Here is a 144,179-nt window from a genome sequence, read left to right on the forward strand (position 1 = left end):
TCTAGGTTTTCCTTCCGTTTTATCACAGAGATGGGCTGTTTGGCACCAGGGTGGTTTTTCCCAGATGGTAAAAGCGTCTTACAGAATTTTTCACTTATGTGACGAATGACAGTAACCTGAAAGGTACATCATGAATTCGGGTCCAGCGCAGACTAGTGATCAGCCAGACCCACCTTTCTTCCCAGCTTTTCAGATAAGTTGATCACGTTGTGACCAGACACTGGAACTTCCTGCAGTCACTGAAAGAAGGGAAAAATGTATCTATAGTTAGGGGAATTGCTATTGAAGACATAACTAGGAGATAAAACCAAAGCGCAATAACATAACATAAGGAAAGCTATTGTATCTTTGAATGATGCGGTGCATGGGACGGCCCTGAGCTGACAGATACAACTTTTCCGCAATATTGAAGCAAGCTAGAACAGAGGCAGCAACAAATGTCCAATGAGGAGATCAAAGGTGCAGGAATCCTCCATTGCTTTTTAATAGGAAGTAGCTTGGGGGTGGCAGGGAGCCCAGAGTATTTCTCCCATCAGCTTTAAATCTTTTCTTGATCAATTGCAAAGCAGGAGCAGATTCCTTGTTGGGAAGAACATTGGTTCTCTGACTCAAAAATAGTGTGAGAACCCAAACAGCGATGGCATGACAGGGAAGAGAGCCAAAGCACGACAGCTTCTATAAACTTGGACATTTAATTTTCTTCTGTCTGCCGTGCATGTGTGGCCACGCTATCCATTAGGTAACGAGATTTATGATTTCAATAGCTCTAGCTTTGTTTCTTTCTGAACAATGGGACTCAATATTTGCTGGAAGAGTCTCTGCAGCGCTTGCCTAGCCTCCTACCTTTCACAAAGACCCTGCACAGAGTGGTAATGCTGGTAAGTGGCAAGCTGAAATGCATGGAAGTGTTCACTTATTTGCAGCTGCCTCCCTGAAACTGGCCACAGTCAGCTGTACTCACCAGCGATGAGATCCTGGCCATGCTGTTTTGAAACCAGTGCTATCAAGCGCTTGATTAAGGACAGGCAAAGTGAGAAATCCAAGCTGAGCTTTTGTCGGTTGACAACCTCTGCATCGTGCCTGTTGAGCTAACATGCAGCTGGAAACACAGCTTGGGCTGGCCCACGACCCATTCCTATTGGGCACCTAAATTAGCAGGCAGGGCAGGTTCCTGGCCACAGCAGGTCCGGCACAAGCCCCAAATAGTTGAAACATGGCATAGTGACAAATGGCAAGCACTCAAGAACCAAGCTGAGATACCAGAGGGATTAAAAAGTAGAAAAAAACTCTCAGAACTTGTGGTTCCATTTATTTTCTCTCATGTGATTCTTAGGGTAATCAGTTGCAGCAATGGTAACCATTCATAAAGCTTTATGGTCCAAACCTGCCAAACTTGTCAGAGGAGCAAGAAATATGTTCAAGATGAGCTGTGAAAAGCCATGGGGAACACTGGCAAAGCTAAAGAGAGGAAGGAAGGGAAGGGGCGGGAGGAGGGAGAATTCCTGAGCCCAGAGTGAGAGCTTTCAGCGTGGAACAACCGTGACAAGTTGTGCTTTGCCATCAGCTCGCAGCTTCACTGCACAAGGAGAGCGTGTGCGGCCGGCGCTGGGGAGCCGCTCTGTATTGCACTGCCACCTAGTGCTCTCTCTGCGGACCTTCTCCAAAATTAAAAGTGAGTGGCAAGCAATAGCAGTACATGCTCAAGCATACCGAGCATATCCCTTCTACATTTTTACCACTTAGTTACGAATGGAATTCTGTCACATGGAACTGCCAACCAGATACAAAACGTTTTAAAGGGTTTTAAAATGCTCGTTGCAGGAACATACCCTTAATCTGGAATTTAAGAGTTAATGAGAATGAAACAACTTTTTACAAGACTGTAGAAAACCCAGGAGAAGGAAAGAACTATTAGGACATCCTGTCTTTTCCCAGCAAGCTTCATTGAGCTTACTCACGGTTTTCCTTTTAAAATATTGCAGTGTTCTATAGCCAAGACGTCAAAACCAGCCACTGGCACTAAATTTAAACACTGACATTTGGACTTTATGTTCATTTTTGTTGTTGTTGTTATTGTTTTTGCTCTGTATTGGTATGTGGAAGAGAATTCTTGGAAAGATGGAAACAAGATTTATCTCCCATACTAGGTCCCTCCACCCCCATTCTCTTAGAGCACAGCTAATGGTATTTTACAGAACTGAGATTACAAAGAGACATTCCAGACAGTTAGCAATTCTTTAATTAACAGAGTACAAGGGGCTGAACTGGAAATTTGGCACTTACAGCACAAATGGCACATAGAAGAAAAACAGAGCAGATCTTCAATGGTGGCCAGGCTTGGTAGAGTATATGACTGAACAGGCACCTTCACCTTGGCCAGATCCTGCAGCCATATTGCATAAAATTTGTATCAGCAGACCAGTTTAAATCATCTGCCCAAATGTGTGCTTTGATATGCTGGGCACTGAGAATAAAAAACACAGCCATCAAAGGTCAAAGAACAAGCAATCCTGCCAAGTTTTCAACAGACAGGTGTCCTAGCTAGCGGGTCTCGCACTCTTACTTTTCCTCTACTCTCTTCAAGCTCACTTCTTCATGCTACTTACACCAGTTTTAGACTGTCCAGTATATTCTGCTACACGTAGTTTTATTTTGGGTCAGGAGCCCTAGCAGTCCATAACCACAAAAACACTGAATTTTTTTGTTCCTATGTTTTTAAGTAAATGTAGCACTACAGCAGACTTAAAACAGCATCTGCACTTACAATCATATTTTAGCTGTGTGCACTGAATGCAGCCTGAAGGAAGGACAAAAGTTGCAAAGCTGTTGCAGAGATGGCAGGCTCTGAATGAAAAAGGTAGAGCTGGGCACTGTGTTGTTATCGCAGTGATACCATGGGTGTGAACATTAAATTCTAAAACACTCAGGGACTGACCAACACATCACCTGTACCCATCTTGTGGCTCTCTGTGGCCCTATCCAGCTTTCCTGCCTGTCTGCCTAATTGCCCTTCTTTCTGTAGTCTCACGTGCCTTTTCCTAGCCCAATGGCTAATACATGTGCTAGCTGCTCCCTTTAAGATGGAGAAGGGCACACTGTGCAGTCTGTGCTACCAGACTGCAATAACTTGCCAGCTGCTTTTTTGGAATTGAGTTGTTCCTAGGCTTTATGCCAAAAAATGCCTGCTCACAGCAGCTCCAGCTGCTCCAAGTTGCTCCAACAGTCCATCCTCATCCATTGTTGCCGTTTTTTCCTTGCTGCATCTTTCGTATTCTTGAACCCCTCCCTCTCGTTCATCACGTTTTATCTGCCTCATGCTTACACTTTTCCCCACTTTCTCATTTCTCCTCCTGCCACCTCTCCTTCTCCTTATCCCCACAGAAATACTACAGTCTGTCTGCAGATAGGTATTTGGGACAGGAACAGTGGCTGCTTTTGCCTCTATGAAAGCAACATGCCTTCTGAAACAGCACTGCTGGGAACTGGCCTTCAGAGGAATGGGAATAGCAGCAGTGACAATTTTGCCACCTACAAATGACACAGAGACAGAATAAGAAATATTCATTGCCCCTTTGCTAGGGGATGCTATGTCAGGTTTCTCAGAAGAGTCCTGAGCTCCACAGGCAGGATGAAGCAGCAAAAGTGAGAGTCTCACCTGGCTCCTCTGGAAAGAGCCTTTCAGATGAAAATGAAGAGTCTAACCTGCCTCAGAAAGGGAATCAGAAAAGATCACGATAATGATGAAGATAATAAGAAACAAAGGTGAGGAGAGAAAGGCATGCATTCTTACCACCACTTCCACTACCCAAACAGCCTGAGACTAAATAGAAAGACAGAACACAAACATCATTTCTAGATCTCAGCCCTTGCCTGGGCTGTAATTCTAGTTCTGCTGTGCACTGTCAATAATAGAAGGGGGTTGTAAACATCGCCAAGATCCTAACTCTGTATTTTACTGAGTTGATGAAAGACACTTTAGCTGCTGCATGATGGAGCTCAGAAGAAATATTCTCAGCTATTCCACACCCTCATTGTTCCAATTAAAGGCTGAACAAGCTTTAAGCAAACGGTATTTGCAGAAAATAAACATTCAAATTGGAAATATATATATATATATCCCTTTGTTATTTAAAGGAAAGGAAATATACCCAGGCTTCATCCATGTAGCACCAAGGAGAAAAGGTAGAAAATCAAAAGATGCAAACTTTTTCTCTCTTTCTGTACTTTCTAGAATTGTTCCTAAAAAGAGCAGCTTAAGAAAATCTTGAACCCTAAAGCCAACTCCCAGGGATGCAAATTCAGGCATGTGGTTTCATTGGCAGCCCCTAGGAAGAAGTAATTCACAGATGGCTAGGAGGTGCCACGTCACCTGGCAAAGTCAACTTCTATTCCACCACCTCTGATGAATCGGCCAGCAGCATAACCAGGTGCCAGCCATGGTGAACTGCCCTGTAAAACAGCCAGCAGATCTTACGTGGTAAGGTGGCTTTGTTCCTCCCATCTTACTGTGTCTGACAACTGCACTCCATCCTGAATCTGCCCAGTTACCCCGATCGGATCTTCAGCTTAAAGCATTGGGAGTCAGGAAAGAAAGAGTAACCCCCAAATTTTTGCCAACAGACCTGAAGCACGACAAACCTCAGGCATGTCAGGCTGTAGTGGAGGGCAGCTAGCAGTGCTAAACCAGCCAGCAGTAGCTGCAGCTGACAGCATGCAGGTGACCTTCACTGCCGCCAGGTTCCTTGGCTCTGGCTGTGTAGTCACGCTTGTAGTCTGCTGTTCAACTCAAGTATTTGCACTAAGCAGCAAGCCTTGCCTCCCCTCCCTAAGCATGAAAAGCATGCATGGACTGGAGATAGCTGATCACTAGGAATTCTGTCTCTACGGAGAAAGACAAAACCACAAAGAATTTGCTTTTACAAAACCTAAATTTATTTTTGAGAGCTGTTACTAAATAACCACACAACTACCAGCTAAAATCAATTAATTCTTTCCTCATCTGAATAAGGCACAAGTTCAGGCTATTCTTTAGATACTTAAAAACCTCGTCCCAAAGCTGTCAATAGGCTAGGCTCATTGGTCTTCTCCCTGAGAGATGTCTGTCCTCTAAATAGAGAGATACTAATGCCCATCTCTAAGACTTCGATAATTGGCTGAATAAAGACTCATTGTTCATTTGGAGATAACAGGAAGCTAAAGTTCTGCTGCTGGATCAAATTCTTTACTCTTTATCCTTTAGTAAACCCTTGAGCTACATTAATTCGAATTCTAGAGTAGAAGTAATACAGGAAAATAAGACCAATAACATTTGAGATAAGTAGAAGCTGCCTGTTTACTTGATATAATTTAGAATAAGGATACAAACTGTCCTAGTTAGGAATAGTCTCATCACCACAAAGGGGAAAATATTTTTGATTATGAAATTGCCAAATTGAGCATTTAACTTTGCTTTCAGTTAGCATGCACCTGAATACTGGGATACTGTTTTAATCTGAAGTTGATGTTTAAAAAATAAATAAATAAAAAAGGAGCAATGTTTCAAGCAGAAGATAAAGGAGAAATTATCTTTTTAATGTCAATCAATAATGCAACAACAAGCACTGAAATAAACTTTCCTTCTCTCCCTAAACTTAAATGTGGGGGTTTGGAACTCCTCATGTGCATTACTGTTTGAAAAGCAGAAATAATCAGTTTGGAAAAATACAAAAAAAAATATTTACTTAGACTAATGGATTTTGCAAACACTAGCAAGAATTTATTTTAAAATAATCTGCTCTTTTAAAGTGTATGACCTCTTTAAAACTATACACTAAATCTTCAATTTTAAAGTTTCCCCTGCCTGTTGAGCATGTTACAGTATTTTAGCATAAAACATGTAACTCAGATGTCCACTTATTTATTGTCCATTTAAAAAAAAAAATCAGTTGCTTTAAAAATAAAGAAATTAAGTTGGTCAAAATTCCTGGAATAAGAAGAGAACTGTACAGGTACATTTTTGGCCTTCGCAGCTTGTCCTTCTATCCAGACACTTGATCCAGTGAAAAGCCATAGCATTTGTGGGTTCTGCCTACAAAAACATTTTCAGCTTAGTTAAACAACTCTGGACTCTTATTAAGCTGGTGGAAACCTGGGTGAGTGTATTTGTCACTTACTTAACCCCAGCTTAAATTCACTTAAACTAAATGTAGCTAACTCAAGTCTACTTATGTATTTATCCTTAATCAGTAGGTAGTGCATTTATATAACATATGCTAGATCACTGCATATACATATAGTATATATATGTGTGTATATATATATTTATATATATAATTCTAGTTAAATATCAGTATATGCATGCACATATATTAGGTTTTAATTACATTTATTTTTTTTCCAGCATAATGTAGAAATTAGCTTTCATTACACTGCTCCAATCTCTCCAACTTGTATTTTATTAGACTATTTCTGAATTAAATATCTACAACCAGATCCAGCATCAGGCTGGCTGATCAGGCCTCAGATTACCTTGGAGACCCCATGTACAGCATCCAAGGGAAGAAAGCCCACTGTGCAGCTGTGGTAGCTCCGTCCTGTGGAAATTTGCCTTTGCAAAGAGAAGCAGCAATCCCCATCCTTTACTGGGAAAGGCCAGCAAAGCTCTTGGAAAAAACACTAAGGAGTAAGATGAAGACATCTTGAGTAGTTTGTGTGAGAGTTTTTCCCAACAACCACTAATGAATGTTTGCTTGAAGCTTTTATATATAAATGCTAGCTGCTGTGCTAATTTTTAGCTCACAGAACAGATCTGTATAATTCTTCATTGTTTTAATTAAGTCCTTGGGCTGCAAAAATATTTACCTGGTGTTGTAGATCAATCTACATCATCAGCCTTTAAAAAAACACAAAAAAGTTAACATTTTTATGAAATTGTAACCTTTGTAAACACTTGTAACTGAATTTTACCATCCTATGTACCTGGGGATTTTCAGGCTTTCTTATCTTTTGGCATCTAAGTACTTCCAAAAATCTGCCCTGTTTCTCCTCTGAGAAGTTAGTAGCTTTTTTCAAGCCCTACTTGCAAAAAACAAGTGATCCTACTGAATTACTGCTTCTGTGGCAAGCAGGGGTGTTACATTAGCTGGTAGATTCCTTTTCCTAAAACTAAATACAGCAACATCTGCAGCCTGGAATGCAGCTAGTGTCCCACCCTCCCAACTCAGCGTAATTGACGTTCCCCTGCAGGCACTATTTCTTCTACACAGAAAACAAAGAAATTGATCTTTTTAACATACAGTCGTTTGCTACATGAGCTTTTAAGCTAAATATTCTCCTTCCCTTTCCCTATTTTCCTACTAAAGCATTTTGAGTCACACTGCTTTAGTATTTAACGATTCTAAACAGGTCTCTTCTTGTTCTTCTGTTGCTTGCATGCATGTGTATTGATGTTCCTTCCTTATATCGAACTGCAGATAAAGCTTCCATTATAGCTAATGTCAAGATACATGATAAGGCCAGGTGTCCTAGCAAACATGCTCTGCTAGTTAAATGCACACAATTCAACAAGCTTTTTCAACGTTTGAGTAGAAATTGTTATGCCACTCACAAATTATAAATGACTTGGATTAGCTGGTGTAATAAAACCAACTGCTACCAGGCATATTAATGATCAGCAGAACAGTTCTAAGAATCCTACCTGGGGAAAGTGAGATTTACACAGTAGCATAAAATCATATTTAATATGCCTGCAGGTCAGTATCAATTAATTGATCCAGGAATATCCTTCCATAAATATGGCAAACTTTAGCCTCACCCCTCAGACTTAAAACAAAGGGGGGTTGTTTGTTAATTCTAGTGGCTAAACGTTTTCTCACCATGTTTTGAAGAACATATGAGCAATTAATATGTCATTTCAGGAACATGTGTCACCACTACTACCAAAAGCATTAGTCTTACCATCACCACACTGGTGACAAATAATGTGTGACCCCTTCCTGTACTCGTACAAGTGTTTGCATGGCCATTCAGTGAAACAGATTAAACTGGTCTGATCCAGGCCAAAACCAATCCAGGAAAGACTCACAAAGAAGCACAGAGGATGATGCTACGCAAATATGAGCATAAAGAACTAATTTTCTAGTTCTGCAGCAAACAGTTTTAAGTTTCCAGTTTCTCTCAGGTAAAAGTATTTATTCATCCCCACACTGAAAACAGATTAGGAAGACTGACCAATTAATATGGTGCTTTCTAAAACAAAACTAAAATGAAACAAAAAAAACACAAGCAGAAAACATGATTCCTTTTCTCTTTTATTGATACTGCCAATGTGACTACCTTTACGCAGGCAGATTGCTTTCCTACATTAAACACTTTTTGTATTAATTTGGAAGTAACATTTTGCCCTCTATGTCTCCTAACGTTATCCAATTAACACACAGTTATACTTTTAAGAATCAGTTTCCACATTTTTCTCTTTAACATTTTTTTTTCCATATCTGTGTAAAGGTTACTTGGCAAGAATACATGCATAGGACATTAAATGGAGACCAATCCACCACTAAAAGGTAATGCACATAGAACATAATACAGTACTTCGACATCATTTCAAATAAATACCCACATACAAATGTAGTAATTTTAAATGCAACAATATTTCTTATGAATCAATACTGTAACAGAAGATGGAAATATTAAGTCCCCACATCTAGGAATAATAATGTTTGTGTTTTTTTCCAGCAAACAGAAATCTTTTCCCACTGTCAATATTATTTCAATTTGTACTTTTTTTGAGGAGTGGGAAGGCTCCCCCCCAGCAAGTACCAATTTAATCATTCATGTGAGCCTCAACAAACAGCACCGGAGAGGTAGGTACAGCTTGTTGATGCACTTCGGTTTCTGTTTCCTGAAATTACAATGATTAGATATAACATGCAAGAGAAGATATTAATGTTTTGTTGTTCACATTTGCAAACAATACTATGGTTAACTGCATCCACCACCATACAAAGCTAACATAACATCAATATTCCCAATACACTCTCTGTACTGTTACCACAAATGTGTTAATACATCTTGCTCATCTGTTCAACATAAGTCCATTTGGTTCCCAAAGTGTATTCAGGTTTGTTTATTTTTCCCCCCTCTATTCCCCTGAATTTGCAAGGATTTGCATGATGAAATATCATTGACTAACAGAATTTTTTACAATTCCTTGAATACATAATCTCTATTATAGTAAGACTACCCATTAAAAATGTGCGAAGGGGGAGTTCACTTTGCACTTATTGCTCCACATCTTGACTAAATTCCAAAACAGCCATTCCATTTCTTCGTGTGTAGACCTAGCTATTCTAAGATTCTCCCTTAAAATGATTAAAGGCACTACTGGCAATAATTAATGACAGAAAGGCGCTGATATGTAACACCCTATCATTGACAACTTTAGAATTTTTCTTTCTAAATGTACCATAATTTGGCACAATAAAAATGAAAAAGTAACAAAACAATTCCAATTTGGAATTTAACTGGTACAGTTGTATAAAATTCTGTTAATCAATAATACTTCAACTTCCTAAAACCCAGGAATTCTGGAATTTATAGGTAATACTACTTATTTAATATTTTTCAAGTGCCTATTACTGTTTTAACCAGAGCAAAGTCAAGTTTTCTTCTTGTTACATTGAACTATTCCTAAGAATAATAATACAATATGAAAAAAACCCCAGAATTTGAATACCCTGGATTTCTTAATGAACATGGCAGTCAAAAAAAAAAATCAGTAATTTAAACATATAAAGCTTAACATTTCATAATAAAAAAGCTGCTGAAGCACAGCACACACATAGTTTAGCAGAGCTCCTGTTTTTTTTTTTTGAAACTCTTTTCTAAACACATCTAGAGCCAAAAAAAAAATCTCTGCCACATGCTGATGTAGAAATCAACAGTCACAAGCTGAAGTTGGAGAGAAACTATAAGCACAAACCACTGCATTTATATAAACTCTTCTACATAAGGAATTAAAGAAGCTAAAGAAAAATATCAAAATATCAAAAGTGCACAGGTTTAAGAATCAGATAAAAAATGAGCATCTGCAATGAAATAAGAAATTCCCCCCATTGGAACATTTCTAGTAGATCATAAACTAATATGGTGATCGTTACATTTGAAGTAGGTTTCTTCAGCACTTGTAAGTTTTCTTACTGCAGCAGCACTTATAGGTAAAGCTTGTTTGTTTTATAGCTCGAGATATAAAAGGAAAGTTTCAGGTAGTATATAGGAAAAGGTGTTCTCAAAAGTTAGGATCAGGTCAGTGGTTTGCATTCTTTGTGCAATGGGCTACCACTTTTAACCATAATGGAAGAGGCTAAGAAATGCTGTTGCACTGTTGGAAAGGCCTTCTCCATGGACTATTCTACAGCTGAAAAATGGAAGAAAAACAAAGCATTAGAAAAAAAAATCAGTGTTTATTTCTCAAAGAACTGACAACTTAATACAACGTGCTGCAAAAGCTCCATAGCGGGTTAGTTGGTTGAGGGTATCTGTTAGCTTACTAGGGTTGAAGCAGCAAATTTAGCTCAAAGATGCTTTCCAAGCTGATGAAACAACGTTTTATGAGTTTAGCCTGGAAGCAATAGCTTTGCAGAAAGAAAGTTTCTTACAAGTACTGAATAAAAGCTATGCTGTTCAAGCACAAGTTAATAGCAATGAATGTGCAAGAAACATTTTCAGTGAAGCTTTAGGTTGTCCAGAAACATGCAGGTCCGTGTATCATGCAGGCCAATGCAAAGAGCAGTATCATTCAGAACAGCCTGCTTGCAGAGGTAGGTGACGGCTTAAGAAATTTTCCATGCTTTAGCCCAACCCATTGAAAGTGATATGAAAGACTTACAGCAAATGTTTTAAGAAATTGTTAATCAATAATTACAAGCCTCAATCTTAAATATAATCATCATCTAAAAATACAAACAGCAGGATCAAGTCACCTTACTACCATGGCTCATTTCTTTTTCATAACAGGTGCTAAAAGTTTAACCATAACCTTAACAATCAGCAGTAAGGGTTGTCTTTCATTTTTAATTTATAGATCCACAGAAATGAATGAAGGTAGAAATGATTACTAAGACCATTGTGCTAATAGCAAAATTGTTCATTCTTGGAACTGAAAAGTGTGAGCCAAGACCAATAGTAATAGTCACTGCCTTGATAACACTGAAATCTTTCTATAAAGGTCCAGTTAATTTGAAAAAGCCTAACAATGCATTCAATTAGTTTCTCAAATTTACTTTTTTTTCCATTAGTATTTAGTGAAAATACTGCCAGAGACACAGATGCGGTAAAAATGCATTAAAGCTCCCTATCATAGTGGAAGCAAAATTGTAACTGTTTCTACTGGAGCAAGGAAAGTTAGCACTCAAATGCCTGCTCTTACAAAGTATTTTTAAATTACACTTAATGCAGGAATGAGAAGAATAAAGGCCTTTTGGAAGATTGTGCAGCAAAAAAGAGAAAGCAGGATTGAAAATTGTTAAAAGATGTCTTGCTTCTAAAAATATCAAACCTGCTACTTAGCAATATTAAAGCTCAAATTCAGGAGAATTCAATGTTTTCTTAAAAAGTAATAACAGATGCACAGAGCCTATTTTCTAAGGCCAGAATTACTATTTATTTAAACTTCAAGCAGTGTTGTTTGAGCAACATACTAGACTTAAATCACTTGGGTTTTTTCCCCCCTCTCAATATCGTCAAATGCAATTCTGGCATTTGACTGAGGCATCCTCATGTTTCTCAGCTTTGTAGCAAGGTTTCCACAATTCCATTTGAAGTCTCATTGTAGGATTTCCTAAGTCTTTTTTTCCTTCCCCCACTTCCAATATCTGGGAAGCTAAAATCCCGAGTGGTTTCCCCTCTCTGGGAAAACAAGCTGTGCTCCTTATTACCTTATATTAGTATTGTGATATCTCCTGACTACTTATAGGCAGAGAGGCAATGCACAGGAAGCAAGCTGCTGATCATCTATAAGAAATGGTAGTGAGATGAGGCAGTACCACACCAGGAATATTAGAACGGCTTTATAAAACATCACTATCAAGCAGACAACTGTGCAGTCTCGCATTGCTTTTAAGTAATACTATAGGCATACAAAATTATCTGAAAGAGTACAAAATGAACAGGGCTTTACATTAAAATAAAGTTTGAGGCTAGGCACTTTAAAACTGTTTTACATGGAAAAAAAAAAAGTGTGCCTTGTTGTGCTCCACAAATTTTCCACAATTTTAGAAACAACTTTTTCAATCTTTTTGCTCTTATATAGGCACCAATTACGAAGTACACTTTTATATTTTCAAACATATTGAAATTAAGTGGCTAAAAAGGCCTCTTAAAAGTTCAATAGCAGACAAAGGTTTGTTTGCCTTAAAGAATATTATGCATACTAAGCTACTTCATAAATATTAATTAGTGGATGATCTGCTCAATTTCCTGTGCCTATAATGTAGAGCCCTGTGAAACGTGTTCTTGCATAATGAATGCAGTATCTTCTGTGTATTTAAAAAAATGATCAGAGCTCTGAAATACTACCCTGTTTAGATTGATACTGAAAGCTGAGAAAATTTGTTTTGTGACTGATAATACTAGACCATAGTCACATTAATTCTACACAGATAAGTTGTGTGGCTACAGTAATATATAAAACAGATTCTTTCCGAAGTGTTATGCTGCAAGGAGCAACAGGACACCACAAAGATCCTTTCAAAACATTATGTTTTTCCACAGCATAACTTCTTCAAGTAGAACTGTCTACCAGGTAGGCTCCCAATTCTCAAAATTTACGTTTTATACCAGATAGGGGTAAATATTGCATATTTTTAATATAAATGTGCCAGTTTCTTCTGGTTAACCCTCTGAAGCGAGGGAAGCAGTGTGTAAATAACGTAACCTACCATATTTTTTCCAGCTTTTATGGCCTGTAAAAGCTTTAGTATGTTGGTAAGTGGTGATATGACAGCAAGTTCTTAGTATCTGCCATAACAGGCAAATTAATTTTGGTTCCAGTTTCAAAATGTTCTGAATTTTCAAGACATACTTCTAATCTTTACACTTGCTTTTTACCACATGTGCTTTTCACCACTACTTAAGCCACACTAGCAAGGGAAGTTTTCTGTTTGCTTCTGTCTGTGAAAGCATTTATTGAAGTCTGCTGCAACCCTGGAGAAAGGTTCACATTTGTGCTACACAAACTACAATTAGTAACCAGAGTATATCAGGTGTACTCTTAACACTTACCATAAACAGCAAAACTCATACATGTTAATTGTGGAAAAAGCTAATTCCTTTCCACTATTAACTTGTTAATACCATCCCCGTACTTATGAATTACAGTTAAGACCACCATAATACAATTTGTATTACCTGGTTTAACAACTTACTAGTACAAGCCAACTCACTGCGACATTAGATGGTGGGGATTTACGCTGACAGTTACAGCATAAAATAAGATGCATAATATGATTTTTCTACACACCTCTTCTAGTCACAATAGATTTTATATTTTTCACTACAAAACACCTGGTTATTCAGGACAGATCCTTCAGACCTGTCTCCACAGGACCGAATATGACTTACACTAGGGTTACTGCTCTTGGCTTTGGAAGCAGATTTTGTGCGCACCCTTTTGGACTGCTCGTGGTCTAGCTCCAAATGCTCCAGACGCTGGGTCAGTGCCAGTTTCTGCTGGATAGCCATCCGAAGCAAGGAGTTCAGAGTCTTCTTCTCATCTTCAGCTGCTGCAAGCTGACGCTGCATTTCATCCAGCTGTGTGACATATTCGTCACATCTGCAACAAAATATATCAATTTTTAGCAATCCTGTTTCCATCTATAAAACATGAATCCCTTGTGTCCGGCAGGTATTAGTAAAGTCCGAAAATTTTGCAGTTGTTTGCATACACTCTGTTATTCAGTGTGTATGAATAACATAGAGGATATACAGGAACTTCAGCCAACCTGTACAAAGTCACAATTACTCTGTGGGGACCTTACAGTCCCACACTCAGCACTTACAATTAATAGCATCCCTGGATAATGAAAGTATGGAATCTGGTATAAACTACTCCTGTCTAAAGATGAGTAAGATGTCCTACAGCTAACCTTCCTGATGCAGAGAATAGACAATGAAGTCAAATTACTTCTGTCTCAAATTATGCAGAGCCTGCAGCAGCTCTAAGCTTGAGGCTGCAAAGAGTCAGAGAGGGGAACAGTCGGGTCGGAGTGCTGTAAAATGGCCATTACTGAGATGGCGATTCATACCAAGTGAAGAGTACCTGAATTTCATAGGTTGTTACGTTACGCAGGGAGTCCAATAACAAATTTCCAGTGTAGACTGAACAGCATTGTTATAATTGTACTTGAATCTACTCTGATTCCTGATGAAAAAAATAGTGCTTTATTACTGCTTTCTCTACAGCAAGTGGCTTTCATAGTAGTTTTCAACATCAAAATCAGTTTTGACATAATTAAACAAAGGAACTGGGTGTTACTAGAAACCCTGCAGGGAAGCCAAATGTACGCCTGCAAGTTGTTTCATCTACAGTCATTGTCATTGAGCTTGGAAGCTACTTAACTTGCACAGTGCATCGTGAACAATTTAAAGAATGCATGTCTTTACACACAGATGCATATTTATCGCACATAGGAGACCGGTTACAAATATGAATATTCATCTTTCTACCCATAGGTACCAGCTGGAATTTACAATGGCCACATCCGTAAAACACAACTTCTTCATAAAAGCCAAAATATCTGCAGAGAAGTTCCTTCTAATGAAATAATGGAAAAGCCCCTGAGTTTAAGGGACATTTACCATTGTTAAGTAATATAAAGATGACCAGAAAAAAAAGAACACACTGAAGAAAACCACGCTGGCATGCAGGTTCATCAGCTGCGCTTATACAATGATGTCCCCTATTCTGTTCTCCCTGACTTCAAATAGCAGAATTAGGGCTATATCCCCAACTCTATTTGCTTGGGAAGAGAACAAGGGAAAGGAAAAGAACAGAACTTTATCTTGCAATACAAATTCACACCACCACCCCTGAATCCTATCACTTGCTATTTTCTCTGCATAGTTAGACGGACTTTATGAGGCAAAACCAATCCGTACACCTCAGTGAGTGGAAGCAGAAAGGAAGACAGATTGGCACAGCCCTAGGAGGTCTGAGAAGAGGAAAATAATTTTTGCAGGCATAACAATCCTTTCTCCCCTCCTATGGAAGGTGGTTTCTGCTCCTCTGACTTCCACCAGAGAAGTGCTATCAAAGCCAGCAAGGCACGAGTGGCACATTTCTTCACCCCCAATGCTGCATTGAGAAAAAAAAAATATGGTGGAAAATAAAACAGTTGCAGTAAAGCAGAGTAGGGACTTGCCACATGGTCTTGTGAATGTCCCTTAATCCTCTTCTCTAACCATTTCTGGTATTACCCGAACGTCTCCTGATCAGTCAATTGTGCCAAACCGGATAGCAGGGACAAACGCTCGTCAGAGCCTAGAAGGCAGTAGTCTGCACGTGAGCTCAGCTATAAATAAAACCACGAATTTGACTCCAAATTCAAATGACTGTAGCAGTCGTTACCTCATCAAGCTTTCTGTAGAACAAAGGTTTATAACATCAACAGACTGTCGTTAGAAAATGAAGCATTCAGTATTTTGAATACCTGAATTCACTTTTTCCATACAACTCTGTGAAGGGAGTTTTTCCTTCCTATCCAGCAAAAATGAAGTGTTATCAGTAGCATGCATGCAGCTGCAATTGTTACTGTACCTGAATCTCTTCTGTACATGTGAGGGGATTTGGGAGAGGCAGGAATGCTAACTACCATGACTGCAGGCTGTCATGCACCCTGAACCTGTTTTCCTGATCTTTTAAGTCAAATTAAACGATACAGCCTCAACACCAAATGTTATCCTCGTGCAGGTGTGGCTGCCCATGGTCAGAGGGACCACACACAACGCAAAACACAGCAATAGTTCCCTTAACAAAACTGGCGAAGATTGAAACATTTGCTGAAGTGGATGCAGACACTGTGTGCCCAGGTGAAGTGGGATGTGCCCTACTTTCCTCCCTCCCGTTGTTCACTGACGCCCAGTTTAATTTTCTCAACCCAAAAGTTGGCCTCCCTAAGCACCATAACACGACATGGCTTTAACACTGCTTTAGCTTAATGCAAAGCTAGCAGCAGAAGCCACAGCAGCACAATGTGCTACATGGTATGTGTAGCAACATTTTTGTTCCTTTTCATGATCTCATTTGCTCATGCGCTGAGCTACTTCCCAGCTGCATACTCAATGTAAAATAATTAGAAGGTCAGAACACAAAGTGTCTTTGTTTTAAAAACACCTTTGAAAAAAATAATTGAGCTTTCATGCTTTAAAGAAGAATATGAAATTAGCACATGCCTGTCGTGCATTTACACGTTCACATTTTTAAGTGGATATTGAACAGAATGCTTTGATGTTGCCAATTTCCTTAGTACAGGTAATTAACAGCAACAGACAAAGAGCTGAAGGAAACATCAACTAGATTTTTAAAAACAACGCCAACTAAAACAAACATCTACACAGAGGAAATAAATATTCTGGATGTTAGATATTATGATGAGAAATAAAAACTAAATCCCCCAAAACTATCTGAAGCCAAATTATCATTGAAAATTTGAGTTGTCTCATTTTCAAAAGCTGCATACCACTCCTTCTGACAAGTGCCAGTTGTGCCTTATTTCTACAGATTATTTTATTTAAACTTTAGCACGTACTAAATTTGGTACCTTTGATAGCTAAATTCACTACTGAATCAAGATTTCTTCTGCAAGTAAGTGATGGAACCAATCACGCCTAGATATAATTATACTACTTTCCTCTCCTCTGCAATTAGTATGAGAACTGTAAGACAATTTCCAGGAAAGCAAGAACACAAGACAGAGCCATGACTGAAGGAGGCTTCTTGACAAAAGCATCGACTGCTTTAACTTCTACCCTCAAGAGATTAAACTGTCAACCTACATAAGAAATTAGAACACGGAGGATTTAAACTCGCTATTTTTCGTTTTCATTAAAATCTGGGAAATGTATTAAGAAGAGAAGCAATTAAAATGACATGTAAATGAACAATGAGTGACTTAACTGTAAGGGGTAGTAGCCACCTGCTTTCAAACCAAATCTTTATATTAGAAACTGTAATATTAAAGACGGAATTTTAACACCTTCTTCCCTTCCCCTCTGCCCCACCTGGAAAACCAGGTCCTCTACAAAGCGAGCAACCATTTTATATTGCCAAAGGAGGAACACAAGAGGAGGAAAAGATTTACTGCCCAGCTATTTGCCATTTGGATTTGTAAGTGGAAGACCGAGGTTTAAATAGATATGGCATAAGCCATGAGCCACACAGAGACAGAAAATAGAGGGCTGCCATTGCGCACTGACAGCAGTAAACAGCCATGCCTTCTACCAAGCCTTGCTGTTATCCCACCCAGTCTGCCTGAGCTCAACAGTTTTGCATATCCATAAAAACAAATATATTTGTTTCTAAAAAAAAAAAAAAAAAAGCCATCGAAGTAGAATTATTAGAAAGCTTAACCCTAGCATGCTTTGCTAATTTTTATTATTTCTTCAAAAAGCATGTTCCAGGCAGGTAAGTTTGCCGCACACACTGGTCCAAATTCAGCTGCACCAAAATTCCTACAGATCCAACTGCAGGACCATAGCCCTCTGCCAGGTCAGCACCTAAAAGACTTTTTGGGAAGCACACTCAGCCCATCTCCTGCCTTAGTTTGCACAGCTGGGCACTGTGCAGACCCAGACACCAGTAAAATAAAGGACGAATCCTGAAGAAGGCAGAAGAAAGCACACCTCAGAGTTAGACAGTTCGGGATCACAGCTAAGCAAGTACAAGTGTATCTACCGAAACTTTAGCCAGCTGTTCATTTGCAATTTCTTCCTCAGTACCCTGCATTAAAAACTCACCTGAGCTGTATGTTTGAACCAAATAAATGCTATGGCCTTTATTTATATAAATCTTTGGCATCTGCACTAAGAACAGCAAATAGTTTATAACCAGCTTTAGTTTTCTACGATGTTTAAAATCAGCCATGAGTAATCAATGTCCATTAGTAAGAGCTATTAAAGGAAGTGATCAAACCATAATACTCTTTCGTAGTTTGAAGCATGTGGGAAGAACCATCTCCTGCACAGAGCGAGCGATCAGCCCTGCAGAGCTGGACACCGCAGCTGTTCTGCGCTTCCACTGCTAAAAACTCTCAAGAACAGACTACACGGCTACCTAAAAAAATTACAGATTGCAAGTAACTGATGCTGTGATGGTTTTCATGCAAGGCATTTTAAAGTAACCCACTTTACAATTTGGTTAAAAACAAAATGTCAGACAAGCTACATGACAGAAGCTGGCATTGTCTTTACTCCGAATATTCCTACAGCACTGCTATTGTATGACAGGAAGATCTCCTGCGCTTTACTCTCCTGAACAGCAGGCATCAGCAGACTTCCAAAGCACCAAGACACACAGGAGTCAGTGGTGCTTTGAGGAGTATCTGGGACAGGAGTGGGGACTCAGCGCTGCAAACCAGGTGCAGGGGATATCCACATGGAGCACCTTCACCAAGGGTTGGTGTCCATCTATCCAGCACTACTTGCATTAGACATTTTAATTGCTAGGCACGTTTAGAGTCTAGAGCAGGCCCATTGGTGTTACAAACGTGACTATTTTGCATTTTTAGAATTCAGAATAGTTCTAAATATAAAGTTCATAGAAAGATTCTGAATAAAAAGTTCATATAAAGATCATCAAATCCAACTGCCTGACCACTTCAGGACTACCCGAAAACTGAAGCATATTACTAAGAGCGCTATCCAAATGCCTCTTGAACACTGACAGGCGCAGGGCATCAGCCACAACTATGTGCAAGACATTACTCATGTCATCTTATAACACGTCTGGAACATCGCTGAATGCCTCTGTCCTGCCTGATGTCTCCATACTTCCACAGGGGTGCTGGTGGCGCAGCCATTCTCTCTCCAGGTGTCACTCATCACCTCCAGAGGTAGCAGCAGGAACAGGACACACTCCGTTACTCCTGTCTGTGAATCCCATTCTGGAAATTTTCAAAGTCACATTTTCTGTGTCTGAGAATTTATCCTACAGGATATTTTTAGACAAGCTGAATAATTCTACTGTGTATAGTCCAGTGTGAAGACCCTTTAGCCATAATTCTCTAAGTCCTGTGAGGACTGCACTGTTCTCTGACAGAATTTAAGCTCCTTTATATTCTGTAGGCCTTTAAATGTCCAAGGACACAAGAATACTTTCCCAAATACTTGGAAATTTGGAAAACCAATCTGCCAGAGCTTATATGATACTGAACTGACATACATATTCATTTGAAACACTTTCTCTCCATTAATGAACAACAGCTACAGTCTAGTATCTTTTTTACAGTCATGGATTTACTGCTCCTTCATCATAATCACCACTGTAATTTTAATCTAATATTACATCCAGTACATTCTAAAATTTGCCACTCGTCCCACCCCCTCCGCTGACTTGTTGCAGAGTTTGTGTCTCTCTTTATTTACTGTTCACGAAACATGGGGACATTGGGATAACCATTAATTACATCTAGGCACATTTGTTCTTTACTTGCAAAAGCCTTTGGCTTCTGCTGGATTTCTTAATTACTGTTTTATCTTTATTTTAGAAGAATGAGAAATGTCTGTTTTCTTAATATCCTTGCTTGTTCTCAGGCTCTGGAAAAGAAACAGAAAAAAAACGTAACAGCAAACTCGATAATCCTATGTCTTTAATCACAGACGTGAAGATGTATCCTAAGTCACTTCTCAGAGCCAGTTCAAGTCTGTTAGGGTTTTTTGGGTCAAGTGCAACTCCATGTGAATAACTGTTTGGTTTCCTTGCCTGACCCTAAGCAAATAAACCAGCAAGGAACTCCATCCACTACAAGACTTTGGCTGTAACCTATCACACACGAGGTACTTCTAAAGAGAAGCGCTGATGCTACCTTCTCATAAAAGTCCATGTAGTACTTAACATGCAAGTTAAAGAGTTGAGAAACTTGCAGGCTATATAAAAAACAGAGAAAAATAGCATAAGAATAACAGAAAAGAAAGGTGAAAAACATTTTGTACTTTCATTGTCTATGTTTCTTGACATTTTCTATATTTAGTGGAGTTTTCTTTTTTTTTTTAAGTATGCTTACATAAATAAACTCTAGCAGATCAAACTCAAGGAAAAGACTACCACAACAAAGTAAAATAAACTTTGCATTTTAAAATGTAAAATTGGAAGAGAAGACAGCTTAAACACAGTCTAGGATTAACTTTTCTTAGTGCATTCTTTTCTTGGCTGTGAAGCGATGGTCAAACTGGCCCCTTTCTCTTTATTGAACCACTTCATCTAGCCATCCTTTAAGGATTTTTACCTGAACTGATAGTTGATGAATCACCTGTGTACCTGTCCTTCATTTCCACTTGCGGTGTGTTCTGGAAATAGCAAACTTTCAGGTGTTCACCAAACAACTACCAGAAACCTGCTGTCATCTCACTCCCTCCTTCCTTGCTGAAAAGTTGAGCTAAGCCAGCCTCAAGCTTAAATTCCATGCTGCATTTTTTTCATCTGTTTAAATACACTGTTTTTCCCCCCATAACCAATTTTAAGAAACCTGAGCTTTATTACCCTTTGAAGTTTGAATGACAAATTGCTAACAGGCAACACAGAAACCTATCTTGGTCCACAAGACAAGGAAACTGCTTCACTCCCACCCCAAATCAGGACATGTTCACTTCAAGTTCATTCAAAACATTCAGGAGAAGCTCTTTGTCTAGCAAAGAAAGGAATCACACTTTCTTCTCACGGTATATTTGAGGAAGATTAACTATGTTATCTCTAATTTGCTACTAAAACCCTGAAGTCCCCTCCTCACATTTAAGTAAGGCTTTACACAGTTCCATATAAAAAAACATTTCAATTTTTTAACCCTCATTTATCAGGTTAAGAAAAGTAATGCACTTGAAAATTAACTTTTTTTTTTTTTTTTTTTTTACATACGATGTCCCCATTAATACAAGTTTTTCTGTTTTAAATTCCTAAGTAAATACATTGAGAATCCCCCAAAACTGTAACCACAGCAGTGTATTTCGTATGATAAATTTTGAGAAACATTATTTTGGGAAATACTCTTTCAAACAGCTCCTTCAGCTGGTAAAGTGTGGGACCCAGATGGTATCCACAAAAGAGAAAGAAGTACCACTTGACAACTTGTAATAAAGCTGAACGCTGCACCCTAATGAACACTTGCACCCTAATGAACATTCATCAGGCCTTCTTGTTTATTTACATTTTGCAGCACCCAAGCTGCCGGTTAGCAAGAGCAAACCTATTCAACAAAGTAAAACAAAAGAGGTGTTCAGCTTCTCTTTGCATTCCAAATGGAGAAGTGATTGCATCTTTCTTTCTGGTGAAGAGTTTACTAATAAGCCACCAAAACGTTTGATTGTAATACAGTGACTGTAAAAGCTATTACAGTCTAATTAAGCAGATAAATTTCATTTTCAGCTCTACATGGCAGATTTTATTCCAGCCCCCAGTGCTTTCGGTCCATTTGTACACACAACAGGGAGAGGTGTGTTGAGTAAGAAAATTGGGACTTTAACAGCACAGCTACTGAATATACTTCTCTAGTACATTATGCATATCTTGATTTATTCTTTTATGTGACAGCTTAATTTTAGGCTTCCAGTGTTGTCTAGAATGCTGCAACAGTCTCTCAATAGCACCTTAACGCTGGAAACTATTAATCTGTATTTTGCAAGTCTTTCTTTGTCTCCAGCCCCTGGTCCTACTGTATTTTGATTACTTATTGAAAATAGCTGGCAGTATTGTCAAATTAGTAGGATTATCCTGGTTTAAAAAGGAAATAAGGTCAGTTATTTTACTCCCACCCAGCCTTCAACTCCCATGTATTGCTACAACTCTTGCATCCTACAAAATGGTCGGTTTCCTGTGGAAAAGACAGGTGTGTGCAGCTGTCTGCTTCATCCCACACTGGAACATAACACTGAAACAAGCATGGTAGGCTAAAGCCCCATCGCTTGGTACTACTCTCTGCTGATACAAACCTCTTGGTCAGAGCAGGAATGAGACCTGGGGCAGACTGTTCAGAGGCGCTCCTTTAGCAGGTTGTTTGTGATGGCAAAGAAATAAATTGAGCAGTTAATACTGCTGATATTTGAAGCACACTTAAACCTGTCTCCAAAACAGTTTGTGTTGTTCTCTTCACCCAAGCACATAGGAATACTCCTTTCAAACCTTACCTGAAATGGGGACTTCTATGAAACAGCCACTCCAGAGAAATGTACACAGCCAACATTCAGGCTACTAACCATCTCTGACCGGAGATCAAGGAGGAAAGGGGTGACAGTGCCCTAGCTGCAGCAGTGGTCTTGAGAGTTGTTGCAGCTTCTGAAACATGGGGCACAGAGCAAGAAGCAATTCTTCGTGCTCCCTGCAACAGCTGCTGTCTCAGGTTAGATGCAAATCCAAGACCCAGCTGCGTATCTGCCATGCAGTGATCATGAATATAAGTGCTCACAAGATGAAAGGCTCAGTAGACCAAGTCTCCACTCATTCCATCTCAGCTCCTTTGCTCCTGGTCCCTTATTTTTTCCCAGTATAGTTACTATGTAGAACATAAGTTCAGAAATGCTAATTGTTCATTAATAAAATTAAATAAAATAAATAACCCCACACTAAATTCCTGTTTTGTAGCAATATACTATAGCCCTACCATTTTCCTCCCTCATCTGTAAGAACACATTGTAGACAAACACTGTAAGCAATGAACACGGAAAGAAGCACCCCACCCTGCCCCTTACTGCACGGGCAGGGCAGCCTTGCTGCTTGCTGTTCAGCTGTTCCCCCCACAAGCAAGGAATGACGTATCTTCCAGAGTTCAGATTTTCTTTACCTTGTAGCAAACATTGCCCTCAGGGAAGAAAAGGTAGCAGCATCTTCTTTCAAAGCCTTCAGCTCATTTCGCAGCTTCATCATTGTCTCCGTAACCATCGCTTTCTCGTTTTCGTACTTGCTTTTTAAGTTGGCAAGGGCCACCTCTGCAGTCTATTGTTTACCAAGAAGAACAGAAATGTAGTGGTTAATGAAACGTTTGACAAAGTTGTTATCTAGGAGATTTCAAATGGCCATTCACGTAATGAAATGTTTACTTAGTACTGGAATGTTAAACTTCTGTTCAACTTCTCTAGTAGAGGTTAAATAAAATTTCATCTTCGAGCACTGGAAACAGATGGGACATTTGGGGCTCCTACTACCATTAACCACGAAGCAGCGTCTGGGAAGTTACAGAATATACGTTTAGTGACACTTATCTCCAACTGCTAGTAAAAATCAGACATTACATACTTCACAAAAAAAAGTGTATTTACTATCTGTCTATTTACACACATTAACCCTTAACTTGCATTTTGCCTATCTTACATTATGGTACATCATTATGCTAAAATACAAGTGCAAAAAGAAAACTGAAAGTAGGTATATATTTCTTAAATACAATACTTTAAAAAAAAAAACAACTTGTATTACTTTAGAGGAGACAATGAAGCATGTCAGGTTGTCTTAATGTCAGTTATTTTCACCTGCTGCACTGCTAATGTGTATCAAATGGCATGGTCCAATCCCCAAAGACTAATTTTACCTTTCAACCCTCTTATTTTGTCCATGCTCTTATATCACATCCTCATCTTGGAAAACTTTATTTTATAAGCAGTTTCAGAGAGAAGAGGATATGAACTTAAGAATTCATTCAAGTAGAAAATAAGATTTACCTCCTTGCTTTAGGTTTCTTACATTAAACATAATCTGATATAATTCAGATAGATTGAATTTATCTCAAATAAAAACTTTCATGCGTATGTGACAACCAAAAGCCAGTTACAGCCCCAACACGCAGCTACACAGGAGCACAACTTTGTGCCTGTGATGACACAGCCTGCCTCTACTCAGCCTTGTACCTTACAGGTATCAGGAAGAAGAGCTCCACTGAGTTTAAGAAATGGCAGTATGTCCTCAAAGACATACTGTTCCTCTGTGCTTAATAACCTAATTATGACCCTGAGACACAGATGTGATAGCTGCAAAGACCTGCTCACCTGTTTGTTGGCCTTCAGCACAGTTCTCAGAGTTGCTATCTGTTCTCTCTTGGTACTCAGCAGGGACTTCAGCTTCAGGATTTCTTCCATGAGAGCTTCCTTGTCTTTGTCCACCACTGGCCCAAGTTCTTGAGTGGCAACTCGCTGCCTGGACAACTCAGTTGTTCTGTCCACAGCAGCTTGCAGGTGTTTGATCTGATCCCGGATTATTGCGATCAAGTTGTAAATGTTCATTGGTTCCTTCCGAGGATCTGACACAGGAGATGGCAGAGATGACACTGGAGATGGGCTGCTGTCACCGCTTCCGTTCTCTGCCTTTCCAAGCTCAATAGTTAACAGCCCCTTTGAAAGAAGAATAGGAGACCTCCTTCCCTTGGTCTCTGGACTACTGCGTCCTCCTTTACCTTCCTTGTAGTAATCCAGCATCACTCTGTTTGGAGTTTCGTTGTTGCACATGCAGACATGGTGGTATAAGTTGGCCAGTTCCTCACTGAAGGTGACCAGCTCATCTTGTGCCACACTGAGGCTGCCCTGTGTTTCTCCAGCAACATCACTGACTTTCTTCAGCTCCTTCTCCAGTCTGGCCACTTGTTCTCTATCATGCCTGCTGGATTTTTCTAATGAGGCGATCTTTTCAGTGAGAGCTTGGCTCTCAGTTTCGTATCTGCTCTTGTCTTCCTCATACTTAGACTCACATTCTTTGTATTTCGTCTTAAGATTTTTAAGTTCTTCTTTTAGGTCAGTAATCTCTGCCACAGCCACTTTGTATTTGCACTCCAGGATCTCTGGCCCATTGATGTCAACTTCATAATAATCTCCATCTTCGTGGCTGTCCCGGTCCTTCTCGTTGTCAAGGGCAGACTGACGTTCCTTGCTGACCTGGAGCTTCTTCATTGCATTCAGGTTTTCAGTAAGCCTACCAACTTTCTCATGCTGCTCTGAGAGGGCCCCTCGTGTGTTTTCCAGCTGTTTCTGAGACTCCTGTAGTGTCGTCAACAAATTCACCTTTTCTCTTTCCATCTGAAAGGCATGAACACAGGCATCTGTATGAAGGAAACTGTTCTACTAAGCGGTTTTACTGTAAGAGACAGAAGCTTAGCCAAGGTGCATGTGGTTACAGAAACCTGATCACTTGTACATTACTGAAAAGGCTATTTCACATATTCTAAACACAAAAATAAAACAAAAACAACTGCTGCAAGCAGTGTTCCTCCCCAAATCTTTCTCATTTCCCCTCTAAAATGTGCATTTTCAGGCTTTTCTTCCATAGCTCATGGTCTCCTTGTAAAAAACAAAAACATTCAGCTGAAGATAAGCTAAAATTTACTGTTATCTTGCAAATTGTCAAGTAAATATAAGAAGACAAACAGTCTATTGTAGAAGCTTGGAGCTTCATTAAAATATTTTCTAAATTGGATTAAGTGAAAATTATCACATGGACACGGAAGACCTTGGACATAATGAAAATTTTCAAGTTTTTCCTCTGAAAGTTCTCATTTTGAAAGAAACCCATTTTTTCCACAAAGGCTTTTTGATTAGAGCTCTCTAAAAAAATCAAAAATTGACAAAATAACCCTAAAACATTTCTAGGTGACGTAAATATGTACTTTGTTTCAAGTTCTGCAATCTCCCAAAAGTGCATGTGTAAAACAAAAATGCTTGACACCAATTAACATCTTGTAATTTTAGAACTAAATATAAAAAAACAGCTATGGGTGTACAAAACTCCATCTGATGAAGGTGACTGGAATAACTATCCATTTTTGAACAAAATACTTAATCCGTTGATTAAGTTTCTTGCTATGGGTGACACAATGAAGGGGACACAGCCTATACTGCTTTGAACAGAACACGATCAACTTGACCTTCTTTGAATAAAAAAAAATAAAAAATAAACGTCTGGCAGCGTAGAGTCTGTAACAGTCTCTAATTCTAAAGCAATTAGAGATTTTACAAGTTTAGATCATACTATATGGTGTCCACCTGAGATGCTGAAAAGACGAATTCCCATCTGAAAAAACTCTAGCAGCTATTTAGAATTACAGTTATTTGGAAGACACATTTACCTGTACAAGCTGTTGTTTCAGCTTCTGGATTTCAGAAATGTTTAATTCACTCAGAAGATCTGAAACCAGACTTGGTGCTGGAGGGAAGCCTTCATTTTTCTTGGGCGTTGATGTATTATTCTTGCCATTGCTGAGTTTGCTGAGGCAATTTTGTTCAAATCCATTCATGATTTCATCGTTATTGGGCTCTGTGGCTTCATCACTGAACTTCAGCCCATCCAATGAGATGTTCAGGTGACTGTTGTACATGGAGTCGTTGATGTTCATGTAGTGAGACAGCTCTTTACGAAGATTGTTCTTCTGCTCCCTCTCTGTCTTCAGCGTCTCTAAGGCCTCCTCAAGCTGCCGTTCAGAGATCTCCTTCAGCCGAATGGCATCTTCCAGCTGGCTGTTGAGAAATTCTGTTTCTTCTTCAAGCCTTTTGATTTCGTGTTTCAGACCTTCAAATTCCACCTGAAAATACACAAATAGGGGAAGAAAGTACTAATGAAAATGTCTGCCTGCAAGACACCAAGTAATTTTACTTCTGAATGTTTGACTTCATTGAATATGATTGTTCTGAATATGGTAGTTCTGAAGTCTAGTTTTTGCATTTTAACCGTAACCACTGCCTGCTTACCTTCACTGAGACCATACAATAAAATTTCTAAGCAAAGCGTGGAATGAGCTGACCTACTCCAGCTTAATCAAGATAGCAGGCAGATGCAACATGTGATAGAGGCATCACAAAACAGGCTTTCCTAGCACATTATGCAAGCTCTTCTCGTGTTTGATTAACAAATTCCATGACCAATCCTCCCACAAATTTCAGTCTCAACATTTCTCAAACCCAGCACCTCAAAGCTATGCTTCCGATTCTCTGCTGCACTGCAGTTAGAATGTGCAACTGGGCTTAAAACTGTTGAGGCACACCTAGCAATCGAACTCTGCTTTTATACATTCAAAATAAGATGTTCTATTATTTCTGTCATCATAATTCCAGCACATCTTGAGAGGGCTACAACTCAGGCAGCTAAACAAAATTTTATGGCATGCTTTAGGTTTATACCTCTAAGACTGCATTTTATTTTTTAACCTCTCTTGCACTGAAATTATGAACACCAACATGAGCATAAGATTTTGAATCTATTGAAAAAAGCTTATAGAATACCCTTCCTTACCTTGAAAAAAGAAAACACGATAAATTATATATTCCTACTTTTCGCTAGCTATTAAAGGGATTTTAGGTGCCAATACGCACAATAGTGCTGACCCACATTTAACTGAGAAAAAGAGGATCCAATCATGGTAATTCTGTTTGGCAACTTAAGCCTGGGAAAACTTGATGGATTCTTCTAGTTATGTCAGTGGGATAATTAAAGCTTAATGAAATTCATCAAGTAGGATTATGACAGGGTAGAAAATGAAATAATCCATTGCCATTGAATTAGCTCTTGGTTCTAAATACGCCCACTGAGCTCAAATATTTAAGATTGCAGCATTTTTTCAAAGGTCCCAGAATACAATACCTGTAGTCAATAATTACTAGCAACTGACAAGATAGCATCTGCAGTTAAATTTGGCTCAACCCAGAATGACAGCATTCTTGAATATTGTTATTTTAGAATGTGAATGCAGACCCGGGAACTTTTACTTGCTTCTTCTAAAAGCATAAATGAGACAAAAATGGTAAAAATCAAAAGTAACCAACAACATAGCCTGAAATTCACCAGACCACCACCTCTTCCAGTCTGCATATGTAGAGCTTAATAGCCCCTTTTCACCTATCACATAATGTCAAAGTCCCCCAAGCGGCGTAATTAGACCAGGCACAGGCAGGTGAGAACAGGTTCAACCTGGAACCTGCTTTTGGGCACAGTGAGGCCAAAATGATAAACACTGGCGAAGAGTTTCACCTGGAAACACATGAAGTACAAAGACCACATCTAATCTAATTACCTCCACAAATGCTAACTGAGGGGAATTCTTGAGTTGTTCCAAAAACGCAATTTTCTTTTCTAAGATTATGAACATAGCTGGAACTGTGCACTGAAATGTGACTTTGTGAGATGAGGTCTGACAGTACAAAGTAGTTATTGACTACTGATACAGTTCATGAAAGTAGCTAGAAGAGAGGATGGAGACCAGGACTGGAGAGGTAATGCAAGCACTAAGTAGCAATATAAATATATGTTCAGAAATATACCCAGTTACAGACATGGTAAAAGAGGATGGATGGGTGGTAAATATTGCACAGATTGAACCAAGTAACAAAGCAGAGCGGCAAAGTATTAATTAACTTCCAACAAAGACAAAGAAGGCAATGGAAGGACTTAGAGGTCAAAGTAGAAGCAATACAGCCTCATGACTGTGTAGGAGCAGTCAGAAAGGATTTAAACATTTTTGGGACAACTGTTGGTACTAAAATTTTGGAGTTTGTAGTCTCAATAGTAGTATACATTTGCAAAAGTAGTGGTTGGATGTTCAAAGAATGAGACAGGACCATGCTGTAACACAGGAATTAACTAGTGCTATGAAAGCAATGCTCACTATTTTGAAACACTTGCCTGGTTTTGCTTCAGGACAGACACTTGTTTCTGGAGACAGATGTTTTCTTCTTCCAGCTCTGTGTAGTCTTGCAGCAAACGGGCTTCTCGGAATTTATATTCCTTAATATCATCTCGCAGACGGGCCCTTTGGATCTCCACATTCTGATTGACCTGGAAAAAACAAACAAAGCCCAAAGTAAGGGCAATTTGGTCAGCTACAATTACATTTTGAAAATTCATCTTTCCTTTTGTGCACTAATCAATTAGATTCTATTCAAACAGAACCTCCCCCAAATTAAATTACAGAAAATGAAGTCTTACGCAATAACTAGATTTTGTTTTCTTGCTTCTCTTACAAACTCTCCACTTTTGACAGTTAATGAGCAGGCAGGCAAATCAACATTCAAACATGTTATCTCACTGACCATAAGCAACAGATGAAAGTTTACCAGATTGGAAGTCAATACCTGCCTCCACTAACACTTAAATGAGATGGGGCTTTTCATGAGAGAAAGAAAAAGATTCAGACGACTCCAGACACTCTTATTTGGACCTGTATTTGCTCCTGCTTTTCATCAGACCTTTTCCTTATGCCTAGTGCAACTGTTTGGAAATATGTTCTAATGAATCCTTTTGGGGAGAGAGACATTGAGCTAAAGCTGAAATGAAGTCCAAGACTCCAGGCAGAAAGAAAGAACAACCGTGGTGAATTACCAAGTGTTCCCTCTCCTCAGCCCCAAGACTTACACAATACCTCAAAAAAAAAAAAATAGTTGTTTTGGGATACAGGAGAAGGAAAGATCAGTAGATGGCATAGTGTGATCTTCAGACTATTCATGAATACACATGGATACTTCAACACACTGAGCTGGGACGTACCCAGCTATGTGAATGGCTCGCTGTACTTACCTATGTGTGTTTGTTTTTTTTTTCAACCATCCGTTCGAGTCACATCTTTAAATATTTAATTAAAGCGAAAAATGTTTCAAAACATTAGCAAAAATATCTTCAGAGGAAAAAGAGGCAAGAGCTGCCCATAAAATAGTATCCAAATATGTTAGCAATCCTACCTGTCAAGTGACAGAACAGTTTTCCAGCCAGTTTCCACTCAAAACACACGCCCGTGAAAGAGGCAGCCTATCTACTCAGCTATTTAGGTGACACAATCTTATTTCTGTTTTCATCTATGAAGCAGCATAGACAAAAAGGCTTCACCCTCAGGTACATAGACTCAAATTCCCTTAGTATTCTCTGTATTGTTAGAAACAAAAATGTCAGCTGCAATACCTACAATTGAATAAAATAAGGTCTGAGTCCTCTTGTGAGTGTACAGCAGGAGTACAGAGAAATAATACACCACAGGTATCAACAGGCACGTACGGAGAGCTGAGAGATAAAGGACGTGGTTTTGGAGGGAGCATATGCCAGGACTTGCACCTGGCACATTCTAAACACCAACTCAGAAACACCTGCAACTGTAAGAACTTAATGTAAAAGATAGCTGCCTCCCCTGACAGACATTAGGCTATATAAACTTGTCTGTTATTTTTAGCTGTGAAGAAGAAAGCACTGCTTCCCAGTGCACTGAGAAGCAAAAACAAACATTCATCACTGAAACGAGACGCTGTGGTACAGTAACGCAGATGAAAAGTTGCTACACCCCATGTGCCAAGCGAGCACCACTCTCCTCTGCTGGTTCTTAACTATAGCAACACTGAGCCCAGTGTCAGAGCTTGGGGGATTCTCCCTGCCCTCTGTATACATGGTTTTGGCTTTGAGGTTAGAGCAAGTTACTGCAAAGCCAAGCCTAGGCTAAGACGCATCTTGTGACTCCACTTGGAAGCTACCTGGCAGATTCATTCAGCTACTAGCCAAAGTAAAAAAGCTGCAGTCTAATAAAACCTTTAACGTATACCCCAGTTTTAGAACTGGGGCTCTGTAACTGTTTATCCAGTTAATGCTGTTTCAATAGCACTTTCGTCCAAGAAACTAAAGAATATTTAAACTCTCCTGAAGCTTCAAAACACATTTCCCCAGTCAAGTACTGGCTCCGTCTTTGCACAAACTCAGAGCTACGGGAACGACACGGGGTGGTAGCTGAAGGCTGCAGGCTGACACAAAGTCAGGTCCTAACTTCCTCTTTGTGAGGACTGCACGGAGACCTCTCACCTTCAGCAGAGAGAGCCTCCAGCCAGATAATCCCACCTGTTTAACAGCTAAGACCACGAAAGGCTCTTGCATCAGTCCAAGCTCCATACAAATTAGGAGCTCTTCCCTGCAATTCTCCCCATTTCCAAGTCAGAAACACAAGAGGAGACCTCCCACCAAGCCTCCCACCAAGCTGCGGGGTGCTTCTCTCCCCCTTCTGCCCCCAAACACCATTCAGGTTGCTTTGCTGCTGTTTGTCCACGGATGACCTAATCGTTGCAGAGGTCAGTGCCTGGAAAAATCATTGAAGCCATTCTTTTTTGGAGAAAGAAGGGTTTCTGTCCAATCCTGTCTATTTAATTCAGAGTAACACTAAGAGCTCATTATATAACGTGAAAGTATTGTCATGCTCTGTCTAGCGCATTAAAAAAAAAAAATCACTATTTCAATGTGCACAGGAAGGGCAGATTTAAAAATAGCTCCTTTGTTTCCTGGCCGGAGAAGGAAGATATAACCTAGATTTATTGGCTGGATAGCAAACGGTACCTTCAGCTAACTCTTAGCATTTTCCTGTCAGATAGATGTGTGTGCTTACATGCTGCAAGGCTAAATGGGCACCATGCTATTTCATACAAATGACCAAATGTCAGGGTTTTTTTTGTGGAAAAGAAAAGCCACTGCCTCCTTTCTCAAACAGATTTTTGTATTATCCCCACCCAAAATAGTATTCATGTATTTAAAGACAGACACACGTACATTTCAGATGTTCTCATGAGTTGTTTTACGTGGCTAAAGCGCACAAAATGGTGAGCTGACCCACAGATGAGTTCGAACCAGAACCTTTCTGTGATTTTAGTATTTCTTGATGCTTCAGCACCTTCGAAGTTTCTTCCTTCCCCCTCTGCCCCAAATAACACCAAGGGTAGGAGAGAAGAGGGAGCTGGAAGACAAGGACATGCTTGGCTGGGCTCTCAGCTATATGGAAAGTCGTATCTCCACCCTAAGGAAATCACAGGGCATTTTCAAAGCATCCTTACCACTATGGGGAGGATCAACGGCCACAACACCCTGTTAAGCATTTGCCTACCTGACAAAGCCCCTCGAGTCCTTCACCCAGAGAATATTCGCCCTACACAGAAGCCTCCCATCCATCCTGTCCAGGAAAGTACAGATCACGAATACGACATTCTGGAATGATTTCACCTAAGACCACAGACCACTGTGACCCTGCTGCTAGAAAGTTTGTCTGAAGCATTTTTTTCCTCTCAGCTTTGCCTCAGAAGAGTCCTGAAAGGGGTGCCTTTTAGCAGCACAGGTGCTAGAAATACAGGGATTTCCTCAGCCATGAACAAAGGACTGGTTTGAATTGGCTTTGTCCGCGTACCAAAATGTAACTACTTCCCTTCACACTGCCCAAAGCCTGCTCCGTAGCACCTGGTTTTCTAGCGCACCCTACGATATAACATGTATAATCTAAGCATGAGAAGTAAATTTATTGCACAAAAATCTCAGGTAGCTGATTCCCCCCGTGTTATGGTTATTGCACGGCTCTGGGCATCATTCAGCCTCCAGCAGCAGCCAGAGGCTGGTCTTGCAGGTGATGTTCTACCATCACTAGCCCGATGCTGAGTTGCACTTAACTCCATGAGCTCCTGAGGCTGTGGATGAGCCCAAGTTCCTTGCTGTAATAAACATGCTCACACCTAAATTTACCTGTCATTATTATCAAGAGTCAAAGCTTAGTTTGCCCAAACTTATTACTAATTCTAGGATTAGATTCAAGGCTTTGTGCAATAACTATTTCTAGATATGATCATTCCCTTGAGTTCTTCGTGGAAGGGTTCACAAAAAAGGATGCAACCCCTCTGGAAGAAACGCAGTGTAGTCAGAATAGCTAGCAACTAGCATATATTCTGTTGTTATTGGAAGAAGAAAATAAAACAATCTCTTAGCGATTTTATTAAATATAATCATGAAAATTGGGAATAATAATCCCCAGCCATTTATGTAACTCAGCGCCTTCTTTGTCGGCAGCTTTTTGAAGGAGGCATTTCAATAAGTGCCCTTCTGAACATCGCTTTCATACTCACAGCTGTCATCCCACAAGAGCCAACCTCAATACACCTCAAGTACCAATGGTGAAATTAAGAACTCAAGATCTGAACCACAGTGTGACCAGAGGCTGGGAGAAGCAGCTTTTTGGTACGTGAGCCCTGGTGTGAAGAGAACATGCCAACAGTGTGAAGGCACCACGGCTGGGGCGACTGCAAGCTGGGAAGAGAAGCATGTGTATTTCCCACACAATCCCTGTTCAAAATTTCGACTATACCATAACATACACACTCTCCCCACACATTGAAAGCAGGGAAATGGAAGATCCTGAGAAGCAGGCGCAGCCCACAGCAGCATCTCACGTGCAGCAAAAGCCGGGAGATGGTTGTGGGCATGACCCCCTCACGCTGCCTCTCGCCTATGGGCCCAGCGCTCAGCTACCTGGAGCTCCGGAGGACGGTAACATGAGGTGCTGCAGGCATTCCTCACTGATTCACAGGCCCACTGCTAACCACATGTAGCCATGCAGGTTAGTGTACATGCCACTTCTATGCGTATATTCGCATAAGGGCAGCATATATGGTTTCTTCACATTCTATGTGCCCCCACCCCATTTTTTTTAAAGCCTTTTGACAGAAGACAAAGATAAGTTTAAGTATTTTCCTTCAGAGCTTTATCATTATTTCCTTGCCCATTTTTCATGTTCTTGTTCTACATGCAGGAAAATATATTTCATAAAACATACACACAAAACATAACTACAGCCCCAAACTTTTGTTCCTCAGGACATTTGTTCAACCATTCAGACTATTCTCACTGACGTGCTATAGTCATCCACTTACTGGTACATACTTATGATAGCAGTTATACTTTTATTCAATTTATAAGCCACAGACATCCCTCCTGGGCACTACACAAGAGAAAGAGAAACAGACAATCGTCTGGATACAAATGCTCCTTTTTTTTGTAATTGTATCCAGAACCCTTGTCCTCTTCTCCAAACACTGCCAGAAAAATTAAGATGCTCTCAAAAGTGTTTTATGACACAGACATGTTCAAAAGAAATATTGCAAAAGATAGACCACAGCCAGTAGAGAAAGTCACTGTTTGCACCATTAGGACTATATATTTTCAAGAATGTATAGAAAATGGTTTTGGTGACTTGTTCTCACAAGCCCACTGGAGAAAAATAGATATTACGTTAAACTTGTAGTTTAGACTTTTCCACTCTTTTATTCCAAGTCATGCCAAGACACCATCTATCTGCTGAAAAGCTGCTGGACTTCCTAAGCTTTGGTGTGACTGCAGACAGAGGTTGATACAAATAGGGAAGGAAAGAGGAAGGTGGAGTGTTGTGGTCACTCAGAAGCAGAACAAATAGCATTTTGTGTGTTTTCAGAAGTTAAGTCAAGCTTTAATCCCCTTTCATAACGAAAAAATTACTGAGAAAAAAAAACCAAGAGAGATGACTCATATCCCACTCAAAGGCTCACTTCCCAGGTGCCTCTCTGAAATATTATTTTACTCTGTGAACAGTGAAAAATAATCTGCAGTGGTATCTGCAGTCAAAAGTACCCGAGAAACTCTAAGTCAGCAGTGGTCTTGCAGGAATGTGAACCGCAATCAGATGCCACTGAGGCTGCTCTGCCAGCCACACAGCTCAGTGGCATGACATGAGCCTCCCAAACACAGTGCTGGGAACACCTGTGTTGCTTTTTTGGGTCGTTCTGCAACTAATACTAAGAGAGCTTACCAAAAAAAAAAAAAAAACACAACAAAACCTCACCTCTTTTGAGGTTTTACTACACTTGGGCCAGATGTCTGTTTTATATTTTATGCATTGGGAGCCACTTTGGTGAGTGAATCTGATTTCTCCTTCCTAGTAGATTTTGCTGTTTTATTTTATTGGACTAGGAGACAAGCTCTGAAGAGCTCTAAATCACACAAGACATGCCCAGTCTTCCCAAGCACAGTCAGGCTGAACTCTGTGACAAATATCCTGTAGGGAACAAAAATCAGGGATGGCAGGGAACTAACTCACAACACGTTTATCCTTCCATAGGAAGAGGAGAAAATAACATACAATCCATTTGTCATACCTTGTTCATAATGCTTTCAATAGCTCTGAAGCATTAACAGAAGACACACAGCTACACTGAAACTTCAGTAGCAGATGTGTACAAATGCCTGTGGTGATGAGTTTTTTTTTGTTTTTTCTATTTTCTAAAACTTGTCCTCTCATAACCAACCACTTACTCCATGATGAAGCATTTCACCGTGTATAGATGTCTCAGACTTTCTTTAGCTGTGATTAGTAGGGTGGTGCCCAGCATTAACACACACAGCTCAAGATTTATTTTGTTGCAAACCACTGAACAAAAAGCTTTGTGAAGCTGTGACATTAAGGATGGGTTTACTGCAACACCAAGAAATGCACTGTCATGGATTTCTTTTCTGTGCAATATTAGAGAGACCTGAGCTGAGACTCGGTTACTGCAGCGTCTCCAGGAGCCATATGAATCCCTCATAACTACTTAGACATCAGGCCTTGCTACAATGCACAAGTTTATTTGCTTAACGTGGTGTTTGCTCCCGACCCGCTCCAGCACTCGATCCAGCCTGGAGCCCTGCCCCTGCCGGGGTAGCGGGGAGCGTCAACATCTGCAGCGTCAACATCTGCGGCTGGTGGGCCCCAGCCCGGCCTGGGGGCCGGGACAGAAAGGCTGACCCAAATTAATGACAGTGTTACGAGTGGCCCTGAGTAACGTTGCTATTACAGTCTCCCCCTTCCTGCTCTGAATTGCTTGCTAAGAGCAGTCAAACTGCAGCTGCTTTTCCAATCTCAAATCTAAATGCTGGGCAGCTTTCCATATCCTTCGCTGCCACAAAGAACACGTTTAACCCTTCCAAGGCCTGCCAGTAGACTTTAGGTAGCTGTCTTTTCCCTCCAGAAGGATTAGTGGAGCCGAGCCCAGCTCTAAGAAGCATCACTGCTGACCAAGGCAGCGCCAAGCAATCGGTGTCGCAATTTCTTCAGTCACCAGCGGTTGTCACCTTCCCTTCTTCCTGTGATGAGGGGGTGTTCTCAGGGTCCACAGAGAAAGAGCGCTTTAGCCTCCATACAATTACTGTATTTAAGCTGAATCAGAGCAGCCATAACTAGCATAACCCCTGTTACTTCAAAAGACAGCTTGGGAGAGCTGGAAAGCGCAAATATTCAGAGCAGGGCCCACAGCTGTCTACTGGTCACTGCCAGCATTCAAGTCAAGGGGAACATTACTCACTGCAGCTGGGGCCAGGCTGCCATCTTATGTGAGTATTAGCAAACCCCTGACATCCAAACCACCCAAAAGGTTAGGATTTCCTACAGGAGCAGGCCTAGGGACACGAGTCCAGGTAACCCTCACAGCCACGGTGCAGTCTGTCACTTCAGTTTGTTGACATAACCAGAAGCCTTGGCCTTTACTCATCAGCTGGGACTATGACTCTCCCCCACAAGTTACAGAGCTCCTAAAGGAAAGCTGAGGGACAGGGGAACCAACAGTGTGCAAAGGCACAGCCCGGTACCGCCGGGGCAGCAGCCCCACTGCCAGCAGCCCCCAGAGCGGGCAAGGCTGAGCGGCAGCCACACTCATTGGCCTGTGGCCTGCTTGTGGCTAACAGGCTTGAAAGGGTTCTTCTGCATGCTTGGGCTCGTATTTTCAGATGCTCACACACAAGCTTGAGGCAGCTTCAGCTAGCCTTCCTCATGCTGAAAGGGGAAGGAAGAAAGGAGTCCGGTAACTGAGACAACTGCCCGCTGTGTTCAGTGGCTTGTCCATCATTCCCCAAAGTCTGGGAGGGCACAGGGACAGCTGAACACAGACACAGCTCGGCCATGTCTGAGCTCAAGCCCTGGCACAGCTCTGGGGCAGCACTGCAGCAGTCTCCCTGGGGATGCAAGCTAGCAAGGGATGGGAAAGATGAGGAGCACTTCCAGGAAAACAAAAATGAACAAGCCAGCTGGGCTTACATAAGGAACACAGAAAAACTACCCTGCATCTTCTGCTTTTTTTTGTCTAACAGCCCACATTTAGAGGAATAACATAGTACTAAAGCTGCATCCTACATAGTAGCTCTAAATCACATTTCATTTTTTAAAAAACATATATTGTGATATTGAATGTACTGCTTTTGTATTTCTAATTAAAACTAATTATTGAAAGCTAATAAGCACAATCAACCACTATATCAGCACTCCTTAACAGAAAACAGAATAAAACCCAAGAGCAAGATACTGTTCTGTGTGGAAAGGCCCTGGTGGCTCTAAGGCCTAACAGTACAGGAGACCACAAAACAAACTTTGAAACAGTAACCTGCTGAAACTGATTTCAGACCACCAAAAGCTCTCCGGGTTTCATTTCCCATCTAAGGCATAAAAACTGTACTCCTCTAACACACCAGATTAAGAGAGTCAATAAACCAACCTGGTTAAGCAACTCTCTTACCAGTCATGCACAAGTGAGCCAATGCAGTAATTCCTCAAACTCAAAACAGACAAGTTTCCCTACCTAGAAATTGGCCTTCAGTTCTAGTTTCAGTAAGAGATGACTCTTCTCCAAAGCAACTATGCTGTTGGAATATTTCCAACAGCCAGTCGAGAACAGAGACTTTGGGTAGGTGCAAACACAGCCTGCCTCCTGAGCCTACTGCAGCAGTTCCCCCGGCAAACCCACCCAGCCCTGGCCCTGAACAGGTGCCAGAAGGGCCCCCAGGAAACAGGCAAGTGTGCTCCACCTGCACTGCCTGATCGAGGTCTTGTTGTTTCTGCTTTTTGATTTTATCATCCTCTGTTAATCAGTGATAATCACTAACCAAAACACTCGTACTTCAACAATACCGAGGCCTGCTCCATACTGTGCTTCATGCCCGCAGTTCAGACCTGCGGGACTCTGCTGCCGAGTCCTTCTGCAACCCCATAAAGCTTGTTTCACCAGAAATGTCCACAGACCACTTATTTTCAATAATCTGAAGTACAAGTTTCTCCTGTTAATTAAGCCTGCCCTCCTCTGTTACAAGCTCTGTTGGAAGCTCATTTATTTTCTTACTCATAATTCTTACTCTAGTAAGAAAGCCCTATTTTACAGTTTCATTAACTGTTTCCAACAGTGACACTATCAGGCAGAGTAACAACAACATGCTGCAGCACCACACCAGAAACAACTATGGGACTTCAGCACTAGATACCACAGATCTATCAGACTTAAAACAATTCACAATTAAAAGAATATTGACAAAATGTTGAAGTTAATACAGATATCAAAAAGACTAGAGGTCTCCTATTGTCTTAATTTGGCCGTAGCTAATTTATACGTAAAGCATGAGATAAAAGCTTGGGCTAAATTTATACTCCCTGTATTAGTGACCTATTTTCACAAGGTGCCACAGCTCCTACATGTGGAAAGTGCTTACTTTACGTTACATAATCCTACTGAGATACTATCACCTCAAAGCCACTAGCTTAGAGCTCCACCACTACTTCAAACAACTTCAATTAAGTAAACTCCAAAGGAGTTATTTATCTAAATTAACAATACCACCTTATAAGCAGCAGAGGTAATATGATTTTGCTCATGTGGATTATGGAAGTGATACTTCTCTATAGAAAACACCATGAAATAAAGGATGATGTAGTAATACCACACAATACCTATGGAGGCCTCAAGGATGCTGGGTGAAATATAGAGGCTACGCCCCATGCCTCAGAATCAGCAGCCTTCCCTCTGCTCTCCAGGGCAGTCAGAAATACTCAAGTACTCAGCAGCTTTAGGGAACTATGCCACTGATGGATACAGTAAATTCTGGTTAAAAAAAAGTTTTCTTAGACCTTCTTTTTCCTGAGCAGAATGTGCTAATGGCCAACTCCTACCATGCTTCAGGCATGGTCTTCATCTGGCTGCAGGAAGAGTTCCTAACCCTTGCTGTGGTGGTCAAAGCTTGGTCAGGCTCCAGCGTGGTTAATGCTGCCAAACTGGGATCACTCAGCATTCCCAGTCCAAAGTATTGGGGCTTCATTATTGGGTTTTGTGTTTTTCGCTTGGTTTTAGATATACCACCAACATTTGCCAATAAAACTCCACATGCAACACACTGACTTGCAGAGAATGCATGAACATGTCTAGTGCTTTTTTTTTTTTTTAAATATGAACTTGCTGTGTATTACTTGCATTAAACCAAAGGCAGAACCTCTGGCGAAAAGGAAGGATTAAATGAGAGCAGATGAAACACAAGGACAACATTGAGCATAACCTTCATTGCCGCCGCATCACAGCCTGCATTTTTAATTTCCAAGTGACAAACTGTGGACAAGCAGCTCAGATTTTCTTTCAGCAGTCTTGTTTACCACTTACCAGGGCAGACTTTAATAACATTCTGATGACTTAATACATTTACTTCACATGACTAAAGTATGAAGTCTCCTTCCCTGTTCCCAGTTGAACTTCAAACAGCATGTCACAGCTAGCTTGTATTTTAGAGAAATAAACAGATGTGGGGACGCAGCGATTGGACCTTCATCAAACAATGACTAAATGCTCTTTCCAGAGATTTCCTTCATCCCTCTCAACTGTTACCTTACGGCTAACAAGTGGCTTCAAAAAGCCCAAAACACCACTGGGGCAATTATTCTGAATGTATTTAAGCCTTTCAGGTCATGCTTTGGATGGACCAGCACAACACAGTATGCTGAAATTTTATCCCCCATTATCAGCAAAACAGTATCTTGCTAATTATCAACCTGCACTCAAATCGTATGCTCTGTGCATGTTGTATGGTCAATGACCTATATTTTCCTAAAGGAAGGAAAAAATCAATGGCCACATAGGAGCGATATACTGCCCTTTCTATAAAAAGGATTATTTTCCTAAGAACTGTTTTGATAAATCACAGTAAGATTACACTGCATAAAAGTCTACATGTAGACAAAACTTGTGGCAGCAAATGAGAAGAGCCTCTTAGCCACGAACAAAGCTATGTTCGTTGACCTCACACTAGCTTTTCCTCCCACAAGAGCTTTTGTCTGAGCAGCAGAGGAACTCAAATGGGTGTGACACTGTAAAGATCAAATGTCTCTGTGAGAATAACCACCAGAACACACTTTAAGTCACAAAAAGAGCAACACCTACATTCTGCCTTATTAGAACGTCTATTTTAAATCAAAATACTGTGACAGCACATGTGGTGGCACCCCATTCTTAGAAGCAGTTGTCTGTGCCTGTGCTGACTGCCAATTGCATTGCTAGTAACCCATAAGTTGTCCTAGCAAATGCTGCTCCTGGAGCTGCTGCTTCACAATGGCCACACAACTGTAACACCATGATCTTCCTGAGCTATTCTCAAAAACCAGATCCAAACCACTTATTTATCAGGTTGAAATCAGACATCTTTTCAATTTCTGCAACAAAGGAGGGCTGGGATAACCCAGATATGGAAAACCAAGGATACATGTCCTGCTTCCAGACCTAAGCTACCTACCCCACACAGAAACAGCTTGGATTTCATTGCATGAGACTACTCCACACTTGGCTCCTCTGTTCAGTATTTCCCCTTCAGCCCCGGCTGCACCAGAAACAGCTCAGAGCAATGCTGGTCTGACACACACAGGGCAGGTAGCTTTGCCTCAGGGCAATGCTCACGTCCCCTGTCCCTCTTTCTTCTCTTGACTTCTCTCATTCGCAGCCTTTAAAAACAGCAGAAGACACCTCCTAGTTGGCAATCAAAAAGGAGTAGGGGTTAATGAGTTAGCTACACTCATTAATGAAACAGAGGGAGAGAATACTAGTCAATGTCACTTAAAAATCTGCTCCTCCACACACCCATTTCAGCTTGGGAGACAGGTGTGATATTACCACCCCAAACTTATTTCACCTAAAAAGGTGAAAGAGGAGTATCAAGACTAAGTACATCAAAACTAATGTTGAAAACCAAAACACAGGGTAAGAAAAAACAAAAAAAACCATGAACAGGATTTGATACATTTTCTGGAACAGCAGCATCACAGCAGTGTTATTTCTAGTACTGTAGACACAGACCCTGGTTGGCTCTTTGTCCTTCTGCCTGAATGTTTTGTCACGAGTGATGTTATTACAACCAACCGTATGTGACTTGAAAATAACTCTCAGGATAGAGCCCTGAGTCAGTCTATCAGCTGCAAAACCCCTAGATGAAACCAAGGATTTTTTTCCCCCAAGCATACATACTACAGTACTGCTTTGAGGCTAAGTGTAATAAACGCTCTTTCCTATTTTCAAAAAGAGCCAATGTGACCCAAACAAGCCTTGCTTAGAAACATTGCCAAGGGCCACCTACAGTAACAGAGGCAGTGCCAAGTACAGGCGAAACAAAGCCATCTCCCTAGTTCTGCATCCTGAAATCACACCACCAACAACCCCCAGCGGAAGTTTTCACTCACATGGAAAAAAAAAAAAAAAGAACCAACCTCTTTAATTAACGGTTTGTAAAGCAACTTCAAGCCATTGTTTCACTGACTGGAGCGTTTCCAGCTACTCCTGCAATTGTGCATATTGATTTCAGATCTGTTAAAAGATTACAGCTGTGTACAAGAGACTTTCTCCCTCCACTGCTGATTCTGGTCAGAAGCCCAGGGCAGACCCAAGGTCGTAAGGAAGGTCAGGAGCAGCCACAGCTAACGAGCAGGGCACAGCCTGCTATTCCTGCAGCACTGATGGGCACGTAGCAATTTAATTAAAACAGAACAATGAAAAGATCCCCCAGCAAGCCTGCTACCAGGTTAATTCCCAAACAATAGACTACCCTGGAATCTTAACTGCTAAGTGAAACTTTAAAAAGCGTATCTACAGGGTTTTATAGTGTTAGAAGAACAAGAGTCTAGGTTAATGTTTCTTTAAAACCTGAAATCTGAAAATGTAGTGTTCAGAGGGTGACTTCCAACTCCCCAATTTCAGCATCAATTCATTTTTGGACACCAAGTCTCTAGGCAGCAGCCATTACTGCCAGAGAAACGCTGTTGTTAACATCTTTCCTCTGAATATATCATTGCACAACAACAATAGAGGAATCACGAGCAGATGCCTCCTCGAATACGTGCAAAGCACACCAACTGGATTTCCACCACAATTCCTCTTCTTTGGATTTTTTTTTATTGTTTCAAATGTATACAAATGATACGCACAGCTCCCGTTTGTAAAAATACTCAATTCTCAATTATTTAAAAAAGAGGAAGCTGTCAATATGAAAATCAACTTCAATGAACATAAAAAGGTGGGATGCAAACAGCTGCCATCTGCAGAGTGCTGAAGCAGGGTGCAGCAGCGTGCCGCGATTGCACCGCTGCCACCGCGCCTGAGCTGCCGGCACCCAACAAAAGCCGGGTGACCACTGCAGCCCCCTGCCCCACACAGCCCTGCCAGGGCTGCAGCCTCAGAGGGAGAGCGGTGGGAAAAACAAACAAACAAAAAAATCACACTGTGACCCTTTTAATTCTCTCAGCACATTAGAGAACAAGAAATCCAGTCCTGCCCACTGTGTTTGATGGGTTAAAGTTCCTTCAAGGAAGCATCGCTGCTTTTGCTTTTAGAAGTGGAGCATCACCTCTTTGCAAACAGCTGCTCTTACATTAGGACCATGATCAGCAGCTGATTTCCAGCTATGTTATTCACTTCAGAGGTAAGTCAGCACATTTTAACATTATTTAAATGTGTTTCTGTTTGCACAGTTCTAAAACCCAGCAACAAATCAAGGAATGTCTTCTATATGCTGCCCCAGTTTATTCTTTGGAGCATTATGTCTGGGCCCAGAAGGGACCTGACGGCCCCAGGTAAGAAGTGAGCTTTGCAGGAGCCTTAGTGCTCAGAGGCTTTTCCATTACAAGTTAAGGGATCCTTGTTACAGGATCCTTGATGGAGGAGGAATGGGGGAGAACCATCTTCATTCCCAGGGTGTTGCACTGGGTGCTGTGTGCCACGAGACTGCTGCCTCCATCTCAGATTCAACACATTTCAGTGCTGGTCGATGCATCAGATTCCAAATGCTTTGAGGATGAATAAAAGCAATGCGTGAATGCACCTTCCCCCCTGCAGTCTTGCCCACAAAACATATGGGAACGGAAATAAGTGATGTGCAAACCAACCCTGCAGCCATTCCTACAGACAGAAAGGGCACCAACACAATCACAGCATGACAGCAGTGACCCTCACAAGGTCACCCTTCGCAGCCCACCAGGCAGGGGAACTGTCTGCTTTTTAATATTTACAAAACAACCTTTTCCCCACAGCTGACCACCCTGCAATCTGGTTTTATAAAAGCTCATGTCAAGCACTGAGCTCATGCCTGAGTTGGTTTTCCTGTATTTTTGACCAAAGTGAGTGCACAGCTGGTCCCACCTGCCTCTGCTTGCTCTGCCGCAGTGCTTCCCTCTCGTGGGTCTCATCTCCCTGCCTCTGGTGACCTCCGGGTTGCACTGGTAGTTGTTATACCTGCACTCAGTAAACAAGGCTGAAGCCTGAAACCACCCTGCCTGCAGAGACATTCCAGGAAAGCTCACCCAATTTTGTGGCGAAGAGACAATGCTTTTTATTGTAGCTCTTTAAACAAAAGGAGCTCCCTCCTCGCTCTTCGTCAGCATCCGACCACAACCTGCCTTTTCCTCTCACTTCTTTCTCTAGGTCATCCCCGCTCCTGTTTCTTTGGTTCCTGACCATGACAAGTTTCCCTCTGAATTCAGTCTGCCTCCATTAGGTCACCAGCCTGCTGTACCTCCTAGAGGCAAGGTTTCCAGAATAGCCCATATTTACATGTTCCTTCACTGCAGCCCACGCTTACACACTGCCTGAACTCTGAGCTCCGTCGCGTAACAGCAACTCAGTTCCCCCATCGCTTTTCCGAGCTTTTAAGTCTCCCTCACTCCTATTAACTTCAGCGGTAATATTTATATTGTCTTCCTTCCCCTTGTTCTCACATTCTCCATGAAAAATGTCTCTTTTCCCTGCTTTCTGCATTTGACTTGATTTTAGCTCTATTTACATCTCTCATCTCTTTTTCCATTCAGACTCCTGCTTCCAAAAGCTGCATATCCTACTCCATTAGTGACCTTTCTGTTTGGAAGGAAAGAACTCTAGATATCAGCTGTTTGTTCTCTTCTTTTCCAAGATTCCTATCAGAAAAGGCAATGAATCTTTCAGCACTTTCCCTTCCCTAAGCTATTCCCTGACTTTATACCATGCATGTACAGAAACGCTGTATAAGAATATTTTGCTATATGATTATCACTACCTCTAGTTTCTTAGCACTTTCCAGTGTACCCAGAAATATTAAGGCAGTAACACTGTCTTTTTTTTTTTTTTTTTTTTTATGATTTGCATTAAAAACCCAATTCCACCTTCCTCCATTTATTTAAGGGAAGAAAGAGCTCTGTTGATCTGATACAGACATATGTATCAGACTAGACAAACTACATAGGACCTCAACAAATCTGTAATGCATTGTAATGAACTTCTTGGGCACACTTTTGGCCACTTAGCAGTAGCGCACAGTCTATAATTTAGAGCACAGTAAAATGTTGTTTCCCTGTATTCTCTGCTATAATAAAACCAACGAATTCTTCAGGCATGGCTCATGATGCAGCTTTTAGGGAACCCAGAAAACGGAAGCTTTCCTTCCTTGGCAGCAGGGGAGTTCTCTTGTACCATTTTCCTCCATGGGCTGTCACTGGGCTCAAGAGGGAAGAACAGAAAGCAACGCAAAAGACTGTCCAGCATTTCAGCTATAAATCCTAGTGGGAAAGAAAAGTGTTATCGTGACTTTAAGAATCCTCCTCCACTGATGATGTTAAGGAAAGTTCTTAAGGAAACCTGGAGAAATTCAACAATGAGATTACCGTGTATTTATAGAACTGTCAGCCAGCATTGCTCAGAGCAGATAGGGTCAAGTCTAACAAACAGCGGCCTACCGTGGTAAAAACACTGGCTCCTGAAAATAAACATTTGCTAGCAATTAAAACAGTCAAATACTGGGAACAGGCTATGTCCTGGGTTTTCCTGCAACGTCTCTTCCACCTCTGTTCACACGTTTTAATTGCAAGGCCACAGAAAGCTGATGAATGCATCTGTAATATCGCTGTGTCTAAGGACAGGGCGAGATGGCTGCGAACAGTTAGGTTTATGTGAGCAGAAGGCAGCAATGATCAAAGTGGCCTGATCTAACACAACGCATCTGATGTTTCCAGTGACTGAAGATTAGCTTCCACGCGAAGCTCTTCTCATCACAGTGCTGCAGATTGTTTGTGGTCTCTTCAGTGAAATAGTCTGGGATCCACGGAGTTTGGATCTATCGACAGAGCTTTAGGAAACAACCGCAGACCAAGCTCTAGGTCTTCACTGAAGAAGCAAGATCTCGGGGCTGGGCGGTGAGTTTGTTAGGTTTGCTTTGGGAGCACGTGTGAACTGCATAAACTGTAAACTTAGTTAAGGAAGTTATCAAAAAGATCCGACCAGAGCATGAGGGTTGTTAGAGTCACTTGAGACTCTGAAAAAACAAACTCATGACTGACCCCTCAGATGAGACAAGTGAACAGGATGGAGGAATAAAATGGACAGATCTCTATGAAGTTCTGGGTATTCTGTTTCTTTTCTTTTTTTTTTTTTTGGGGGGGGGGGGGGGGGGGGGGGGGGGGGGTTGGGCTAACCCCTCACCCACCTCAGAAGAAAATAAAACCAGGATACATGATTGCTTGTTGGTGTTCTACACAGTCCTGAAAACGCCCACCAGCCTCCTCTGGCAGGGTGTCTGGGAGGCTGTGGGGCTGCAAGCCACCCTCCAGCTGCATCCCATGGGAAATGCTGCTCAGCCACAGAATGAAGCAAGAACAGGCAGGTTTCACACACTGCCCAGAATGAGAGAAAGCTGCACTGTGCTGCACGGGTAGCATAAGGAGCCAGCACATGACCACAAAGGGCGTAGAGAAGAAAGTCAAGAAGTTCATCAGCAATGCCCTAATGGTCTCACACCTCGGTGAAGGACGGAGCCTTAATTGCTCCAGGCTATTCTATTCTATAGAATATTCTATTCTATTTTTTTTTAATTGTTAAGAATAATACAAAGTCTATTATCTTTCTCTGCGCTCCAGCGCTCTGTTCCCAGGAAGGAAGCACCATCATTGAAAATAGGTACTCATGCAAAAATATCACCCCTCTGTGGACTGAACTTTGGGAGTCTCTCCACAACTCCTATAAGGAGCAAAGAAAGTGTGAGAGAATTGCCACTAGCGATAGGAAGAAAAAAAGAGGGAGATGGTCCCCTGTGCATAGCACAGCCAGAGAACTGCGCTGTACAGGTTAACAAGAAAACGCGTGTCAAAGTGATGGGTAAAGCGCATTCAGGAAAAATGACAGATATTGCACAACAATGAAAGACAATCAGTGTCTTTAAAACCAAATTCAGAAAAATAGCTTCCGTTTTATAAGCTTGAAAGAATAAAATCATACCTACATTGTGTTTTGTAAAACATGCTATGTAGTACATTTACATTGTTCATTTTGTTAGCTATTTTTATTCTCAATTAATACTTAAAAACACAGATTAAAATATATCTCCTTCTTTAGTTTACATAATCAGATCACCTTTTACTTCCCTGGGAAAAAATTGCTCATTTATTTTTCAGCTTCTTTATATGTGGGCACAGCTACCTCATGATTTAATAACCAAATCAGTCACCTATGAAATCTGTTTTGGTGCCACTAAAATGCAGCAGGAATGAAAGAAGATCAAAAGGCATAGTAATTAGCAATTACTCAGGAGCAATTACTCCTTCTAGTGACTTTTCCAGGACACAGGAGCTGCTGAGCTAGCTAATGACAGCAGTAAAACTCATAATCTGTAATCGCCCTGCCGACCTGTCTCAACAGGCAAAGTTAGATAATTCAACAGAAAGTGTCAGAACCGCTTGTGTCTGCTACAGCAACTGCAGCCATACCGAATGTCATGTCTCCTTCCAAAAACAACTCACTTTTCTGCAAGTGTCCTGAGAAGACCTGAAAGGAATGACAGCATACAAACACACTTCCAGCTGATCCAGGTCAACATCTGGTTTCATTCCATAACCACTGCTACGGCCAGAAACAGCTTGAGAAGAGCTGCTGCATGGTTCCTTTAGCCTTCCCCGTGCCACTACAAAGGTCTAAAGAGATTTTTTCACAAAAAGCCCCCATACCAATGAAATTCTGTATCCTTCCAGTTAGCTATGAAAGAGCAGATAGAAACTTTCCCAACCAGCCCTTACTAGCAAACATCTGCTAGAAGTAAAGCTGAGATTCAGCCCCGTTAGTTTCCTGCCTTTTCTGCCCTCCCCCAGCACTTCTAAACCACCACCACCACTTCCTTTTAGTTTTGACAGAAGACCTCTTCACAGCCAGAGGATGCATTACACATCACACATTATCAAGCTTTTTCCACATCCCCCCTCTTGCCTGGATTAAGTCCAGAACAGCTGCAATAGAAGTAAAGCTTCCTGTTTCCCCAGCCATCTTGCAAGTCAGGTCTCCAGACAGGCAGTAAGACAGAACTTCCAGAACACACATTATAAAGGACCGACCCATCTATAAACAATCTCTACAACATAATGGAGAAGAGCCGCTGTAGTTTTTTTTTTCCATCAGCAGTCAGAAAAACCCAAGGAAGGAATTTCCACTATGTCTCTGTGATATAAAACAGTAGATCATATTCCACCTTCAGCCCAACACTTTCTGCTGCTGGACTACAGAAGCATTCTTCAGAGCAAAGGAGGCACAGAATTTCCTTGGACCAATGTCAACAAGAAACTCCTATCACGAGACCTGGGCTAAGCATGGCTGTAGGGGCTGGGGAAAGCCGCAGTGCTCATCTTGCTCACTGGCTTACAATAGCCACAATGTTCTTGATTTCTCTCACGGAATATTTCCAGACTCGTTTGCTATTTATCTATAAATCATCACAGAAGGCTTGTGCACATCCTCCTGTTTCCACTTACCTCAACAACAGTGGTGAAACAGCAGCTATTTGAATTTCTGCTGCTTTCTGATGCACTGTACTACAGCAAAGCCAAGTCTCTCAGGAAAGTCATGTTGGCTTGAATTTTTCTGTGGGCCAGGAGAATCCTGGTATCTCTGTTCACAGACTGTGCCTTTGTCATTTGATATAGGTGGTTAAAAAGTGATTCAAAGCAAAATGCAATACACTAATTGGCATCCTAAGAGGAAGAATCCCAAAATGCACATGGTCAATTGGCCCAGATGTTTCCATTTTCACACTAAAACTTTCATGCTATTTCTCTTCTGTCTCCTCCCCTCTTCACCACACCACAATTTACGGTCAACAGAAGAAAAAACTCGGACTAAAAAGGGAAGGCAAGAAGAAAGAACACACTGAGATGACACAAAGCAATATGCAACCACTGGCTGCCAAAGTCACCTGCAGAGAAACCACCATGACAGCAAGGGTTATTATCTATCACATCAGGTTTTGATTTATTTATTTTAAAAATAGAATTCAGTTTTTTTGTTTCGTTGGGTTTTTTTTGAGTTCAGTTTCAAAGTTTAGAATCAAACACAATGTTGACCACCACCACCACCAATTTATTTTCAAGCAACTAATTGCATCTTCCCCATTTCAGAAGAACACTTTAAAAAAAAAAACAACACCAGAAGCTTTAAAAAATGAGAATCTTCACAAGAAACCTGACATCAGCTACTTTCCCTCCTCATATGCTGCTCAGCTCTCAAAGGGTGCCAGAGGAAAGGACAGAACAGCTTCCACCTTACGCAAGCATGTTTGTGCACAAGGCTGAGTGGGTGAGGTGGGAGGACAAAGCACAAGAAAGAACACTAAAACCAGCTCATCCAAGGGTTCTGTAAAGGAAAATGCAGCTCCAAGCAAATATGGCTGAGTAGCTGAAATATGACGGTATCTAGGAGGAAAATCAACTCCAACTGCAGTGACTCAGCGAGCTGGATCGAAATCTGCCGATCAGCACGCTTTGTGCAGCGTTTGGAATCCGTTACCGACATAATGCTGCTACCTCTTGGGTGGGGAGCTTCTCTTTTAAGTTAGGAAATAAAGACAAGAGTTGTGTGTGTGCTTGCAACAACTAGTTGCTTGCCTAAGCAAGAGCACATGGATTGATTCCAGCTCAATTATCCCTCAGCCAGGACCCACAAAATTAAAGGTGAACTAGCCTGCCTTGTTTGATCACCTGTGACAGTCCCCCCCCATCCCCAATCTACTTCTGTTGCACCCCAAAATGAGGTACTATTGAACCCCACTTCTCCACAGAAGTAACCTACACATGCCAGAAAGAGTCAACATAAGGCTTTTCATCTCCTTGTGAATTCCACTACCAAACATTATCCACGTATTTGTTATAATCCCCTAAAGTAAATTCAGACACTTGTGATTTTCAGTTTTGGTCATGTGAAATGCACCAAGATTAAGACCTGGGCTCTTAGATAACCTTCTCTTCTGGCAGAGACAGCTTGTTGATTGTCTCAGGGCCAGAAGAGTCAAATACATAATGCTCCAAAGGAAGGTGCAAGAAACCTCATGAGTAATAACTGGGGATTTTTTTACCACATCCATCTGTGGTTTGCAGTCTTTGTAGTCTTTTTACTCAGTCTACATTTAAGCAATGGTTTGAGCTCTTAAAACAATCTGAGCTACAGATTTCATAAGTAATTATATTGTTTAGTCAACTCCTCAGTGATTATTTCTCATCAAAAACAGGCAGTTTCAATACTAAAGCAAAAAAAAAGTGGAAGGTACGTTCAGACTGTAAGTTAAGCAACCTATGAAAAAGTAAAAACCATCACTGTCATGAGAAAAAAAACAAGGCAAACTTTACTGTTACTCCTTTTGTGCAGTTCAGTGTTTTATTGTGCTCCCACATCCTTATAAAAATTGTGGTGGAAAAAGCAATTGGCAATGTATAAGAAGGAGAAGCTATGCCCCAAATATTTTGCAGCAATAAAATCTCTATGGAGAGCAGGGCAGAAAAAGTACATCCCAAACTTCTTTGCGCTTGGTCTAAACAGATCCATCTGCTTTTTAAGCCAGTAGTTCTCTAACTGAGGGCACCAGTGTGCAGCACCCGCAGTACTGCTCTGGCCTGGACACACAGTCACATTTCTGTCAAGTGACCTAGAATGCAATACGGTACTTTTTGCAGAACTAGGAGGTATTCGAACAAGGAAGAGGGAATGGGAATTTGTACTGGTTCAGAACCACTGTGGCCATGACAGGCTGGTTCAGTGGATGGAACTGGAAAGTTGGATTTACTACACTGCTGAATTACAGCTTCAGCTGGATTTAACATAGGAGACAACCAAATTTATCAGCATTAACAGATATTGAGCAGCTCAAGAATATTTCTCAATGTGGTGACATAGCACAAAAAAACATAACCACAATACCTGCTGTGATGTGCATTGTTCACTTTTGCTTACCTCTTTCAGTTCCTGTGCAACAGAATTAAGGCGTTCGTTTTCAGACTGGGTGTTGGCAAGGACATTTCTGAGCTGCTTCAGTTCTGTCTGCAGCTCCATAACCTTCTTCATGTAGTACTCTTCCTTGGTAGCCGACTCCTGAATCAAGGTCTCCTCTCTGCTCTCTCCATCTGCTGCCACCTTCTTGTGGTTGGTATGGGCCTGCCCAAAAGCCTAGGACAGTCAGAAAGACCTTCTGTTAGTAAACCTGGAACTGTGCATAAATAGCTTCCATTTTAAATAGTTAGAACTATTTTTTTCTGTTTTCAGAACATGTTTTTCTGATACCAAACAAAGCAACTTTTTTCTACACCCTCCCCTCCTGGGATTAGACCCTTAAATATTATCAAGTTGCTAACGCAGGGCTCTTGAAAGTAACGTGCAACATCCACCCAAACAGTGTTTTGAGATGCATAGGTTACTTCGGTAGAACTTCTTATAAACCCTAAAAGGGTTTATAAAACCTCTGTAAGAGGGAAAACCAACGTGTTAACTCAAGTCTGCTCTTAAAGCAAGACTCTGGCTTGCAACAAGGCAATCATGAGATGACCAGAAACTTCTGTGTGCATGCATTTTGCATACCTGGGTCAGACCCACTTCTACAGCGACTGCATCACTGAAAACAGATTTAGTACCAGCAGCCTGTTCTTTTCTACTCTTCCTGATCCAGCTACACCAGAGATACTTATCAGCATGCTCGGCTGCTCATTGCTGGAGATTACTGCCCCCTCAAACCTGCTAACCCACTTCAGCCAGAAGTGAGGCAGGCTCACAGAGCTGCTCTGCCACCAGGTTAAGCTAACCTGGGTCATCCTAGCTGAAGTAGGTCAGCATGTGCTCACCCGACAGCTCCGCTGGCTGCTCTCGCTGACTTTATCCCTAGCAGTGCACCAACAAAGGGAGTTAGAGGCAGGTCAGACGTATAACCTCTTCAGCAAAACATGCATCTGTTTAGACCTGACTTTCTTTCCTTTTTTTTTTTTCCTTCCCTTTTCTTCTTTTTTTTTTTTTTTTTTTTTTAAAAAGGCAAAAAAAAAACCTCCTACTACTTGTTTCTTGGGGGTTTTCATTTTGTCTGAAACTCTACCAGGCAGTACTCTAACATCAGTGCTCAACACACAAGCAGCTAGACTTGCACTAAGAAATGTTCTAAAGCAAGCAGTTTAACATTTAAGTAGGTATCTACTTGTAACAGTTTGCCTGGCATGCAGACCAAAGTCAGTGTGATCAATGAACGCTGCCTTCACATTGCTACACCTGCATGTACCACACAGTCCAACCCAAGAAGTGTATGGAGCTTTCAAGTGCCACGGCATCTTTTGGGATGCCAGTGTCCATACAGCAGGTTCCCACAGTCACCAGTAACACAAGACATTCAGCCAGGTCAAGATCAGCATCTCGTAAAACTCCTTGTTCAGACACGCATTACATTTTCAACTAGTCATCTTCTACTAGCTTTTCAGCTGGTATATACTGCCAACGCACACAAAAAAAATCTGTTTTGAACAGAAGGAGATTTCAGTATTTTTTACTTCTGTATAGTAGCCCAGATATGTTCATGGTACAGTAATCACCAAATATACCATGGCTGAAACAGGTGATCAAAGATGCCAGCTCTGCCTACAGAGGAAGACACCCACTTACTGCTCCTATCAGACTGAATTTTACTTCAGATGAGCAAATCAGAGAAGCGGGAGACAAATATCCATTGAGGAAATTCTAGCCAGATTCACCGAGATGGCCCAAGGGAAATTAAAAAGCGTCACATTTCAGACAGAAAGTAAAGCACCATCTGCGTGAGTCCTTGTCAAATGAGTTTCAGCAAAGCAGCTTAAAGGCCTAATATCTAAGATCTCCATAAATGTTAAATGGATAGAAAAAACATACACGCTCCTTCTGAAATACACTATCATTTTTCCATGAAGAATTAACATCTACCTCTTACAGACGTACATTTATTTCAAATATTATGGCACAGAGAAAGCGACTCTGAGCACACATTTGCCCAGTGAGGTGGCATCACACTGTTGGCAGTGGGATGCTTGTGCAGGACATGCTAAAGGTTCGCGATACTCAAAGCCACATCTGATCAGCCAGACGGCAGAGTCTGAGCATGATTCAAGCAAGTAACTTAGCAATTTCTCTAAAGGAGAAAAAATATTGAGGATAATGACTAATTTCCTCTTAGAACTTTGAATGCAGATGCTAAGCCTTGGATCTCTCTAACAATGAAGAGAATTTAATCATTTTCCAGAAGCCGCTATTGCCAGTGACTATGTGAACACACAAACTGGCATAGCAGATGAGACTTCTTTTTTAATCCAATATCCTGTCCCCTATAAAGGCTAACGGCAGATGCTTTAGAGAAAGGTGCAAGAAACCCCATAATCTCCCAGAGGTGTGGATTGCCTTAAGCCTTGAAGCAGAAGGCTTAATGTAAATTTGGCAGAGCTATTAACATTTAGCTATGTTTGTAAAATATCCCTTTATTTTTCACGGTTTTACGCAATTTTAGCCTCTAAACATCCTACAGCAGTATGCTCCATATATTAAGTCATACTCTTACATGACGGGGTTTTTTGTCAGTTTACACATTTGTCATGTTTTAATAAAAAAGAATACCTTTTGTTCCGAGACTTGCAGGTATGTTACTCTGTTCTCCTCTCTGTCATTCGTTGTTTATAGATGCTTCCTTCTATTCCCCAGTGAAGGGGAGATGAAGTTCAGTAAGCTATCACCGCTTTTACATTTGAAAGATTTTCCATGCTGTAATACAGCTGGACTCCCATTTTAGAAATGTCCTTTTATTATGCCTTGTCCTGAATGGCAAGACTATCTGAACCAAAGGGGAGCTACAGACATCAGCTCCCTTGGACCAGCTGCAGAAATCAGCCCTATCCATGATAACTTTTGTGGGCCCTGGTTATTTCTGCACAGCAAGGTGGTCATTTACTCTCATCCAGGAAGCTTGTGAAGTTTCAGCAGGAAGCTACTGTTAGCTCGACGGCAGTACTGCCTAGGGTCAGGAGGCTGGCATTAGCACCGAGACTGCACGAGATACAGGGCACCTTTGTAACAGACATGGTCACCAGAGCAGGCAGCCTGGAACAGCTCCGTCTGGGTGGGTCTATAAGGGAATAGTTAAAAACTACTTCCCTTTTAACCATGCTCCATGATCTCTCTTGTACATACCTCTAACCAACCCCCATGCATTCCTGTTACCAGCCATTTCCATAATTGTAACAGCCTGCGTGGAACAGGAAATTTAACTTGAACAAAATTATCCAAAATTACAGGGCAACGCAGTTACCTCCTATGGAGGTAAAACAGTCCGGGTCTGTTTTAAATCAAGCTATTAAAAAGGCAGACCGACATTTTACTGACATGCATGAAGCCTATAAACCTGCACACATGCAGAAGCCCAACATCTGCCCAGACACTTTTGCTTTAACATTATAGAAAACACAGAAATAGAGTTCAAGAGTTCATGAACCAAAATACTATTTTGCTATTTACTCAGCTAAATGTGCTCAAAGAAACTATTTATGCTGGCAAAGGCACAAGTAGCTTCCATCTATTTCTTCAGAGAAAGCTGCACAAGACATGGAAAAAGCCTTCCTCGGGTTTTAACACAACCTGAAACTGCCCAAAACTGCCACTCCCCATCCCAAAAACTACCCAAAACTGCCACTTCCCACCCGTCAGACACATACATGTGGTCTTCAGCCCACCTTCCCCAGGCACCGTGGGGAATACGGCACCCGTCTGCATCCAGTGCTCAGCTCAGGCTGAACAGGAGCAAAACTGACGCCTGGACAGTATGCGTCATCCTAGTCACACGCAGTTTGACTTCCTCAGACAAAAATGTGCTTTTTCGGCTTGTTACCAATGTGAAGAACTTGAACAAAATTAAATACAAAAGTGTTTTGCTAGTATAATTCTTTAGCCTTATATACAAGTCAAAATGACTTTAAAAGATAAAACACTTTCTTTCTTTGGTCAGATCATCTCGCATTCTTTGATTGCTAGACAGAAACAGTTAAGTATTAACAAAAGGGAAAATGGCCATTCTCGAGCATGGCGGACACCAAAAACAAAGGTCCGATCTTCAAAGAGCTGCAAGTACTTGCCTAACCAGTCTCCAGGTAGCCTAGAGCCACGTACTGTGCTTTGGCTATCATTTGCAGACAGCAGTTATGAGCTCACTAATGCCTCCTCACACACAATAGGGTAAATGACCTTTCGGTCCTTTGTGTAACTGTGCTACTCCTTCGCGCTCTGAAGTAGGCATACAGCTTTCTCCTTGAATATGTGGGTCTTGGTCTAGAAAAGACTCTTAACCACATAGCATAAGCAACTCCACATAGAAATTGCTTTGAACACTTGTGAATAAACACTAGCTAAGGATATTTTCATCCTCTAAGTGGCTTTAACGCTGCGCTCAAGCCGCACAACTTGACAGAGAGCTCCCAGGAGGGAGCTTGGGACACCCCATGCATTGCCCCAAGGTCACCTGGGCAGGCTGAGACTAGAGCTGGGAGACAAGCTCTCCATTTTAGTACACCCTCCTTCTGTCTGGCGTTCAGGAAGGTTATCACACTTCTCCTCCACAGCATCTCAAGGGTGTTGACCTTTTATTCAATAAACCCAAGCTTTGAGTTTTTTTTCAGAATTTTCCTCTTCATCCACAGGAGGAGAGGGACAGATGCCTTGGTGACCAGGACAGTAACACGTCTTCCAGTTAATGGTGCTTATGCTACCAAATTTTCATACCACATAACAGTTCTGTTTCCTTAAATGAAAACAGTTAAAAGGGCAAAGAAAGAGGATGAGAAAGCAAAATTTAAATGAATCATCCTTTTTTTTATTTTCTTTTCCCAAAGCACAGCTCCTCCTTGTCTGCAGTCCTTGAAGCATGCTGACGTATAAGTTGGTAAATTAGGCTGGTGGGCAGATGGTCCCAACAGTGGTGGGGTTATTTATTTTGCATTATAATACCTGCTAACTTTTTAGGTGCCCCACATGCAGTCACACATGCTGTACTCTACAGAGCACAGATGCATATTATATTTTAATCACATTTACTGGTAACATCTAGTTTCCCTTCTTTACTCTCTCAGCTGAAGTATAAGGCTGCAACATGCAAACAAGGCTTGCAGAGGGACAAAAGACATGTTTTTGCTAATCAACGTACCTCAAAAATAATTTTGGAAGGAAAAAAAAAGACCCCAAATCAACTTACTACTGAAGTAAACACATAATAAATCTGTAAGACTTTCTGGAACTGGCCCAGGCACCCCCCCTTTGACGGGCAGGGTATTGCCTCCTTCATTCCTAGTTTTTCAAGGAAGAAAAAAAAAAAAAGGCACAACCACCACCTTGATGGACATGGATTACACAATGCACACCATCTAGCACCTACATGTTCCAGCTCGTTCAGAGATGACACAACTCTTTGAAAATGCTAGTATTGCAGTTTTCAAAATTACATATTTTAGAGGCCAAGACTTAATTTCCCCCACTATTGAGCACATAAATCTAGAGTTGCCCAACGTTTCTTTGTTCCCCAACCTCCTCTGTACAAACCTTCTTTGTACTGTTGGTTATTTTGCTGTCTTGAGCAGTCAGATCACTTTTACTCGCATAAATACGAAGCTAGGAAAGCAGACACAGTTACAGGCTCTATGCTTATCACAGATTTCCAGCCAACATTAATGTTTGGTATATAAGATCTGGATAAGATCAACAGCATAAAAATGCTAAGTCTCTTGCAGACATTTCTTGCTTTTGGTACTGAATTTTAAGGATATTTCCCGGCTTATTCCATAAAGTGGGTATGATACCAAAAGAGCAAAAAGAAGAAGAAAAAAGACAGTTAAAGATCAATTCTTCAAGTCCTGTCAGTTATCTGTAACTGAAAGTGGATCTAGGAAAATGAAATTCAGAAACCTATCACTGCAAAGGAAAATAAGTGCTAGCTTCAGGTGAAAGTTTAACCACAAATCCTCCAATGGAAGGCGAGTCAAGATGCTAGTAATGTATTTGCAGTAGAATAAGTAACACTTTATATCCAGGTTGGAATGAAAGTTATGTGCATTTCTGAAGTAACTACAAATTTGCTTTTTTCAAGTGCCTAACAGAAAGAAGAAAAAGCAGAATATTTCAATAAAATCATTAAACTATAGCACACTGTCACAGGACAAAATCTGATCACTGAGATGAAAACACCAATGAAACATTAGACACTTTGGCATATAAAACACAGTAACAACTTACAGGTACATAAGCAAAGGTCAATACATTTTGGACAAGTTACTAAAGTTCAGGCGCTGTGGCTTAAGAATGTCTCTAATCATTAGGGATTGCCACCTCAGGCTGGTAGCTTCATTCTGCATCTTCCTAATGCCTTTTTTTTTTTCCTGGATCCTGTTGATTGGCGGAGCCATGCTGGACTAAACAGATGACAGCTGTGATTCATTATGGCAACCCCTTGTTACACAGAAGGAACAGCTGATCTTTCACAGATCTGAGCTCCACAACCTACCATCGCACAGCTAAACTTATGCTGTGCTTGTAAGCAGTCAGTGTTAACAGGGCACAGAGCCTCACTTTGCCCATTGCCTTTTGCCCTCCAGCACTCAACAGGAAGCTTATCTTCCTTCCTCTGATGGACCAGCTGCTCTTAAAATTTCATGCCAAAGCGCATGTAAAAACAAAAAATAGGCACAACAGAGAGATGAGAGGAGAAATGCTTTAACTGAGCCACCCAGCCCGCTAGAGCAGGCCTGTGATGACAACTGCTGCATCATCTCATGCTCTGTTCCCACCTCGCCCCAGCTTTGTGATTTGGGGAGTTTCACCTGCACAGGACAGCTCTGCCTGCTGAAGTGCAGACCGCAGCTTTTCTGACAAGCTATGTGTAAACCCATCTGCAATCTGAGGCTAACTATGGCTCTCAAATTTATTCTGAAGAGCATTCCTCATCAAGAAAGCTAGCCAGGTCACATACAAGCTAGAATTTCATTTGCAAGCAGTTTTCAAATGGCACTAAGTAATACTGGTATTCTCTTCCCCCCAAGTGAAAATCCCACATTTGCAAATTTTGCTCCTAGCAACTCCACTTAATTTTAATTATCAATATTAAACTAATCAGGATATGTTAATATGCATCAGAAGAATAATTAGCACTAAAAGCCACTCACATTTTTGTTCATGTTTCTGCACCGTCAGCCTCTGAATTTAATTACAAAATTTTAGCACCAGTTCAGCTCATATTTTTTTCTGCTAATCAGAACCAAAATAAAAGAGGTTTTTCATGGCTTCAACAAGCATTGCACATTTTTCGTAATAACAAATTCATTACGACCATAACGATCTGAAACAGCAACAGCAAAGTGTAAAGACAGTACTCTGAAGAGTTTTAAGCCTCTTTGCAGTGAGCCAGGAGTTGAATAAAAGGAGGTATTACATCCCTCTGGTGCAATACGTTCATATATATGAAAATTTAAAATGAAAATGAAGCAGTCACATATGCATTCTTCAGCTAGCAGACCAGCACTGGACTAACAGCTGCTCAGTAATGTCCGTAAACACATGCACTAGACTTGTCCCAGAAGCCTAACGCCACAGAGACACAAGCCTTGTGGCGTGCTCCATAAACACAGCCACGCTGCCAGCACCGCCTAACCCTGTGCTCCCACTGCCTCAGCCCCTCACCCGGCCCAATGCTGCCTTTCATTCTGAGCAAGGGGCTGACACGGCCGCACCAGGGCCTGCAGCAACCGTCAATGTTCATAGCAGGGCAGAAGAGAAGCCAGCCAGGCAGCTTTCCTGCCCCAAACCACCAGCCACAGCTGATCAGAACAGCTGTGACAGTGCCATTGAGGAGCAGGCCGCTGAGTGCCTGCCGCCTTCCCTTCCTTTCACCATCACCAGATGTACTCCAGATTTAACAAGGGTTCACTTCAACAGGAAGAAATAAATACAAACGCCTTATAAGATCACAGTGTTCTCCCTCACAGATTAGAGGGACATTCCACAGATGATTTAGAAATATTTTTTTTTTCTCCAAATGGTAGAAACACACTGGAGCCTATATTTAGAATGCACTGCTTAAGTGCACTGCTGCTGGGATGAAAAAGGTTTGCTGATAAAAGTCTAATTTAGCCTGTCAGCTTAGTTAGTTGGACACAAGCTGTACAAACTCACACAGTTCTGAGGGCTAAACGCAGCCATGCCCAAATCAATAGCCAAGCAGCAACTCCACCTGTGGTTACAAGAGCAAGAGGCCACAAACTGGCAGGGCTGGACGCAGCTGGGAAGGGGCTGCAGCCATCTCATCTCTCCCAGCAAACATGACTGATATGACCCACCAAAATAAAGAGGAGGGTGAGTGGGGATAAAACAAGCTCAGTGAAGGCAGTGGAAATTGCTCAGAGCGATTTAGGACATACACCACTTAAAATCATTAGCATTTGACTTGTTTTGTTTAGATATAAATGCTCCATTTCCATTGCTTTTGTGGTTCGGCATAGACTCCTCTTAGAGGTGCGAATGAAGGGGTCTAGACATGCTAAAGGAATTACTCACCTGAGTTTGGCTTCAGGTGTGGAAATTGCTGAAGCAGCTAAGAATCAGTTTGCTTCCAAAGTGAATTCATGTGAAAAGATGCTAACGTGACACCCTTTGAGTCATGAGATTTAGAAATGCACAAGATCCAGCATGAGGAGCACCAAGAGCATGTTTCTCAGACACCCTCTCCTTGCCCTCCCAGATCACAGCTCAGGTGTGGCAGGGCTGCTCTCCTGCCCACTCCCTGTGGCAAGGCTTGCAGCCTCACCAGCGAGTCAATATGGGAATTATTCTTAGCCATTTCAATCCCTCCCGTTTGGTTCCTCACTCAGCAACAAAGCTTGGACCAGAACTCATAAGCAAGCAAAGTACTGAACCAGGTCCACCTTAATGAGCATAGGCAAAAATAACACATCATAAGCCAAACAAGTGCATGCAGAAGCGGTGAAGACAGAATGTTCATGCAACATTTGTTCTCAGCCACAGAAGTTCAAGCTAACAGATACCTGGAGAAAAAAAAAACACAATGAGCAATTACAGGAAAAAAAAAAAGTGATGATTTCAGGAGAAAAAAAACACAACCTGGTTGTTTTGTAATGCAAAAAAGGTAGAAGCTAGATACTTCAGGACAAGAAAATTATGATTTTGAGATTTACTCCTAAAGAAGCTAGACATTTCTTCAGTCACTTGTAGCTGCGCTTTTTCGGCACTGATTCCACACTAGTCTTAGACATTCAATCTACTTTCTTCTTAGTTTTTAAGTTTTCATGATATGGATGCCTGCCTATGCCAAAACCATCTCAAGACCAGGTATAAAATAGAAATTATTTCTGGACACTCTTGACAGAAGGAGAAATCCTTCGGGCTGTCCCATGCCACTATCCCACAGCAGAGTGAAAATTTCAGGTGGTTCCTCACCTCTTCATGGTTTACACATAAAACATAGCAAGGAGGGGAAAAGGTGGTTCTCTGTCATTTGTAACATCTCTTTAACATGTCATCCCACAAAATGGCCTCAATTGTATTATAGGAAGTGTTTTTGCTTAAGCACAAAAGACAAAAATAAACATTATTTTCAACTACCACTAGATTTACCAAGTGTCCTGATGAAACAGTACCTTTAGACCAGTAGACTATGCAAGCTGATAATTTTTAAAACCTTTCCCCACCATTTCCTATGAGAGGGAACAATAAGCAAACTTAAGACAAATCAAGCAAGACCACCACTGCTAGCACTGCTGCAGTCAGGAGGCTTAATCGCAAATGCAATCCTGCAGCCTGCACGTGACCTGCCTTGCACCACAAACAGATTTGCCTGCAAATGGGTCAGGCTGTCATGCATAATTCATACGAGCTTCCCCATGACTTGTTAAGATTAAACCAGACTGTTAGCCAATAGCTCTCTGCTATTAAAAAGCATAAAAAAATTGGTCACCGATTAGTCGCACTGTATCCTTCTGTCTGACACATGTACCATACACGTGCTGCAATGGATTGTATTATGCATAATGTTAACCTAGGAGTGGTATGTAATGGGACATATTTTCAGAAAAAGCTTTTGGATTTCGTACAAGGTAAGAGATTTCAGGAGTGTTAAGTGTCTCTGACACAGCACAGGAAAAAAATAAGCACAGCTCAGGTTAACAAATCCATGTCTCAGACTTCAGTTGCTCAGTTCTGTTTCCTGAGAGAAGAACTGCATGGTCAACATTTGTGTTAGACTACAAAAGGATCTCCATTTAATATATCCACATAACACTGGGTAATTTGCACATACATCTCAGGTTGCTGCTGCTCTCTGAAGTTGATGGAACAAGTGAAGTGACAGGCAATTTACATCAGCTTTCTACCTTACATATAACAGTTTTACACTCTCTCATCGTGGAGAATCTACTCTTGCAGAAAAGAACGTGTGTCACAGCCCATTTTTCATGAGGAAAACAGACACAAAGCGGTTAAATAATACATTCAAGGTTAAACATCAGTCAGCATGAAGGAAGGAATAAACTTGAAGCCTGCAGTCTCCTGGTCAGGCACCCTTCAAATTCATCGGTCCTCCTCTCTGCTAGCAAATACCTACATAAGTTGTCTTTAGAAAACATAAATATATTTAAAATCCGTTAATTAAAATTGAGGATCAAAGCAAATGTATCGGCACAGATAAATACATAAGTAACAGTAACTGATCACACACACACATTCAAATGTCAAAAGAAAAACAAAAAGGTAATAGCTGATGTAAATTCTAAGTCAGATCCTGGATTCTCCAAAGCAAAACAACATTGTGGCTTGTAGATGTGAAGCAGTTTCTCAAGATCTGTCAATAAAACTATTAACATACAACATATGTGGCAATCCAAATTTGGATACAAGCCAAAAAGCCTTTTCTGAAATAGTTTGATAAAGAGATCCAGCAAAAAAAAAAAAGATACAAGCATATACACCCAGGATGTACAACCTAGTTTAATCTTACTATTTACTTCTTGGGTCTTTTTCATCTTACTAGTTCATCAAATCTTTAGTTCATTCTCTATAATTCAGCATGAGAATGATGGTAAGAGGCTGAAATCACTTCAGAGGTCAAAAGGCTGGTCACTAATATGACAACACCATCTGCATAATGCTAGATCACTGACGTGAGCCTAACCCCCAAACTGGCACAGCTGCTAAGTCCTATGCTGGAAAAGAGTGGGCCGAGAGGAAAAGATAGAAAAATCCTTCTGTGATGGTCATACTGTGTTCAGGTACTGCCTTTTCCTAACCCAGTCAGTCCGAGGCACAGAGGAGATTCACAAGTTTCAACTGGACTGCCAAGAACATTAGATTTTTCCTGTCCACACCCCAATTTCACTGCTCCCAAAGAGTAAAGGAAGACATCTCAAAGAAAAGAAAAATAAAAAAAATCAAGAAGTCCACTACATAAAAACCACCAACAACCACCAAAAATCCCTGCTCATAAAACTGCTTGCTTATATTAGAGTGCAATTTTTGCAATTGTTTCCCTTTAGACAAAAAAAAAAAATCTTTGCTAAGTAAGAAAGTTAAGCACTAAGAGCAATAAATAACCAGAAGACAAGAGACTGGTTTTATTCCCAGCTCTTCAATGAATTTCTCACATTGCTGTTAGGAAAGCCATTTCATCATTTTCTGCTCATTTTCCTGACCTACATGAGAGAAGCGAAAGTCTCAGTGCCCTGTGAAGTAGAGAAGACATAGCAGTAAGCCTGCAAAAAAAGGAGGGGGGGACACAACAAACAAGTTTTGCTTTTGTACTTCACTGTTGCACTTGCTTGGGGTTTACACAGTCCTCTCCTAAATTGCACCCTGAGCCAGGATGAGCACTGCCCACGTATTTTCACATGATCACGCTGCCGGCCTCCATGTCTAACCCACAGCAGTGCCGAGGGCCATCTCTTCAGAAGCAAAATCTGCAGAATGAGCACAGTTACTCCGTGACATCCAGTATCAGACAACAGACTGGAAGGCAATTATAAAAGAGTATTTTTCATTTCAGTTTGATCTTCTGTCCTGCAAGCACCAGTACTACAACGCTTACGAAAGCCGATACGTTTCTGTAATTTCAGCTTTCCTAATTCCTCAGACAATTACTTTACTTTTTAATCTCAGAAAATTGGTTATTAATCTTCAGAAGTATAAAAGGGGGTTGAAAATGCTGACAAAAATGGGATCGATCCAACCCCAATCAGTACGCTGGCAGCAAACCACCAACTCCTGCCTAACTGTGAACGCCCTGGGGTCAGAAGGCCTGGTCGCTGCAGGCTCCCATTAACCCCGTCAGCTGCAAGTGTGGGACGGGACCTCACTAACAGCCAGCGGCCTACACGCACAACAGCACATACTTTTCTCCTTGAACCTTTTCATAAAAGAAACATGCAGGAAAATAGGACACGAGTGTCCTTTGTGCTCGTTTCTGCTCGAGTGAAGCCAACGTTTGTCTGCGCGCTGCTCCTGAGGGCACCAGCCTGCCCCGGGAGCATGTTTCTCCCCGTTCTCCAGGCCAAGCATCCAGCAGCACGCGGTGCCGAAACATCAGGCAACAAGGGGCAGTCTTTAATAAATGCCACACTGCCCTTTCCTCCACAGTGACACGCTGCTGTATGGAGCTAATTGAACGCAAAAGATGAGCTGATGTGAGACGTTAACCCTTGCTTTCTCTCACTCAGAGAAGTTTAGGGGCTGCAGCTTGTTGCCGCAGCATACAGCCCACCATCCCAAGCACACTGCTAAACTGACAAGCAAAGTGCACGTGTATTTGACTGAGAGGCATGTTAAAAAGAAGGGAAATTAGTTTAAAACTCACTGAGCAGAAAAGCAGGCACAGGAGTAAGGTGATATAAGAGACAGCTTAACTGGAAGTAATCCCATGCCTTTTTCAAGGGTTTGATAAGCACAGTGATGTGTGTACGTGCACTAGGAGAGCAGCATTACATATGTGCTGTCACTAAATACACCACACAGATGCTCACTTGCCATTTGGGAGCCCTCTAGTAGCTGTATTCCAGCTTTTTGTCTGATGTAAATTGAATAGGATTTGTAGAAGCTCCCCTTCTAAGGGGCTGTCATTAGCTACTCTTTTATAAGGGGTTTATCCACCAGAAATTGAAAAGAACCCAAACCACCGATAAAAAAGCACAGTTAATCAAGATGACTGCCCTTAATTTTCTTTTAAAAAAAAATAAATATATATATATATGTAAGTCATTAGACCAAAATCAAACAAAGTATTTTCCTTCAGTTGTTCTTTACAATAACTCAGAGATTCACGGCTTCATATTGATAAGCAGAGCAGGGAACACTACCCATCGTATATCCTTCTTTAACCACAAGCACCGAAGTGTGCTCGGCATCCGCGTCCTCTCCTGTTGGCGTCAGTGAGCTGCCAGCCCTGCCTGTACACATTACTGCCTGCTGACTTCCAAGGGGGTGGCTGGAGAGTGTGGAGTTAAAAGCTAGAGGATATTAGTCACAGGGCATTTCATTCATCACTGTTCCCTCCCTGTGGGAGGGAGGGACTTGCCCTCACCACAAGCCTGGCCGTGGAAGATGTGAAGGAGGAGCTGCTTTGTTACCCAGCTGGCGCTACAAACCAGCACACACATCTTTCCAAAACATGATCTGTTGCTCACACACACACACAACTGGCACCAAAATTCATCTACCGACAGCGTGGAACATTCCCTCTCACCCTCCCTGTCCTATGTTGGGGACAATTAGCAGGACGGTGCCCCCACCACCACGTCAGAACCCGCAGCTCCTCCGACATTCATCTTCCTGGGAAAGCCACCCACCAAGAGGCAGGCTTCAAAGCCTGCCTGCAAGTAAGTGGCTAACCATCAGCTGTGCCGGCCCTTCTGGGACCAGGCACCCAGCGAAGAGATGTTTTGGGTGTTTTTTTTTTTGAGGGGGGAGAAAAATTACCATAACTGTAGTGGGGAAGGAAAATTAGAAGGCCCCAAGTGCATCTTGCTGAGCTTATATTACAGGGTCGTGGGGGGGTTGGTGTGTGTACATACATGCTTCCTTTTAAACAAAGCAAAGGAAGAGCGTGGGGTGGGTAGGAAGGTGAAGGGGAATATTACAGAAAGAAGTCCGCACAGAGGCCTCTCTTCAGGATAGTTTCAAGCCTGGTGGGCAAAGGGGAGAGGGAAGAATAAAAAAGCACTACCCAGAGGCATTTTTCTCCCTCTGCATCATAACAGATCGATGAGCTAATGGTCTCCTCTGTTTCACGCAGACATCTGCGCTTTAGGACCACGGTTCAAGCCCAGGCCTCAAAGAAAAGAAAGATGCCACAGAGGGAGCTATACAAGATAAGGAGTTAACGCTACTGAACATTAGCACCATTTATTAGTGTGAGAGTAGAAAAGACTATGAACTTCTACCCACAAGTACAAAGGGTGCCCTTCACTGTCCACCGGGGTATCAAAGTACATGTAATATTCGATCTTTTCAAAATCACACCACAGAAATTTTGGTAATCAAATTGTTGATTTTTAAATCCTTGGGCTAAGTTTTATGGAATGCTTTCTTTGTACAGGCTACGTCAAAACATCAGTTTGATCCTGTTAAATGGGCCATCTTCTCCTGTGTATGAATCAAGAGGAGATTGCAAATAGATTATGAAAAAGCATCCTGTTAGACTGTCACTCTTCTGCAGACACTCAAGAGGTGAGCAACTGTCAGGACTCATATATCAAACAACAGTGAAGAAATATAATGTAGGTATTACCTACAATGAAATAATTAGAAAAATAAAAAACCAAGATCAGTGATCTGTAAATATCACACTAGTTCTCTGGCAGCTGGCTACAAAACGTAAGCCGTAACTAAAGCCTTTTAATGGTTCTAAAAATGAGTGATGAACATTCAAAGGGTGTACAATAAAGGTACAATAGTGGTAAAATACAAATGTCAGAAATACAATAGAAATGTCAATAGAAATGGTCAAAGGGGTAAAACAGAAACGTGAGGAAAAGCTTATTCCTTCTTATAATGTTAGCTCTTTACTTAAAACTCAAAATCTTACTGAAAAACACACTTCATACAGAACAGTGTAGGGTTATCATAAATACATTCCCAAGCCTTTGTTATTAAAATATCAGGCAAATTCACAGCAGAGAAAAAACTAAGTGCTATTAAACATGAAGATACCAGTTGCTGTTCAGCAAGCACCTGATCAGTAAGTCCCTGAAAATTGAGTAAATGTGTTATGGAGGTACCACTGCTCATGGTATTGCATTCCTTGTCTTTACCTTCAACCCATGAAGAAAGCTTGACGTGGAGATTACTATTAACTAACATTCAATACCTTTAGCAACAGCATCGTTCCTCCGTGCATGCACTTTTTTTGCTCTTTTACCTTTAGCCTTATATATCTTACCATGATGCTATTCCCAGTCAAAATTTTGTTACCACTACAAATTTGTGCAAAGAAAACAAGAGAATTAAGAACCTCTAAAGAGATGTGTAACTGTATTTAATCTTTAAATTTAGGAGTTAACCATCCCTAACTGACAAAGCAAGTATATGCATAATGTCCTCCACATATATTAAAATGAAAACAATGTAATTGCCCCACACATACACAAATGTTGATACACCTGCAAACAGTTTGGCTGCAGTCTGGGGCATACCAAGTGAGAAGATGTGTGGCCTCACTGCAGGCATGGGCAGCCACGTCCCCCTGTGGCAGCCTCCCACCTCTAACCCAGCACAGCTGCCTCCGGAGCCCCAGCCCACGCTCAGACAGTGGGCAGCCACTGCGTGGGTGTTGGGACAACCACGAGCAGCTCAGCTCCCCATCTGTTTCTCACCACTGTGAAAGCTCTTGCTTTTCCACAAGTTTGGGAGCAGGCTCCTTCTCCCACGCTCAAATATCCCCAGGGGCTTAATGCAAACCTTAACTAAGTCAGCAGAAAAAGATTCACAAACCCCAAATCGCCATTGATCTGGTACCTACAGGGAAGTCAGGAGGCTTTTCAAAACAATACATCATTTCCCATCATAGCAGCCTACCCCACACGTGGCCACGAAACTCATCTTCCAAGAGGTGATGCAATGGTAAAGCTTTGGGCAAAATCCAGTTAAAAAAAAAAAAAAGGCCTAGTTTTTAACCTGTCTTCAGTTTTGTTGAAAGTTTTACTGTTTCTTTAGTTTAAGCGCAGTTAATACACAAATAATTCTGGATTGTCTTTCTACACAGTGTTGTGGTTTGAGTTAGCAGACCTGAGAACACAGAGCAAGAACAGTCCTTTCAGAGGATCACCGCAGCACAGACCTGCAGCAGAGCTCGCTCAGTGTTAGGTGTCTGTTGTGTTTGCTTCCCTGCAGTTACAGCCTCTTACGATGTGACATGTTGCTGCTACATCATGAATTACTTTTCTATAAAGTTAGCATAAAAATAAAAGATAAGATATAACATCTCATTCTCACACTGGTAAGATTACTTATTAAGTATGAACATAACCTGCTTATGCAACCAGTGCTTAATTGCAGAGTGCTGCAAGGTCGACCAGGAACCTAAGCCTGCACGGAGGGCCCTGCTCCCTGGCTCAGCACCCAGCTCCAGCAAGCGAGACTTAACCTCTCCCTCACCTCCTTTGCCCCAGCCCAGCAGTTGCAATGAGAGAACTGAGAAGACTATTGTTTTAACAGGGAGCAAGTTTGGGCATTTAGAGATGAGAAGATATAGCTTCCACTCGCTCTAGAATTATTGGTAACCAAAGACCACCCACACGCACTGAGTTCAGAGTTAAAGCCTCGCCCCTGTCTCTTCAGTACTGAGACAGGGCACTGTGGAAGGTTTCACTCCCCAGTAAATGATCTTTTATCTATACAGCTAACAATGAGCATGAAATCCTGCAGTTATCTTCTTGTCTCTTCTTTTTTATACACATACACACTCTAGTTAATAGGAATTAGCATCCCATTGTATAAGAAACACTCCTAAGAAGAACGCTTGCCCGCTGAACAGGCACCACCCACTCAAGACACAACAAGAGGAAGTGAATCGCATCCTGCAAAACATTTCATGTAAAGCGCATTGCCCTGCTGCTTGCTGAACTGGATAGTGGCTTCCTCTGGTGTGGCAACAGCAGATATCTGGGTGAACAAGCCCTGGTCCACAGGGTGTCAGCAGCAGGGTTGTGTAAACACAGCCCGGTACGCACACCTGGGAGCTGTTAGCACCAGCATCAACCCAGACATGGGCACTTTGGGGAAAAGGAAAAAAGTCTGACTAATTACATAAAATACCTAGCACATTTTTCATCACTGAAATGCTAAAAGAGACTGAATGGTGACTATAGTAAGTGTGTATGTTCAAATTGCCTGTGCCCATGTGAGCTCAGCTGCTCATTTACCTCATGTGCAGAGAGATCTACAAAACCTAACCTAGTAGTCAGGCCTTTCAGGCTCGCTGGTCTTCAATCATTCTGCCACACAGCAAACTGATCGAGGCATACGTTCAGATTTACCTTGAACAGTGACTTCTGCACTACAAAAGCAGACTTGTTATTTTAGTGGGCTTGTTGTTAACAACTCTTTATACCTGAATAACAAATGTATTTTCTACTCAGAACCTGAGCAAAGGACCAGAGAATTTAATCCAACTGCAACTACATAATGTTTAGTGTCCAGCTAGTATTATAAATAGTACTATATAAATATATATAAATATATAAATAGTACTATAAATAATAATATTTAAAGCAAACTCCAAGTGAGTCCCTTGATTCCATTTCACAAGTTTTGCTTGCAGCCTGCATCCAGGCTTCACACTGAACTGCAGCACACCCAGGTACCATTGCCCATTACAGTTGTGTATTGTTTAAAAATAAAAATAAAGACCTAAATGTGTCTGCATCTAGTTTTAAGGTTTGAATTAAAAAGCAAGAAGGAAGGAAACAAAGAAAATAAACCAGCCTCCTTCCCATAACCCCATTTCAGTGATCAGACAGTAGGGAGCAGCGACCCCAACATACGCAGGACCGAGCCACTGGTGTGCACCATTTCATCTCAAACACGTGGCTCGGCCAACGGTTGATGCAGCTAGAGGGATGGCTGTCAGGTACCTGCCGCAAGTGTCTAGCTGCTGGTGATATCGCCGTCAGAAATGACTCAAGGATAAGCTTTTTCCATAATAAAAAGGAGAGGACGTATGAATTTCAGCCTACACATCTCCACAAGATGCCTTCTGGAACAAAGGGGAGCATTAGGAAAGAGGGAACCACAGCCCCAGCAGACAGCAAGGCACCGGTGCATTACCTACAAACATAGCACACAGGAAGCAAAGGCTTCCTTTTCAGCATCGTCCCTCCCCAACTGCCCCACCAGCAAGCTGTGCAAGCGGGGAGGAAGCAGCAAGGCCACATGACATCCCAAAACCACAACAGTTATTTTTACACAGCCCAGGCAGCCTTACAGCAGTCGCTGCCTATGAAGAAACGTGCTGGTTTCACTGGTAGGCACAGTAAGAGCACGAGATCTTGCTAAACTGGCTGTAGCAGAGACCCACCTGCAGACAGTCACACACCCCCATAGCAATTACAGATCCAACCCCTGCACTCAAACTGCTCTGTGACCAAGGTACCTGAAGAGAAGGCACCCAGGCCCAGTTACCCCACAATACTGCTTTGTAGCCATCCAAAGGGTCCCTAAATCACTGTGTTCTTATGACACTATCAGCAGTAAAGCAAATGCCTCTTCTTCCTCTTCAAAGAGAACTTCAAGATTCACATTCAGTTTTGTTTTCCAGCTTAGGAGCAGACTCAGAGTCTCCGAAGCCCAGACTTGACTGTATCATGAGCTGCTCTGGCACCTCTTACGTAGGCTCTTTCAAGTGCCCTATTGTTTTAGGGATTACAGACCATTTGCAATTACAATCATCAGAAAAAATGACGCTTCCTTTTTATGCCTCTGGGTAATTTACTGAACGTAACTAAATACTAATTCTATACTATCTGAAGTTAAACATAATTTCATTATACACTTTCATATTCATTTTATTTTTGTAGATCCCTGTATTTCCAGATATCCATTTTACAACTATCTGAGGAATGATAATCAGGTTACCTATCTACCTTGTGTGCATACCTCAGACCACCATTCAGCTGGCGCCCCTGATAAAGAAGCCTACACAAGGTTACTCAATTCCTATTGTCACACAGTAAGCCACACACAAATAATCTAATTTACACCACGGGGCTTTGCTAATTAGCATTTGGTCCTTGAGTTATGAGAAACAACTGCAATTCCGTAGGATTCTTTAGCACTGTTTCAGAACCTTAAGAGACTAATACACTGATGTAATCAACGTTAGCACAAGCCCACTCTAATTTCCTTGGCATCAAGGCTTCAGCACCTTGACACGTAACAGAATCAAAAGGCAATACAAAATTCAACACAAAGCCAGAACAGAAAAGGCATCCATAACATTAACCACCCTAACCTTCCCAACCAAAGCTTGAGGTCTTTCTGAAAGCATGGATAGGCTGCCTTGATTCATTGTGAAGGTTTAATGGATGCCAAAGCCACACATTAACTAGCTGTGCCATGGTATGAGAGAAAGGCATTTTATCCTTTGCTTACTGAGTAACTCCAATGTGTCACAAGAGCAATTAAAGACCTTTGTAGTTAACTATGGACAAATCTCATTCCATTCCAACTCCAGCTATAACTGCTGGCTCAAAAATGCAACTTCAGAACAGTCTTTTCTTGTTCCCACTACCTGCCCTAAATTTTACATCAGGGGCTTAAGTTCTGCTTTCATTTGCAGAAATGTAAGTGGAAGATGTTAAAGATTGAGACCAATAAAAATAAGTATAGAGAGTAGGCAATACCAGAAGAGATACCCAGTCTTCAGTCATATGAAATAGATTCTATTCCTATCACAGAAAGAAACAAGTACTCAGCACTTCTGAAATCCTTCCCAGATTTGCAAATATGCCATTCTGGCAGCGACTTCTTGCCACTTCTTTGTGCCATTGCCAGTTTTGATAAGACAAATTAGAACACATCCATGATGCTTTACCCAGTACAGATGCTTGCTCTTACTGATTTTAATAAGCTTCATGTGTTTTTTAGTTATGAAGAATTACTACTTGCAGACTTCGAAGGCAGAGATCCTGGTGTTATAAACTGCACATCTCCATTAGAAGCATCAATTCTTTAGTGCTTGTCACTCTTCTACCTATGTAAGGCCCCTGTGTTTAAAATGTTGAGCACTCGTTAAATTAGGACAGTCCAAATGACTCAAATCAGGATGCTTAACAGAATCTCAAAGCTCCTTTGCCCACTAATTTTTCTTTACTTAGGTCTACATTTAACACAGTCATGCACATTTTCAGTACATCTATTCCTCCTAATGAGCACAGCCTTTCTTCACAAAGCTTTATTCTAACATGCACACACAAAAAAATTGCCATTGTAACCACAAAGGAATCCTCGCTGGCACAAAGCTGGCTGCAAAGGCAAAGCTGAAGCCATGTTAAGTCATCTGCCACAGATAATGTCCAGTTTGTGCTCCGCACACAGGAAGCCTGTGACAGGAGTCTATGCTGACTGCAGTGAGATCAGGAGCCAAATATAGCCCAACAGTCTGTCTCCCTGCTTCCTTCTGTCCTCCTCCCTGACAATACAACAAAATGGCATAGATCCAAATGGATTACATTAAGATATTAAAGGTTATTGTTGTCTTATGCATCCTGCCTGAACTGCAAGGCAATACAATTGCTGGAAACAAACAGGTTAGAGCGAAAAGAATACAGGTGAACAGGCAAAGAAGCTACAAGCTAGACCTCTAAACACACAGAAATATGCAGACAGGTGCAGGGTGCACAAAACAGCCGAGTTTATCAGTAGGTGTTGGATTTCTGATTACGAAAAACAGCTACAGCAGAAATCATCTCCAACGGCAATCTGCTAGGAATCACAAAAGCACAAAGCCCTTCAACATCAGTCCTGCGGACTGAAGCCCCTGTTAGGGAGCAGAAAAAAAGGTGACAGACAAGTTAGCATGGAAATAAGGAGAAAGTAAATTAAGACCAATTAACTCATTTGAATTCCATGACAGAGGCTACGCAGTCCTGATTACGGGAGGAATTAAATAGTGCATGCCAGCACAAAGATCACCAGAGCTACAAGTATTCCTGGCAGACACGTTTCAGAGCTTCTTTTCCCCATATTTGCAAAGGAGGGCATGTCTCCCTCAAGCTAGTCCTATAAATACAAACAGCAAATAATAGAATTGACTTCTGACACTTCAGCTGGAAATAATGGTCTTCGCTCAAGTAACACTGAATGCCATAATTAAACTGATGAGAAACAACAGGCCCCATTTCTCAAAGCAACCCGTCTATTTCTAAACAAATAAGAGAAGGTGGCACAGCAGAATTAAGTTTATTTAGATACTTCCCCCTTCCACCAAAAGACGTCAACGGAAAAATCTGTATCTTAATGACTTATTTAAAAATAAATAAAGGAAGGAGTCCAGTGAGGACTCCTCAGGTCGTCATCATGGTTCATGCACAGCAAGTTCAAGTCCCAGAGTTTACTCACCATATTTTGTTCATATGAATACACCTCCATACAAGACACGTGACAGATTTGCCCTCATGCAAATAAATGCCAGAACATACTTGTAAGACAGAGCACACCTTCTGTCCGATGGGCTCCTGCGTCAAATAGCATGCCACTGGGGTTGGTGCTGATGACACAGATGTTTCCACTCTTGGTTAAACAGTGCCACTTCCATTGCCACTGCTGGTAGCTAGCCATGAGAAAGTGATTTAAGGACAGATGGAACAATTCCCATGTTCCAGTTCACATTTGTGAATGGCCAGAATTAGTCTGGTTTCAGCAGACTGTGGAAGAAAGGGAAAAGTAATGGTGAACTGCTCTTATAACAAGTAAGGCACGGTCTAAGCTTCTACCTGAGAACAATTTGAAAATTGAAAAAATTGAAAAGCCTGTTTATGTATTTCAAGATTTTCAGACAGAGCTATTTAAGATACAGATTTTTCATACTGAAGCTTCTCAGTTCCATCTAGTAAGATTTAAGCTTCGCCCAAGTAAGGGGACGAAGTACCTGAGTCTCAGGACTTGCACAATCAGACCTGCTGAGACAAGTGGAAGGCTCCTCGCCTACCAATCTCAGCGAGGCCCAGAGTCTGAAATCCAGATAAAAAGAGAATTATCCAAATTGGAAGTAATCTGCGAAGCCCAAAGAGGACCTGTTAACACAGTCTATTCCTGACTTCAAAAAAATCTTCAGAGGACTTATTTAAAAAAAAAAAAAAAAGTCTTCCAAAAAAAAAAACCACCCAGTAGCAGGCCCTTGTCAGCAATTCAGCAGCAAGCAACAGGAAAGAGTCAAAAAAAAAAGTTCTTCTACAGACTGCAGTTTAGCTATATATGATCACGGGCTATTAAAGAGAATCCAGAATTATTTAAAACAGATGACCGTGCTAACAGAACTAGAGCCTACTGATCATTTTTGGTAATACCAAAGGTCTGTTCGTTAATGGAAAAGACTATGAGGAAAACTTTTGGCTGAACTGGGAAGGACCTCAAAAGAAAAGGAAAAAAGTACCTTGGTAGTTAAAAGATGCATCAGAACTTGCAGGATTCAATACAGAAAAACTAGAATTACCAAACTCTATGGAGAACTGTTCAGAGCATATTTAATATATGCAAAGAGCAATTTAACTAGAGTTAGAAATAAACTATAGATCCCCACAACAAGTTTTGAGTGTTTTTGAAAACCTGTTTTGGAAATTGAGAACCACACTCTGAAACCTGAAATGACACTGGTGCTACAGAGGCTCCGACAAAGGGTAATAAAGATGTTGAAATTGTATGATGGATTTACACACAAGAAACTGCAAAAAAAATATTACACAGGAAATTAGGAGAACCAAGCTTTTGCAGTCTGTTCAAGATTACAAAAGGCAAGGAAACTGGAATAAACTACGTAGTTATTTTATTCCAAAGATCCAGACATTCAGAAGTAAAATAAAATAAAAAAAAAAATTAAATCCATGAATTTTTGAGTCTTCAAAAGCAGACCACAATTAGAGGTCCTGGAATAAGTGGCAGAATACATCTGCTTATAGCTAAAATCAAAACAAACATACCTTGTCTTTCATGAAAGAATTAATTGCCAGCTAAGGAGTCTGAATTCACATGATTTCCCCCCCTCCCCCCCTCCAGACAAATTCAAAAATAATTACATGTGCTTCATCAGCTCAGGAGATAAGAATCTCACTTTTGCTGCCTTGCTCCATGGGTAATTGTTTCCAACTGTATACTTAGGAATGAAGTGTTATTTATGTAGATGCAGTATGATTGTACATCCACTTTGTAAAGGTGTGCAGAACTCTGTGGTTTGCATGGCAGAAGGTAAATACAGCCAAGATGATAAACACAAAGTGCTGACCACAAATAGCAGATCCCAAATTGCTTCTTAAGCAACAAAAGCCCGAATTGTATACACAAAAACCCCAATAAAAAAGGGAAAGAAAGGGCAACATTCAGGCTCTCTCTTTTTAAGCAGCAGTAAACAAATGATTGTAAAATACTTCCTTTTTATTTTTTAATCAATATTTTCCTTCCTCTGAATGAATCCAATTTCAATTTCTTCTGCTCATGAGTTCATCACACCCCTGATTTCAGGCAGGACAGAAGACCGCAGGGGTGCTGAGCAGAGCAGCAGGAAGCACGGAGGAATGTTTACATTCCAAAGCAGTGCTCTCACTGACTTTCATACCAACTAGAAAGAAACAAATGTCATTATTAACTTTAAAAAAAGGCATACAGGAAACTTCATTTTGGGTTTTGGATGTGTGAGGGAATGTCAGTTTTTAGTTCCTGCTAGGACCAACTCAAATGCCACTCTTCATCAACACTGTTCAGTCAGCTTTTCAGTTTTGTTTGTGTTTTTGTTTTTCAATACAAGGGATGTCTGTTAAAAGATTTTTAACATATCTTCAGCCAGAGGCTGTTCACATGGGTGCAGTCTGCTTTCTGAATACCTGCTACAAATGGTAGCTGCTAACCAAAAACTTATTAGAATTAAGTTCATCCGGAACTTCTCTGAACACATCTTACTCAAGTTTGAGCTCACTTTTAGTAAGAATATAATGCAGTTTTTGTAGCCATTAATTATCATTCCAACATCTCTATAAAGGCTCTGCTGACTAAGCCCACCTGCCCAAGGAGGTTACACATTTGAACCCATCTGCCAGCATCCCAAGAACCATCACCAAGTCCTACATGCTGGCAAGATTCAACTGTGTAAGGAGCTATCTGGTCCTGGAGCCTGTAGCTACACACACACACACAGAGCCAAAAAATAGGTCTGACCTTTAGAGCGGTGTTACAGATGTTTGTACATCTGTTCATAAGCAAACCACAGAAAAAAATCATCTATGGGATACTTTAGAATATGACAGGATTTCAGTTCGTGTTGCTGGAATTATCCCACTGAAATTCCCCAGATGATTTTTCCCTAAGGAATTTCTGTATTAAAACATGAAATGAAAGCAGGCTTTCAGATAGATTTTACAACAGCACATTCATTGATGAATGGGACACCAATCTGTGCCTCAGTTCTTGTCCCCCTCCCTCCTTACTACTCAACTGCACTTGTTTGCCTCAAAACCCTTTTAAAAGCAAAACCACATATTTTTAGGCAAACAAACTTTTGACTGCAGCTTGCACTACTGACACAACAGTTTGCCTAAAGAGAGGCATAAAACCCTAGTGTTAACAGTGATCAAAAGGCAGCCCCCTCCTTTCCCAGAGGGCGAAATTTGTTGCATATCATGTTTATTACTCCAGATCAGCAATCCCCAAAGAGAGGTCAAAAGTTAACCCCTCTCCTCACTGATTTATGTTGTAGTGGCAGTGCTGTGTCAAATAACAGTAACTAAAGCAACAGTTTTACGTAGCCGACCTGATTTAAAACAAACAAACAAAAATAATCCAACCACACTGCCAGGACTGTTTTCCTCAACACATGCTTACGCTGTGCATGGCCAGCAGCAGATGAACTCGTTGCTGATACAGGCCCAGCTCACACAGCCACAGGGAAAGCCTTCTCCAAAATGCCCCATCTCCTTGCCATCACAGGAGCAAGGATAAGACTTCAGTGAGAAAAACTCACTCCCAAGTTTCAAACCAGAAGCAAGAGGATGAGTTTGGAAGTGATTCACATCCTTCCCCATGTGCCCCATAGGAGATTTTTGAGTAGGATCTATACAGAGTAACAGATCAAAAAGTTTGAGAGTGCTCTCGGTAGACAAAGTGTCTGGACCATTGTTACACTGGTGGGTTGGACAGCCGCCCAAACAATAAGCTGTTTTTAGAAAACTGGGGATTCATCCTCTTATGCGGCATGCGGGAGGGATTTAGCCTTAATTTAGCACCATTTAGAAAAGATTACCCTTTAATTGCAATAGGAGCTGGCAGACATGGGCAGCAATGAAAAGCCTTTATCCCGCAAAGCTTTCAATGACCAGCGGCCGTGAGGCAGCACGAAGCGATGAGCCACGCTGCCACAGCCGCCTCGCGGCTCCTGGGGACCCCACTGCAGGACGGGGGACTGTGGCTGCTGGCTCCTCTGTGCCATAAGGGAAGTCCAAGGAAAGACACAAACCCCTCATTCACCAGCATGCAAATCAGGAAGAGCAAAGCAGAAATCGTGGTGTCGGGGGGGCAGAGAAGCTGCGACAACGCACAGGGAGGAGCCGCGGGCATTTGAGGAGCTCGGACGTAAATAAAGCACAGGGCCGAGACAGGAGCTGGCTGAGCGCGGGGCCTTTGCTGGGACAGGAGAGATCGTACTGGGCATTTCTTCCGCCTGGGTGTCAGTGCCACCAGGTAAGCAGACCTCAGTTCTCCCTGCTGCTCTGCCATTCCCGGGGCCAGGAGGCAGAGAGGCCTTGGGCCGTGTTTTTGGGCAGCGAGTGCTCTGCTGGAGCAGATGCGCAGCATGCCTGAGGTGTAGAGTTGCCAGATCACTGCCAAGATCCAGTAGCTCCTAGCCACTCAGGAGCCCATTGCAAATGTCACCTAAATTGGAGCAAACCTAATGCTCTTCCAGAACAGGGTCCAGGAAAATTGAATTCATGTTCAAACATTTTGTTGCAGCAGCGAGGCCTGGCTTACATCTGTACTCGAACAATGGACTGGAATAATCCCAGTTTAGGCTGGCGTAAGAAATCCCGGAGCCTACTGCAGAGTTTAATTCAACCCATTTTTGTTTTCAAAAGTTCAATGAAATGTAGTAACTTCTATGTATAGAAAAAGCTTGAAGCCAAGGTTAAGCCTTCCTCCCTACCCACTCCTCACAGCGCCCGCTATTTCTGGTAGCCCCAGGGCTGAAAGGTGATGCTACTGCCCATGCTGGCTGAGCCATCTGAGCATGCTGGGAACCAGAGAAAGGAGGCTGGGAGCTGGAAAAGAAAGCTGTCGGAAGAACTGCTTAGGAGCCACAAGAGCTACTAGTATCACAGGAGAAAGCAGATCTTATATAAGGAGGCAAAGCACACGTGTCTGCTGGGAAAAATGAGAGAAGAGAGACACTGAGACAAGATCTCCCTGGAGCTACTGTTGATCAAGAGAACCAGTGTGGCAGAGACTGCAACTCAATTAAGGAAAAAAATACTGGGATGAAGAACAAAACTAAAGGCAGCAAGAACCAGGAGCTGGAAGAAGAGACAGGAGCCTATAGTTATGAGTCCACATTGCCCTTCAGATATGAATTGGCAGCCAGCTGTCCTCATTCTCTTCGTGTGGTAATTGCTTTCAACTTCTCAGCTCATGCCTGTCTCCAAGGTAAAGACCAAAAAGCACCGCCTCCAGCAGCCCTGTGATAGCAGTCCTTAAGAATATCACACATTACCCAAACCTAGATAACCAAAATAAGTTAATAATATCTCTCTTTGTCAGAGATACAAGTCTATTCCAGACAGTATCTCAGTCTTAAGTCTTCATATAGGACAGAGAAATCCTAGCTGGAACAAGGAACAGTGCAGTTTTAAACTTACCCGGATATTAGAACTACACTTTGGTCTAGTTTTCACACACAGTCAGACCACTTCTGACCTTCTTCCAGCTGCAGCAACAGCTATAGAAGGGAAAATGGATGACCAGCCTCAAGTCTTAGCAAGTAAGCATACCAGATAGAAGTATCATGGGTTATTTGAAAACAATACCCAACTTGAGTAATTGTCATTTACCCACGGTAAAACTAAACATTTAAAGTTCCCTTCAACACTAAGTCTATGTAGCCCGGCATTACACTGGACCCTCAAAACATCTAAATACCTTAGAAGAACAAACAATAAGATTTTGACTTAATTTTTTTAAAATTTTTTTTAAATGAGAGATACATTTTGCAGGTATATATTGAGAGCGTTTGTGTAATTTTATCTAACCGAATACACCACTGCAAAGTATCACATTCTTGGCATGCGGATAAAGTCAACTGCTCTACCACTCTCTCCAGGACTGAACAAGACGCACCCCCTTGTGCAATGTCTGGTGCAATGGCCTGGATGCTGAAGTTGCTGCCAACAGATGACCAGCGTCTAACAACATTAGATATGCTGAGAGACATGTGTTACATGTAGGCGGAGAGCGGGCCTGGAGAGAAACCAGACCCCAGATATGCCATCCATATTTAATGCAGCCACATGCCAGTGACACAGGAGACACTGTGACGTTCACAGTGCCATGGAGTGCATAAAGCTACGCCTCTGTGTTCAGATCATTTGTTGGTGTAGCACATCGCCATCCACATGTGGCCTATTCTGGGACATGGAAGATATAATTGCTCTAAAGCACACTTTCCCAAATTTCAAAAAGCAAGCAAGAGTTCGTAATAAAGAGCAAGTCAGGACTGCAGTAAGTTTTAAAGCCATGTTCTTCAGACATGACTTTCGATTTCTCCTTCTGCTTTTCAGAATCGAACACGTGGCTCTTCCTAAGGGCACACTCAGTAGCGCACTACTTATCCCACCTATTTTTCTTGGATATTGTTACATTTCTTTTCTTTGCATTCACTGCTGCTGCTGCCCTGCTGTTCAATCTCAAAGAAAATTCCTACACAGAACTCATTTGTGAAGCGTAATTAATTCAGAAACAAATTGCCATCTAAACTCAGTATTGAGAGAAGCAGAGAGCCTCATTTTGTGCTCAGTGACATACTGGAGCAGATCAGTTTTATTTTTAAGACTTCAAGGAATATTTCTCTGTCTACCCAAGAGTTTATTCCAAATTCAGAGCTGGATTTTGAGCCAACTGAGAAGGAGCACTCTATTTGTTGCATTAGAAACTGATACTGTTTTCAGGCACATAAAGACCTCAAATTTAAGGAAAGTAAGAGGTATTCTAGCCATATTCAAATTCCTCAAGTGTAACTTTTCCATTACTATGCTTTTCTGCATACTGAGAAGCAAAAGTAGCAGCAATTTCATGACACTAGATGAGTGAGTCCAGTTGGAAACCATTACAGTTACACTCTGCTACAGTATCAGTTCCCAAGGCAGGATGGAGACTGATCTTAAAACACAACGGGAAGAGTTAATCCCACACCGTAACACTGGAGAGTATTCATGTACACACAGACACCAAGTACTGGCCTGTTCTTGATAGCTCTGGCTAGCTCTTACATGCAAAACCTAGCTTTAGACCCTTATTGAACCAAGACATAATGGCACAAAGCTCAGATCTGGACGAGCTCCTCATCTTGTGGAGGCTGTATTCCCTTGCACATCAGTGCTTACTGAAGATTAAGGCCACATTCTTCATACAAAGCCTAATATTGTGTGCAGTAAGGCAAAGCTAACACATGACTAACACAGCGTGGCACCATGTAACAAAGAGTAGCCCAGGGCACGAGATATACCTCCATAAAACAGGCAATTTCTATGGACACAAGCTTGTCACAGAGGAGAACACGGACAGCAGAAATGAGAAAATACATTCCTTATGAAGCACACACAGAAATACTGTGTCAACTTTAGTACTATTTCAGGCCTATTGTGAGTAAGTACAGGACAGGCCTGTTCTGAAAATAAGGCTATATACACAGCTACACTGATGAAGGCAAGGCAGAGCATACCACAGGCTGATAAATGCTCTTTGAGGCCGGTTCTCAATACCCAGAGCAAGGACCTTAAAACCAAACAGACGCCCCACAGGGGCTTCACCAGCCCCACAGCGTCCCCAGATGAGCCAGACTCCATGAGCCGTCCCCCCAGCTGCAGCCCCCACACGGCAGGGGTATGAAAGGAATGAGTGCCTTACTGTGTTCACCCAAACCATAACAATGGCAAGGTCAGAGGGAACATCAGACCGATTTTGAGTTAACAGGCTCTGTGTCATGCTAAAATGGTCCTTTTCCTTCACTCCCAATAACTCATTGATACTTTGGGGCACTTGGCCACACAGGCTAGATTAGAGCAACCAGCTACAAACTAGTACAGTAGCTAACGAAGGTCCACCCAGCTTTCATTCAAAGCAGATATTAGCAGCACTCTCCCACTGTTACATTTCTTCTTGTACTCCTGCTGCTTGGTTTATATTTGTTTCCCAAGTCAATCAAACAGGCAACGAGGGATCTTTAGAGAGACCTCTCCTCCTCTTCTCCTTCTGTAAAGATAATATATATGATCAACCTGATTTATTAGTAAATCCTAATTACTGAGGGGAAGGAGAAGGATGTCTCAAACATGAAACTGGCTGGAATACTATGATCTCTCGACCCTGCCATGTATCCATGAAATATAGAACATTTTGACAGGAAAGATTTCCTCCAAACTGCCAGGTCATGCCTATGTTCAAGCCCGGCAGCCCTGATGCACAGCCTGCACCCCAGCCCTCAGAGGCACCTCACCTTCCTAAAAATCAGGAAGGAGGAGTCAAAAGCTAAGATCCAAACTTCCAGCCTGGTTCTGCTGGACACAGACTGTTCTGGGTACACAGTTTCTCTCCAAGTCACCACTATACTCTCCTCCACTGGGGACACAGGAGGACAGGAAAGTATGATCAAACATAGCATTAATCCAGGATTACTCCATCAAAATACACTTTTTCCCAGTCCAGAACCCCACAGAAGTTAAACACAGTTTGCAAGGACAGAGGGTAAAATGATGCAGAATGCAGGGCAGGGAGGGGGGAACAATGACACTTCAAAACTCCTGCAAATAAGAGTGACTAGTATGATCACTGCAAAAAAAACAAGAGTGGGAATAAACCTATAAAGCCTGCTAAAGGCCAGACGCTGACAGAAGACGACCCATCTCTGCATTCCTTTCCTAAGAGGTAAGGCTGCAAGTGTCACAGCAGTCAGCATTCCTTCGGTCCTCCTGAAATCCAGTCAAACAACTAACATATCTCACATGCCCCTCTTGCTAAAAACTAGATTCAGCTACTTAATCCTTCAGCAAGTATTCACTGCCTAAAAATAAACTGGGGAGGGGGTGGAATCATAAAAATGAGTTCAATCTTTAGAACTGTATCCAAAACTATAGGGTATATTATTAAGTACAATATGAAATTTAAAAATATACATATATAAAAACTAGTACAAGAAGCAGAGTAACAGAATCACAGAATAGTTGAGACTGGAAGGGATCCCTGGAGATCATGTAGTCCAACCCTCCCTCCCTCTGCTTAAAGCAGGGGCAGCTACAGCAGGTTGCTCCAGACAGCATCCAGTTGGGTTCAAATGGCTCCAAAGATGGAGACCCCACCACCTCTGAGCCAAGAAAAGAAACTTAGAAAATAAGTTAAGCATGGCGCGTTGGGTTTGTGGTTAATTACGTATGTGCTTTGGTTCAGTCTTTAGTTTTTATGGACTGTTCTGTAGCAACACAAATACACTAGAGGCTGGAGCTAAACAACTCCATAGCTGGAATTATTCCAAGTGACTCAAATGTGCTCTTAAAATATTTCTATGATTACTGAAGGATCTTAGAACAAGACTTCATTGTAACTGGGCGGCAGGGGGGGAGTGTTTAAAAACACCCCCACTCTCCAAACACCGCTCTAATTTAGCCAGCTAAGTGCAAGCAGTCTCATTTCCCAGGGCTTAGTTTGGATATTTTGGCTTCAGCCCACCTTTAAATAGCTTCCTGAACTGGACTCTCCATAAAGAACATAGGCTGCAATCATGCAAGAAGCACTAATTACCTTTAAAAGAAGAAACTACAAAAATAGCTGCCTTGTATTTCACCTATCGTGTCTGAGTCAAATGCGACTGAAATGAAGCTGGGGCAAAGCTGCAGGTGGGAGTGAGCAGATGTCATACTCAAAACCCTCGCACACACGCATGTTCCTACCACGGATTTCTTCTCCTAAGCATGTCCTGAGCCCTTTCCACCCATCCTAGCCCACAACCACTGCATGGTGAACCTCACATATCCTCCTGCCCAAAAGGTGCCTGCTCGCTGCTGTGTGGAAGAGCCCCTGCACTGCTGCCACGGCACCCAGCATGCCACCCCCTGAGAAACCACCCCACAACCACATACGCTCAAGCATCAAGTGATTTATGTGCAAATCTGCTGTAAGGTCAGAGCCAGCAGGCCACCACTGACAGACTTACCTGTCTTGCACGGATAAACTTCCATTTGAAGTTGGCTGGTAGAGTTAGTTGCAAGACAGCGAGAGTGCTCTGCCTAGAGGTTACTTACGCTGGGGAGATCACCACTCCTACCCACGGTCACCGTGCCCTACACATAGCAGCCTGGAACAGGCTCACCATTTTCCTTTTAACCCAGCTGTGTATATAGTTGTACACGTGGCAGTGCTATAACGTTAACACAGCACATACAGAAATGACAGTGTAATGGTTACTTTTATATATATATATATTTATATATATATAGGCACATGCACAAATAGATACGTACACACATTTATACACACACACAGAAACACTAATGAATACAACAGTTACACATAGCGATGCCTGATGTTTTAAGAAAAGTATGACAGGTTTGTAACAGAGTAGTAACATTAAATTTCAAATAAAACTCCTAGTATCTTATATGTTATTCTAAGCCTTCACTTTTGAAGACCTCTCAGTAGAAATCCTTCATGAGAAAATAAAGGAGAAACTTTAGGTTATATAAAGTACTCTGCTCTCCAACTTCAGTGATTTCATAATCAACAATAGTAAAAAAAAAAAAAAACACAAAAAAAAAAACCAAGTCCAACCCCCTGTGGGGTTAGAAGGGAACATATGACCTAAGAGGCAGGAGGCTGGAGTTGGCTGGAGTCTGCTGAGCCGAGCAGCTGCAGTTTCTCTTGGTACGGGTGGGAGTAAGGAGCATCGACAGAGCTACCTGCCACCCACCCAGGGTCCAGCTCAGGTCCTCCCCAGCCTTAGAGGCTCCCTTTCCATTTCCAGTCGGTTAAGGCTGTGGCTCTTTCACACACACCACATGTAGGGAAGGACAGGAAGGTGAGAGAGAATGCACTTGTTGAAAAAGAAGTGTTTCCTTTAATCTTCTGAAAACAAAGAAATTTTGAGACTGAATTACCAAAAGGATGCATATTAAATTAGGAAATTGAATTCAACAACCATAACCAGAGGGGATCTGAATGAAAGAGACAGACCCTTGTGAAATGGCAAGCATGCAGACTAAAAGCCAGATGATAAGAGAGGCAGCTCTAGAACTACCCAACTCCATTTGGGAAAGATGCCTTCAAAAATCCTTTCACAGATCCAATGAATCTCTCAAGGAAAAGTTCCTCAGAAAGCAGAAACTAGATTTGTACAGACATCCTTTAAAAAAAACTAGAAGAGGAAAAAAGAAAGAGGAAGCAAAAGCTATCAGACAAGGCTGAACCATCCTCCATCAGCCCAGCTCCAGGAAGGAGGTTTCTGATGAGCACAGGATTGGGCAGCCATGGGGAATGTTTTCTACACGCTCACTGTAACCTAGGTTTTAAAGTTAAAAGTTCAGTGCCTAGCTAATGGCTCATTTTTCCCTTCTTACCCTTCCCCCCCCCCCCCCCACTCAACTGGCAGCTGCCAAGGTCTACATAAGAGACTGATTTAGACATCCTTTCTTTATACATAAAGAAGTCAGCGATCATAAACATCCCTCAAAACACATTCTGAAAGAAAAAAAGCATACAATGAAGGTCTTTTCTTCTTGTGTTTAGCTATTGTATGCAAAAAAAAAAAGAAATACCTCATTTTTTTCAGACTTCTCATAATGCTAGAATTCACCAGATTTCACTGGACACATGCGTATGTACACAGAGAAGAAACAAAAACACAGGTGGCTGCCTCCTGCTGCACGACGCTCAATACACATCTATGCTTTATTAACTTCCAGTGTCAAATACAAATTGATATGGTGTTAGTTGTGTGTTGTAGGGAAATTTGTGTTTACATTGAGTAGGTCTGATATGTTCAAAAAGATTTCTTAATGCAATTCAGCAGGGTCACATGAAATCAGCCAAGTCCATCCATTTGGTAAGTAATTGCCTGCACTGCACCACAAGCGTGAGAGAAAGGGCTCATCCCATGGACTATTTTTAAGGGAGTTTTATCAAGAATTAAGTACATAAACTTCACTTGAAAATAACTTTTGGAATTTCAGGGTGTACTTCCTTTCTCCCACGGGTAAAAAGAATAAGAAATTTAATCTCTAAACAGAACTAAAGGAATGAATTTTAATCCAAGATTAGACTCTAGTGGTAATGCATAAAATCTAAAATCCCTTTCCTTCAACTTACTTTCTTACAAATTTAATGAGGAAAACATCCTTAACAGACTCATTGACACAGTAAGGAAACTTGTGATGCTGTAAACTGAGGATATAAGGGGACAGTTTAAAAAAAAAGAACAGAAACAACACAACTAAGCTTGCTCTTTCAAAAAGCAAATAAGATATTCCAATGCCACAAAGTTTTTGGCTGTTTCCAAAAGGAAAGAGTTCACCACCCTTCCACTGCTTCAAATTTATTTAAAACAGCTGTGCTCACAGAACAGCCATCCCCATTTCCTGCCCATTAAAACACTCCCAACCCATTTAAAATAAATGGAGGGAGAAAAACAAGACAAAAAACTGATGCTGCAACTGCAGAATGAAATCCAAGCATTTCCGAGGGCGTCTCGCGACTTCCAGGCTGCAACATGCTGGCTCTCCCACCAAACACCGAGGCACAACTCCAAGGAAATGCTAGCACATGATTTCCCTCTTGCCAGGGAAGAAAGGTCATTGCTGTCCTGGTCATTAGATTGCAGGGTCTGTCTGCATTCCCATTAAACCTCCCATTTGGTAAGTAATTAGAGCACAACACAGACTATACTTTTTTGCTGTTTTTAGAAAAGTTGCTACAAAGGCTCTTTGAAAGCACGAGCCTTAACTCACATTAAACTCAAAGCAGCTCCAGAGTTAAGGGCATGATTTGGTGTATGCATTTGTTTATGTTAAGGGGTTAGCAGTACAAACATCTGCACAAGGTTAGATGCTCAGTTAACACTTCATACATGCGAGTCCAAAACTGTATGAGGAGTATCAGAGGTCTTAAAGTATTTGGCATTTAAAACACAGCTACCGGAGTCGTGGAATTTTTGCTATTCCAGAGAGAAGGGGAAAATGCTGGGGCAGTTCAGGGATTTCCTAGCCTTTGTCATTGCACAAAAGAAACAAATCAACCTAATTCTCAATTTCTCCTGCCCCTACCCTCAGCTCCAAAAGACTGCAGGCATATATATATATATATATATATATATATATATGTATTATAATGTATATATATATTTTTAAGGCACAATTCCTGATGTCTTGGCATTTAACTCTGGCAATACTGCCAATATATATTCAGTGCACAAAGCCAAGATTTTGCCTATTTAGGCCACAGCAGCAGCTTTCTCTCTCTTGAATAGGTCTCCAGAAGAGAGACCTTGAACGTTTTAAATCCCTCTCACCTCAGTTAGCTTTTCTGGCAATACTGTCATAACTCACATATGAGTCAGTCATATCAGAATGGTCTCTAACCCCACTGAACTCCCACAGGCTCTTGTCACAACTGAATAATCAGATGTGAGAAATATCTTATTAATTAGGAACAGTAAATAACAATTCTTCCCTCTTCAGCTCTATGCAAGCTTTGCAGTTGATGGGAGGGGACAAATGCCTTCCTGCCCACCCAAAACAGCTCTGAACACCAAAGTGCCAAGAAGAACACAACCATTATCTCCTACTATAAGCAGACTGAAAAAGTTATATGATGTTTGCTAAACTGATCGTGGATTGAATCAATGACACAGAAAACCAAGCAGCATAGAAGCATTAAGGTTGGAAAAGACCTCTGAGATGATCTGGTCCAACCAAAGTTTATATTTAAAAGAAAAATCTTATTAAAAATATGGAAGGAAAGAAATTGTGATGCAAAACTAAAAATAAATCCAATTTAATGCTCCAAATTGCAATCCACTTCACCTGCCTTCTTTTTCTCATCAGAAAAGGAAGACCACAAGCAACGTTGAATAAACCTGCCTTAGCAAGGGGATATTCCAATTTAACAAAATTGTTTTCATGCACTTGGAGTTAACTCATTTGCACTATTTAAATGCAGATTTAGTGTAGCTATACAGTATGCTAAAGATCCCACTTCCACACTAGACTTACTTGTTACGTACACAGAAGACAGATTTTTACATGACAGGATCTCATTCATCTTGAAAGCCAGCCAGCCATTCAAATTTAAAAACAACCATCCATATTGTTATGAAAGACCAGAGAGCTGGCTGACAAAAGCTAGAGCAGTCAGATTTATTTAAGATTACAAAGCTTATCATTCCATTGTAACTGGGAGAAAAGAAAATCAGGGTCTTTTTCTGGAGGACAAGGCCAGGACAAAGCCTTCTTAAAGTACTGATGCTGCAGAGGGTGGACAAAGGCTCACATTTCCTTACACGTTTCGTCACACTAAATATGTCGCTGTATTCAAAATGCAAATGCTTTTTTAAAACCCTCTGCCTACCACTGCAGCTGTAAGATGTGGGAGAATATATCCCAGTACTGTTGAGTGACAGAATGAAAACCATTACCGAGTGTGTAAAATAGACTTTTGCAATGAGAAATGCCAAAGATTGAAGCCACAAATGTTGGAAGAAGAAAAAAGAACCATGAAGAACAGGTACTTGAGAAAGGGAGAAAAAAGACACCTCTTGTTGTAGGTCAAGCCTCACTGCTATTGACATTACAGCCGTCAAACTACGTACATTTCTATAAGTCTGAAGGGGACAAGAAAATCTGACCTGGAAATGAAGAAATCAATTCCTGTTCTTCACTCCAAGAGAGCTGATTTGTGTTAAAAAAATATTACCCGATTTTTAAACAGTGGAGAAAGTTTGTGCTTAACCATTTCTTGGTTAAAAATCAAATACTTGACAAAAGTGTCACCAGAATGAGCCAAGGGGAAGTGCTTACATAGCTGCCGAACACAGTGAATCAAAGACACATATCAGACTGGACCCTTATTCACACAGCTACAAGCTTCAGAAAGTTACTGGATTAAACTGTGCCACGGAAAAGTTTAAATCGTGAACACTGCTGAATGGTTCCATCTAAATCAGAGATCAACATTTATTTAGCAAAGTAAGTTTTGGCAAAATGATCTTTCTTCTTTTGACAGAACGTCCCAAAGCTGAGGTCACATGCTACATGACTATTTTTTCTGCTCACAGACTCTTGGGAACAGTCGTATTCACCCTACAATAGCTGATTCCTATTTCAAAGGCCAGAATGCCCTCTCCAAATAAAATCAGAGCAAACCACAAAATAATCACATAATGCCTTCCCAAAAAATGCGTTCTTTCAACTTCCTTCCCACCACCCCTGTGCCATGAGGTCCCATTCATGCACCAGCAGGGCACCCCAGCAGGCTGTGACGGGGCCACCCCTCTCCCCGCACACCCGCAGCCCTGCACGCAGGGAGCCTTGCAAAATCCCTGTGGGGCTGGGAACACGCGACCCCCTTCTGCATGCGGCACAGCAAGCTCCCAACGAACGTCTTCCCTCGAGCGTCTGAAAAATAAAAAGGGGCTTTGACCTCAAAAGGGGACTGTTGATGCAACTAAAGTGTGCACATGGGAAGTAACAAAATCTGATTGGTTTGAGCAGGCTGGAGGGCAGTTAAAACATCTGTTTGGTCTGCAGTGATAGTGGAGAAATAAGCTTATTCACCCACTAAGCCAACATACTTCTTTGCTTAGGAACCAGTGCTAGACTACACGGCCAGTTCTGTTCAGCACTGGACGCAGAGATGCTCCCGACTGAATTTACAGCCGTAATACTTCACTGCCTGCAGCGCAGCGCTCAGCTGCACCGCTTCACAGGCTCGCTAAGATCCAAGCTGCACGTTGGCAGCAATTAAGGAGTAAAAACAAAGATTAAGGAGACAAAGGACTGCGGTATACTGGCAGGGCAGGCCGGCCGTACAGCCCGCTGCAGCACACCACCAGACATGCCAGTCATTTCTGCGGGAGCTACACAGGCCCTAATATGGCACGGCTGCTCCCAACCCAAGTGCCAAACATGGCCCTGGGACTGCAGGGAAACCTATTTCTGACTAGGCTTGGGTCAAAATCCCCAGTTCGGCCCACATCCACTCCAGCCACGTGGTTTTCTTGGTCAAGGACCCTCTGGGCACTCCCCTGAGCCTGCCTTGGCCTGCTTTGGCCTGCCTGCTGACAAGGCCGGGGATGGAGGGCTTTTGGTCCTGCCACCACCCGCAGCACAAGCCTGGGGCAAGCTGGGGACAGAGGTGGCATCTGCTGCATGGGGCACATCCAGCTGGTGTAGGGAGAAGAGCCGGGGAGAAAGGAGCAGAGGAAAGGCACAAGATGGAGAGAAGGAAGAAAAGAGCTGGAAAAAAGGGGAAAAAAATGAAGAGGCACCATTCTGCAGCTTTTCCACTTAAAACCAGCTATTCTCCAAAATGGAGGCTCCTACGTTCATTTGGATGGCAAAGTTTATTTATGTCACTTCCCTCTGCTAAGGCTTTGTGGATCATATTTCAAACCCATGTTATATTCCTCTGTTGCTCAGTTACAGATCTGAACAAACCATTCTCTGCAGTCTGCCAAAAGCAGAGAAAGAAAGCGAATGAATGCCTGGAGGATGAATCACCCTCTGGAAGTCATCTTATGGCCCCACACTGCTACAGATTAGTCACAACCTCACATACAGTAGAGTGAAAGAGGAAATGGTGAATCCATTAACTCCAGGGCAGCACACAGCCCTGCTAACTGCTGTTCCCACCCCCTCGCCCCACTCCTAGGAAAGAGAGGCACTTCTCCAAATCATTAGAATTTTCTTTCAGGTTCGAAGAAATATGTTACTAAATTCAAAGGGATGTATTGGGTATTAATGCCCCTGAAACTACTGAGTTTGTTCCAGCGGTTTTTGAAACAGCAAGTGAGAATTGTGATTTGAAACATGTAAACTGCAGGGATCACCACAGCAGAGTCTGAAGAAAACCCCTGCGCAGCCAGATGCTGAGACTTTCAGTTTAGGGGCAGGATGTCTGACGCAGCAGGGGCCGCACAAACTTCCGCCCCCACGAACAGGATGTGCGGGGACACGGCAGGCACTCATGTAGTGGTGCCCACCAGAACCCCTCCAGCTTCATTCAAGCCCTCAGCAAAACCGCTTGGAAGAAATCTGCCCCTACAGCACCTGGGCAGAAGAGCTGCCAGCATGTGGTAGTTAACACAGCATTCCTCCTGCCAAAGCTGTTTGCATCTCGCTGTACAGGGAGGCGCCCCTGTCTTCGTGCTCCCTGAACACCCAGCAGCCCCATCCTGCAGCCCACCACCCCAAATCTGCAGAGCCTCAGCTCTGAAGTGCCCTTATCTGGAACTGCACGCCGAAGGATGCCAAATTTGAGTGTCTAGTAGGAACACCCTCTCCGGGTAAAGACAAAAAGTGCTGCAAGAGGGACCCATGAGCACCCTGCGGGTACGGGTCATGCCATTCAGGCAGCAGTGTCACAGTCGAGCTCAGCATAAGACCAGCTGCAGGTGCTCCTCTCCATCTACCTGCTGCTGCTGTAACCCAGTCTCAGTGCTGTGGTACCTGCACAACCACTTGCAGCGCACGGGGGACCCAAATCAGGAAACTGACCTAATCCGAAAGCAAAAGAAACCTGCTAACAAAAACATAAAAAGGGAAATTTGCCTCCGTTCCAGAGCACAGATCACTGCATCCGCCCCACCAGCACAGCCAACACCAGGCGCTGCCATGCTTGCAGGGAAAAGATATGCAGCAGAAGGGACTACAGCTGCCAAACTTTTGTTTTGTGAAACCTTGAATTTAATCAAATGTAGAAAATTCAAAACAAACTAAAGTTTGTTGGATGGTCTGGGACAGCCCTCATTCTTGGCCAAGGCACAGACAAGCATCAAAAAAAAAAAAGAAACAGCACAGTTCAAGTCCCAGCTCTCAGCTGAGACTACAGAAACTTAAGGGAAACCACTACTTCTGATTTATTTTTTTTTTTAATACTCTAACCAGGACAGCCACCCAAAGGTCTGAAATATTCTACCAAATATTTATTGATGTTCTATTAGATAGTATGAAGTGCATTTCACAGGAAAAAGCACGAGAAGAAAATTAGGCATCTCTATGAGGAAATCATCACTTCACTTCTGGAATAACAATCTTTCTGATTTTTAACAAGGCAAATGAAGCAGCAGTGGCAAAGAAAATGAAGTTAAAAACACGAAGCCTTACAGGTTACTATTTCCAGTACAGCAGGTAAAACTGGAATGTTTAACTGTTCAGGTTTGTTTTCACAAAAATACAGATATGCAAGAAAGGTAGCTTTTCCAAAACACAGTAGCAGGTGTCCACACTGCTCCAGACATCAGATTAAATTACAGGTGGCTGTATTCTTAATGTAATCCAATCATAATTCATCAAAATATAAGTATTTTAGTTTGCTTGGGGGCTGCTGACCCCACCACAGCTTTGTCCTACTTTAGACCAGAGACATCAACTCCATCCTCTCCTTACATTTCAAGCGTGGCAGGTGTTAAGAGTCTGTCCAAGTAATAACCACCATTAAATCCATAAGAGATGTTCACAGAAGTCTAAGTATTTTCTATCAGTATGTGCAAAACTGATCAGTTCCCCAACAACTTGTAGCTGTCCTTTTTTTATTCTACATTTACATATGTACAACCAGAATCAACTCCGGCTTAACAAGGTCTATCTGGGAAAACCGAACCAAACCAAACCAGCACACACTTCCCTTATTTTACACACTAACTCCTTTGATTTAACAGTGGTAGATGGCTGGGTGTAACGTCAAATGCCATTAGGGTCCTTCCCTTTCAACAGGAATCGATATGACCTCTGAATATTTGTCAGGAGGAGGATGCAGATGTGTACCTAAGGCCTTATGGGTATTACTACCAAACATCACTATCTACCGTGGAAAGATCTGGTGTCAAGCAAGTGCTGAACTATGGGCACAGAGGATTCAATCCCCGTCTACCACTGGCTTGTTATGTGACTTTAACCTGGCCATTTCTTTCCTCTGCCCTTATGCTCCATCACACAAAAAGAGCATAGCAATCCAGAAGCACAATAGGTAAAATGCTTTGAAAGTAAAATCCAATAACGAGCTTTTATGTCAATAAGGTATTCAGCATTTTTTCCCAACAGGAAAGGGCATGATTTCTTCTCCCCTTTTTAATATACACTGTTCAAATGTTAAACCAGTCCTGCGTCCAATTAACTGTTACATAGGTAAGTGACTTAACCAAAGCCAAACTTCCCTCCGTGATCAGATAGTGTACACTCCATTTGAGCAGTATATTCAAATAAGAAGCACAAATATTTCAGCCTGGGCACGTATCACCTCACTAGCAGAATAAGCCCCACTTTATCTTAATGAGAAATGAGGCAGCTCAAGGTTTCACTTGAAAGCTGCCTGAGAGAAACATTCAGGTCTATCCAGGAGCCCTCTACAGTGGGCTCGTGTTATGTAATGAAGTCAGTACACAGTCCTGGAAGGCAAAAACAGAACCAAGAGCCGCTGCCACCCTACAGAGAACCGAACAGTCATGTACAGCTCACTGCTTTCTCTCCTGGCATTCTGCAGTCACCTCAAATAACTTTTCCTGTTAACTAAAGATTTGGTTAACACTTTCCCTTTGTCTTCCCCTCCCTAAAAAAAAATAATTAAAATGTAAAATTATTTGGCATACTCTCCTGAACTGTTTAACATTTGCGGTACCTTTGTATTGGCTTGCCTGTCACAGGTACACCTGGACACTCAGACAGTCACACAACACCCTTACCATGCACCTGCTTCTGTTACTAGGTGCATTTGATGCTCTCAAGAGCACAACTTCAAGACACCACGTGAAAAGGAAAAGAGTGTAAGGGAAACAAAAAACAAACAAACAGAAAGGCAGGCTATATTGTGATGAAGCCCAAATAATATCAGAGAGAACAACAAAACACTAGTTTTATTGCTGCTCTTCTTTCATTTGTAAGCTTTGCCACCCACCCCCGCTCCATGAAAGCACAAAGGAGGCCTTGTCATTAGCTGTGGTGTACTGACACCTGCTCTTAGGATTTAAGGACAGCCACAGTCTACTTGCACACTTCTACATTATTACATAAATAAATAATTCATAATATAATCGTGCCCCTGCTTTCAGAAGATTTAAATGCAAGTCTACCACCACCACCACAACATACACATCTAATCTGAAAGTAGCTTTGGACAGCAGCCAGTTTCATATCTAACCCTACAGTTAGCCATAAATCTAACTGACATCTCAAAAGCAACTCAGAAGTACTGAACGAAGCAGATAACGCCTCTTCGAAGCTAGCCTTCCCAGCCACATTCTGCTACAAATCACCAGGATGCCAATAGCTGAATCCTCACACCAAGAGCCGATCCTGCGCACCTTCCCGGTCAGTGTGGAAATGGCTGGGGCAGGCAGGCAGCCCTAGCATTTGTACAATTAGCGCCAGCACAGACGAAGGCTCACGGGATGCCTTCCGAGCTGAACACAACCTGCAGAAACAATTCTTTGTTGCTTCATCTCCTAGCAGGGAGAAAATGACGATCAAAACCATAGGCATACAGTGTGATGTAGTATTTCACTGGAAGCCACCATCCGATCCATCTGAACTGGGAAATGTATTTTTAACCTCTAACATTTAATAAGATTTGATATTAATTTCATTTTACAAAGGTAAGGGTGGGACCAAAATAGCCAGTAAGTATACCTGGGAAGACACCACTTTTCTAGATATCTCAAATGAAAACTGTGGAAGAAACACAGCACAAATTACCCTGATGGGTAATATGAGATATAAGCCAGCATGTGAATAGATAAAAGGACAAATACGCTCTCCGAGGACCCCAACTAAAGAGAGTTTTGTGCAAAGCCTCCGTGCAAGGAGAGGACAGCTCCCCAGTTTTATCACGATGATCTGAACTGCAAATACCACATGTACAAAGGTATCTTTGCAAAGCGGGGTACAGCAATGAGGATGCCATGTGCACTTACCAAAGAGATAAAGCTGGGGAGTTACGGCTAGGAAGTTCTGCCCCAATCAGGCAGGGGGGAGAACCTGGCCAGAAAGCTGTGCAAGACCTGACAACCACAGCCAAAAAGCCTATACTCTCAACAAGCTATGTTCTAAAGTTCCCAAGCCCAGAGCTCATTTACCTAAGGTATGCACAGAGCCACGATACGGGATGCTTCATAATATTAAACAAATTAAAGTATATCCAAATTTACAACAGCCAGCAGGACAGGAAACTTTGACAGCACTCGGCATAACATGGCCTTGTGCTATCCAGGTCTCTAGATGCAGTGGGAGAACAGAACAAGAATTTAAGAGACTGGAATTCTTTTTTAAAGGCTGCATAAAGTCATGATAAGAAGGGACAGAAAGCACCCCTTTTCCAGTCAGACACCCCACCAGCAATTCCCCTGCCTTCCCCAAGAGCAACCTCGTGTAACCCAAGGTGAAAGCCTTTCCAACTGCAGCTTGCTCTGCGGCAAGCCTCGTGTGCAAGGCACCTCTAAACATGCCTGGGAAAAGCAAGAAGTTGCATAAACAGCAAAGAAGATAAACTCCTCCTCTGAGAACATGCCTCATGCATTTGCTAAAGGTTTACAAGATCTAATGAAGACCAGATTCCTCCGCAGCATCACAAGAGAGCTAGAGGAGCAATGTTTTTTCCCTGTGTAGGATGACTAGCAGAGTCCTCAAACTGTTCCCAGAATTGTTTGCCTCACAGGTTTTGACTTAATTACAACAGGACATCCACACACAAAGCAAATCCTCCAGAATATTAAAAGCAAAAAGGGATGAATCATTGCTGATCCTGACATTTTCTTTTTTTTTTTTTTGGTCCCAAATCTCTCTTACAAGCCTCTGAAATGCTGTAGCCCTAAAAGAACAAAACCAAGTTGTCTTCAAGCCTTTTCCCACCTGAAAGACTACACACACAACGCCCAGGCAGGCACAGCCCAGGGAGTGAAGTGCCACCTGTGGCTGGGACAACCCAGCTTCCACGTGCGGGTCAGGCGCTGGCTTGCTCGATGAGGCTGGACCCGTCCATTCACCTCTTGCCCAGAGCCACATCTCCCCATCCCACCTACCAAACGGGTTTGCTGATTCCTCCCTCCCTTCAGCACTACCCCATCCCTCTCTCCTCCTTTCCGAGGCTGTTTCTAGTACCCTGGACTCCCAGGTGGCACGGCCACTTCCGAGCGGTGGTCACGCCAACACGCCTGGGCACCCTGACACTCGGACAGTCGGAACTGAGCTGCTTTCAAGTGGCTTTGGCTACAGCGGTCCCTCAGTTCTGCCTGCATTTGGTTAACAAGTTTATAGCTATTTAATGCAAACTAATTAACCTCCTCTGCTTATACCGGTTTAACATAATAAAAGCAAAATAAAACCCCATTTAGAAGACCAAAAGACACACAGGATGCAGGAAGTGAGGGCGTTCACAAGTTCAGCTGAATTTGTACAAATCCATCTGTATTTACTTCCCCTTTGAAATACTCTATTGCAATGTTACATCCATTTCCATCTGACATGAGCTAAACCAAAGACCAAGAGGACATAGGTTGCACCGGTCAAATGAATTCACATGCATTTACATCTCAGGCTATATCAGATCTTCTGCAAACAAGGCGAGGCCTAAGTCAACTCAAAAGCAGCATACGGTTTGCCTGCACAGAAGCAGTCACCAAAATAACCAAGAGCTTAGGCAGACAAACGTGTTCCCATGGGAGTCAGTGCACAGTAGATTGGCAGGACATCAGCTACCCTCACAAGGAGAGGTAACTGTGTGTCTACATCTTTTGACACGGCAGTGCCACTCCGTGCAAGGACTCTTCCTACAGTGGTGCCCTTTTGATCTTCTAGACCTGAAGATCTTGCATAAGGAAAATGCAGGCATCAGTTGACCCGGTAAAACATAGCACCTCTTCTGACAAAGCTTACTTCATTGCAAGGATTAGATGTAATCTGGGGTTTCTTTAAAAAAAAATTCAAACAGAACTGCACTGAAGCATAGCTATGTGAACCAAAGCCCACTGTATTATTCTCGTGGTGGCCCGCGTTAAGTCATTAGGGGAGAAATCTCACACTGGTGTCAGACCAGCACAGGAGCAGGTACGTGACAACCACCTGCCTCGTGCTGTGCCCTCAGAAGATGCAATCCAGGATGCCCACCAACGCCCGATGCTCACCCCATGCCCTTCCCGCTCCGAGGCGGTGGCAGCACACGGCGCGGGCACACAGTGGGTCCTGCACGCCCTGCTCTCTCCGGGGGGAGGGGGGGCACACTTGGCCACCCGAAGCAGGCAGGGAGCTCCCCTATTGCTGCAGCCCCAGGACTGACCCACCACCAGCTCCTGGGGTGAGAAGGGACAGAAAACATACCCTGCGAGGGTAGCGAAGCCTTTTCTTTCTGAGTCGGCCTTCTGATCTCGACGGCGAAGGCCAGGCTCTGGGCACCCCATCATTTTGGGAAGCCAGGGCTCCTGCCCTCACCGTCCCCACGCCCCCCAGCTCCCGAGCCCGCTGCTCCCCGACCCCACAGCCGGTGCCCACTTCGCTCCCGCAGCACCCCCGGGTCCCCCTCCCGGTGTCCCCCGGTGCCCCCCCGCCCCGGAGCTCCCCGGGGAGCCTCCCCTGTGCCCGGAGCCCCGTCCCCCGTCGCCCACCTCCTTGAGCTGCTCCATCTCGGCGCGGATGGTCTCGTACTCGAGCTCCAGCTCCTCGTACTGCTGCTTCAGCTGCTGCTTCTCCTCCAGCACGGCCAGCCCGTACTCGGCCGCCTGGATCTTCTCGCGGGTGGTCTCGCCCAGCTCCTGGCAGAGCCGCTTCACCTCGCTGCGCAGCCACTCGGGCTCTGACTCCATCACCAGCCGCCCGTACTCCTCCTCCTCCTCCGCGCCCAGCGACATGTCGGCTCCCCGCGACATGTCGGCAGCCGCCAGCGGCGAACGACTCCCCGCTCCTAGCAGCCGCGGCCCGGCATGGCCCCCCCGCCGCCAGCAGAGCCCCCCCGGGCGGCCATCCAGGGGCGAGCCGCCCCCTGCCCCCTGCCCGGCTCCGCACCGCCCCGCTCCGCTCCGCTCCGCACCGCGCCGCCGGCCCGGCCCCGAGCACCCAGCGCAGTGAAATCATTCAAAAGGCACGGCCGGGCCGGCGCCCCGCGGCACGCTGGGGCTTGGAGTCCCCGCCCGCCGCCCGCCCCGCGGGGAGAGCCGTCCGCAGGACTACAGCCCCCACAGTGCACCGCGCGGGGCGGTGGCCGCCCCTCGCACCCACGGCGCCCGGAGGGAGCAGAGCAGCCCCTGGCGGGCGCGGGGAGGCAGAGCCCGGGGTGCTCCGGGGACCCCCGAAATGGCAGCTCCCGTGCGGGTGTGCCCCTAACCATGCGTCTGGGCGAGCACTCGGGCCCCCACTGGAGCTGGAGGCAGCCACAGGAGGCTGGTGATGGCGGGCACCTTGCATGCAGGCAAGGGGAAAATCAGGAGCCTAAACACATCGCAGCCCCCCGGCTGCGCTGAGTGAAGGTAAAGCACTGTCCAGGGCTTGCAGTTAGTGTTAGGTTAGTGGTTAATGCTTGCCTCACGGTCGCAGTAATGTGTGTGCTGCGAAGGACTAAATATAATCTCCAACAGCCTAACTCATCAGGCACAGCTTCACAAGGGACACCTAATTCAGCCCAAGTAGGATTGTGGCAGAAAACTGACCACCAAGCATAAGTTCATGGCGTCTAGCCCCTTGCCAGCAAGTACTTCCAGGGCAGCTGGAAGTCAGCAGGCTTCAGAAAGAGCTGAAAATAAAAAGACAACTACTTCTTAAAGAAGAGCTAATAGTAGACAACATCACACATAGTGCTGTCAGCCCCAATGACTGACGTTCACACCAAAGAACTATCACTATCTCATTTTTTACAGTGTTTCACATCTCCAAGCAGTTGCTCCATCAAGTTCGCCATCTGCCCCGTGTTCCCCAGCATCACCGCCCGGAGGAAAGCACACCCATGGGCCCAGATGCTCATGTAGCACAGAACTGCCTGAGACAAGCAGGGAGGAGAACTATTGCAACAAGCTCAGCTGGCATAAATAGCCGTGAGTCAGTAATACGTGGGGCACTTCACCACGCCGCTTGAAAAGGGAGCTGCCAAGCAGGTAGGAAAAAGCCATCAGCTGTTGCTACAGGTTGCACCACTGTGCAGGTACAGCAGCAATGGCACGGGAGGTAGGCACAGAAATTGGGATACTCATGGACACTCATTTCTCCACCACAGGTAGAATTAATTCCTACAGCGCACTGATGGCAGAACAGAGCCAAACACCTCCCTTGGTTGGGCCGCTGTAAGTCGTAAGCAGCTCCGCAGAGGCAGTGTGAACAGGCCCCGGCTTCACGCCCAGGCAGGGGAGGTGACGGCTTCACCCTGCCCTCAGCACCAGAGCGGCCTGGCTCCCTGCTGCTTCACCTTCCATTAGCACACCCAACACAGTCTGGAGTTTCTTCCAGTGTCAAAAAAAGAATTAGTAACAAACTGGCAAGAGAATGCCAAACACAACACAAACAATTACATGCTTGAGCACTCCACGAGGTCTAGGACAAAAAGCACCACCTCTGCTCATAGCTGCAGGGTTTTTTCAAGGTATTTTCAACTTCTGCCTGTGCTCATCATGCTCTGTCCTGGTACATATAAACCCTTATTTCTTTAATAAACTGCTTAATGGCTGAATTTTACTTCTTAGCCATGTACCTGCCTTGGTCAGTTTTTCATCAACCGGAGCGGCTGCCGCGGCTGGAGCGTCTAGAGCGGCTGCCGCGGCTGGAGGGGCTACGGCGGCTGGAGCGGCTGACGCGGCTGGAGCGGCTGGAGCGGCTGCCGCGGCTGGAGCAGTGCAGTGAGTCCAGAGAGTGCACTGGCACCTTGGGGATGCAGTGCAGTGAGTCCAGAGAGTGCACTGGCACCACTGGGCATGCAGTGCAGTGAGTCCAGAGAGTGCACTGGCACAACTGGGGATGCACTGCAGTGAGTCCAGAGAGTGCACTGGCACCACTGGGGATGCAGTGCAGTGAGTGCAGAGAGTGCACTGGCACCACTGGTGATGCACTGCAGTGAGTCCAGAGAGTGCACTGGCACCACAGGGGATGCACTGCAGTGAGACCAGAGAGTGCACTGGCTCCACTGGGGATGCAGTGCAGTGCCTCCAGAGAGTGCACTGGCACCAATCAGGGTGCAGTGCAGTGAGTCCAGAGAGTGCACTGGCACCACTGGGGATGCACTGCAGTGAGTCCAGAGAGTGCACTGGCACCTCTGGGGATGCAGTGCAGTGAGTCCAGAGAGTGCACTGGCACCACTGGGGATGCAGTGCAGTGAGTCCAGAGAGTGCACTGGCACCACTGGGGATGCACTGCAGTGAGTCCAGAGAATATACTGACACCACTGGGGATGCACTGCAGTGAGTCCAGAGAGTGCACTGGCACCACTGGGGATGCAGTGCAGTGAGTCCAGAGAGTGCACTGGCACCACTGGGGATGCAGTGCAGTGAGTCCAGAGAGTGCACTGGCACCTTGGGGATGCAGTGCAGTGAGTCCAGAGAGTGCACTGGCACCACTGGGGATGCACTGCAGTGAGTGCAGAGAGTGAACTGGCACCACTGGGGATGCAGTGCAGTGAATCCAGAGAGTGCACTGGCACCACTGGGGATGCACTGCAGTGAGTCCAGAGAGTGCACTGGCACCACTGGGGATGCAGTGCAGTGAGTCCAGAGAGTGCACTGGCACCACTGGGGATGCAGTGCAGTGAGTCCAGAGAGTACACTGGCACCACTAGGGATGCAGTGCAGTGAGTCCAGAGAGTGCACTGGCACCACTGGGGATGCAGTGCAGTGACTCCAGAGAGTACACTGGCACCACTAGGGATGCAGTGCAGTGAGTCCAGAGAGTGCACTGGCACCACTTGGAATGCACTGCAGTGAGGCCAGAGAGTGCACTGGCACCACTGGGGATGCAGTGCAGTGAGTCCAGAGAGTGTACTGGCACCACTGGGGATGCAATGCAGTGAGTCCAGAGAGTGCACTGGCACCACTGGGGATGCAGTGCAGTGAGTCCACAGAGTACACTGGCACCACTAGGGATGCAGTGCAGTGAGTCCAGAGAGTGCACTGGCACCACTTGGAATGCACTGCAGTGAGGCCAGAGAGTGCACTGGCACCACTGGGGGTGCAGTGCAGTGACTCCAGAGAGTTCACTGGCACCAGTGGGGATGCAGTGTAGTGATTCCAGAGAGTGCACTGGCACCACTGGGGATGCACTGCAGTGAGACCAGATAGTGCACTGGCACCACTGGGGATGCAGTGCAGTGAGTCCAGAGAGTGCACTGCCACCACTGGGGATGCAGTGCAGTGAGTCCAGAGAGTGCACTGGCACCACTGGGGATGCACTGCAGTGAGTGCAGAGAGTGCAGTGGCACCACTGGGGATGCAGTGCAGTGCCTCCAGAGAGTGCACTGGCACCACTGGGGATGCAGTGCAGTGAGTCCAGAGAGTGCACTGGCACCACTGGGGATGCAGTGCAGTGAGTCCAGAGAGTGCACTGGCACCTTGGGGATGCAGAGCAGTGAGTCCAGAGAGTGCACTGGCACCACTGGGGATGCACTGCAGTGAGTCCAGAGAGTGCAGTGGCACCACTGGGGATGCAGTGCAGTGACTCCAGAGAGTGCACTGGCACCACTGGGGATGCAGTGCAGTGAGTCCAGAGAGTGCACTGGCACCACTGGGCATGCAGTGCAGTGAGTCCAGAGAGTGCACTGGCACCACTGGGGATGCACTGCAGTGAGTCCAGAGAGTGCACTGGCACCACTGGGGATGCACTGCAGCGAGTGCAGAGAGTGCAGTGGCACCACTGGGGATGCAGTGCAGTGAGTCCAGAGAGTTCACTGGCACCACTGGGGATGCAGTGCAGTGACTCTAGAGAGCGCACTGGCACCACTGGGGATGCATTGCAGTGACTCTAGAGAGTGCACTGGCACCACTGGGGATGCAGTGCAGTGACTCCAGAGAGTGCACTGGCACCACTGGGGATGCAGTTCCTTGAGTCGAGAGAGTGCACTGGCACCACTGGGGATGCACTGCAGTGAGTCCAGAGAATGCACTGGCCCCACTGGGGATGCACTGCAGTGGCTCCAGAGAGTGCACTGGCACCACTGGGGATGCACTGCAGTGAGTCCAGAGAGTGCACTGGCACCACTGGGGATGCACTGCAGTGAGTCCAGAGAGTGCACTGGCACCACTGGGGATGCACTGCAGCGAGTGCAGAGAGTGCAGTGGCACCACTGGGGATGCAGTGCAGTGAGTCCAGAGAGTTCACTGGCACCACTGGGGATGCAGTGCAGTGAGTCTAGAGAGCGCACTGGCACCACTGGGGATGCATTGCAGTGACTCTAGAGAGTGCACTGGCACCACTGGGGATGCAGTGCAGTGACTCCAGAGAGTGCACTGGCACCACTGGGGATGCAGTTCCTTGAGTCGAGAGAGTGCACTGGCACCACTGGGGATGCACTGCAGTGAGTCCAGAGAATGCACTGGCCCCACTGGGGATGCACTGCAGTGGCTCCAGAGAGTGCACTGGCACCACTGGGGATGCACTGCAGTGAGTCCAGAGAGTGCACTGGCACCACTGGGGATGCCGTGCAGTGACTCCAGAGAGTGCACTGGCACCACTGGGGATGCAGTGCAATGAGTCCAGAGAGTGCACTGGCACGATTGGGGATGCAGTGCAGTGAGTCCAGAGAGTGCACTGGTACCACTGGGGATGCACTGCAGTGAGTCCAGAGAGTACACTGCCACCACTGGGGATGCAGTGCAGTGAGTCCAGAGAGTGCACTGGCACCACTGGGGATGCACTGCAGTGAGTGCAGAGAGTGCACTGGCACCACTGGGGATGCAGTGCAGTGCCTCCAGAGAGTGCACTGGCACCACTAGGGATGCACTGCAGTGAGTCCAGAGAGTGCACTGGCACCACTGGGGATGCACTGCAGTGAGTCCAGAGAGTGCACTGGCACCACTGGGGATGCAGTGCAGTGAGTGCAGAGAGTGCACTGGCACCACAGGTGATGCAGTGCAGTGAGTCCAGAGAGTGCAATGGCACCAATCAGGGTGCAGTGCAGTGAGTCCAGAGAGTGCACTGGCACCACTGGGGATGCAGTGCAGTGAGTCCAGAGAGTGCACTGGCACCACTTGGAATGCACTGCAGTGAGGCCAGAGAGTGCACTGGCACCACTGGGGATGCAGTGCAGTGAGTCCAGAGAGTTCACTGGCACCACTGGGGATGCAGTGTAGTGATTCCAGAGAGTGCACAGGCACCACTGGGGATGCACTGCAGTGAGTCCAGAGAGTGCACTGGCACCACTGGGGATGCAGTGCAGTGAGTGCAGAGAGTGCACTGGCACCACTGGGGATGCAGTACAGTGAGTCCAGAGAGTGCACTGGCACCACTGGGGATGCACTGCAGTGAGTCCAGAGAGTGCAGTGGCTCCAATGGGGATGCAATGCAGTGAGTCCAGAGAGTGCACTGGTACCACTGGGGATGCACTGCAGAGAGTCCAGAGAGTGCACTGGCACCACTGGGGATGCAGTGCAGTGAGTCCAGAGAGTGCACTGGCACCACTGGAGATGCACTGCAGTGACTCTAGAGAGTGCACTGGCACCACTGGGGATGCATTGCAGTGAGTCCAGAGAGTGCACTGGCACCACTGGGGATGCAGTGCAGTGAATCCAGAGAGTGCACTGGCACCACTGGGGATGCACTGCAGTGAGTCCAGAGAGTGCACTGGCACCACTGGGGATGCAGTGCAGTGAGTCCAGAGAGTGCACTGGCACCACTGGGGATGCAGTGCAGTGAGTCCAGAGAGTGCACTGGCACCACTGGGGATGCAGTGCAGTGAGTCCAGAGAGTGCACTGGCACCACTGGGGATGCAGTGCAGTGAGTCCAGAGAGTACACTGGCACCACTAGGGATGCAGTGCAGTGAGTCCAGAGAGTGCACTGGCACCACTGGGGATGCAGTGCAGTGAGTCCAGAGAGTACACTGGCACCACTAGGGATGCAGTGCAGTGAGTCCAGAGAGTGCACTGGCACCACTGGGGATGCAGTGCAGTGAGTCCAGAGAGTGCACTGGCACCACTGGGGATGTAGTGCAGTGAGTCCAGAGAGTGCACTGGCACCACTGGGGATGCACTGCAGTGAGTCCAGAGAGTGCACTGGCACCACTGGGGATGCACTGCAGTGAGTTCAGAGAGTGCACTGGCACCACTGGGGATGCACTGCAGTGAGTCCAGAGAGTGCATTGGCACCACTGGGGATGCAGTGCAGTGAGTCCAGAGAGTGCACTGGCACCACTGGGGATGCAGTGCAGTGAGTCCAGAGAGTGCACTGGCACCACTGGGGATGCAGTGCAGTGACTCTAGAGAGCGCACTGGCACCACTGGGGATGCATTGCAGTGACTCTAGAGAGTGCACTGGCACCACTGGGGATGCAGTGCAGTGACTCCAGAGAGTGCACTGGCACCACTGGGGATGCAGTTCCTTGAGTCGAGAGAGTGCACTGGCACCACTGGGGATGCACTGCAGTGAGTCCAGAGAATGCACTGGCCCCACTGGGGATGCACTGCAGTGGCTCCAGAGAGTGCACTGGCACCACTGGGGATGCACTGCAGTGAGTCCAGAGAGTGCACTGGCACCACTGGGGATGCCGTGCAGTGACTCCAGAGAGTGCACTGGCACCACTGGGGATGCAGTGCAATGAGTCCAGAGAGTGCACTGGCACGATTGGGGATGCAGTGCAGTGAGTCCAGAGAGTGCACTGGCACCACTGGGGATGCAGTGCAGTGAGTCCAGAGAGTGCACTGGCACCACTGGGGATGCAGTGCAGTGAGTCCAGAGAGTGCACTGGCACCACTGGGGATGCAGTTCCTTGAGTCGAGAGAGTGCACTGGCACCACTGGGGATGCACTGCAGTGAGTCCAGAGAATGCACTGGCCCCACTGGGGATGCACTGCAGTGGCTCCAGAGAGTGCACTGGCACCACTGGGGATGCAGTGCAGTGAGTCCAGAGAGTGCACTGGCACCACTGGGGATGCACTGCAGTGAGTCCAGAGAGTGCACTGGCACCACTGGGGATGCAGTGCAGTGAGTGCAGAGAGTGCACTGGCACCACTGGGGATGCAGTGCAGTGAGTCCAGAGAGTACACTGGCACCACTAGGGATGCAGTGCAGTGAGTCCAGAGAGTGCACTGGCACAACTGAGGATGCAGTGCAGTGAGTCCAGAGAGTATACTGGCACCACTAGGGATGCAGTGCAGTGAGTCCAGAGAGTCCACTGGCACCACTTGGAATGCACTGCAGTGAGGCCAGAGAGTGCACTGGCACCACTGGGGATGCAGTGCAGTGAGTCCAGAGAGTGCACTGGCACCACTGGGGATGCACTGCAGTGAGTCCAGAGAGTGCACTGGCACCACTGGGGATGCACTGCAGTGACTCTAGAGAGTGCACTGGCACCACTGGGGATGCAGTGCAGTGAGTCCAGAGAGTGCACTGTCAGCAGTGGGGATGCAGTGCAGTGAGTCCAGAGAGTGCACTCGCACCACTGGGGATGCAGTGCAGTGAGTCCAGAGAGTACACTGGCACCACTAGGGATGCAGTGCAGTGAGTCCAGAGAGTGCACTGGCACCACTGGGGATGCAGTGCAGTGACTCCAGAGAGTACACTGGCACCACTAGGGATGCAGTGCAGTGAGTCCAGAGAGTGCACTGGCACCACTTGGAATGCACTGCAGTGAGGCCAGAGAGTGCACTGGCACCACTGGGGATGCAGTGCAGTGAGTCCAGAGAGTGTACTGGCACCACTGGGGATGCAATGCAGTGAGTCCAGAGAGTGCACTGGCACCACTGGGGATGCAGTGCAGTGAGTCCACAGAGTACACTGGCACCACTAGGGATGCAGTGCAGTGAGTCCAGAGAGCGCACTGGCACCACTTGGAATGCACTGCAGTGAGGCCAGAGAGTGCACTGGCACCACTGGGGGTGCAGTGCAGTGACTCCAGAGAGTTCACTGGCACCAGTGGGGATGCAGTGTAGTGATTCCAGAGAGTGCACTGGCACCACTGGGGATGCACTGCAGTGAGACCAGATAGTGCACTGGCACCACTGGGGATGCAGTGCAGTGAGTCCAGAGAGTGCACTGCCACCACTGGGGATGCAGTGCAGTGAGTCCAGAGAGTGCACTGGCACCACTGGGGATGCACTGCAGTGAGTGCAGAGAGTGCAGTGGCACCACTGGGGATGCAGTGCAGTGCCTCCAGAGAGTGCACTGGCACCACTGGGGATGCAGTGCAGTGAGTCCAGAGAGTGCACTGGCACCACTGGGGATGCAGTGCAGTGAGTCCAGAGAGTGCACTGGCACCTTGGGGATGCAGAGCAGTGAGTCCAGAGAGTGCACTGGCACCACTGGGGATGCACTGCAGTGAGTCCAGAGAGTGCAGTGGCACCACTGGGGATGCAGTGCAGTGACTCCAGAGAGTGCACTGGCACCACTGGGGATGCAGTGCAGTGAGTCCAGAGAGTGCACTGGCACCACTGGGCATGCAGTGCAGTGAGTCCAGAGAGTGCACTGGCACCACTGGGGATGCACTGCAGTGAGTCCAGAGAGTGCACTGGCACCACTGGGGATGCACTGCAGCGAGTGCAGAGAGTGCACTGGCACCACTGGTGATGCACTGCAGTGAGTCCAGAGAGTGCACTGGCACCACAGGGGATGCACTGCAGTGAGTCCAGAGAGTGCACTGGCTCCACTGGGGATGCAGTGTAGTGCCTCCAGAGAGTGCACTGGCACCAATCAGGGTGCAGTGCAGTGAGTCCAGAGAGTGCACTGGCACCACTGGGGATGCAGTGCAGTGAGTCCAGAGAGTGCACTGGCACCACTTGGAATGCACTGCAGTGAGGCCAGAGAGTGCACTGGTACCACTGGGGATGCAGTGCAGTGAGTCCAGAGAGTTCACTGGCACCACTGGGGATGCAGTGTAGTGATTCCAGAGAGTGCACTGGCACCACTGGGGATGCACTGCAGTGAGTCCAGATAGTGCACTGGCACCACTGGGGATGCAGTGCAGTGAGTCCAGAGAGTGCACTGGCACCACTGGGGATGCAGTGCAGTGAGTCCAGAGAGTGCACTGGCACCACTGGGGATGCACTGCAGTGAGTCCAGAGAGTGCAGTGGCTCCACTGGGGATGCAGTGCAGTGAGTCCAGAGAGTGCACTGGTACCACTGGGGATGCACTGCAGTGAGTCCAGAGAGTACACTGCCACCACTGGGGATGCAGTGCAGTGAGTCCAGAGAGTGCACTGGCACCACTGGGGATGCACTGCAGTGAGTGCAGAGAGTGCACTGGCACCACTGGGGATGCAGTGCAGTGCCTCCAGAGAGTGCACTGGCACCACTAGGGATGCACTGCAGTGAGTGCAGAGAGTGCACTGGCACCACTGGGGATGCAGTGCAGTGCCTCCAGAGAGTGCACTGGCACCACTAGGGATGCAGTGCAGTGAGTCCAGAGAGTACACTGGCAACACTGGGGATGCACTGCAGTGAGTCCAGAGAGTGCACTGGCACAACTGGGGATGCAGTGCAGTGAGTCCAGAGAGTGCACTGGCACCACTGGGGATGCAGTACAGTGAGTCCACAGAGTGCACTGACACCACTGGGGATGCACTGCAGTGACTCCAGAGAGTGCACTGGCACCACTGGGGATGCAGTTCAGTGAGTCCAGAGAGTGCACTGGCACCACTGGCGATGAAGTGCAGTGAGTCCAGAGAGTGCACTGGCACCACTGGGGATGCACTGCAGTGAGTCCAGAGAGTGCACTGGCACCACTGCGTATGCACTGCAGTGACTCCAGAGAGTGCACTGGCACCACTGGGGATGCAGTGCAGTGAGTCCAGAGAGTGCACTGGCACCACTGGGGATGGACTGCAGTGAGTCCAGAGTGCACTGGCACCACTGGGGATGCAGTGCAGTGAGTCCAGAGAGTGCACTGGCACCACTGGGGATGCAGTGCAGTGAGTCCAGAGAGTGCACTGGCACCACTGGGGATGCAGTGCATTGAGTCCAGGGAGTGCACTGGCACCACAGGGGATGCACTGCAGTGAGTCCAGAGAGTGCACTGGCACCACTGGGGATGCAGTGCAGTGAGTCCAGAGAGTGCACTGGTACCACTGGGGATGCAGTTCCTTGAGTCGAGAGAGTGCACTGGCACCACTGGGGATGCAGTGTAGTGAGTCCAGAGAATGCACTGGCACCACTGGGGATGCAGTGCAGTGAGTCCAGAGAGTGCACTGGCACCACTGGGGATGCAGTGCAGTGAGTCCAGAGAGTGCACTGGCACCACTGGCGATGCAGTGCAGTGAGTCCAGAGAGTGCACTGGCACCACTGGGGATGCAGTGCAGTGAGTCCAGAGAGTGCACTGGCACCACTGGGGATACAGTTCCTTGAGTCGAGAGAGTGCACTGGTACCACTGGGGATGCACTGCAGTGAGTCCAGAGAATGCACTGGCCCCACTGGGGATGCACTGCAGTGAGTGCAGAGAGTGCACTGGCACCACTGGGGATGCAGTGCAGTGAGTCCAGAGAGTGCACTGGCACCACTGGGGATGCAGTGCAGTGAGTCCAGAGAGTGCACTGGCACCTTGGGGATGCAGTGCAGTGAGTCCAGAGAGTGCAGTGGCACCACTGGGGATGCAGTGCAGTGAGTCCAGAGAGTGCACTGACACCACAGGGGATGCAGTGCAGTGAATCCAGAGAGTGCACTGGCACCACTGGGGATGCAGTGCAGTGAGTCCAGAGAGTGCACTGGCACCACTGGGGATGCAGTGCAGTGAGTCCAGAGAGTGCACTGGCACCACTGGGGATGCAGTGCAGAGAGTCCAGAGAGTACACTGGCACCACTAGGGATGCAGTGCAGTGAGTCCAGAGAGTGCACTGGCACCACTGGGGATGCAGTGCAGTGAGTCCAGAGAGTACACTGGCACCACTGGGGATGCAGTGCAGTGAGTCCAGAGAGTGCACTGGCACCACTTGGAATGCACTGCAGTGAGGCCAGAGAGTGCACTGGCACCACTGGGGATGCAGTGCAGTGAGGCCAGAGAGTTCACTGGCACCACTGGGGATGCAGTGCAGTGAGTCCAGAGAGTGCACTGGCACCACTGGGGATGTAGTGCAGTGAGTCCAGAGAGTGCACTGGCACCACTGGGGATGCACTGCAGTGAGTCCAGAGAGTGCACTGGCACCACTGGGGATGCACTGCAGTGAGTTCAGAGAGTGCACTGGCACCACTGGGGATGCACTGCAGTGAGTCCAGAGAGTGCATTGGCACCACTGGGGATGCAGTGCAGTGAGTCCAGAGAGTGCACTGGCACCACTGGGGATGCAGTGCAGTGAGTCCAGAGAGTGCACTGGCACCACTGGGGATGCAGTGCAGTGACTCTAGAGAGCGCACTGGCACCACTGGGGATGCATTGCAGTGACTCTAGAGAGTGCACTGGCACCACTGGGGATGCAGTGCAGTGACTCCAGAGAGTGCACTGGCACCACTGGGGATGCAGTTCCTTGAGTCGAGAGAGTGCACTGGCACCACTGGGGATGCACTGCAGTGAGTCCAGAGAATGCACTGGCCCCACTGGGGATGCACTGCAGTGGCTCCAGAGAGTGCACTGGCACCACTGGGGATGCACTGCAGTGAGTCCAGAGAGTGCACTGGCACCACTGGGGATGCCGTGCAGTGACTCCAGAGAGTGCACTGGCACCACTGGGGATGCAGTGCAATGAGTCCAGAGAGTGCACTGGCACGACTGGGGATGCAGTGCAGTGAGTCCAGAGAGTGCACTGGCACCACTGGGGATGCAGTGCAGTGAGTCCAGAGAGTGCACTGGCACCACTGGGGATGCAGTGCAGTGAGTCCAGAGAGTGCACTGGCACCACTGGGGATGCAGTTCCTTGAGTCGAGAGAGTGCACTGGCACCACTGGGGATGCACTGCAGTGAGTCCAGAGAATGCACTGGCCCCACTGGGGATGCACTGCAGTGGCTCCAGAGAGTGCACTGGCACCACTGGGGATGCAGTGCAGTGAGTCCAGAGAGTGCACTGGCACCACTGGGGATGCACTGCAGTGAGTCCAGAGAGTGCACTGGCACCACTGGGGATGCAGTGCAGTGAGTGCAGAGAGTGCACTGGCACCACTGGGGATGCAGTGCAGTGAGTCCAGAGAGTACACTGGCACCACTAGGGATGCAGTGCAGTGAGTCCAGAGAGTGCACTGGCACAACTGAGGATGCAGTGCAGTGAGTCCAGAGAGTATACTGGCACCACTAGGGATGCAGTGCAGTGAGTCCAGAGAGTCCACTGGCACCACTTGGAATGCACTGCAGTGAGGCCAGAGAGTGCACTGGCACCACTGGGGATGCAGTGCAGTGAGTCCAGAGAGTGCACTGGCACCACTGGGGATGCACTGCAGTGAGTCCAGAGAGTGCACTGGCACCACTGGGGATGCACTGCAGTGACTCTAGAGAGTGCACTGGCACCACTGGGGATGCAGTGCAGTGAGTCCAGAGAGTGCACTGTCAGCAGTGGGGATGCAGTGCAGTGAGTCCAGAGAGTGCACTGGCACCACTGCGGATGCAGTGCAGTGAGTCCAGAGAGTGCACTGGCACCACTGGCGATGAAGTGCTGTGAGTCCTGAGAGTGCACTGGCACCACTGGGGATGCACTGCAGTGAGTCCAGAGAGTGCACTTGCACCACTGGGGATACACTGCAGTGAGTCCAGAGAGTGCCCTGGCACCACTGGGGATGCAGTGCAGTGAGTCCAGAGAGTGCACTGGCACCACTGGGGTTGCAGTGCAGTGAGTCTAGAGAGTGCACTGGCACCACTGGGGATGCAGTGCAGTGAGTCCAGAGAGTGCACTGGCACCATTGGGGATGCACTGCAGTGAGTCCAGAGAGTGCACTGGCACCACTGGGTATGCAGTGCAGTGAGTGCAGAGAGTGCACTGGCACCACTGGGGATGCAGTGCAGTGAGTCCAGAGAGTGCACTGGCACCTCTGGGGATGCAGTGCAGTGAGTCCAGAGAGTGCACTGGCACCACTGGGGATGCAGTTCCTTGAGTCGAGAGAGTGCACTGGCACCACTGGGGATGCACTGCAGTGAGTCCAGAGAATATACTGGCACCACTGGGGATGCACTGCAGTGAGTCCAGAGAGTGCACTGGCACCACTGGGGATGCACTGCAGTGAGTCCAGAGAGTGCACTGGCACCACTGGGATGCAGTGCAGTGAGTCCAGAGAGTGCACTGGCACCTTGGGGATGCAGTGCAGTGAGTCCAGAGAGTGCACTGGCACCACTGGGGATGCACTGCAGTGAGTGCAGAGAGTGCACTGGCACCACTGGGGATGCAGTGCAGTGAATCCAGAGAGTGCACTGGCACCACTGGGGATGCAGTGCAGTGAGTCCAGAGAGTGCACTGGCACCACTGGGGATGCAGTGCAGTGAGTCCAGAGAGTGCACTGGCACCACTGGGGATGCAGTGCAGTGAGTCCAGAGAGTCCACTGGCACCACTGGGGATGCAGTGCAGTGAGTCCAGAGAGTGCACTGGCACCACTGAGGGATGCATTGCAGTGAGTCCAGAGAGTGCACTGGCACCACTGGGGCATGCATTGCAGTGAGTCCAGAGAGTACACTGGCACCACTGGGGATGCAGTGCAGTGAGTCCAGAGAGTGCACTGGCACAACTTGGGGATGCAGAGCAGTGAGTCCAGAGAGTGCACTGGCACCACTGGGGATGCAGTGCAGTGAGTCCAGAGAGTGCACTGGCACCACTGGGGATGCAGTGCAGTGAGTCCAGAGAGTACACTGGCACCACTAGGGATGCAGTGCAGTGAGTCCAGAGAGTGCACTGGCATCACTGGGGATGCAGTGCAGTGAGTCCAGAGAGTGCACTGGCACCACTGGGGATGCAGTGCAGTGAGTCCAGAGAGTGCACTGGCACCACTGGGGATGCAGTGCAGTGAGTCCAGAGAGTGCACTGGCACCACTGGGGATGCAGTGCAGTGAGTCCAGAGAGTGCACTGGCACCACTGGGGATGCACTGCAGTGAGTCCAGAGAGTGCACTGGCACCACTGGGGATGCACTGCAGTGAGTCCAGAGAGTGCACTGGCACCACTGGGGATGCACTGCAGTGAGTCCAGAGAGTGCACTGGCACCACTGGGGATGCACTGCAGTGAGTTCAGAGAGTGCACTGGCACCACTGGGGATGCAGTGCAGTGAGTCCAGAGAGTGCACTGGCACCACTGGGGATGCAGTGCAGTGAGTCCAGAGTGCACTGGCACCACTGGGGATGCAGTGCAGTGAGTCCAGAGAGTGCACTGGCACCACTGGGGATGCAGTGCAGTGAGTCCAGAGAGTGCACTGGCACCACTGGGGATGCAGTGCATTGAGTCCAGGGAGTGCACTGGCACCACAGGGGATGCACTGCAGTGAGTCCAGAGAGTGCACTGGCACCACTGGGGATGCAGTGCAGTGAGTCCAGAGAGTGCACTGGTACCACTGGGGATGCAGTTCCTTGAGTCGAGAGAGTGCACTGGCACCATTGGGGATGCAGTGTAGTGAGTCCAGAGAATGCACTGGCACCACTGGGGATGCAGTGCAGTGAGTCCAGAGAGTGCACTGGCACCACTGGGGATGCAGTGCAGTGAGTCCAGAGAGTGCACTGGCACCACTGGCGATGCAGTGCAGTGAGTCCAGAGAGTGCACTGGCACCACTGGGGATGCAGTGCAGTGAGTCCAGAGAGTGCACTGGCACCACTGGGGATACAGTTCCTTGAGTCGAGAGAGTGCACTGGTACCACTGGGGATGCACTGCAGTGAGTCCAGAGAATGCACTGGCCCCACTGGGGATGCACTGCAGTGAGTGCAGAGAGTGCACTGGCACCACTGGGGATGCAGTGCAGTGAGTCCAGAGAGTGCACTGGCACCACTGGGGATGCAGTGCAGTGAGTCCAGAGAGTGCACTGGCACCTTGGGGATGCAGTGCAGTGAGTCCAGAGAGTGCAGTGGCACCACTGGGGATGCAGTGCAGTGAGTCCAGAGAGTGCACTGACACCACAGGGGATGCAGTGCAGTGAATCCAGAGAGTGCACTGGCACCACTGGGGATGCAGTGCAGTGAGTCCAGAGAGTGCACTGGCACCACTGGGGATGCAGTGCAGTGAGTCCAGAGAGTGCACTGGCACCACTGGGGATGCAGTGCAGAGAGTCCAGAGAGTACACTGGCACCACTAGGGATGCAGTGCAGTGAGTCCAGAGAGTGCACTGGCACCACTGGGGATGCAGTGCAGTGAGTCCAGAGAGTACACTGGCACCACTGGGGATGCAGTGCAGTGAGTCCAGAGAGTGCACTGGCACCACTTGGAATGCACTGCAGTGAGGCCAGAGAGTGCACTGGCACCACTGGGGATGCAGTGCAGTGAGGCCAGAGAGTTCACTGGCACCACTGGGGATGCAGTGCAGTGAGTCCAGAGAGTGCACTGGCACCACTGGGGATGTAGTGCAGTGAGTCCAGAGAGTGCACTGGCACCACTGGGGATGCACTGCAGTGAGTCCAGAGAGTGCACTGGCACCACTGGGGATGCACTGCAGTGAGTTCAGAGAGTGCACTGGCACCACTGGGGATGCACTGCAGTGAGTCCAGAGAGTGCATTGGCACCACTGGGGATGCAGTGCAGTGAGTCCAGAGAGTGCACTGGCACCACTGGGGATGCAGTGCAGTGAGTCCAGAGAGTGCACTGGCACCACTGGGGATGCAGTGCAGTGACTCTAGAGAGCGCACTGGCACCACTGGGGATGCATTGCAGTGACTCTAGAGAGTGCACTGGCACCACTGGGGATGCAGTGCAGTGACTCCAGAGAGTGCACTGGCACCACTGGGGATGCAGTTCCTTGAGTCGAGAGAGTGCACTGGCACCACTGGGGATGCACTGCAGTGAGTCCAGAGAATGCACTGGCCCCACTGGGGATGCACTGCAGTGGCTCCAGAGAGTGCACTGGCACCACTGGGGATGCACTGCAGTGAGTCCAGAGAGTGCACTGGCACCACTGGGGATGCCGTGCAGTGACTCCAGAGAGTGCACTGGCACCACTGGGGATGCAGTGCAATGAGTCCAGAGAGTGCACTGGCACGATTGGGGATGCAGTGCAGTGAGTCCAGAGAGTGCACTGGCACCACTGGGGATGCAGTGCAGTGAGTCCAGAGAGTGCACTGGCACCACTGGGGATGCAGTGCAGTGAGTCCAGAGAGTGCACTGGCACCACTGGGGATGCAGTTCCTTGAGTCGAGAGAGTGCACTGGCACCACTGGGGATGCACTGCAGTGAGTCCAGAGAATGCACTGGCCCCACTGGGGATGCACTGCAGTGGCTCCAGAGAGTGCACTGGCACCACTGGGGATGCAGTGCAGTGAGTCCAGAGAGTGCACTGGCACCACTGGGGATGCACTGCAGTGAGTCCAGAGAGTGCACTGGCACCACTGGGGATGCAGTGCAGTGAGTGCAGAGAGTGCACTGGCACCACTGGGGATGCAGTGCAGTGAGTCCAGAGAGTACACTGGCACCACTAGGGATGCAGTGCAGTGAGTCCAGAGAGTGCACTGGCACAACTGAGGATGCAGTGCAGTGAGTCCAGAGAGTATACTGGCACCACTAGGGATGCAGTGCAGTGAGTCCAGAGAGTCCACTGGCACCACTTGGAATGCACTGCAGTGAGGCCAGAGAGTGCACTGGCACCACTGGGGATGCAGTGCAGTGAGTCCAGAGAGTGCACTGGCACCACTGGGGATGCACTGCAGTGAGTCCAGAGAGTGCACTGGCACCACTGGGGATGCACTGCAGTGACTCTAGAGAGTGCACTGGCACCACTGGGGATGCAGTGCAGTGAGTCCAGAGAGTGCACTGTCAGCAGTGGGGATGCAGTGCAGTGAGTCCAGAGAGTGCACTGGCACCACTGCGGATGCAGTGCAGTGAGTCCAGAGAGTGCACTGGCACCACTGGCGATGAAGTGCTGTGAGTCCTGAGAGTGCACTGGCACCACTGGGGATGCACTGCAGTGAGTCCAGAGAGTGCACTTGCACCACTGGGGATACACTGCAGTGAGTCCAGAGAGTGCCCTGGCACCACTGGGGATGCAGTGCAGTGAGTCCAGAGAGTGCACTGGCACCACTGGGGTTGCAGTGCAGTGAGTCTAGAGAGTGCACTGGCACCACTGGGGATGCAGTGCAGTGAGTCCAGAGAGTGCACTGGCACCATTGGGGATGCACTGCAGTGAGTCCAGAGAGTGCACTGGCACCACTGGGTATGCAGTGCAGTGAGTGCAGAGAGTGCACTGGCACCACTGGGGATGCAGTGCAGTGAGTCCAGAGAGTGCACTGGCACCTCTGGGGATGCAGTGCAGTGAGTCCAGAGAGTGCACTGGCACCACTGGGGATGCAGTTCCTTGAGTCGAGAGAGTGCACTGGCACCACTGGGGATGCACTGCAGTGAGTCCAGAGAATATACTGGCACCACTGGGGATGCACTGCAGTGAGTCCAGAGAGTGCACTGGCACCACTGGGGATGCACTGCAGTGAGTCCAGAGAGTGCACTGGCACCACTGGGATGCAGTGCAGTGAGTCCAGAGAGTGCACTGGCACCTTGGGGATGCAGTGCAGTGAGTCCAGAGAGTGCACTGGCACCACTGGGGATGCACTGCAGTGAGTGCAGAGAGTGCACTGGCACCACTGGGGATGCAGTGCAGTGAATCCAGAGAGTGCACTGGCACCACTGGGGATGCAGTGCAGTGAGTCCAGAGAGTGCACTGGCACCACTGGGGATGCAGTGCAGTGAGTCCAGAGAGTGCACTGGCACCACTGGGGATGCAGTGCAGTGAGTCCAGAGAGTCCACTGGCACCACTGGGGATGCAGTGCAGTGAGTCCAGAGAGTACACTGGCACCACGAGGGATGCATTGCAGTGAGTCCAGAGAGTACACTGGCACCACGAGGCATGCATTGCAGTGAGTCCACAGAGTACACTGGCACCACTAGGGATGCAGTGCAGTGAGTCCAGAGAGTGCACTGGCACCTTGGGGATGCAGAGCAGTGAGTCCAGAGAGTGCACTGGCACCACTGGGGATGCAGTGCAGTGAGTCCAGAGAGTGCACTGGCACCACTGGGGATGCAGTGCAGTGAGTCCAGAGAGTACACTGGCACCACTAGGGATGCAGTGCAGTGAGTCCAGAGAGTGCAGTGGCATCACTGGGGATGCAGTGCAGTGAGTCCAGAGAGTACACTGGCACCACTGGGGATGCAGTGCAGTGAGTCCAGAGAGTGCACTGGCACCACTGGGGATGCAGTGCAGTGAGGCCAGAGAGTTCACTGGCACCACTGGGGATGCAGTGCAGTGAGTCCAGAGAGTGCACTGGCACCACTGGGGATGCACTGCAGTGAGTCCAGAGAGTGCACTGGCACCACTGGGGATGCACTGCAGTGAGTCCAGAGAGTGCACTGGCACCACTGGGGATGCACTGCAGTGAGTCCAGAGAGTGCACTGGCACCACTGGGGATGCACTGCAGTGAGTTCAGAGAGTGCACTGGCACCACTGGGGATGCAGTGCAGTGAGTCCAGAGAGTGCATTGGCACCACTGGGGATGCAGTGCAGTGAGTCCAGAGAGTGCACTGGCACCACTGGGGATGCACTGCAGTGAGTCCAGAGAGTGCACTGGCACCACTGGGGATGCACTGCAGTGACTCTAGAGAGTGCACTGGCACCACTGGGGATGCAGTGCAGTGACTCCAGAGAGTGCACTGGCACCACTGGGGATGCAGTGCAGTGAGTCCAGAGAGTGCACTGGCACCACTGGCGATGAAGTGCTGTGAGTCCACAGAGTGCACTGGCACCACTGGGGATGCACTGCAGTGAGTCCAGAGAGTGCACTGGCACCACTGGGGATGCACTGCAGTGACTCCAGAGAGTGCACAGGCACCACTGGGGATGCACTGCAGTGAGTCCAGAGAGTGCACTGGCACCACTGGGGATGCACTGCAGTGAGTCCAGAGAGTGCACTGGCACCACTGGGGATGCCGTGCAGTGACTCCAGAGAGTGCACTGGCACCACTGGGGATGCACTGCAGTGAGTCCAGAGAGTGCACTGGCACCACTGGGGATGCAGTGCAGTGAGTGCAGAGAGTGCACTGGCACCACTGGGGATGCAGTGCAGTGAATCCAGAGAGTGCACTGGCACCACTGGGGATGCACTGTAGTGAGTCCAGAGAGTGCACTGGCACCACTGGGGATGCAGTGCAGTGAGTCCAGAGAGTGCACTTGCACCACTGGGGATGCAGTGCAGTGAGTCCAGAGAGTACACTGGCACCACTAGGGATGCAGTGCAGTGAGTCCAGAGAGTGCACTGGCACAACTGAGGATGCAGTGCAGTGAGTCCAGAGAGTACACTGGCACCACTAGGGATGCAGTGCAGTGAGTCCAGAGAGTCCACTGGCACCACTTGGAATGCACTGCAGTGAGGCCAGAGAGTGCACTGGCACCACTGGGGATGCAGTGCAGTGAGTCCAGAGAGTGCACTGGCACCACTGGGGATGCAGTGCTGTGAGTCCAGAGAGTGCACTGGCACCACTGGGGATGCACTGCAGTGAGTCCAGAGAGTGCACTGGCACCACTGGGGATGCACTGCAGTGACTCTAGAGAGTGCACTGGCACCACTGGGGATGCAGTGCAGTGAGTCCAGAGAGTGCACTGGCACCACTGGGGATGCAGTGCAGTGAGTCCAGAGAGTGCACTGGCACCACTGCGGATGCAGTGCAGTGAGTCCAGAGAGTGCACTGGCACCACTGGAGATGAAGTGCTGTGAGTCCTGAGAGTGCACTGGCACCACTGGGGATGCACTGCAGTGAGTCCAGAGAGTGCACTTGCACCACTGGGGATGCACTGCAGTGAGTCCAGAGAGTGCCCTGGCACCACTGGGGATGCAGTGCAGTGAGTCCAGAGAGTGCACTGGCACCACTGGGGTTGCAGTGCAGTGAGTCCAGAGAGTGCACTGGCACCACTGGGGATGCACTGCAGTGAGTCCAGAGAGTGCACTGGCACCATTGGGGATGCAGTGCAGTGAGTCCAGAGAGTGCACTGGCACCACTGGGTATGCAGTGCAGTGAGTCCAGAGAGTGCACTGGCACCACTGGGGATGCAGTGCAGTGAGTCCAGAGAGTGCACTGGCACCACTGGGGATGCAGTGCAGTGAGTCCAGAGAGTGCACTGGCACCACTGGGGATGCAGTTCCTTGAGTCGAGAGAGTGCACTGGCACCACTGGGGATGCACTGCAGTGAGTCCAGAGAATATACTGGCACCACTGGGGATGCACTGCAGTGAGTCCAGAGAGTGCACTGGCACCACTGGGGATGCACTGCAGTGAGTCCAGAGAGTGCACTGGCACCACTGGGATGCAGTGCAGTGAGTCCAGAGAGTGCACTGGCACCTTGGGGATGCAGTGCAGTGAGTCCAGAGAGTGCACTGGCACCACTGGGGATGCACTGCATTGAGTGCAGAGAGTGCACTGGCACCACTGGGGATGCAGTGCAGTGAATCCAGAGAGTGCACTGGCACCACTGGGGATGCACTGCAGTGAGTCCAGAGAGTGCACTGGCACCACTGGGGATGCAGTGCAGTGAGTCCAGAGAGTGCACTGGCACCACTGGGGATGCAGTGCAGTGAGTCCAGAGAGTCCACTGGCACCACTGGGGATGCAGTGCAGTGAGTCCAGAGAGTACACTGGCACCACGAGGGATGCATTGCAGTGAGTCCAGAGAGTACACTGGCACCACGAGGGATGCATTGCAGTGAGTCCACAGAGTACACTGGCACCACTAGGGATGCAGTGCAGTGAGTCCAGAGAGTGCACTGGCACCTTGGGGATGCAGTGCAGTGAGTCCAGAGAGTGCAATGGCACCACTGGGGATGCAGTGCAGTGAGTCCAAAGAGTGCACTGGCACCACTGGGGATGCAGTGCAGTGAGTGCAGAGAGTGCAGTGGCACCACTGGGGATGCAGTGCAGTGACTCCAGAGAGTGCACTGGCACCACTGGGGATGCAGTGCAGTGAGTGCAGAGAGTGCACTGGCACAACTGGGGATGCAGTACAGTGAGTCCAGAGAGTGCACTGGCACCACTGGGGATGCACTGCAGTGAGTCCAGAGAGTGCACTGGCACCACTGGGGATGCAGTGCAGTGAGTGCAGAGAGTGCACTGGCACCACTGGTGATGCACTGCAGTGAGTCCAGAGAGTGCACTGGCACCTTGGGGATGCAGTGCAGTGAGTCCAGAGAGTGCAGTGGCACCACTGGGGATGGCAGTGAGTGCAGAGAGTGCACTGGCACCACTGGGGATACAGTGCAGTGAGTCCAGAGAGTGCACTGGCACCACTGGGGATGCAGTGCAGTGAGTCCAGAGAGTGCACTGGCTCCAGTGGGGATGCAGTGCAGTGCCTCCAGAGAGTGCACTGGCTCCACTGGTGATGCAGTGCAGTGAGTCCAGAGTGTGCACTGGCACCACCGGGGATGCACTGCAGTGAGTCCAGAGAGTGCACTGGCACCACTGGGGATGCAGTGCAGTGAGTCCAGAGAGTGCACTGGCACCACTGGGGATGCAGTGCATTGAGTCCAGAGAGTGCACTGGCACCACAGGGGATGCACTGCAGTGAGTCCAGAGAGTGCACTGGCACCACTGGGGATGCAGTGCAGTGAGTCCAGAGAGTGCACTGGTACCACTGGGGATGCAGTTCCTTGAGTCGAGAGAGTGCACTGGCACCACTGGGGATGCAGTGTAGTGAGTCCAGAGAATGCACTGGCACCACTGGGGATGCAGTGCAGTGAGTCCAGAGAGTGCACTGGCACCACTGGGGATGCAGTGCAGTGAGTCCAGAGAGTGCACTGGCACCATTGGGGATGCAGTGCAGTGAGTCCAGAGAGTGCACTGGCACCACTGGGGATGCAGTGCAGTGAGTCCAGAGAGTGCACTGGCACCACTGGCGATGCACTGCAGTGAGTCCAGAGAGTGCACTGGCACCACTGGGGATGCAGTGCAGTGAGTCCAGAGAGTGCACTGGCACCACTGGGGATACAGTTCCTTGAGTCGAGAGAGTGCACTGGTACCACTGGGGATGCACTGCAGTGAGTCCAGAGAATGCACTGGCCCGACTGGGGATGCACTGCAGTGAGTGCAGAGAGTGCACTGGCACCACTGGGGATGCAGTGCAGTGAGTCCAGAGAGTGCACTGGCACCACTGGGGATGCAGTGCAGTGAGTCCAGAGAGTGCACTGGCACCTTGGGGATGCAGTGCAGTGAGTCCAGAGAGTGCAGTGGCACCACTGGGGATGCACTGCAGTGAGTCCAGAGAGTGCACTGGCACCACAGGGGATGCAGTGCAGTGAATCCAGAGAGTGCACTGGCACCACTGGGGATGCACTGCAGTGAGTCCAGAGAGTGCACTGGCACCACTGGAGATGCAGTGCAGTGAGTCCAGAGAGTGCACTGGCACCACTGGGGATGCAGTGCAGTGAGTCCAGAGAGTACACTGGCACCACTAGGGATGCAGTGCAGTGAGTCCAGAGAGTGCACTGGCACCACTGGGGATGCAGTGCAGTGAGTCCAGAGAGTACACTGGCACCACTTGGAATGCACTGCAGTGAGGCCAGAGAGTGCACTGGCACCACTGGGGATGCAGTGCAGTGAGGCCAGAGAGTTCACTGGCACCACTGGGGATGCAGTGCAGTGAGTCCAGAGAGTGCACTGGCACCACTGGGGATGCAGTGCAGTGAGTCCAGAGAGTGCACTGGCACCAGTGGGGATGCAGTGCAGTGAGTCCAGAGAGTGCACTGGCACCACTGGGGATGCACTGCAGTGAGTTCAGAGAGTGCACTGGCACCACTGGGGATGCAGTGCAGTGAGTCCAGAGAGTGCATTGGCACCACTGGGGATGCAGTGCAGTGACTCCAGAGAGTGTACTGGCACCACTGGGGATGCACTGCAGTGACTCCAGAGAGTGCACTGGCACCACTGCGGATGCAGTGCAGTGACTCTAGAGAGCGCACTGGCACCACTGGGGATGCATTGCAGTGAGTCCAGAGAGTGCACTGGCACCACTGGGGATGCAGTGCAGTGAGTCCAGAGAGTGCACTGGCACCACTGGGGATGCACTGCAGTGAGTCCAGAGAGTGCACTGGCACCACGCGGGATGCACTGCAGTGAGTCCAGAGAGTGCACTGGCACCACTGGACATGCACTGCAGTGAGTGCAGAGAGTACACTGGCACCACTGGGGATGCAGTGCAGTGAGTCCAGAGAGTGCACTGGCACCACTGGGGATGCAGTACAGTGAGTCCAGAGAGTGCACTGGCACCACTGGGGATGCACTGCAGTGACTCCAGAGAGTGCACTGGCACCACTGGGGATGCAGTGCAGTGACTCCAGAGAGTGCACTGGCACCACTGGGGATGCAGTGCAGTGAGTCCAGAGAGTGCACTGGCACCACTGGCGATGAAGTGCTGTGAGTCCACAGAGTGCACTGGCACCACTGGGGATGCACTGCAGTGAGTCCAGAGAGTGCACTGGCACCACTGGGGACGCACTGCAGTGACTCCAGAGAGTGCACAGGCACCAATGGGGATGCACTGCAGTGAGTCCAGAGAGTGCACTGGCACCACTGGGGATGCACTGCAGTGAGTCCAGAGAGTGCACTGGCACCACTGGGGATGCACTGCAGTGAGTCCAGAGAGTGCACTGGCACCACTGGGGATGCAGTGCAATGAGTCCAGAGAGTGCACTGGCACGATTGGGGATGCAGTGCAGTGAGTCCAGAGAGTGCACTGGCACCACTGGGGATGCAGTGCAGTGAGTCCAGAGAGTGCACTGGCACCACTGGGGATGCAGTGCAGTGAGTCCAGAGAGTGCACTGGCACCACTGGGGATGCAGTTCCTTGAGTCGAGAGAGTGCACTGGCACCACTGGGGATGCACTGCAGTGAGTCCAGAGAATGCACTGGCCCCACTGGGGATGCACTGCAGTGGCTCCAGAGAGTGCACTGGCACCACTGGGGATGCAGTGCAGTGAGTCCAGAGAGTGCACTGGCACCACTGGGGATGCACTGCAGTGAGTCCAGAGAGTGCACTGGCACCACTGGGGATGCAGTGCAGTGAGTGCAGAGAGTGCACTGGCACCACTGGGGATGCAGTGCAGTGAATCCAGAGAGTGCACTGGCACCACTGGGGATGCACTGTAGTGAGTCCAGAGACTGCACTGGCACCACTGGGGATGCAGTGCAGTGAGTCCAGAGAGTGCACTGGCACCACTGGGGATGCAGTGCAGTGAGTCCAGAGAGTACACTGGCACCACTAGGGATGCAGTGCAGTGAGTCCAGAGAGTGCACTGGCACAACTGAGGATGCAGTGCAGTGAGTCCAGAGAGTACACTGGCACCACTAGGGATGCAGTGCAGTGAGTCCAGAGAGTCCACTGGCACCACTTGGAATGCACTGCAGTGAGGCCAGAGAGTGCACTGGCACCACTGGGTATGCAGTGCAGTGAGTCCAGAGAGTGCACTGGCACCACTGGGGATGCAGTGCAGTGAGTCCAGAGAGTGCACTGGCACCACTGGGGATGCACTGCAGTGAGTCCAGAGAGTGCACTGGCACCACTGGGGATGCACTGCAGTGACTCTAGAGAGTGCACTGGCACCACTGGGGATGCAGTGCAGTGAGTCCAGAGAGTGCACTGGCACCACTGCGGATGCAGTGCAGTGAGTCCAGAGAGTGCACTGGCACCACTGGCGATGAAGTGCTGTGAGTCCTGAGAGTGCACTGGCACCACTGGGGATGCACTGCAGTGAGTCCAGAGAGTGCACTTGCACCACTGGGGATGCACTGCAGTGAGTCCAGAGAGTGCCCTGGCACCACTGGGGATGCAGTGCAGTGAGTCCAGAGAGTGCACTGGCACCACTGGGGTTGCAGTGCAGTGAATCCAGAGAGTGCACTGGCACCACTGGGGATGCAGTGCAGTGAGTCCAGAGAGTGCACTGGCACCATTGGGGATGCAGTGCAGTGAGTCCAGAGAGTGCACTGGCAGCACTGGGTATGCAGTGCAGTGAGTCCAGAGAGTGCACTGGCACCACTGGGGATGCAGTGCAGTGAGTCCAGAGAGTGCACTGGCACCTCTGGGGATGCAGTGCAGTGAGTCCAGAGAGTGCACTGGCACCACTGGGGATGCAGTTCCTTGAGTCGAGAGAGTGCACTGGCACCACTGGGGATGCACTGCAGTGAGTCCAGAGAATATACTGGCACCACTGGGGATGCACTGCAGTGAGTCCAGAGAGTGCACTGGCACCACTGGGGATGCACTGCAGTGAGTCCAGAGAGTGCACTGGCACCACTGGGATGCAGTGCAGTGAGTCCAGAGAGTGCACTAGCACCTTGGGGATGCAGTGCAGTGAGTCCAGAGAGTGCACTGGCACCGCTTGGAATGCACTGCAGTGAGGCCAGAGAGTGCACTGGCACCACTGGGGATGCAGTGCAGTGAGTCCAGAGAGTTCACTGGCACCAGTCGTGATGCAGTGTAGTGATTCCAGAGAGTGCACAGGCACCACTGGCGATGCACTGCAGTGAGTCCAGATAGTGCACTGACACCACTGGGGATGCAGTGCAGTGAGTCCAGAGAGTGCACTGGCACCTTGGGGATGCAGAGCAGTGAGTCCAGACAGTGCACTGGCACCACTGGGGATGCAGTGCAGTGAGTCCAAAGAGTGCACTGGCACCACTGGGGATGTAGTGCAGTGAGTGCAGAGAGTGCAGTGGCACCACTGGGGATGCAGTGCAGTGACTCCAGAGAGTGCACTGGCACCACTGGGGATGCAGTGCAGTGAGTGCAGAGAGTGCACTGGCACAACTTGGATGCACTGCAGTGAGTCCAGAGAGTGCACTGGCACCACTGGGGATGCACTGCAGTGAGTCAAGAGAGTGCACTGGCACCACTGGGGATGCAGTGCAGTGAGTCCAGAGAGTGCACTGGCACCACTGGGGATGCAGTGCAGTGAGTCCAGAGAGTGCACTGGCACCACTGGGGATGCAGTGCAGTGACTCCAGAGAGTGCACTGGCACCACTGGGGATGCACTGCAGTGAGTCCAGAGAGTGCACTGGCACCACTGGGGATGCAGTGCTGTGAGTCCAGAGAGGGCACTGGCACCACTGGGGATGCACTGCAGTGAGTCCAGAGAGTGCACTGGCACCACTGGGGATGCAGTGCAGTGAGTCCAGAGAGTGCACTGGCACCACTGGGGATGTACTGCAGTGAGTCCAGAGAGTGCACTGGCAACACTGGGGATGCAGTGCAGTGAATCCAGAGAGTGCACAGGCACCACTGGGGATGCAGTGCAGTGAGTCCAGAGAGTGCACTGGCACCACTGGGGATGCACTGCAGTGAGTCCAGAGAGTGCACTGGCACCTTGGGGATGCAGAGCAGTGAGTCCAGAGAGTGCACTGGCACCACTGGGGATGCAGTGCAGTGAGTCCAGAGAGTGCACTGGCACCACTGGGGATGCAGTGCAGTGAGTGCAGAGAGTGCAGTGGCACCACTGGGGATGCAGTGCAGTGACTCCAGAGAGTGCACTGGCACCACTGGGGATGCAGTGCAATGAGTCCGGAGATTGCACTGGCACCACTGGGGATGCAGTGCAGTGAGTCCAGAGAGTGCACTGGCACCACTGGGGATGCACTGCAGTGAGTCCAGAGAGTGCACTGGCACCACTCGGGATGCAGTGCAGTGAGTGCAGAGAGTGCACTGGCACCACTGGTGATGCACTGCAGTTAGTCCAGAGAGTGCACTGGCACCACAGGGGATGCACTGCAGTGAGTCCAGAGAGTGCACTGGCTCCACTGGGGATGCAGTGCAGTGACTCCAGAGAGTGCACTGGCACCAATCAGGGTGCAGTGCAGTGAGTCCAGAGAGTGCACTGGCACCACTGGGGATGCACTGCAGTGAGTCCAGAGAGTGCAGTGGCACCACTGGGAATGCAGTGCAGTGACTCCAGAGAGTGCACTTGCACCACTGGGGATGCAGTGCAGTGAGTGCAGAGAGTGCACTGGCACCACTGGGGATGCAGTGCAGTGACTCCAGAGAGTGCACTGGCACCACTGGGGATGCAGTGCAGTGAGTCCAGAGAGGGCACTGGCACCACTGGTGATGCACTGCAGTGAGTCCAGAGAGTGCACTGGCACCACCTGTGATGCAGTGCAGTGAGTCCAGAGAGTGCACTCGAACCACTGGGGATGCAGTGCAGTGAGTCCAGAGAGTGCACTGGCAGCACTGGTGATGCAGTGCAGTGAGTCCAGAGAGTGCACTGTCAGCAGTGGGGATGCAGTGCAGTGAGTCCAGAGAGTGCACTGGCACCTTGGGGATGCAGTGCAGTGAGTCCAGAGAGTGCACTGACACCACTGGGGATGCACTGCAGTGAGTCCATAGAGTGCACTGGCACCACTGGTGATGCAGTGCAGTGAGTGCAGAGACTACACTGGCACCACTGGGGATGCAGTGCAGTGAGTCCAGAGAGTGCACTGGCACCACTGGGGATGCAGTGCAGTGAGTCCAGAGAGTGCACTGGCACCACTGGGGATGCACTGCAGTGAGTCCAGAGAGTGCACTGGCACCACTGGGGATGCAGTGCAGTGAGTCCAGAGAGCGCACTGGCACCACTAGGGATGCACTGCAGTGACTCTAGAGAGCGCACTGGCTCCACTGGGGATGCAGTGCAGTGCCTCCAGAGAGTGCACTGGCACCGCTGGTGATGCAGTGCAGTGAGTCCAGAGAGTGCACTGGCACCACTGGTGATGCACTGCAGTGAGTCCAGAGAGTGCACTGGCACCTCGGGGATGCAGTGCAGTGAGTCCAGAGAGTGCACTGGCACCACTGGGGATGCACTGCAGTGAGTCCAGAGAGTGCACTTGCACCACTGGGGATGCACTGCAGTGAGTCCAGAGAGTGCACTGGCACCACTGGGGATGCAGTGCAGTGCCTCCAGAGAGTGCACTGGCACCACTGAAGATGCACTGCAGTGAGTCCAGAGAGTGCACTGGCACCACTGGGGATGCACTGCAGTGCCTCCAGAGAGTGCACTGGCACCACTGGGGATGCAGTGCAGTGAGTCCAGAGAGTGCACTGGCACCACTGAGGATGCAGTGCAATGAGTCCAGAGACTGCACTGGCACCACAGGGGATGCACTGCAGTGAGTCCAGAGAGTGCACTGGCACCACTGGGTATGCAGTGCAGTGAGTCCAGAGAGTGCACTGGCACCTTGGGGATGCAGTGCAGTGAGTCCAGAGAGTGCACTGGCACCACTGGGGATTCAGTGCAGTGAGTCCAGAGAGTGCACTGGCACCACTGGGGATGCAGTGCAGTGGGTCCAGAGAGTGCACTGGCACCACTGGGGATGCAGTGCAGTGAGTCCAGAGAGTGCACTGGCACCACTGGGGATGCAGTGCAGTGAGTGCAGAGAGTGCACTGGCACCACTGGGGATGCAGTGCAGTGAGTCCAGAGAGAGCACTGGCACCAGTGGGGATGCAGTACAGTGAGTCCAGAGAGTCCACTGGCACCAGTGGGGATGCACTGCAGTGAGTCCAGAGAGTGCACTGGCACCTTGGGGATGCAGTGCAGTGAGTCGAGAGAGTGCACTGGCACCACTGGGGATGCAGTGCAGTGAGTCCAGAGAGTGCAGTGGCACCACTGGGGATGCACTGCACTGAGTCCAGAGAGTGCACTGGCACCACTGGGGATGCAGTGCAGTGAGTCCAGAGAGTGCACTGGCATCACTGGGGATGCAGTGCAGTGAGTCCAGAGAGTGCACTGGCACCACTGGGGATGCACTGCAGTGAGTCCACAGAGTACACTGGCACCACTAGGGTTGCAGTGCAGTGAGTCCAGAGAGTGCACTGGCACCACTGGGGATGCAGTGCAGTGAGTCCAGAGAGTGCACTGGCACCACTGGGGATGCAGTGCATTGAGTCCAGAGAGTGCACTGGCACCACTGGGGATGCACTGCAGTGAGTCCAGAGAGTGCACTGGCACCACTGGGGATGCAGTGCAGTGAGTCCAGAGAGTGCACTGGCACCACTGGGGATGCACTGCAGTGAGTCCAGAGAGTGCACTGGCACCACTGGGGATGCACTGCAGTGAGTCCAGAGAGTGCACTGGCACCACTGGGGATGCAGTGCAGTGAGTCCAGAGAGGGCACTGGCACCACTGGGGATGCACTGCAGTGAGTCCAGAGAGTGCACTGGCACCACTGGGGATGCAGTGCAGTGAGTCCAGAGAGTGCACTGGCACCACTGGGGATGTACTGCAGTGAGTCCAGAGAGTGCACTGGCAACACTGGGGATGCAGTGCAGTGAATCCAGAGAGTGCACAGGCACCACTGGGGATGCAGTGCAGTGAGTCCAGAAGGTGCACTGGCACCACTGGGGATGCAGTGCAGTGAGTCCAGAGAGTGCACTGGCACCTTGGGGATGCAGAGCAGTGAGTCCAGAGAGTGCACTGACAGCACTGGTGATGTAGTGCAGTGAGTCCATAGAGTGCACTGGCACCACTGGTGATGCAGTGCAGTGAGTGCAGAGATTACACTGGCACCACTGGGGATGCAGTGCAGTGAGTCCAGAGAGTGCACTGGCACCACTGGGGATGCAGTGCAGTGAGTCCAGAGAGTGCACTGGCACCACTGGGGATGCAGTGCAGTGAGTCCAGAGAGTGCACTGGCACCACTGGGGATGCAGTGCAGTGAGTCCAGAGAGCGCACTGGCACCACTAGGGATGCACTGCAGTGACTCTAGAGAGCGCACTGGCTCCACTGGGGATGCAGTGCAGTGCCTCCAGAGAGTGCACTGGCACCACTGCTGATGCAGTGCAGTGAGTCCAGAGAGTGCACTGGCACCACTGGTGATGCACTGCAGTGAGTCCAGAGAGTTCACTGGCACCTCGGGGATGCAGTGCAGTGAGTCCAGAGAGTGCTGTGGCACCACTGGGGATGCACTGCAGTGAGTCCAGAGAGTGCACTTGCACCACAGGGGATGCACTGCAGTGAGTCCAGAGGGTGCACTGGCACCACTGGGGATGCAGTGCAGTGCCTCCAGAGAGTGCACTGGCACCACTGGGAATGCACTGCAGTGAGTCCAGAGAGTGCACTGGCACCACTGGGGATGCACTGCAGTGCCTCCAGAGAGTGCACTGGCACCACTGGGGATGCAGTGCAGTGAGTCCAGAGAGTGCACTGGCACCACTGAGGATGCAGTGCAATGAGTCCAGAGACTGCACTGGCACCACTGGGGATGCACTGCAGTGAGTCCAGAGAGTGCACTGGCACCACTGGGGATGCAGTGCAGTGAGTCCAGAGAGTGCACTGGCACCTTGGGGATGCAGTGCAGTGAGTCCAGGGAGTGCACTGGCACCACTGGGGATTCAATGCAGTGAGTCCAGAGAGTGCACTGGCACCACTGGGGATGCAGTGCAGTGGGTCCAGAGAGTGCACTGGCACCACTGGGGATGCAGTGCAGTGAGTCCAGAGAGTGCACTGGCACCACTGGGGATGCACAGCAGTGAGTCCAGAGAGTGCACTGGCACCACTGGGGATGCAGTGCAGTGAGTCCAGAGAGAGCACTGGCACCAGTGGGGATGCAGTACAGTGAGTCCAGAGAGTCCACTGGCACCAGTGGGGATGCACTGCAGTGAGTCCAGAGAGTGCACTGGCACCACTGGGGATGCAGTGCAGTGAGTCCAGAGAGTGCACTGGCATCACTGGGGATGCAGTGCAGTGAGTCCAGAGAGTGCACTGGCACCACTGGGGATGCACTGCACTGAGTCCAGAGAGTGCACTGGCACCACTGGGGATGCAGTGCAGTGAGTCCAGAGAGTGCACTGGCACCACTGGGGATGCAGTGCAGTGAGTCCAGAGAGTGCACTGGCACCACTGGCGATGCACTGCAGTGAGTCCACAGAGTACACTGGCACCACTAGGGTTGCAGTGCAGTGAGTCCCGAGAGTGCACTGGCACCACTGGGGATGCAGTGCAGTGAGTCCAGAGAGTGCACTGGCACCACTGGGGATGCACTGCAGTGAGTCCAGAGAGTGCACTGGCACCACTGGGGATGCAGTGCAGTGAGTCCAGAGAGTGCACTGGCACCACTGGGGATGCAGTGCAGTGAGTCCAGAGAGTGCACTGGCACCACTGGGGATGCACTGCACTGAGTCCAGAGAGTGCACTGGCACCACTGGGGATGCAGTGCAGTGAGTCCAGAGAGTGCACTGGCACCACTGGGGATGCACTGCAGTGACTCCAGAGAGTGCACTGGCACCACTGGGGATGCACTGCAGTGAGTCCAGAGAGTGCACTGGCACCACTGGGGATGCAGTGCAGTGAGTCCAGAGAGGGCACTGGCACCACTGGGGATGCACTGCAGTGAGTCCAGAGAGTGCACTGGCACCACTGGGGATGCAGTGCAGTGAGTCCAGAGAGTGCACTGGCACTACTGGGGATGTACTGCAGTGAGTCCAGAGAGTGCACTGGCAACACTGGGGATGCAGTGCAGTGAATCCAGAGAGTGCACTGGCACCACTGGGGATGCAGTGCAGTGAGTCCAGAGAGTGCACTGGCACCACTGGGGATGCACTGCAGTGAGTCCAGAGAGTGCACTGGCACCTTGGGGATGCAGAGCAGTGAGTCCAGAGAGTGCACTGGCACCACTGGGGATGCAGTGCAGTGAGTCCAGAGAGTGCCCTGGCACCACTGGGGATGCAGTGCAGTGAGTGCAGAGAGTGCAGTGGCACCACTGGGGATGCAGTGCAGTGACTCCAGAGAGTGCACTGCCACCACTGGGTATGCAGTGCAGTGAGTCCAGAGAGTGCACTGGCACCACTGGGGATGCAGTGCAGTGAGTCCAGAGAGTGCACTGGCACCACTGGGGATGCACTGCAGTGAGTCCAGAGAGTGCACTGGCACCACTGGGGATGCAGTGCAGTGAGTCCAGAGAGTGCACTGTCAGCAGTGGGGATGCAGTGCAGTGAGTCCAGAGAGTGCACTGGCACCTTGGGGATGCAGTGCAGTGAGTCCAGAGAGTGCACTGACAGCACTGGGGATGCACTGCAGTGAGTCCATAGAGTGCACTGGCACCACTGGTGATGCAGTGCAGTTTGTGCAGAGAGTACACTGGCACCACTGGGGATGCAGTGCAGTGAGTCCAGAGAGTGCACTGGCACCACTGGGGATGCACTGCAGTGAGTCCAGAGAGTGCACTGGCACCACTGGGGATGCACTGCATTGAGTCCAGAGAGTGCACTGGCACCACTGGGGATGCAGTGCAGTGAGTCCAGAGAGCGCACTGGCACCACTAGGGATGCACTGCAGTGACTCTAGAGAGCGCACTGGCTCCACTGGGGATGCAGTGCAGTGCCTCCAGAGAGTGCACTGGCACCACTGGGGATGCAGTGCAGTGAGTCCAGAGAGTGCACTGGCACCACTGGTGATGCACTGCAGTGAGTCCAGAGAGTTCACTGGCACCTCGGGGATGCAGTGCAGTGAGTCCAGAGAGTGCTGTGGCACCACTGGGGATGCACTGCAGTGAGTCCAGAGAGTGCACTGGCACCACTGGGGATGCAGTGCGGTGCCTCCAGAGAGTGCACTGGCACCACTGGGAATGCACTGCAGTGAGTCCAGAGAGTGCAGTGGCACCACTGGGGATGCACTGCAGTGCCTCCAGAGAGTGCACTGGCACCACTGGGGATGCAGTGCAGTGAGTCCAGAGAGTGCACTGGCACCACTGAGGATGCAGTGCAATGAGTCCAGAGACTGCACTGGCACCACAGGGGATGCACTGCAGTGAGTCCAGAGAGTGCACTGGCACCACTGGGGATGCAGTGCAGTGAGTCCAGAGAGTGCACTGGCACCTTGGGGATGCAGTGCAGTGAGTCCAGAGAGTGCACTGGCACCACTGGGGATTCAGTGCAGTGAGTGCAGAGAGTGCACTGGCACCACTGGGGATGCAGTGCAGTGGGTCCAGAGAGTGCACTGGCACCACTGGGGATGCAGTGCAGTGAGTCCAGAGAGTGCACTGGCACCACTGGGGATGCAGTGCAGTGAGTGCAGAGAGTGCACTGGCACCACTGGGGATGCAGTGCAGTGAGTCCAGAGAGAGCACTGGCACCAGTGGGGATGCAGTACAGTGAGTCCAGAGAGTCCACTGGCACCAGTGGGGATGCACTGCAGTGAGTCCAGAGAGTGCACTGGCACCTTGGGGATGCAGTGCAGTGAGTCGAGAGAGTGCACTGGCACCACTGGGGATGCAGTGCAGTGAGTCCAGAGAGTGCACTGGCACCACTGGGGATGCACTGCACTGAGTCCAGAGAGTGCACAGGCACCACTGGGGATGCAGTGCAGTGAGTCCAGAGAGTGCACTGGCACCACTGGGGATGCAGTGCAGTGAGTCCAGAGAGTGCACTGGCACCACTGGCGATGCACTGCAGTGAGTCCACAGAGTACACTGGCACCACTAGGGTTGCAGTGCAGTGAGTCCCGAGAGTGCACTGGCACCACTGGGGATGCAGTGCAGTGAGTCCAGAGAGTACACTGGCACCACTGGGGATGCAGTGCAGTGAGTCCAGAGAGTGCACTGGCACCACTGGGGATGCACTGCAGTGAGTCCATAGAGTGCACTGGCACCACTGGGGATGCACTGCAGTGAGTCCAGAGAGTGCACTGGCACCACTGGGGATGCAGTGCAGTGAGTCCAGAGAGGGCACTGGCACCACTGGGGATGCACTGCTTGAGTCCAGAGAGTGCACTGGCACCTTGGGGATGCAGAGCAGTGAGTCCAGAGAGTGCACTGGCACCACTGGGGATGCAGTGCAGTGAGTCCAGAGAGTGCACTGGCACCACTGGGGATGCAGTGCAGTGAGTGCAGAGAGTGCAGTGGCACCACTGGGGATGCAGTGCAGTGACTCCAGAGAGTGCACTGGCACCACTGGGGATGCAGTGCAGTGAGTCTAGAGAGTGCACTGGCACCACTGGGGATGCACTGCAGTGAGTCCAGAGAGTGCACTGGCACCACTGGGGATGCACTGCAGTGAGTCCAGAGAGTGCACTGGCACCACTGGCGATGCAGTGCAGTGAGTGCAGAGAGTGCACTGGCACCACTGGTGATGCACTGCAGTTAGTCCAGAGAGTGCACTGGCACCACAGGGGATGCACTGCAGTGAGTCCAGAGAGTGCACTGGCACCACTGGGGATGCACTGCAGTGAGTCCAGAGAGTGCACTGGCACCACTGGGGATTCAGTGCAGTGAGTCCAGAGAGTGCACTGGCACCACTGGGGATGCACTGCAGTGAGTCCAGAGAGTGCACTGGCACCACTGTGGATGCAGTGCAGTGAGCCCAGAGAGTGCACTGGCACCTTGGGGATGCAGTGCAGTGAGTCCAGAGTGTGCACTGGCACCACCGGGGATGCACTGCACTGAGTCCAGAGAGTGCACTGGCACCACTGGGGATGCACTGCAGTGACTCCAGAGAGTGCACTGGCACCTCGGGGATGCACTGCAGTGAGTCCAGAGAGTGCACTGGCACCACGGGGGATGTAGTGCAGTTAGTCCAGAGAGTGCACTGTCAGCAGTGGGGATGCAGTGCAGTGAGTCCAGAGAGTGCACTGGCACCACTGAGGATGCAGTGCAGTGAGTCCAGAGAGTGCACAGACACCACTGGGGATGCGGTGCAGTGAGTCCATAGAGTGCACTGGCACCACTGGTGATGCAGTGCAGTGAGTCCAGAGAGTGCACTGGCACCACTGGGGATGCAGTGCAGTGAGTCCAGAGAGTGCACAGGCACCACTGGGGATGCACTGCAGTGAGTCCAGAGAGTGCACTGGCACCACTGGGGATGCAGTGCAGTGAGTCCAGAGAGTGCACTGGCACCTTGGGGATGCAGTGCAGTGAGTCCAGAGAGTGCACTGGCACCACTGGGGATGCACTGCACTGAGTCCAGAGAGTGCACTGGCACCACTGGGGATGCAGTACACTGAGTCCACAGAGTGCACTGGCACCACTGGGAATGCACTGCAGTGAGTCCAGAGAGTGCACTGGCACCACTGGGGATGCACTGCAGTGAGTCCAGAGAGTGCACTGGCACAACTGGGGATGCACTGCAGTGAGTCCAGATAGTGCACTGGCAACACTGGGGATGCAGTGCAGTGAGCCCAGAGAGTGCACTGGCACCTTGGGGATGCAGTGCAGTGAGTCCAGAGTGTGCACTGGCACCACCGGGGATGCACTGCAGTGAGTCCAGAGAGTACACTGGCACTACTGGGGATGCAGTGCTGTGAGTCCAGAGAGTGCCCTGGCACCACTGGGGATGCACTGCAGTGAGTCCAGAGAGTGCACTGGCACCACTGGGTATGCACTGCAGTGAGTCCAGAGAGTGCACTGGCACCACTGGGGATGCAGTGCAGTGAGTCCAGAGAGGGCACTGGCACCACTGGTGATGCACTGCAGTGAGTCCAGAGAGTGCACTGGCACCACTGGGGATGCAGTGCAGTGAGTCCAGAGAGTGCACTGGCACCACTGGGGATGAACTGCACTGAGTCCAGAGAGTGTACGGGTACCACTGGGGATGCAGTACAGTGAGTCCACAGAGTGCACTCGAACCACTGGGGATGCAGTGCAGTGAGTCCAGAGAGTGCACTGGCACCACTGGGGATGCAGTGCAGTGAGTCCAGAGAGTGCACTGTCAGCAGTGGGGATGCACTGCAGTGAGTCCAGAGAGTGCACTGGCACCACTGGGGATGCAGTGCAGTGAGTCCAGAGAGTGCACTGACACCACTGGGGATGCACTGCAGTGAGTCCATAGAGTGCACTGGCACCACTGGTGATGCAGTGCAGTGAGTGCAGAGAGTACACTGGCACCACAGGGGATGCACTGCAGTGAGTCCAGAGAGTGCACTGGCACCACTGGGGATTCAGTGCAGTGAGTCCAGAGAGTGCACTGGCACCACTGGGGATGCAGTGCAGTGAGTCCAGAGAGTGCACTGGCACCACTGGGGATGCAGTGCAGTGAGTGCAGAGAGTGCACTGGCACCACTGGGGATGCAGTGCAGTGAGTCCAGAGAGAGCACTGGCACCAGTGGGGATGCAGTACAGTGAGTCCAGAGAGTCCACTGGCACCAGTGGGGATGCACTGCAGTGAGTCCAGAGAGTGCACTGGCACCTTGGGGATGCAGTGCAGTGAGTCGAGAGAGTGCACTGGCACCACTGGGGATGCAGTGCAGTGAGTCCAGAGAGTGCACTGGCACCACTGGGGATGCAGTGCAGTGAGTCCAGAGAGTGCACTGGCACCACTGGTGATGCAGTGCAGTGAGTCCAGAGAGTGCACTGGCACCACTGGGGATGCAGTGCAGTGAGTCCAGAGAGTGCACTGGCACCACTGGGGATGCACTGCAGTGAGTCCAGAGAGTGCACTGGCACCACTGTGGATGCAGTGCAGTGAGCCCAGAGAGTGCACTGGCACCTTGGGGATGCAGTGCAGTGAGTCCAGAGTGTGCACTGGCACCACCGGGGATGCACTGCACTGAGTCCAGAGAGTGCACTGGCACCACTGGGGATGCACTGCAGTGACTCCAGAGAGTGCACTGGCACCTCGGGGATGCACTGCAGTGAGTCCAGAGAGTGCACTGGCACCACGGGGGATGTAGTGCAGTTAGTCCAGAGAGTGCACTGTCAGCAGTGGGGATGCAGTGCAGTGAGTCCAGAGAGTGCACTGGCACCACTGAGGATGCAGTGCAGTGAGTCCAGAGAGTGCACAGACACCACTGGGGATGCGGTGCAGTGAGTCCATAGAGTGCACTGGCACCACTGGGGATGCAGTGCAGTGAGTCCAGAGAGTGCACTGGCACCACTGGGGATGCAGTGCAGTGAGTCCAGAGAGTGCACAGGCACCACTGGGGATGCAGTGCAGTGAGTCCAGAGAGTGCACTGGCACCACTGGGGATGCAGTGCAGTGAGTCCAGAGAGTGCACTGGCACCTTGGGGATGCAGTGCAGTGAGTCCAGAGAGTGCACTGGCACCACTGGGGATGCACTGCAGTGAGTCCAGAGAGTGCACTGGCACCACTGGGGATGCAGTACACTGAATCCAGAGAGTGCACTGGCACCACTGGGGATGCAGTTCCTTGAGTCGAGAGAGTGCACTGGCACCACTGGGGATGCACTGCAGTGAGTCCAGAGAGTGCAGTGGCACCACTGGGGATGCACTGCAGTGAGTCCAGATAGTGCACTGGCACCACTGGGGATGCAGTGCAGTGAGCCCAGAGAGTGCACAGGCACCTTGGGGATGCAGTGCAGTGAGTCCAGAGTGTGCACTGGCACCACCGGGGATGCACTGCAGTGAGTCCAGAGAGTACACTGGCACTACTGGGGATGCAGTGCTGTGAGTCCAGAGCGTGCACTGGCACCACTGGGGATGCACTGCAGTGAGTCCAGAGAGTGCACTGGCACCACTGGGTATGCACTGCAGTGAGTCCAGAGAGTGCACTGGCACCACTGGGGATGCAGTGCAGTGAGTCCAGAGAGGGCACTGGCACCACTGGTGATGCACTGCAGTGAGTCCAGAGAGTGCACTGGCACCACTGGGGATGCAGTGCAGTGAGTCCAGAGAGTGCACTGGCACCACTGGGGATGCACTGCACTCAGTCCAGAGAGTGCACGGGTACCACTGGGGATGCAGTACAGTGAGTCCACAGAGTGCACTCGAACCACTGGGGATGCAGTGCAGTGAGTCCAGAGAGTGCACTGGCACCACTGGGGATGCAGTGCACTGAGTCCAGAGAGTGCACTGTCAGCAGTGGGGATGCAGTGCAGTGAGTCCAGAGAGTGCACTGGCACCTTGGGGATGCAGTGCAGTGAGTCCAGAGAGTGCACTGACACCACTGGGGATGCACTGCAGTGAGTCCATAGAGTGCACTGGCACCACTGGTGATGCAGTGCAGTGAGTGCAGAGAGTACACTGGCACCACTGGGGATGCAGTGCAGTGAGTCCAGAGAGTGCACTGGCACCACTGGGGATGCAGTGCAGTGAGTCCAGAGAGTGCACTGGCACCACTGGGGATGCAGTGCAGTGAGTCCAGAGAGCGCACTGGCACCACTAGGGATGCACTGCAGTGACTCTAGAGAGCGCACTGGCTCCACTGGGGATGCAGTGCAGTGCCTCCAGAGAGTGCACTGGCACCACTGGGGATGCAGTGCAGTGAGTCCAGAGAGTGCACTGGCACCACTGGTGATGCACTGCAGTGAGTCCAGAGAGTGCACTGGCACCTCGGGGATGCAGTGCAGTGAGTCCGGAGAGTGCACTGGCACCACTGGGGATGCAGTGCATTGAGTCCAGAGAGTGCACTGGCACCACTGGGGATGCACTGCAGTGAGTCCAGAGAGTGCACTGGCACCACTGGGGATGCAGTGCAGTGCCTCCAGAGAGTGCACTGGCACCACTGGGAATGCACTGCAGTGAGTCCAGAGAGTGCACTGGCACCACTGGGGATGCAGTGCAGTGCCTCCAGAGAGTGCACTGGCACCACTGGGGATGCAGTGCAGTGAGTCCAGAGAGTGCACTGGCACCACTGAGGATGCAGTGCAATGAGTCCAGAGACTGCACTGGCACCACAGGGGATGCACTGCAGTGAGTCCAGAGAGTGCACTGGCACCACTGGGGATGCAGTGCAGTGAGTCCAGAGAGTGCACTGGCACCTTGGGGATGCAGTGCAGTGAGTCCAGAGAGTGCACTGGCACCACTGGGGATTCAGTGCAGTGAGTCCAGAGAGTGCACTGGCACCACTGGGGATGCAGTGCAGTGGGTCCAGAGAGTGCACTGGCACCACTGGGGATGCAGTGCAGTGAGTCCAGAGAGTGCACTGGCACCACTGGGGATGCAGTGCAGTGAGTGCAGAGAGTGCACTGGCACCACTGGGGATGCAGTGCAGTGAGTCCAGAGAGTGCACTGGCACCACTGGGGATGCAGTGCAGTGAGTCCAGAGAGTGCACTGGCACCACTGGGGATGCACTGCAGTGACTCTAGAGAGTGCACTGGCACCACTGGGGATGCACTGCAGTGACTCTAGAGAGTGCACTGGCACCACTGGGGATGCAGTGCAGTGAGTCCAGAGAGTGCACTGGCACCACTGGGGATGCAGTGCAGTGAGTCCAGAGAGTGCACTGGCACCACTGCGGATGCAGTGCAGTGAGTCCAGAGAGTGCACTGGCACCACTGGCGATGAAGTGCTGTGAGTCCAGAGAGTGCACTGGCACCACTGGGGATGCACTGCAGTGAGTCCAGAGAGTGCACTTGCACCACTGGGGATGCACTGCAGTGAGTCCAGAGAGTGCACTGGCACCACTGGGTATGCAGTGCAGTGAGTCCAGAGAGTGCACTGGCACCACTGGGGTTGCAGTGCAGTGAGTCCAGAGAGTGCACTGGCACCACTGGGGATGCAGTGCAGTGAGTCCAGAGAGTGCACTGGCACCATTGGGGATGCAGTGCAGTGAGTCCAGAGAGTGCACTGGCACCACTGGTTATGCAGTGCAGTGAGTCCAGAGAGTGCACTGGCACCTCTGGGGATGCAGTGCAGTGAGTCCAGAGAGTGCACTGGCACCACTGGGGATGCAGTTCCTTGAGTCGAGAGAGTGCACTGGCACCACTGGGGATGCACTGCAGTGAGTCCAGAGAATATACTGGCACCACTGAGGATGCAGTGCAGTGAGTCCAGAGAGTGCACTGGCACCACTGGGGATGCACTGCAGTGAGTCCAGAGAGTGCACTGGCACCACTGGGGATGCAGTGCAGTGATTCCAGAGAGTGCACTGGCACCTTGGGGATGCAGTGCAGTGAGTCCAGAGAGTGCACTGGCACCACTGGGGATGCACTGCAGTGAGTGCAGAGAGTGCACTGGCACCACTGGGGATGCAGTGCAGTGAATCCAGAGAGTGCACTGGCACCACTGGGGATGCAGTGCAGTGAGTCCAGAGAGTGCACTGGCACCACTGGGGATGCAGTGCAGTGAGTCCAGAGAGTGCAGTGGCACCACTGGGGAAGCAGTGCAGTGAGTCCAGAGAGTGCACTGGCACCACTAGGGATGCAGTGCAGTGAGTCCAGAGAGTGCACTGGCACCACTGGGGATGCAGTGCAGTGAGTCCAGAGAGTACACTGGCACCACGAGGGATGCATTGCAGTGAGTCCAGAGAGTGCACTGGCACCACTTGGAATGCACTGCAGTGAGGCCAGAGAGTGCACTGGCACCAGTGGGGATGCACTGCAGTGAGTCCACAGAGTGTACTGGCACCACTGGGGATGCACTGCAGTGAGTCCAGAGAGTGCACTGGCACCACTGGGGATGCAGTGCAGTGAGTCCACAGAGTACACTGGCAACACTAGGGATGCAGTGCAGTGAGTCCAGAGAGTGCACTGGCACCTCTTGGAATGCACTGCAGTGAGGCCAGAGAGTGCACTGGCACCACTGGGGATGCAGTGCAGTGAGTCCAGAGAGTTCACTGGCACCAGTGGTGATGCAGTGTAGTGATTCCAGAGAGTGCACAGGCACCACTGGGGATGCACTGCAGTGAGTCCAGATAGTGCACTGACACCACTGGGGATGCAGTGCAGTGAGTCCAGAGAGTGCACTGGCACCTTGGGGATGCAGACCAGTGAGTCCAGAGAGTGCACTGGCACCACTGGGGATGCAGTGCAGTGAGTCCAGAGAGTGCACTGGCACCACTGGGGATGCAGTGCAGTGAGTGCAGAGAGTGCAGTGGCACCACTGGGGATGCAGTGCAGTGACTCCAGAGAGTGCACTGGCACCACTGGGGATGCAGTGCAGTGAGTGCAGAGAGTGCACTGGCACCACTGGTGATGCAGTGCAGTGAGTCCAGAGAGTGCACTGGCAACACTGGGGATGCACTGCAGTGAGTCAAGAGAGTGCACTGGCACCACTGGGGATGCAGTGCAGTGAGTGCAGAGAGTGCACTGGCACCACTGGTGATGCACTGCAGTGAGTCCAGAGAGTGCACTGGCACCACAGGGGATGCAGTGCAGTGAGTCCAGAGAGTGCACTGGCACCACTGGGGATGCAGTGCAGTGCGTCCAGAGAGTGCACTGGCACCAATCAGGGTGCAGTGCAGTGAGTCCAGAGAGTGCGCTGGCACCACTGGGGATGCACTGCAGTGAGTCCAGAGAGTGCAGTGGCACCACTGGGGATGCAGTGCAGTGAGTCCAGAGAGTGCACTGGCACCACTGGGGATGCAGTGCAGTGAATGCAGAGAGTGCACTGGCAGCACTGGTGATGCAGTTCAGTGAGTGCAGAGAGAGCACTGGCACCACTGGGGATGCAGTACAGTGAGTCCAGAGAGTGCACTGGCACCACTGTGGATGCAGTGCAGTGAGTCCAGAGAGTGTACTGGCACCACTGGGGATGCAGTGCAGTGAGTCCAGAGAGTGCACTGGCACCTTGTGGATGCAGTGCAGTGAGTCCAGAGAGTGCAGTGGCACCACTGGGGATGCAGTGCAGTGAGTGCAGAGAGTGCACTGGCACCACTGGGGATGCAGTGCAGTGAGTCCAGAGAGTGCACTGGCACCACTGGAGATGCAGTGCAGTGAGTCCAGAGAGTGCACTGGCTCCAGTGGGGATGCAGTGCAGTGCCTCCAGAGAGTGCACTGGCTCCACTGGTGATGCAGTGCAGTGAGTCCAGAGTGTGCACTGGCACCACCGGGGATGCACTGCAGTGAGTCCAGAGAGTGCACTGGCACCACTGGGGATGCAGTGCAGTGAGTCCAGAGAGTGCACTGGCACCACTGGGGATGCAGTGCAGTGAGTGCAGAGAGTGCAGTGGCACCACTGGGGATGCAGTGCAGTGACTCCAGAGAGTGCACTGGCACCACTGGGGATGCACTGCAGTGAGTCCAGAGAGCACACTGGCACCACTGGTGATGCAGTACAGTGAGTCCAGTGAGTGCACTGGCACCAATGGGAAAGCACTGCAGTGAGTCCACAGAGTGCACTGGCACCACTTGGGATGCAGTACAGTGAGTCCAGAGAGTGCACTGGCACCACTGGGGATGCAGTGCAGTGAGTCCAGAGAGTGCACTGGCACCACTGGGGATGCAGTGCAGTGACTCCAGAGAGTGCACTGGCACCACTGGGGATGAAGTGCAATGAGTCCAGAGAGTGCACTGGCACCACTTGGGATTTAGTGCAGTGAGTGCAGAGAGTGCACTGGCACCACTGGGGATGCAGTGCAGTGAGTCCAGAGAGTGCACTGGCACCTTGGGGATGCAGTGCAGTGAGTCCAGAGAGTGCACTGGCACCACTGGGGATGCACTGCAGTGAGTCCAGATAGTGCACTCGCACCACTGGGGATGCACTGCAGTGAGTCCAGAGAGTGCACTGGCACCACTGGGGATGCACTGCAGTGAGTCCAGAGAGTGCAGTGGCACCACTGGGGATGCAGTGCAGTGAGTCCAGTGAGTGCACTGGCACCACTGGTGATGCAGTACAGTGAGTCCAGTGAGTGCACTGGCACCACTGGGAATGCACTGCAGTGAGTCCAGAGAGTGCACTGGCACCACTTGGGATGGAGTGCAGTGTGTCCAGAGAGTGCGCTGGCACCAATTGGGATGCAGTGCAGTGAGTCCAGAGAGTGCACTCGCACCACTGGGGATGCACTGCAGTGAGTCCAGAGAGTGCACTGGCACCACTGGGGATGCAGTGCAGTGAGTCCAGAGAGTGCACTGGCACCACTGGGGATGCAGTGCAGTGAGTCCAGAGAGTGCACTGGCACCACTGGGGATGCAGTGCAGTGAGTCCAGAGAGTGCACTGGCACCACTGGGGATGCAGTCCAGTGAGTCCAGAGAGTGCACTGGCACAACTGGGGATGCACTGCAGTGAGTCCAGAGAGTGCACTGGCACCACTTGCGATGCAGTGCAGTGAGTCCAGAGAGTGCACTGGCACCACTGGGAATGCAGTGCAGTGAGTCCAGAGAGTGCACTGGCACCACAGGTGATGCAGTGCAGTGAGTCCGGAGAGTGCTGTGGCACCACTGGGTATGCAGTGCAGTGACGCCAGAGAGTGCACTGGCACCACTGGGGATGCAGTGCAGTGACTCCAGAGAGTACACTGGCACCACTGGGGATGCAGTGCAATGAGTCCAGAGAGTGCACTGGCACCACTTGGGATTTAGTGCAGTGAGTGCAGAGAGTGCACTGGAACCACTGGGAATGCAGTGCAGTGAGTCCAGAGAGTGCACTGGCACCACTGGGGATGCAGTGCAGTGAGTCCAGAGAGTGCAGTGGCACCACTGGGGATGCAGTGCAGTGAGTGCAGAGAGTGCACTGGCACCACTTGGGATTTAGTGCAGTGAGTGCAGAGAGTGCACTGGAACCACTGGGGATGCAGTGCAGTGAGTCCAGAGAGTGCACTGGCACCACTGGGGATGCAGTCCAGTGAGTCCAGAGAGTGCACTGGCACAACTGGGGATGCACTGCAGTGAGTCCAGAGAGTGCACTGGCACCACTTGCGATGCAGTGCAGTGAGTCCAGAGAGTGCACTGGCACCACTGGGAATGCAGTGCAGTGAGTCCAGAGAGTGCACTGGCACCACAGGTGATGCAGTGCAGTGAGTCCGGAGAGTGCTGTGGCACCACTGGGTATGCAGTGCAGTGACGCCAGAGAGTGCACTGGCACCACTGGGGATGCAGTGCAGTGAGTCCAGAGAGTGCACTGGCACCACTGGGGATGCAGTCCAGTGAGTCCAGAGAGTGCACTGGCACAACTGGGGATGCACTGCAGTGAGTCCAGAGAGTGCACTGGCACCACTTGCGATGCAGTGCAGTGAGTCCAGAGAGTGCACTGGCACCACTGGGAATGCAGTGCAGTGAGTCCAGAGAGTGCACTGGCACCACAGGTGATGCAGTGCAGTGAGTCCGGAGAGTGCTGTGGCACCACTGGGTATGCAGTGCAGTGACGCCAGAGAGTGCACTGGCACCACTGGGGATGCAGTGCAGTGACTCCAGAGAGTACACTGGCACCACTGGGGATGCAGTGCAATGAGTCCAGAGAGTGCACTGGCACCACTTGGGATTTAGTGCAGTGAGTGCAGAGAGTGCACTGGAACCACTGGGAATGCAGTGCAGTGAGTCCAGAGAGTGCACTGGCACCACTGGGGATGCAGTGCAGTGAGTCCAGAGAGTGCAGTGGCACCACTGGGGATGCAGTGCAGTGAGTGCAGAGAGTGCACTGGCACCACTGGGGATGCAGTGCAGTGAGTCCAGAGAGTGCAGTGGCACCACTGGGGATGCAGTGCAGTGAGTGCAGAGAGTGCACTGGCACCACTGGGGATGCAGTGCAGTGAGTCCAGAGAGTGCACTGGCACCACTGGGGATGCAGTGCAGTGAGTCCAGAGAGTGCACTGGCTCCAGTGGGGATGCAGTGCAGTGCCTCCAGAGAGTGCACTGGCTCCACTGGTGATGCAGTGCAGTGAGTCCAGAGTGTGCACTGGCACCACCGGGGATGCACTGCAGTGAGTCCAGAGAGTACACTGGCACCGCTGGGGATGCACTGCAGTGAGTCCAGAGAGTGCACTGGCACCACTGGGGATGCAGTGCAGTGAGTCCAGAGAGTGCACTGGCACCACTGGGGATGCAGTGCAGTGAGTGCAGAGAGTGCAGTGGCACCACTGGGGATGCAGTGCAGTGACTCCAGAGAGTGCACTGGCACCACTGGGGATGCACTGCAGTGAGTCCAGAGAGCACACTGGCACCACTGGTGATGCAGTACAGTGAGTCCAGTGAGTGCACTGGCACCAATGGGAAAGCACTGCAGTGAGTCCACAGAGTGCACTGGCACCACTTGGGATGGAGTGCAGTGAGTCCAGAGAGTGCACTGGCACCACTGGGGATGCACTGCAGTGAGTCCAGAGAGTGCACTGGCACCACTGGGGATGCAGTCCAGTAACTCCAGAGAGTGCACTGGCACCACTGGGGATGCACTGCAGTGAGTCCAGATAGTGCACTGGCACCACTGGGGATGCCCTGCAGTGAGTCCAGAGAGTGCACTGGCACCACTGGGGATGCAGTGCAGTGAGTCCAGAGAGTGCACTGGCACCAGTGGGGATGCAGTGCAGTGACTCCAGAGAGTGCACTGGCACCACTGGGGATGCAGTGCAGTGACTCCAGAGAGTGCACTGGCACCACTGGGGATGAAGTGCAATGAGTCCAGAGAGTGCACTGGCACCACTTGGGATTTAGTGCAGTGAGTGCAGAGAGTGCACTGGCACCACTGGGGATGCAGTGCAGTGAGTCCAGAGAGTGCACTGGCACCTTGGGGATGCAGTGCAGTGAGTCCAGAGAGTGCACTGGCACCACTGGGGATGCACTGCAGTGAGTCCAGAGAGTGCACTGGCACCACTGGGGATGCACTGCAGTGAGTCCAGAGAGTGCAGTGGCACCACTGGGGTTGCAGTGCAGTGAGTCCAGTGAGTGCACTGGCACCACTGGTGATGCAGTACAGTGAGTCCAGTGAGTGCACTGGCACCACTGGGAATGCACTGCAGTGAGTCCAGAGAGTGCACTGGCACCACTTGGGATGGAGTGCAGTGAGTCCAGAGAGTGCACTGGCACCACTGGGGATGCAGTGCAGTGAGTGCAGAGAGTGCAGTGGCACCACTGGGGATGCAGTGCAGTGACTCCAGAGAGTGCACTGGCACCACTGGGGATGCAGTGCAGTGAGTCCAGAGAGTGCACTGGCACCACTGGGGATGCAGTGCAGTGAGTCCAGAGAGTGCACTGGCACCACTGGGGATGCACTGCAGTGAGTCCAGAGAGTGCACTGGCACCACTGGCGATGCAGTGCAGTGAGTGCAGAGAGTGCACTGGCACCACTGGTGATGCACTGCACTTAGTCCAGAGAGTGCACTGGCACCACAGGGGATGCACTGCAGTGAGTCCAGAGAGTGCACTGGCACCACTGGGAATGCACTGCAGTGAGTCCAGAGAGTGCACTGGCACCACTGGGGATTCAGTGCAGTGAGTCCAGAGAGTGCACCGGCACCACTGGGGATGCAGTGCAGTGCCTCCAGAGAGTGCACTGGCACCTTGGGGATGCAGTGCAGTGAGTCCAGAGTGTGCACTGGCACCACCGGGGATGCACTGCACTGAGTCCAGAGAGTGCACTGGCACCACTGGGGATGCACTGCAGTGACTCCAGAGAGTGCACTGGCACCTCGGGAATGCACTGCAGTGAGTCCAGAGAGTGCACTGGCACCACGGGGGATGTAGTGCAGTTAGTCCAGAGAGTGCACTGTCAGCAGTGGGGATGCAGTGCAGTGAGTCCAGAGAGTGCACTGGCACCACTGAGGATGCAGTGCAGTGAGTCCAGAGAGTGCACAGACACCACTGGGGATGCGGTGCAGTGAGTCCATAGAGTGCACTGGCACAACTGGGGATGCACTGCAGTGAGTCCAGAGAGTGCACTGGCACCACTGGGGATGCAGTACACTGAGTCCACAGAGTGCACTGGCACCACTGGGAATGCAGTGCAGTGAGTCCAGAGAGTGCACTGGCACCACTGGGGATGCAGTGCAGTGAGTCCAGAGAGTGCACTGGCACAACTGGGGATGCACTGCAGTGAGTCCAGAGAGTGCACTGGCACCACTGTGGATGCAGTGCAGTGAGTCCAGAGAGTGCACTGGCACCTTGGGGATGCAGTGCAGTGAGTCCAGAGAGTGCACTGGCACCACCGGGGATGCACTGCAGTGAGTCCAGAGAGTGCACTGGCACCACTGGGGATGCACTGCAGTGAGTCCAGAGAGTGCACTGGCACCACTGGGGATGCACTGCAGTGAGTCCAGAGAGGGCACTGGCACCACTGGTGATGCACTGCAGTGAGTCCAGAGAGTGCACTGGCACCACTGGGGATGCACTGCAGTGAGTCCAGAGAGTGCACTGGCACCACTGGGGATGCACTGCAGTGAGTCCAGAGAGTGCACTGGTACCACTGGGGATGCAGTACAGTGAGTCCAGAGAGTGCCCTCGCACCACTGGGGATGCAGTGCAGTGAGTCCAGAGAGTGCACTGGCACCACTGGGGATGCAGTGCAGTGACTCCAGAGAGTACACTGGCACCACTGGGGATGCAGTGCAATGAGTCCAGAGAGTGCACTGGCACCACTTGGGATTTAGTGCAGTGAGTGCAGAGAGTGCACTGGAACCACTGGGAATGCAGTGCAGTGAGTCCAGAGAGTGCACTGGCACCACTGGGGATGCAGTGCAGTGAGTCCAGAGAGTGCAGTGGCACCACTGGGGATGCAGTGCAGTGAGTGCAGAGAGTGCACTGGCACCACTGGGGATGCAGTGCAGTGAGTCCAGAGAGTGCAGTGGCACCACTGGGGATGCAGTGCAGTGAGTGCAGAGAGTGCACTGGCACCACTGGGGATGCAGTGCAGTGAGTCCAGAGAGTGCACTGGCACCACTGGGGATGCAGTGCAGTGAGTCCAGAGAGTGCACTGGCTCCAGTGGGGATGCAGTGCAGTGCCTCCAGAGAGTGCACTGGCTCCACTGGTGATGCAGTGCAGTGAGTCCAGAGTGTGCACTGGCACCACCGGGGATGCACTGCAGTGAGTCCAGAGAGTACACTGGCACCGCTGGGGATGCACTGCAGTGAGTCCAGAGAGTGCACTGGCACCACTGGGGATGCAGTGCAGTGAGTCCAGAGAGTGCACTGGCACCACTGGGGATGCAGTGCAGTGAG

General features: G+C 47.8%; 1 protein-coding gene and 1 long non-coding RNA gene across 8 annotated transcripts; one reads left to right on the forward strand and one right to left on the reverse strand.

Annotated features, from left to right (window-relative positions):
* Nucleotides 1-8,275: 8,275 nt before the first annotated feature.
* Nucleotides 8,276-96,313, reverse strand: BICD2 (BICD cargo adaptor 2). 7 transcript variants are annotated; one of them, XM_048061403.2, is made up of 9 exons: nt 95,882-96,313; nt 50,500-50,712; nt 28,832-28,984; nt 26,286-26,738; nt 24,220-25,239; nt 23,022-23,173; nt 13,645-13,810; nt 11,916-11,991; nt 8,276-10,396 (listed from the first exon to the last, which is right to left on the reverse strand). In XM_048061403.2, exons 1-8 carry the CDS (start codon nt 96,140-96,142, stop codon nt 11,944-11,946), a joined length of 2,466 nt encoding a protein of 821 aa, XP_047917360.2. In that variant the 5' UTR covers nt 96,143-96,313; the 3' UTR covers nt 8,276-10,396; nt 11,916-11,943. The 7 variants fall into 7 exon arrangements, with proteins under 7 accessions (XP_047917360.2, XP_013043169.2, XP_013043171.2 ...); XM_013187715.3 differs by having other exon boundaries at nt 13,600-13,810; XM_013187717.3 differs by having other exon boundaries at nt 8,276-11,991.
* LOC125182503 (uncharacterized) lies at nt 64,063-67,255 on the forward strand. The gene is made up of 3 exons (XR_007162440.2): nt 64,063-64,448; nt 65,168-65,298; nt 66,833-67,255. It is a non-coding gene; the product is annotated as an uncharacterized lncRNA (long non-coding RNA).
* Nucleotides 96,314-144,179: the final 47,866 nt, after the last annotated feature.

The sequence above is a fragment of the Anser cygnoides genome, chromosome 10 (assembly GCF_040182565.1).
Source record: "Anser cygnoides isolate HZ-2024a breed goose chromosome 10, Taihu_goose_T2T_genome, whole genome shotgun sequence".
Lineage (NCBI taxonomy): Eukaryota > Metazoa > Chordata > Aves > Anseriformes > Anatidae > Anser > Anser cygnoides.

Coding starts and splice junctions, on each gene's coding strand:
- BICD2 (XM_013187713.3), bottom strand. CDS start 96,142: ATGTCGCGGGGAGCCGACATGTCGCTGGGCGCGGAGGAGGAGGAGGAG. Junction 25,240..26,285: donor TGAAACAACAGCTTGTACAG/GTAAATGTGTCT, acceptor CATGCCTTTCAG/ATGGAAAGAGAAAAGGTGAA. Junction 13,811..23,021: donor AGGGCAATGTTTGCTACAAG/GTAAAGAAAATC, acceptor ATTTTGTTGCAG/ATGTGACGAATATGTCACAC.